Below are 144,179 nucleotides of genomic sequence, written 5' to 3' on the forward strand. Positions count from 1 at the left end.
CCTCAATGCTGATATCTCACAGTATCTTCTGTCACCAAGCTCTTATTATCACACTGCTTTCTTCAGCTGTATTTCATATTTGAAGCCACACCAGTGTTTACACATCACATGGGTCTTTGGGATATTACAACTAAACTTTGAATCGACTACAGCAAATGTGTTTTATATCTCTCCTCTGACACGTTGCAGTTTATCTTATTGCAGAGAGCAGCTCACAGTAACTCAGTCCTTTTCTAATTCAATGGGTTTTGGAGAACATATGATATCTGATCTTCAACGTCACCATCCAAAATCCAATGTTGTCAACAGACATTCCTGAAGTACCATTTTACTGTAAATGTTGTGCAATAGTGAAAGTAGATAATGTTATGAGTCATTCCTCTTTTCTTATCTGCACACCATTAACTTACTAATGATGCATGAGTGAAGTCCTTTCTTTTTAACATCATTATGTATATTCAGGAATTTGCATCATCTTTTTCAGGAAAGCATTCATGCTCATATTCTGTGTGCTTTATGCATGCGGTGTTGCGCAATGTGTAACAGGAATCAAGGGTCAGTAAGATTAAGACTTACAGGCTTGTTCTGCAGAAACGTCTCCGGGGGGGCTGTTCTGCTTGCTCACTCCCTCCCTCACCACATGTTTGTTGGACATAACTCAGGCAGTTCCTGCCAAGACTCAACCAGAGACCATTTCCACATGCTCACAGAACTTCAGGGAAAAAGAAACTAAAAGTAGATGGTTGACCATAAACAACAGCTTCAAAAGAATAATAAATAATTTATAAGTGTTTACTAACAGAAAGGATGTTTACACATCAAGGTACAAAGTAATTGCTGATTCTTGAGTCATTTCATGTTTTCTTCACAATTGTTTTATTTAATACTTACCAAAAGATCTTTAAAGATACAGAATACAACAGCCATTTTAAGCTTATATATACAGTACATATACATTTATACAGTGCAGGGTTAAGTTAAGGTGCTTTTTTTGCTTTATTCATCTCATCTACAGGGCCTGGCCAAGCTTGTTTGGGGCCATGAGCAGAGTCTGATAGCAAAAATAAGGGAGTGTGTCTTTAAATATTTAAATGAGGATTCAGAAGAGCGTTCATATTTTCAGTTTGCTTTGGGGCCCCCTGGTGGCTAAGAGGCCCTACGCAGCCACTTATTTCTGTGCCGCCTTGGGCGGGCTGTGCTCATTTGTTTGTTTTGCCCTTGATATTTTTCCCTTTTCATCTTTTGTTTCATGTGTTGCACTCATTTAGCACTTCAAAGGGAATGCATATCACTTTTGGAAAGTGTCTGTACTCAATTACTTCTTACACATAACTGAATCATGCAACATGGAGCTGATGTCAAAGCACGCTGCAGGGATAACCCAGCAAATCCAGTCGTGAGGGTAATCTGTTCACCTGCTAATCCCAGCTTTCGCTCATACCAGGCCTGCAAAAAGAGACTGTGAAGCCGACCGATCCAACAGGTTGTGGTTAAAACGCAGCGATGTCTCAGAGTTTGATTGGTCAAGTAAGGTGAATGACACGTCTGATAGGTCAACAGGAATCCAGGGTGCATAGGTACTTGAGGAATTCAGAAATATAGTCGAGGCAACAGGTGTAACTCCGGGGCACCTGCGCACCATCCAGCGGCGGTGACCTCTGAGTGGGCCGTGGCGAGGGTAAGGGGCCGGCTGGGAGAGCTCTTTGATGGAGTCCACGTACTCCTTCATTGTGTGGGATGAACAGTCCAGGTCTCCATCCTCTGTGTCGCTCTCCTGCATTTCACTGATGGTAGGAAGTCTGTCCACTGCGGAGAGGAGGCATCTGGGCTTCATTCTGCTAAGGAAGGAATGCTGTTGTTTAATGCTGCTGTTGAGTTATTGTCATCCAAACATTAACCATGGTTTCCTTTGGTCATCAAAAGCATATCTTGTGCTCATGTGAGCCATTTGGTTATTGAGAATATTACAGTAGCAGTCAGTTGGGTTTAGAGTCTGAAAGGTCAAAGTCAAAATTAAAATTTAGGACAAATGTGTGATGTAAAGTTCCACCCAAACAGTGACATGTAGTTTGAATATTCAGCTGATTCAGTTCTATTATTATACTCATAGCAATCTATGTCCTCTTGAACTCTTGATTTTCTCTCTAAATTTCCCCTTAAATTATGAAACTTTGATTTCTGAATTTTGAGTGGGAAAATAAGTCTAGATTGTATGTTATATCTATATCTGCTTGTTACAGTGGAATGCTTCCAATGTATTACATTCTCAAAAACAAAGACAGCATGTTCTTGCACCACAGAATGCACCCAGAATGCATTTCAACTCAATTCACTCGGCTAAACAGAATCAGGTGTAACGGCTAACGTGCAGTAGCTTCAAGCCTCAAGCAGAGATGAGGAGCGGGCTACAGAGGTCTGGTAATCTCACTTCTTTTTAAATCCACCCTCAGATTTTTTTCATTTTCAAACTTGTAGTCTTCAGCCCCTACTGACACTGATTCAAGTGACATCACACCTGGAAACACACTTTGATGTGTAAAAGTGGACAAATAAATAAAAATATTGTAAACTTTGGGTCTCCAAAGATTTTTTTAATGCGTATTTAATCTTGCACTACTCCCTTGTACAAACACAACATATAAAATAACAAATACTTGAAATTTAACATTTGGTCACACGACATGAGTTTGCACAGACATTGGAGCATAACATAAGATATGAACATTGAACTGGAACTTTCAAAAGCCAACACAAAACTAAGGTATACTAACACCATACGTATCTTAAACTGTAGGTTGCTGTAAACAGAGAATCTAACCCTGGCAGTGTAATACCATCTCCAGGACTTAAGCAATAATGCAGTCATGAATCATTCCCCGCTCAACTACCACAACAACAGAGAGTCTCTGTTTTTCAGTCATATTATGCTTTTAATTATACTTTCTGCAAATTCATTTTAACAGAGAAAGAAATCTCTCTGAGTATCAGCAGCTGCTTATAAACGCAACCAAATCAACCTTATTAAAATCACTGTCCCAGAACTTAAAAATCTCTATTTTCTGTATCATTTGTACCAGATGGATATTTCCAGGGAAGAAATAAGCAAAGTAAATTACGTGTAATTACATGAAATAACTAGAATCAGCCTAAAAAAGTGTAAGTTTTAACTGTATAATGTTAACTCCCCCCAGGTTGCTAAAAACATTTGATAGGACATGACCTCAGTGTCTTCAGTGTCCTCAGTTAAAATGAGAGCCCTTACTAGATGGATTTGCATCCCAACACTGACTCACCTGTAATGTCTCAGTGATTACTCCTGATGTTGGTTTGTCTTATAACAGCAATTCTCTTCCTGTGTGCTTCTTTGCCGTTCTGTCTGCCAGCGCCGCCTTGTTCTCCTCTCTATTTTCACCCAGGATGCCAGCAGTCTGTGGGTGTCAACTGTGCTTTTGCTAAGGCTCTCAGCGTGTACATAACATGTTGTGGCGACATGGAGGTGTGAATCTGTAGCGCTGTCGGAGGATTAGCCAGGCCAGGGGAGCTTTTATAATGCATTAGCCAGACTGGGCTAACAGAGCCAATTATAGCCCTCAGAGCACAAAGAGAAAGTCGAGCAGGAATGGTGAATGTGGGTTGGGATGTACTGTACAAGAGGAGGGGAACGGAGGCAATCAGTGAGTGGGTTATTGACATTATTTCACATCCAGAATACTAGTGGTTCAATTTACAACTGTAATTCTACTTTTATTGATTGCTTGAAGTTGTGGTTAAATACATCAATCTTTGAATTTTCTCTGCTGAAATGAGCGTACAGGACAGTAAAGTATTCTGCCCCTTAACAGCAAAAACTACACCACAGCATGTTTCGTGTGTTTTAACGTTAAGAAATCACAGTCACAATTCCAAATCATAAACATTTATGTCATGAATTCTATCCTATGCAAAACTATTTTTGTAATTTGTATAATATTCAAGGAAGAGTGGAATATTTTTAACTGACTGGGATTAAATAAGATGCTGAATTAAACTGTTTGTTTGTTTTGATGTTCACTCTACATATCAATTAGGTAATATTGCTGTTGATCAGATTAGAGGATGTATGTGTGTGTGTGTGTTTTATGTATTTTTGTGACCTCTTGGGGACCTTTCTGGTAGTTGGGATATACTAAGCAAACCTCTTGGCATCATAGAGAAGTAGGTAACCTGAAATCATAAGTGTTTTTAAAGGAAATAAATTAAAATTCAAGAATTAAAAAGGAAAACTAAAGTGAGAAAATTATGTCTCACTCCCTCCACTGACCCCAAATAGAGAGTAACAATTAAATACAGATCACAACTTGACTGATACCCATACAGGCTTCAAGTTTAGGCCCAAAGGAGGAGGTTAGGTTTAGGTTTAGGGTTAGATAGCCTGGTCAGGTTGTGTTAAAGCCTTTTCACTAGTGAGCTAGGGTTAGGGACAGTTGATCTAGATAGATTAGGTTTAGGCATCATTACCAATTGGTTAGGGTTAGGGCCAGCCGCCATGATATGCTTAGAAAGGCAAAACATTCAAATTCAACCCCATTTTAAATGCAATGAAAGGAATATGACTAAAAAGTAATAACTGATCAATGCAATTAGGCAATAAATAATAAATAGTTAAACAGCCATAAAATAGCATGGTGGAGTATGTGGAAAATGGGCAGTGGTGGCCTAAAGGTTGGAGAAGCTGAAGGTCATTGGTTCAATCCCCAGGCCGGCAGGATAAAGCTGGATGGGGAAAGTGAAAAAGCAGTGCCCCTCCTTCATTACCACCACTAGGATGCCCTTGTGCAAACAGCTGCAGTGGAGCTGCTCAGTGGCCAGCAGATCAGACTTTGGTTGTACTCATGAATTTCTGGGTATGAATGTGATCATAGTGTTCGGCAGAAGATCCTCCTCTCAGTGAAACTTCCCTGAATAAACATCATTCACAACTGGAGATTTACACTGAAACTGCGTCATACTCCTAAGTGATCACGGCTGCAGCCAAGAAGTGTTTTTGTCTGGTTTGGTTGGAAATATAACTAACAATGTGGCATCCCACTTATACTTTTATCTCTATGTCTTAAAAAGTGACTAAATAACCTTTTTTAGTTTTTATTGCAAAATATACAAGCATAGATGTGAATAAAGCAGGTGTATAGGCTGACACAGAGAATATCCATTTTATTATTTAATCAAATATGTGACTGATTTCTTTAAACCACAACACCCAAGAATGACATGATTACATAAAGCGAGACACAACAGAGTCAGACAAACTGGAACAGTAGGCCACAGTTTATTGGAATGTATGATATTATTACTGGTGGGTGTATACACACTTAATTTCTTACACACAGGTGATAAAATTAAAGGAAAATCTGAATAAATGAGTGGAGAAACATAACAAATGCAGTTGCCTCTATATAGGGCACAAAGGCTCATTCAGTGCTTTGATGAAAACAATGTGAATTAAATGCCTCAATCCATCTGAACATACCGGAAACTTTGGAGCAACATGTTAGACAGTGCTTCCACTACCATCCTCAAATCACCAAATGAGGGAATATCTGAGTGGTTTATCTTTCCAGTAGAGTTTAGTGATTTAGAGAATCTTATGTCAGGTTTCTATCCAAATGGAGCGCACATTTTAACCGAATTACCAGAAAATCTGCAAAAGAAAATGTGTTTTTCTATGTTATGTGAACATGAGTTAGTTGAAGGTGCTAATTCTCTGGTCTGGTGCTATTAAACCACTGAAGAGGAAGAGGACATGACATGACGTAGTTAAAACAGCACTGGTCAAACTGACATTTCTGTTTTCATGTAGTACTTTGAGGAACTTTACAGTCTCCTCATCGCTCCACACAGATCTGATTATGTTTCCACCACACATTTGCATATTTTAACTTTATTGATACACCAACTTTCCCACCTCAGCCAAGCATAGAAACTTTTTTGCAAATTTGCGATTCTTCACTCAGTTTTTGTTTGTTTTTAATTGAAATTGCACATGAAAACAGGTGGATGGTAACTCACTTTATGATAAGGAGAACTGAAGCTGGCTTATGTTGGACCTTACCCTACTTAGACACTTTATGCTGGTTTTTGATGTCATTTGTCAGTCATCTGTATTTCAACCAAAGTTCTATTATATAATATTTTGCGAGATAAGTGACCTCCTGGCTGATGAAACTTTGCACAGCCTGCCAACATAGTCTCATAGTGTTCCCAGGAACTAAAATGGTGGCTCTGAACAACATTCATCACAATAAACAGAATTTAGTCAAAGTTGGATCAGACGCCTGGAAAAGTGAGTCACTTTCCTGCAGCAATCTACTGTGTAAGAACTGAAAACTGTCTGCTGTTGCACTCAGTGAAGTCAGTCTCCATACTAGTGCCAGCTGAGTTTTTATACTGTGAATGAATTTCACTGGAATAGATATTCATCAGTTTATATGACTTGATGTCTGAAACCAAAGCCAAATCCCAAACCCAACCTGAAATTCTAAAATTGAGTTGAGAAATTACAAATAATTTCATATAAACACTGTTATGTGAAAAGTATATTTCATTTATTCAGTAATTTATATGTAAACAGCTAAAATTTGACTATGTGTACAGTTTGATTCAATTCGGCTTTATTGTCATTATACATGCATACAAGAAAACATCTTTTCTAAATAATAAAAAAGAAATGCATCTTGCTAAAAGTCAGAAAAACTAGAAAGTTTTGAGAAGTGATCTCCTGACCACCATATGACCATTTTAATCTAACAGCAATTAAGACTGTGTCTAGGAACAGCAGTTGTCATAGCTTGACCAGACAACATACACGTGGAATGAACTCTCACATAAATATCGTTCACAACTTGTCTCTAGCCTCATCACAATTTTAACCATGTCTCACTTTTTTCCTACGAAAAAATGTAAATCAGTAATCTCATTAGAATTGTTAGTGAAAAATTACAGTCACTGGATGGGAAGCTGCGTTTCAACATTGCACTGTCCAAATTAAGTGTGACCATACTTTTCCATTAGCTAGACACCAGCTGGCTCACATTTTACAGTCTGACTGTGAAATGAGCACACCTGAAGGTTTGTGACATTGATACATTTTTCCTGTTCATATCTTTCATAATTCTCAACTTCACTAGGAATGGTAAAATGTAATGTAAAAATGCTCTCCAGTCATTAATGCAATAATGGTAATATGTTCAATGTGGCAATTTATACTCATTAAAATGGGATTTTTATCTGGACACAGCTAGGTTTTAATAAAAATAGATGGCAGGAATTTGCATCAACAGCGATCTTTAGGTATGGAACAACAGAGCCGCTCATCAAGACTGTTACCTCAGTTACATCTCCACTGAGAGCTGACCTCAGGGACACACAGCTAACTATAAAATGGTGCACACTAAGCCTGCATGCTAATGTGCTATTTGAGGCACTTTTCTTTGTCAACACCACCCAACATAAACCCTGAGATTAAGGCAAGGGCTGAAAATAGAAGCTGCTGTGATTTAGAGTAGACTGTGAGGTTCAGGTGCTGCAGTCATTTGGATATTAAGGAGGACTGAGATGAGCTAATTGCAACATGTCACCTGATCTGATGTTAGTCCGCTTTAAGACCTACGCAATCTGGTTAAAGGTTTTGCAGTTAGATAATTAGGTAGGTAGGCAAACTTTGTCAGGAATGGGGAAGCAGGAGCGGACCCAAATGCAGAGGCCGGAATGCAAATTTGACAAAAATCTCCTTTAATCTTGCAATGGTCAAGAACAGAACAAGGCAAACAGAGCCAAACAGAACTAGCAGACAAAACAAATGATCCAACAAAGACTGAACAAAAAATCAGGGCTTAAATAGTAACTGAACTAATGAGAAGATGAGGTGCAGGTGGGGAAATAGTTGGAGAACTCAGGAGAAGGGAGTGAACAGACGGAGCTGATTGGCTGGAGCACGGCTGATGAGGCTAACACAGGGCAGGTGTGGGGAAAACAGAGCAGGGCAGGACTAACGAGGGTGATGCAGGGCAGGTGAGGGGAGGAGCACACAAACACAGGAGGAGGAAACAAAGGGAAACCAGGAAACCAAAAAACACAATACTCTAAGCTACCGGAACCCAAAAGAACACAAAAAGTCCAAAAACCAAACAAAGGCCAGGCAGGATGTGACAAACTTTGCTTTTGGAGATTAGATGTAATGCTCCTTTACCACAAAAAACTGTCGATCAAATGGAATTAACAGCCATTTGCTTAAATTAGCTAGATTACATTATAGCCACAGTGGGCTATATTAGCATGCTTGCAATACTTTATTCACACAAGTTGACACATAATTCTGAGAAAAAAAACTTGGAAAATATGCTTATTTGCTTTCTTGCATAGAGTTAGATGAGAAAATTGATGCTACTCTTAAGTCTGTCTGTTAAATATGAAGCTACATTTAGCTTAGCATAATGTCGTCACTCCAGTTGGTCACTGTGCTTAGCCAAGAAAGTCTCAAGCATATTACATCTGAGAAACCACAACGCTGTTTTTATGCTTAGGTTTTTGTACAAATGGAACAAACAAGATATAACGTGTTACTGTAATCATTCAGCTTTAGAGGAGCTGGTAGGCAGATTTTGTTACCCTAAGACAGAGCCTGTTTCCCCGTTTCCAGTCATTATGCTAGGCTAAGATATAAGTATTTCCCAAATATTATTTTTTCAATTAAAGTGCAAATTCTTTGCTACTTGGTAGGCTTTTTACAGAGATTCAAGTCAAACATGTCAGTTGGCACATAACATGAAACTTACTCAGACATTGAGTGATGTCATCTGGACGCATCTGAAATGTAGTATACATGATTGCATGTGGCGTACAATAACTAATAATCTCTTTTGCTGTGTTAATGAGTTTTTGGCATGATTTAAGTGTTTTTAAGGGGAAAAAAGGCTTTAAAAAATACTCAAGTGAAGGCCCTTTTCAAGTAGAAATTAAGAGATGACCTTCAAATTGTAAGGGATTTTTTCCCCCTTTAAAAAACCTGTTAAACCGTGCTGAAAACATACTACAAATACATAATATATTACAATCAATTAATTTTTAAACTCTCATTAAAAATACCTTTATTATATCATTATTAATCTGTAAATGAAAGGTATTTTGATGTCATGTCATCAGACTAACTGATGCTTTTATTTACGTAGGACCTGGCAGGAGTCAGCACTGTGAGGTGCCTTGTTTGAAGCAACAGGTGGCTGGATGTCTATAACAGCACCTGTCCTTATTGCTGCAAGGAGACACTCCTGAAAGGAAGACAAGGAAGGCAGATGCACTTCTCTACCTGAGGGAGCCTGAGGAAAGAGAGGAACAGAGACAAAGGAAGGCACAAGTAAAAGAAAAGAAAAGTTTGAAAGAAGTAGGCGAAAGAAGGGAAAGCAGGGGAGTCGGGGGGGGGGGCTTGAGAGAAAATTACTGAAGAGGATGAGAGCTGAGAAAGAAAGGAGATATGATTGCAAGAGAAAAGTGAAAAGGAGAGATAAGAAGGCAGACAGGAAAAAGGTAGAATTATTTCAAAACTACTTTAAATACAATATTTTGAAATTAGCATACTGTTACTTGAGTACAAATGTTCACTTATCTTGCCTCCTTCCTCTGAGGAGGGCAAAGTCACCAGTGTTTCCATCCAGGGGTCAGTGTGGACATTGTGGAGGATTACAAGTACCTGGGAGTGTACATCGGCAATAAACTGGACTGGGCTAAGAACACTGAAGCCCTCTAAAAGAAGGACCAGAGCATTCTCTACTTTCTGAGGAGGCTGAGGTCCTTCAACATTTCCTGGACAATGCTGAGGATTTATGAGTGGTTTATCTGTGGTGGCCATTGCTCTCCTGTATGCTGTTGTGTGCTGGGGGAGCAGGTTGAGGGTAGCGGACACCAACAGACTCAAAAACTGAGCCAAAAGGCCAATGACATTGTGGGGGTGGAGCTGAACTCTCTGGAGCCGTTGTCAGAGAGGAGGATGTTGTGCAAGTTACATGTCATCTTGGACAATGTCTCCCACCCACTCCATGACATGCTGGTCAATCACAGGAGTGCATTCAGTGCAAGACTCATTCCACCGAGATGTATCACAGAGCGCCTCAGGAAGTCATTCCTGCCTGTGGTCATCGAACTTTTCAACTCCTCCCTCAGAGTATCAGACACTCTGAGTCAATCGACTGGCCCTTTGGACTTATTTCATCCCTGTCAGCAGCTTCATAACCCCTTAATAAATTATTTATATTTTCAACCGTGCAATGTTGACTTAACAGTACAATTATTTTCTGCAATAATTCATCTGTGCAATACTCTGGTGTTTATTTAAACTAATATTATTTATACTATTCTGCTTTTTAACACATCTATAGATCCCACTTATCAGTCTTTACACAGTTTTTATATATATTGTAGTATAATGCACACATTTTACATATTTCTTATTTTTCTTATTTTCCATTTTTCTTATAATTTCTCTATGCTTATATATATTTCTCTTCTAGAATGTGAGCAACTGTAACATGACCTAATTTCCCCTCGGGGATCAATAAAGTATTTCTGATTCTGTGCTGTAGCCTCCCAGCTATAACTGTAGTAGCTGTGTAGTGCCCCCAGCTGGTCAGAAGACAGTACTACACAGCACTTTAACTCAGCTTGAATAGTCTTTATGGGTAATGCAAAGTGAATCCCATAAAAACAGCAAAATATACGATTACGAAAAATACCTAAACCATATTATTATAACCATATAACATAAATCCGCAAATGAACATGCAGAAAAGGTCCATTTTACTTCATAAAACACATATATCTTTAAAATATTTTCAATAATTAAGAAACAAACGTGCATTGCCCTGTGTACAAAAACCAAACTATTTAGTTATTCATTACAACAAAATGCACTTTAACTTTCTCCACTGAGTGCTGTTACAAATTAGCATGTTTTCTTTGAAATATCTGCTCAATTTCATATGTTATTAAAGGTATACCATGCAGGATTTTACTAAAAAACATGTATAGACTCATACAAAAATAATCCCTCTCAATCGTCACTTATGACCCTCTAGAAGTGTGTGGCAGTGTATTAATCTACAGACTACAGCCCTCTGCCTGTATTTTCTTCTTATTATTATTATTTTGCTGTGTTCGGAAAGCTTCTGGGCGTCAGCCTTTGGGCAGTGGGTGTGTAGCCCCAAGCCAATAACAGTGTGCAGGGTTTGAGGTCGGGATTTGTTGTGTAGTGACCGGGTTACATCGCTGTCTCCATCTCTCTCCTCTGCTCAAAATCCTGCATAGTGTACCTTTAAGAAAAGAGAACAAAGTTGGACAGTACAAAGCGGTTCTAGCTGTCTCATTCAACACATTCCTCTCCGTGTGTTTCACTATTTTATTTCACTGCGTATTTTTTAGCAGGAAGTTCATGTGGGTTGCTCACCTAGAGGTTTATTGTGTTAATGTGAAACAATGAGGCCACCGATCAGAGAAATAATGTAACCAAGTTAAACTCTTACATGCTGTTGCTAAATGTTGATCGTGCCTTCCTGCCTCAGCAAACGGTTTGTTTGTGTGTCTTCTGTTTGGATCAGATGCAAGAGCAGCTCTTATCTGTATACAAGCTCTGTAGCCGATCCCAGATCAGTAAATAAGGTTATCCATCAATCAAGACCAGTGACTCAGCAAATAGAAAGGTTTTATATATCCCCACCACTCAGTGAGATGTGAATGAGCAACCAAAACCTTTTAGCCACAAATCCTAAAAAGCCAAAAATCTAAAAGTTTGAAAGTCAACTAATGCCAGATTATGACTTAACATGGTGATATACTATACTATGTCTTCACAAGAAATTTTTGCTGAATCTCTGCTCTGATTGGCTGGTGCACATTGGCTGGTGGCTGGTGCCCAGGCTCAGAGTTGGGAGTTAAATTCAGCTTCAACTAGCCTGTGTCAGTTACACACTGCCAAGGATGAAGGCCATGGCAGGGACACTTTAGTGCTCTGGCTGAGGATACTTAAAAAATTCAGCTAATAAACTACTATCTGAGAGCAACATTTCACCCATGGTAGCATCCCAGTGAACATACCACTATCATAAACTGTTCTTAAGTTGGAGTTCCACTGTGCAAAATAATGTATGTGTGGAGTTTGACACTAGAAGGCAGTTTTCACCTTCATCTGCTGAAAGTGGAGAGTTTCTCTGCGCTCACTGAAAATACAATTTTAAGCAGTGGGCCTATGAGCTTGATTTGTGACATCACAAACAGTTTGGAAGCCAATCCCGGTCTAATATTCAACTTACACAAGAGTGATGTGGAAACTTGAAGCCTCCAGTGCAAAAACACTGAGAATGAACTTTACAATGAAGGAGGAGACATCTTGTGTTCAGCAGTTAAACTTCTGAAATGAAATATTTTTGCATATTCATAGATTCTGGAATTCTTAATGAGGGAGAAGGACGAAATTTAAGGATTTTAACAAGATAATGGAACTTTTTTGTGGAAAACCCATATCAGACACAAATGATTTTTCAAAGTAGTAGTATTTTATACACATCTTAAAATATGTCTGGAGGGGATCTTTAATTATATGATTTTTTTGTGTCTGCACATTCTTCAGGAAAGGGGTTTCCAGATGTAAAAGAGGACTCAGTAATATGAGCTCCAGGTGTTATGATGCTAACTTCCTCTTGTGCCATCATCAGGTTAAGATTTGAATTTGTCCATACTTTGTTTTATGACAAAATGCCTGCAAAACTAATAACATTTCAATCAGCCACAGCTGTATTTTGTGTTCAATGCTAATTAGTAAGTATTAGCAACACATGAAACCAAGATAGCTAACATGGTTAACATTATACCTGCTTAACATCAGCATGTTAGCATTGTCATTGTGAGCAAATTGTACATAATTTGTAGGTTTTGTATAAAGCTAACTGTTAATTATGATTTATATATGTTTGATGTTTCTACAGTGTGTGTATTTCTGTTTATTTGTTATTATTTCGTGTGTGTCTTACAACTTCTTAGGATTGGTCATCATCACATTTTTTGTGTCTTTTAATCATTTTGTATTGTATGACTTGTGTCCTTAAGAGTGACATTAATACACTGTCATCTTCTGTTTCTTTGGTGGGTTGTTACAGTTAAGGACCTTTATTTATAGTGTACAAAAATCAATACAAATCAACACGCACAACATGATATGATGAAAAAGTAAAGTTGAAACTTGGAATATAAATGTGAAAAAAAAAAGGTTAAAAATTGCTTGATTGATACGTTGTCAATTTTGTGAAGAATACATTTATGTTAAATTTGTACATTTGATTGAAATTTTCAACTACTCTGTCTGTCATGTATGAAAAGCAGATTTAAAGTGCATCCTTTATACAACTTCATTCTTCACACAAAATGAAGGGAAGCTTTGTTCACAGTCATAATTGCTCCAACCATCTGAAAATACAGAAAGAGAGAGAGAGTTATATATTTGCTGAAAAAAACTGAACATCTCCTTATGTCCTATAGTATAAACATAGAAGTGTTTTTGCAGATGTTCTGCAGAAATGGCTAAAGTCATACTGTATCTGTTTAAAAACAATAGCAATAATTCTTACAGGTCGATAGTGGATCATAAAATAAGTCTAATTTTTTTTCACCCCAAACTAACTGCATTTGCTTCACGCAAGGGTTAAGGTTAGGGTTAGGATTAGTTTGATTTGATGACCAGGAGCACTTCTCAGTCATGGAATACGTATCCAGATTCTTTACTTAAGTAAAGTAAGAATACTGTGGTCTAAAATTACTCCATTACAAGTGAAAGTCCTGAATTCAAAATGTTACTTAAGTGAAAGTACAGACATATAATCAGCAATTTGTAGTTACAGTATCAAAAGTACTTATTATGCAGACTGGCTTCTTTTAGAGTGTTATATTAGTACAGTATATCATATTGTTTGTTTTTATCACTAGCAAATACATTTCAGAACACTCTGAAAAGTAACAAGTAGCTATAAGTGTCAAATATAGTGGAGTAGAAAGTACAATATTTCCCTCTGAAATATAATAGTGTAGAAGTACAAAGTAACATAAAATGAAAGTACTCAAGTAAAGTACAAGTACCTCAAATTTGTACTTCAGCACAGTACTTGAGTTAATGTATTTAGTTACATTCCAACACTGGCATGTCTTTATCTTAGAAACTTATATTGCCTTAAGAAACTACCGTGTGTATAACTGTGTTTTCTTACTAGTGTCATATGTTGAAAGGCAGGGGCTGGTGCTGCCTTGAGACATCTGATCAGAAAATCCCTGATAAAACCAGGAACCATCCAGCCACATCCACTGGTCCTGAAGTAAGACAGTGAAATATTGCATCATATAACAGCTCAGATCATTGCTCCAGCATTCCTCTGCCTGCAGCTGACGATACCAATTGGCATAGAAAAGGCACTGCAAGCACACTCTCACACAACTCTGTAGAATTGCCTCATGCTCTTGTCGGACACACCAAACTTATCTGTTAAAATGGGTTTTTTTGAGAGTAGGAAAAAAGTGTCACACACTCTGGCTTCATATGCAATAATGAAATGCACATGGAGCCAGAGTGTGTGATGCTTTTTCCTACTCTTAAATCTACTTCCAGTGATCAGCACCTCACTACAACCCTTGGTATGCATTACTTTTCCATTATAAAATGGGTTTTTTTGTCATTCAGACCTTGTTGTCTGTTATGTACACATTCTGGAAAGGCTGTAAGGCATGACAAGCCCATCAGGTAAAGAGCCACAAAGCTCATGCGATATTTGGAATCAGGTGCACGAGAGGGAGCGGTGCTACAGCTGGAGAAAAACAGTAAGTGTTTTCTGTTCTTTCACAGGCTGCAAGTACAGGCTGCTTAGCTAGTTTTCCTTGTACCATGAGAGGACATTATCTTGCACTTTGGGGAAAAGATAATGTCACTGATTTTTTTTATTTTATTTTTGAGATTTTCTTTTTGGTTTAAAAGACAGATTTAGAGGCCCCATGAAAGAGAAGCTAGAGTGTCTTTAGCTTCTGAACTGTGACATATTTCCTAGTGAAACAAAATATTTGAGCAGTGTACAGTTACAAGAGGGATGTCAATCAAATCCTTTGCATTTGATTGGACTGCTAAAAAGTGGGCGGGCCTAAGAGTTTAGCATAATATGGAGCTAAAGAGGACTGTTGGCTCCACACACTTCCCTCACCTGCTGTTAGATCAGGAGGAAGATGAGGGAGAGATGAATGAATTAGACCTCAGCCACATTGTTCTGGAAATGAAAACATTTTTTTTGCCCACTGATATCCAAACACACATCTCTTCCTATCTCTCTCCATATTGCTCTGTTAGCTATTAGACTCACAAACTGTGAAGTGCGGTTTTATATGATGGGTATGGCTAGATACTGGTGCAAAGTCACATTTGATTGGATGAACTTTTGTACATACCCCTGAGTGTAAGATGAGTCATCAAACATTTAAAACAGTTTTACAAGAAGAGAAAAGACAGGGATTTTGATCAAAATAAATGATTTTTTGACATGTATTTGGCATATAACAAGAGATAAATGAACAATTAACACAGGGACAGGACATAGAAATTGGGAAAATGTATATTTCATATCATGGGGCCTTTAATTGATATATTTTCTAGAAAAGACAAAGAATTACAGCTCCATTGCAATGAACATATAAACTGGAACCAGATTTAATTAATAGCATGATAATGTGATTGTACATAAAATTTACTAACTCTAAAACACGGATGTAGTGTAGTATTTTGTTTTTATTTTTGATTATTCAATAAAGGAATGGATTTACAGCTGAGGAGGGACCTTATATGAAATTTTGCAAACTAACAGTGCCGCACAAAAAATATCAAAGCTTATTTAATGTGTTGTTTGGTCATCTCACCTCAAGGTAGAATCCACCCAGCCAGGCATTAGAAAATCCATTAACAGCGGTTTGCTGATAGAGGAAGAAGTACTGCTGAGGGCTGTGGACCGAGACCAGGCTGGCCTGAAGACCAACACAGTTAGTCTGGGGGGAGAGAAAGAAGAGAGAGATGAAAGAAGCGTGGAAACAAGCAGGAGACAAAGAGAGAGAGGTTAAATGAAGGAAAGCATGATGTAGAGGGTGGCAGTAAGGAGGGATGGAGGCAGGGAGACATATGTAGACAAGGAGGAATGGAGAAGGAGAGAAAGGTAGCAGTGGAGGAGAAGGAAAGAAGTGACCAACAGATAAAAAATGAGAGACACAGAGACAGCAAACCTAGTTTGAATGTCCGAGGTGGATAAACAAAAATGTGTTATATAAATACCTCCTTTTTCAAATGTGACGATAACTTGATGATAAAAGAATGGGTAACTGCATATAAAAAATGACTAGAGTTCCCAAGCACCTAATATTGAAGCTAAAAATCAGTACTTTAACATAGTTATCGTTTCATTTTAAATCAAAAGTACAGAGCCAAAACACTGTAAAAATAGATGTGAATATTACAAGAGCAAATGATGCACAGTACATAAACCCATGTCATTTTTGTTTTCCTGTAAATTGAAGTATTGGATGCAAATTTATATTTCTCCAATCTGTGACTGCAGGTTTATCCAGCTACTGTATTTTTAAACAATCTGTATATAAAATTGATTCTAATACCAGATATATATTGTGTTTTTACCTCAGCTTCAGACCAGGTCAGAGAATCACCATTGTAGAAGTAACAGCGGCCCTGGAAGCCCGTCCAGCCTTCAGGACACACCATTGTTAGTGCTGTGAATGTCAAAAAAATAATTAGAAGAAAATCATACATGTCCCACAGTATAGCATGCTGTATATATTCATTAGTATGTTATACAACACAGATTTTCCTGCAGTGAACTGAGATTCATACCATTTGCAAAAATCCTGTGTGTTCTGTGATAGCCTGTCGTTCTTTGCCTTTTCCACTGCTTCTCACTACTTGTAGGTGGATTTGTGACACAATAATAATGTAAAATCCTTCCAGCACAGCACAGAAACCAGAGAGTCAAACGGGTCTCTCTAAACTCTTAGCAGAGCAGATGTGAAGCAGAGTCTGTCTCAAACTTTTCTTAATTTTTGCTCAAAGTAGACTTTTTCCATGGTACGCTTTTACTTTGAAAGTGCTTCTGAAAGTGGTTTATAGGCAGTATTTTATTGAATATTTGATCAGATAACTAACAGGACTTTAGGGCTCTCAAGCATTCATTGTCAGACAATGAGTAATTAATACATTATTATTATTAATTAATCATAACATTAAATTATACATATATTAATTATAATAATAATATATTAATGATATCATGAAGAATAATGTATACATAATAGTCTCTGTCTCATTCTGAACTTATCTTTTTGACATTGTAACTTCACTCTGAACATTCCTTATATGTTTGCATGTCATGCAGAGAAAATTAATTGACTTACGGACATTGGAGCTCTTCTCACAGATGGAAACATAGCCACCAGCGTCGCACGGGGAATTGAACCCTCCCTCTATGAAAAGAGAAGATTAGAGAAGGGCCATGAGAATGATGGAGCAAAGTGTTATGTAAGATAATAAATGCCCAAACTCAAGTATCTGAAAGCTTTGTATTGTCATTCTGAGGATGAAGTCCATGTGTGTGACGAGCTAAATCATTCTCACAGAGTGACTATTGTTCTCTGGTTTCTTGAGCAACTTGCTGTTGAACCCTTCAAAAAAAAAACCATTCATGGAGTGTATTATTAGGGTCCCTCTGTGTGTATGTGTGTGTGTGTGTGTTTGCTTCTTACCGTAAATGTTGAGCATGAGACAGGGGTTGCTGCTGTCTGGGGACTCCATGCTCAAGCTGTTGTTGTAGAACCAGGAACCATCCAGCCATAACCACTGGTCCTGGAGGAAAAGCAAGATCATTGTCAGCACTTTGATGTTACAATAGAGACTAATTTAAATTATATACAGAATAAAGAAACATTCAAATATAAGATGTAAAAATGAGCAGTTAATAAATTACATTACCGCAACCGCATTTTGTGCAAAAACACAAAGGAAAAACACATTTTTTGTATATAAGTCTGCATATATTTGTGGGGCTAATACTCCATTAGCAGTCATAACACTAAGCTGCCAAAGGCCCTAAAAAGTAGTCATTGCAGGAAACTCAGACCACACAGTGGACTCCTCTGTGTTTCCTGTATTAGCAAACACTGAACTGTTCATTTGTGTCTGATACTATTTTGGATGGAAATGCAGAGGGAGTTCTGAATGGATTCAACAAGACTTTCCACTGTCTTCAAAGAACAACTGACAAAAAGCCAAAGCTCTTGGCATATGATTACAATTGCATGACAAAAGATGCACTGATGTCCTACAGCACCATATTTTAAATATTTCAACAACATACTGTAGATTAGTATTGCAGATAATACTACCATGGCTAATAGTATTACATCATATTATGGTGTGTACTGTACCTGTAGGTAGAAACCGCCCAGCCATGCATCCTGGTTTCCAGTATTGCTGGTGAGCTGCTGGAGGAAACCGTACTCCTGAACACTGTCGACTGACGCCAGCATGGACTCAAGCATGGCACAGTTCGACTGGTGGAAGAGGACAGAGGGGGGACGGGACACATTAAAGTCTGGCTTTCTGAAGTCTTGTTGTCCTTTATATATTGAGATACCATTACTCAACACAGATACTGGATGGTGACCAGTACAAATGATGAATTGAAACAGGTAGTGTAATAAACTGTGGACCATAAAATATCAACAAAGCTTCTTCATTATTCTTGACCTGTTTAAAGGATTCAGATGCCATAATATTTTCAACTTTTTAGTGCAAACATAATAACTATGGAAGATGAAAAAAAAGATGAACTATTAGGAATAACAAAAAATTACAAAAACACTCAAGTCAAAACTGTGACTTCCTGAGTCAAAATTATAAGAAAGTAAGGCAGAATGATAACCTTTTAAAGTCAAAATCATGAGATATTAAGTCAGAACTATGACTTTTAAAGTCAACATTATGTGATATAAAGTTAAAACTACTATTTTTTTAAAGATAAAATTAAGATAAGTCAGAATTTTGACTTATCTCATAATTTTGATTTACTTTGTCAAGTGTATGAATTATTATTCCCTAATTTTGACATAGAAAGTAAAAATGTGGAACATTTTTCCAAACTTTTAATGTTTTTTTTTTCCTGGAAGTTAATGGCTTTCAATAAAAATAAATAACTAAATAAAATTTAAAAAAAGAAAGTTGTGGTTCCTGACCATGGATGTATTACAAGAGGTGAAAATGGTGCAGTAGTGTTTCTCCCACTGGCCCCTCCTGCGATTTCTCCCTGGGCCCATAGACTTTACATTGTGATGACGTCACCAATTTTTAAATCACTTTTCTCGGCTTAAGGAAAGTTTTACTTTTTTAATATAAAACCTCTATGGATCAAAAATTCATAATAGAAAGATTCATAATTGATCTTGTTTGCAGTTCAAGGTGTTCAACATCCATGCTCCCAACTAGACTCACTACAAATGAAGCTTGGATTTTCTACAGAGAGTGTGTGTTTGGTGCTGCAACATTGTTCAGTGTTTACCTGAGCCTGCGGCCAGGTCATGCCCTCATCCACAAAGTAGTAGCAACGGCCTTGGAACACCTCCCATCCATCAGGACACATTATCTGGCTCGGCGAGGGAGAAGTTTGTGTAGAAGGGAATGGTGTTGATGTGATTGTAGGGTAGGGTGTAGTGTCCAGTGTACTGTAGGATGTAGTGTCTGGTTCAGGGTAGGCTGTAGTGTCCAGTGTAGTGTAGGGTGTAGTGTAGGGTGTGGTCATGGTTTGAGTAGTGTAGTCATAAAGCTCAGTTAATGTATTATTCACTGGGGCAGCGTCTACAGAAGGAGGAACTATGAAGAAAACAATTAACACCTGTATTAGTTCAAAAATGTAAAACCCTTAGTTGTAGAGGTGTAACAATCATATCTCTTTTGCCAGTTTTAAAATATAAACGTACTTAATATCATTATCAGGCTAACACTAGGCTGGAATCATGTTTCTGATGAATTTAAGTCCTATATTCACTTTCCTTTGGTTCTGTCTCTGTCACCACAAACTCCTGAAAAATGTATCTTTCTCTTCTTTAGCTGCTAGCTGTTTGACTTGCTAGTTGCTAACCTTTTCTATTGTTCGGTACAGTGGGTTTATCTAAGCATTTTTGCTAGCAGCTGCCTGCTACTGGAAGCGAGGTTAATGAGCAGAGTCTGTTGGCCAAAACAATTAACTAGAGACATGTCCATAGAGATGAGGGATACTGCACTACTGGGTGATATTTCTGTTTGGGTTAATCTCTAAAAGAAACACCTTTCACAATACACATAATTATTTTCTGCATTGTTAAAGGATAGGTTCACAATTCCTCAAATCTGTCTTAAATCAACAGTCAGGTGTCCAAATATGAAAACTGAAAGAGGTTTTCCTCACTGTAATCATTCCTCCTATTCATACTGGCTATTAAAAGATCCTCTTGAAAAATGCTTTCAGTGTAAGTGATGGGGGCCAAAATCCACAGTGTGTCCACACAGTCATTTTGTGCAAAATGCATTTCAAAGTTGATGTGAAGCTTATATGAGGCTTCAGCAGTCTGAGTTAGTCATATCAAGTGGATATCTGCCACACTTACAGTCTTTTTAGCATCAAATTCCCTCTTTGTGTTTCCTCAGACAGTGTTTCCCTGTTGAGCTGTGGTGGAAGTATAGTAACAAAAAGAGGGACTTTGGCACTAAAAAGACTGTGATGTTGAAAGATATCTACTTGATTTGACTCATTTGGACGTCAGAATCTTCATATTAGCTTCAGATAAACTGTTAAATACATTTTTGCACAGAAGGAGGTCTGTGGATTTTGTCCCCCATCACTTACATTATAAGTGCATTATGAAGGGATCTTCTAATGGTCAGTATGAACAGGAGGAATGATTACAGCAAGAAAAAACATTTTCAATGTTCATTTGGGCTCCTTACTGTTGTTTTAAGACACACTTCAAAAATTGTGAATTGTGAACCTGTGCTTTATATAATGAATATTGATTGCAGCTATAAAATTGAACTTAACTGTAATTGGCTGCATGAGGAGCAGCATATCTCTGCAAAGAAAAAATCTGATGTTCGCTTGAAGATCCATAAATCTAATTTACACTTATATTAAATTTGGTTTATAGACAAAGTTGTATCAAACAGAGCAGAGAAAGTGAGTCCATGTAGTAGGCTAATGTGAGTGATTTCTGGTTTACATACCTGATGCAGTCCTGACAGACAGGACAGCACCCAGGAGAACACAGAAGACAACAGACGACTTCATGATGATGAATGACACGTTCCTGACATTGAATAGAGAGTTCAATAATTAGCACTTAAAAGTCATTTTAACCTTCATTATGGTTCTGCTGAGGTGAAGAAGGCAGGAAAAAGGCTTACCTAGTTCTGGTGAATCAGAGATGGTCTTCTACATGAAAATCCCAAACAACTGTGGGATTTATAGTCCCACATCACGTGCCGACCCATTTCAATCCGACCCATGCTGACCCATTTTTTATCACTTGCATGTGTTTTTAACATGCAAGTGATAAACTAATCAGCATGTTCAAACTCGGATCTCAATTTATCAGTGTTTGTTTAAGCAGTTTCCAGAATCTGTTGGCACCAAAATGCATTTGGGTGAATACTGTATTTTTCCCAAGAAGTAAGCCAGTCCCTTAGAGAGAAAATCCAAAACAACACTCACATACTATGTCCCATTATTCAGTGTACAGCATGTTTGTGAATATGAGTGGAATTAATAGGCAAGCAGCAATGACACTGAAAATTAGAGGTTTGCACATTCTGTTTTAGGATGTTTTTTTTTTTGTTTTGTTTTGACGCAATGACCTGAGTCAATGACCTTAACAGGCGTCACGTGCTGACATTATCTGCTGGTAAATTAACTATACGAGCTGCTAATCAGTTAATGAAGGTCGAAAATTAGGTCAAGTTGCTTGTCCTTGAAGTTCACAGGGCGGTATTTATTGTATTTGCTGCACATACATTAGTAATTTGTGTCTTGGAAAAAATGTCACCAAATATTTCTTAACATAAACATACATGCCCATTTAAAGCCAAAGGTTTTAATGATAATCATGTCACAAAACACATTCCCGAGGATAACATTATAAATGAACATTATTTTCTCACTAAACATTAATAAACACAATGTTTTTCTTTGAAGTACAGCAAAATGTAAGGCCCCCACTAACCATGTTACAAGATGCATACACTGAAGCTGCAGGTGCTCCAAACTATTCTTCAACATATGACACTCACAAGGTCTTATATATATCAGTGTCCTGAGGCTGAGGCAGAGGAATTGAAAGAAAGCAGATCAGAAGAGAACATCTGTGATTCCTACCATCCTGTTGAGAAGACCACAAAAATGTGATCAAAATGTGATCCATTTTTGATCATAATCAAAAGTGGAGGAAAAGAACTGATCAAGGCAGATGGTAATACTGTAAAGGTTTCACATGCGGTTTCGAAGAATGCTTCTTGAAAGCTTTGGAAACTAAGAAATATTGGATATCTCTGATTTAAATCTTCTCAATTAGAACATTGTGGAACACACTGAGAAGTTCTTTTATCTGGGTAATACATAATACTACAGAACTTGGCCTTTAATGAGCTTCTAATAAAAAATTAAATATGCTCTGCTGGTCATTTTTCCTTGCTTATTAAACACATAAGAAAGTGAACTACATTATTTTTATGTTCGTCAAGGGAAAAATATAAATATCATGATTTCTTATGAATCACCGTAATGAGTTAAGCTTTTGGACTTTACAACCAGTTCCACCTTAAAATTGAATTGAAATCAGAGAATAAAATTATGTTTTCAACACCAAAATCATGATACACAATTCAGCAATCAATATTTTTATTCTCAACACTTCATCAGTTAGCAGAAGGAACATATGACACAAAAGAAAAACGCAGCAATGATCATAAACATTAGCTAAAGTCCACTCAATCATCTTTGAATCACATTTTTAGAATATACATTTGTAAAATTCCTATTAACTCAAGAGGTGTAGAATCCTTCCACAGCACTGTGTATACGACTCTTTATTATTTAGTCAATGACCTTAACAGGCCGCACATGCTGACATTATCTGCTGGGAAATGAACTAAATGAGCTGCTAATCAGTTAATGAAGGTCAAAAATTAGGTCAGGTTGCTTGTCCTTGAAGGTTCACAGGGCGGTATTTACTGTATTTGCTGCACATACATTAGTAATTTGTGTCTTGGAAAAAATGTCGCCAAATATTCCTTAACATAAACATACATGCCCATTTAAAGCCAAAGGCTTTAATGATAATCATGTCACAAAACACATTCCTGTCTAATTTTGGGAGTTAAATAAGCTCTGTGGCACAATTTCATGTGGATGTATTGGTGATTAGCGTTTTTAGAGGCACCTGTGTATGAACATTATTATAACACATCTTTCAGTTTGTCATAATTAAAACTCTACATAATTATATAATAATTAAAAATACAAGGAGCTTCAAATTTAGTCCAACTTGATTTGGATAATGTACAATCCATAAAATGATCTATTATGTCATTAAATTAAATTCTTGATTTAAAAAAATAAAAAAATGGGAGACATAAAAACAACTGAAATTATTGAAATAATAGCAAAAGTCTATAAAGAAAGCAGCAGTTTTAGAGCTGCACTAATCACTATTTTTATATTAAACTGGATCATATGACTTTGTGTTATATGAAAGGTGTCACATTTAGTCACAGACTCATAATTATCTGACAGTAGCTCCCCTCAACTATGGAGCATTTTAGCTTCTTTAAGCTCATTGTTTTAGTTTTACAGCCCGCAACTTTACTGTTAGGCTCACCCTCATCACTCTTGTATGCATTTAAACTGATTTTTTGGCCACTTCTAACATTGATTATAGTTGCTTTAAGTTTAGCACCACAACTGTAATTTCTTAGTTTGATTAATGGTATAAAAGTGCAAATAAATTAAATGGCTACCATTTTAAATTTATTATGTTGGAATAAAGTTAAATTGCTTCATAGGAAAGTCTTAAAGTTTCTGAAATTACATTTAATCAAAACGCAGATAATGGCATAGGGCTGACATTTTCCATGGCCAGTGACAATACAGTTATATATATCAAGTACTTTGAGTTTCACTACGAATGTAAAGTGCAGTACAAATTAAAGGGGACCAATTATGCTCATTTCCAACTCTATATTTTTATTCTGTGAATCCACTAGAGTAGCTTTGCATGATTCACAGTTCAAAAAACTCCTTATTTATCTTATACTGGTCGTTTGCGGAGCCCCTCAGTTCAGCCTCTGTCTCTTAACAGACAGTCTTAGCTCCTTTCTCTTTAAAGCCCTGATGAGCCCACTCTGTTCTGATTGGCCAGCTTTCTGGAAGCCTGCTGTGGGGCAGTTGTTTCAGAGTTGTATTAAGTTACTGCTGATGAAAACCCAACATTTTCTGCTTTACTGCTTCAAATTAACAGCTTTTAAACGTTTAAATAACAGGAGACTTTTACTGTGAAAAATTTAGAGGAAGTGAAATGTGTTTCTTACCGAATTAGAAGAGCTTTGTTAGCAGCGCTAAAAACCGGTCAACACAACAACATATGAAGATATCTGGAGCTATTTGTTGAGTGAATCAGTTAGAAATAGCAGTGGGAGGAATAGTACAAGCAGAAATAGCCACAGTGATGATGATGTCTGATGAAGAGCTGCAGATGACCAGCACACCTACAACATTTAAACTACTTATTTTACTTTGTCCTGCTGTGTAATGGAAAAACACACAGATTGCCAGCTCAGCTTGAGTCATGGCTCAGCGCGACTACCCTTAAATGTTAGCGGAGTGGAGCAGTGAATTGGTGCGCTATGTGTGGAGCGATGTCCTTGCAAAGGAATCCATCACAAGCCGACATCAGGCTCAGGCTGAAAGTAGGAAAAAACACTGGAATAATATGAACATCTGACATTGTGACATTATATTTATGACTGAAAATAAGGAAAAGCATATTAGGTCTCCTTTAAATGTCTTATTTTTTATTATTATATAATCCTAAAGAGTTGGACCAATACGCTTTTATGCAAGTTAAACAAGTTCTCATCTGAATAAAAACTTTGAAAAAATATAATATAAATATAATATTGGCAAATTAAAAAGGCACCCAAACAGAATGACTAATTTCCTCTGCTTTTATCTATATTGTCTCTACTGATGCTCATCCTTACAGTGCTTCATTCTTTTTTTGTTAATGTTTCCTGATTACATGCTGCTTTAATTAGTGCTAACTATCTTTTCAATTATCACCTTACTAGGTTAATGTTGATTCCTGATTACTGCCATGTCTGCCAACTGTCACACACACCATCTTTTCCTCACTGTAACCACAGGATATACTGAAAATGTTACAAGATGCATACACTGCAGGTGCAGGTGCTCCAAACTATTCTTCAACATATGACACTCACAAGGTCTTATATATATCAGTGTCCTGAGGCTGAGGCAGGAAGACTGCAAGAATGACACCAAAGAGCCGTAAAAATAGAGAGGAATTGAAAGAAAGCAGATCAGAAGGGAACATCTGTGATTCCTACCATCCTGTTGAGAAGACCACAAAAATGTGATCAAAATGTGATCCATTTTTGATCATAATCAAAAGTGGAGGAAATGAACTGATCAAGGCAGATGGTAATACTGTAAAGGTTTCACATGCGGTTTCGAAGAATGCTTCTTGAAAGCTTTGGAAACTAAGAAATATTGGATATCTCTGATTTAAATCTTCTCAATTAGAACATTGTGGAACACACTGAAAAGTTCTTTTATCTGGGGAATACATAATACTACAGAACTTGGCCTTTAATGAGCTTCTAATAAAAAATTAAATATGCTCTGCTGGTCATTTTTCCTTGCTTATTAAACACATAAGAAAGTGAACTACATTATTTTTATGTTCGTCAAGGGAAAAATATAAATATCATGATTTCTTATGAATCACCGTAATGAGTTAAGCTTTTGGACTTTACAACCAGTTCCACCTTAAAATTGAATTGAAATCAGAGAATAAAATTATTTTTTCAACACCAAATCACAATACACAATTCAGCGATCAATATTTTTATTCTCAACACTTCATCAGTTAGCAGAAGGAACATATGACACAAAAGAAAAATGCAGCAATGATCATAAACATTAGCTAAAGTCCACTCAATCATCTTTGAATCACATTTTTAGAATTTACATTTGTAAAATTCCTAGTAACTCAAGAGGTGTAGAATCCTTCCACAGCACTGTGTATACCACTTTTTAATTATTTATGTAAATAAATATACAAAACTCAACACAATTAACAGCTGTTCCTGCTGTCCAACTGCATATTTTATGAGACTGTAGCAAGTTGTTAGATTTCATTCAAAAAAAACACCCCTGGGTGCACTTATCTTGACATTATACCGTGATTTAAAACAGTACAACGTACTTTGTCACTGTATAGTTACAGTGTCATTACAGATATGAACTGCAGTGTTAAGAGTACAAACTGTTTGTTCACAGCCCAGCATCAAACATGTACACACGCTATATCCAGTACTAATGAAGGAAGATAGGAAGACATTCTGAGTCAGACCAGTTTCCTACCGCTATGAGCAGGAGAGACCTGCAAACAGGAGCAGAAAAATGGAAGTCTTCCTTTTGAGAAAAGGGGAAAAAAAGGCAACTCAATCTCAATATTATGGAGACCCAAAGTGTTCAGTTTTTATTTAAAAATGACCTTTTTCCAAAGTGTGCTTTCACATCAAACATTTTCAAACAACCCCAGTGACTGTTTCATTTCATTGTGCCACTTTTCACCACAAAGTATTTGTCTGTCACTCAAGACAAACTGGGCAAGGCCAGTCACGTGTTTGGCTACTGAGCTAGGGCTGTTGCTAATTATGCAAAATTCAAACATTTTTTCAAATGTGGGAAAAAATGTAATATTCGAACTGTAATAACCTGTTCGAATTCAAAATTTACAGTCCATAAGCGCAACAGATTGTCTGAAGTAGTTTGCCTTGTGATCCAGCAGAAGGGGCTTTAAAAACGGGGGACACCATTCAGGAGGTTGCTTTGGTGGAGAGATACAGGGTGCGATAGATACCCACAACTCTCAAAGCTGACTAGTTCATACCTGTGTACCAGGAACCTTTGTACACTCTGAACAGGTGTTCTCATCGGCAGGTAATATTGTAAATAAAAAGAGAGCCGCACTTGATCCAGATCAAGTTGATAGACGTCTGTTTCTGGCTAATATGCAATAGCAATGAAGTCGGGCTGTTCGGCTTGCCTGTGAGTTCTACATTTTACCTTGCTTGCTACATTTTTAGTTCAAAGCTATTGGACATTCGATTGCTGGAAGAATGATGTTAGGCTGGTGTTAAGTTAAAAAAAAAAAAAAAAAAGACAAATGAAAATATAGCTGTTGTCATTCATTGTTAAAGATGCAATGTGTAAGAATTGTCAAATTCATACTCCACACTCCAGGGGGCAGCATATCACCAGAAATATGGGGTGTCCTTTATGCTACGCTATGTTAGTGCCAAATCAATAGTGCATTATAAGTGCTCTGTTAGCTAGCTAGGTAACTAGGACTTTAACTATGTAGGATAGCAATATCAATTCAGTGCTAATATTGAGCTAATGTTAGCTTGAATAAATCTAACCTCGAAGAGGAAGTGCTACTATTTCTTACTCTCATGTTAGACTGAGGGCAGACTGGACGCTACAGTGACTCACTATCGCCTCTTGAGGTACAAAGTGGTATTAGGGTGGGCCAGGGCTAGCTGGTTAACATGCTAACTTCAGTAGATATCTCTGCTAACAGTAGATAGATGTCTTTGACATAATGTCAAACTATTATTTCTTCACATTCTGTTGGTAATTTTAGTTAATTTTTAAATGGGGAGGGTGGAAATTAGTTCAAAAAGTGAAAGCCCTAGAATGAACTGACTACCATTAAAAATGCATTGGATTATTTCAGTATTTAATTTTTATATTAAATATTGTGTCTGTATATATTCATATGATGTCGCGCTGTCTCCAAATGGCCAAAAAGTCCGAGTCAAATTAACACAGATGAACACTTTGAGTCTCCGTAAGTTGCAAAGGATAGTTTTCACCTGGTAAATACATTCTTTATTCTCCAGTAAAGATCCTGGTCGACATCACAAGGCATTGAAGAAAATTGGTGATTTATCCAACAGATGTAAGGAAATGTTGAGGATCTTAAGCAATCCTATTCATGAAAATGTCTTTTTTTTTTAAAATTGTACATACATCACTGGATTGGAAACAATAATTTAAAGATGTATTAATTATAGATTTGGCCAATAAATTAATATTTTGTTATCCTAAATTAATTTGTAACATTTGCACTTACAATCACTGCTCAAGATTATTTTGTCTCTGCTGCCTTGAAGAGCTGCCCGTGTTTTAGTGCCTTAAGACACATACAAGCTTCACTGTTTTTCTAACTGCAGTAATAGAAGATATAGTGACATGTGCCCTTATAGTCCATTTGCTTCTCAGCTTTTTGATGCAAAAAAAAAAAAAAAAAAAAATCAAAGAGCTTAAAACATTTTGGCATCAAAAGTACCTTATAACCTCTTTGTAATCCATCCAAGTGCTGAATTAAGTGTTTGATTGAGGTTGCTTGTGGTGATTTAACCCAGCATCACCCCTTACAGGTATGTCAGGCCATAACAAACACATCAAAATATCTAGAATTTGAAGATTTTATTTTTAAATACTATTTGACCTAGGTTTCATATGTAAAAATAGGTTTGTTCGGTAACCCAAAATACTCTTTATACAAGATTATACCTCTGTTTTCTTAGAGCACCTCTTTTTACAGCCTGTTCTGACTGTTTATTGTACTGACTGTACGGATGTCTATCCTTATGTGAACACGGGTCTTTTTTTATCTCTATACAGGCGCTAATTTGAGGAAGGATGATAAGAGGATGAAAACCTCCCGGTTATCCACATTAACACAGAGTATATCCCTCTTGTTAAGTGCACTCCACTCTAATGTGATTGGTCCGTTTGTACAACAAGAGGTTAGCATTTGTGAAAAACATTGGCAGTAGGCATGAAGATTCTCTGATAAAATAGCTCAGAGAATTGAGAAACCGATGATAGTTGCCATGTTTTCTAAGAAATGTTCACTACAGATCAAGTTTGGCATTCATGGATACATTATTTACATACATTATTTTTGTCTGATGTAGCATTTCATTCAGTAGATTCCTATATGATACAGTTCCACCCCAACATACAACTAATCTCACTACTTTCGGGTTGTGTAGCCACAAGTTACTTGTTAACCTCACATCTGAAGGTCAGTTTCACACTTCACCCGTGATGGAAAAGACTTCAATCAAGTGGACCTTCATCAGTTATCTTAATTAAAACGTCAGCCTATGATAGGCGACCTCTTTGCACAAACTCTGATGAACTAATTAAAAGCTGATGAACTAATTAAACCCCAGAAAACTCTATATCATAGCTTCAATTTTCTGTAATTATACTACCATGTACATACAAAATGAAACACTGTTACCAATCAATCAGTCACTTAGCTGACCTCGACTGCTCACGATAGAGTTAGGTAATTTGGTGAAGAAAAATCAATGGTTTATCAACTCTTCTGTTGTTCTCTTTCTAGTTCTATTTGAATAAAATATTTTCACTGTTTCCCATGTATTAGTGCCACAGTGGGACAGAACTGTAGTGACATAATGAAGTTGTAAATTAAAGCTTTATGCAGTCAAGTCTGTTTTATCATCTGTGATAGACAATAAGACTGAAGTTCTTTGAACTAGCTTGAGGAAAATAAAAGCATGGAAATTCCACGCTGCTCCAGTGATTAATCTACCTGTAGATAGTCACTATGACAAACAGTATGCTCCAAGTAGTACTGTATTCATTTTCAAAGATTTCAATTTCAAAAAAACGTTGGCTTTTCAGTGACTCCAAGTTAAACCACTTCAAATAAAATATGATACCAGCAAACTCAAAACACAGCTCCCTGCCTTGACCCTTGTTACCTATACTAGAGAAAATGTTAATCTGACCAAGGTCTTCATCTCCGGTGTCCCTTCTGCTTCTTGTTCCTGGCAGGGGTCCTGATAGGCTGACTAGCAGCTCCGTTCTCCAGCGGCACGGAAACTGGAGCTGTTGGTGGAGAGTTGGGAGAGAACAGGTCTGACTCTCCGTCGATGCTGGACTTGAAGGGTCCGGCTGGGGAAAATTTCAGAGGACTAAAAGATGAAAAAAAGGAGAAAAAGACAGGAGAAAAGAGGACAAAACATTACAGCACCCTACATTCATCCTGCAGCAAATGCAGAATTTCACACGATCATTAATACTAATGATTTTCACTCGCACACTGTGTGAGCACGTTATCACCCTACGTTATCATGGAATTGTTTTGAGTCATCGACTAGTGCATCAAATCCCAGAATCCTCCTTCTCCTCATTCTTCAAAGGACATCTACCATGAATGTATAAAGAGAACATCTACTTGAAAGGTACCGTTATAAGAGTAATGTAGCTGCTTTAAGGAACAGAGCAGTGTGTAATGTGTGTGTGTGAAGTGAGTGTATCGTTGAGCAAGTGGAGAGAGTGAGTGGCAGAAAAGTGACAGTGAATGTGAGCGGAGCAGAGGAAAAGGTTTGCAGTAAGTTGTCAATATGGCATTAATTGTACAGTACAGACTACAGTGTGTCAGTTAATAAATGCTGCAGATTCTCAAGACCAAGAAAAGTTGTTGTTTTCCCAACTTCTGGAAAAGTGAAGGGGGTTAGCCCCAAAGTTAGCAACAATGGGTTAGCCTAACCTGACCAGGCTCACTTAAGGTGAACTGACCTTTAAGGTGGACCAGTTATTTTCATTTTAGTGTCAATCTAAGCTGCAATTGCCCAACCCCAACCCCCCACCCCACCCGAACACACCACCAGAACTGAAACATAAATAAACTCACAGAATGTCGAGCTACCCAAGTGTGTGTGTGTGTGTGTTACCTGATGGGTGTGCGTGGGCTGCTGTTGTGTCGACGTACAGGCCGTGTTCTGGGTTCGAATGAGAAGCCTTCTTTCAGACTCTCTAGGACCGAAGGAGCCACGTAGGTGAAGCCCTGATGGGAATAATCAATATGGATGGATACCAATAACATAAACTGTGGTTTCTATAGCCTGACTATAAACTAGACTAAAAAAAGACTGATAAGGAACAGTATCTCACAGCGAAGGCAAGCTCTGCACTGTGACTGAGTGAGGTGTCATCTGGACTGTCCACTGGTGTTTGTCTGGTAAACCTGGTGTCAAACTGGCTCACGTCCTCGTCCGAGTGCTACGGAGAGACAGAGAGGGGAACACAGACACAACCATTCAGTTAGAGAGAAAAGAGTGAAGAAGAGAAAAAGAAAAATTTATAAAAAGGTATACAAAAAGGTATGAAGGTGCAAGCAAGGGTGTAGGTTTGATTTGGAGAGTGGTGGGGACATATATTTGGCATGGGGTTCAGGGGTCCTCCCCCAGAAAATTTAGGAGGTTTTCATTGCAAAATTAATACTTTGTTGAACACAATTAAACGTGAGAAATTATCAGTGCAATCACAGCGTTGTTACTTTTGAATACATAATTTAACTGGTGCTCTCTGCCTGGCCTGAGCTCCGTCGCTTTCTCTCTCTCTCTCTCGCAAATTCTTATGTGTTCACTCCTCTTTTCTTTCCCTGCCTGGCCTGGCCTTTCTCTCCTTCTTGTTCTGTCTCTCTCTGATGTCTGTATTAACAACAAAGCTAAATGAAAATGAATTGAACTTCTAATCTACTATACAAGTTATGAAAATGAAGGGAATGGGACAGAGTGCACAGTGAACTCTGCAGTCACACATTTCTCCACGTCAGTTATGCTAACCCATTGTTGCTAACTTTGGAGCTATCTCCCTTCACTTTTCCAGCACTTGGGGAAACAACTGACTTGACTTTTTAGCATTTATAAACTGTTACACTGAAGTCTGTACTATACAGTGACGGTGGATGCGAGCGTGGATGCTGCTCCGCTCGCATCCACCGTCACTTTCCTGTCGCTCACTCTTTCCCGCTCGATACGCCGACATGCCATATTCCTTAACAGAGTTACGCTATCAATAGTTTCCCAGGCAACGACATGGAGGTAGACTCACGTACCGGAACAGTGCTGCACAGACACTCCCAATGGATATTTGGCGTTTTTTTTGACATTAAAAAAATTTTTTTTTGGCCTAGCGGGAGTTCTTGTTGTTGTAATTATAGGAGAAACACTGATTCAGTAAACGCTCAGTGAACGTTGGGTACAGTTAGACCCAGCAGTCTCCATTAGGTTGGGTGAGTTCAAAGTTGTGAAAACAACGGGGGTGTATTCTAGCCACAACAGAAGACAATCACTACTCAACAATGTCACAAAAGTCTCTGCTGAGTTTGGATTGCTGAAAATGTCAAAGAGACCAAAGTTATGGTGATGAGCAAAAATGCAGTTCAAGCTGACATCTACATCGGAAACAACACGATGGAAATAAGTGTCCTCCCTTACATACCGTTGTGCAGAACTAAATGACAAACGAATGCAGCTAGGAAATAAGGTGAAGGACAGCAATGGCACACACAAGCACTACCAAGCTCTGGAACATATGGAAAGATAGATCTGTGAGCACTGGCACCAAGAAACGCCTCCTCAAGAGTCTTGTCTGGCCAGTAGCCTTCTGTGGCAGTGCAGACATGGACCCTTAAAGTAGCTGATGAAAAGAAGTTGACAGCATTTGAGATGTGGACGTATAGACAGATCCTCAGGATATCGTACATTGAAAGGAAATCCAATTATTTCATCCTAGAAAAGATTGGCACGAAACCATTACTTATTGAAACTATTATCCAAAGGAAACTTCACTATTTTGGACACATCTCAAGAACGGATGACACACTGGAACGTATTGTGCTTTAAGGCACAGTAGAAGGAAGCAGCTCATGAGACAGAAGACGACATCGAGAAGTGGACCAGCCTCACTGCCAGAGGTGCAAGAGGTTTGACTGCCAAAAGATTGCAGAGGAAGAAAGTGGTCAGCGAGGCTCTGGTACAGTACAGCATATGATGATGATGATGATGATGAACAATCAGTGTGTTTAATTTGATACTGAGACCATGATGTTATGATCACAGGAGGCAAAGGGCACTGTGCTGTTTCTGATTCATCCAAAATACACTCCAGCAATAATATCGCTGCATGTAAAGGAGGCAGGAACAAAGCAAACAAACACCAATAGAAACTCTATTTCTCATCCAATGGGAACATGAGGGAGTTACCCCTATGTAGAGCTGATGGAAATTATATTTGATATAAACACAATTAATATCAAGTTAGTGGCTGGGACAATTTAAGTCATTAGAAAAGTGGTAGGGATATATCCCCATAGTCCCTACTATAAATTATGTCCATCAGCACAAGTAAGACAGTAAGAGGACATAGACAGTGAGCGTTTAGTAATGAAAGAAAGAGAGCAAAAAATCATCAGCCTTTTCATAGTGCATGATGTCGTTTGCTGAATTAACTACACCAGAATACCAAGCATATAATTTACTTAACGAGCTACTCGCTGACACAACAGGAAGAAAATGACAACTGATGACTTACCAGCTGTGGTTTGTATGGTGGCTCCACACTCTTGTTCAGCAGGTCATCCCAGCTGATATGTTTGAAGAATGGATGTTTCTGCAGAGGAACAAAAGAGATGCTAATTCATACAGAATATTGTCTCTGGTCCCTTTCCAGCTGTCCCTTTCCCTATTTTACCATTGATTAGACTGACTAACCCTGCTCTCCTTTTATACATTTTTACCATAATACATATTTAAAAGGCTTCTTTTTGACAAATTGAGTGTCCTCTTCTCCCTGGCACTTGGCTATTTTGTTATTTCTGTATTTTTTAAATAAATAATATAAACTTTAAAAATAATGAAATTGAGTTGTTTTCCTCACAGAAATGAGTTAAATGTTGAGTCATATATCAAAAAAGAAAAAAATTCTTACACCCCTTAAAATCAAGAGGGCGTCCTGACCCCTGCGTAGCTTTGCTGAACCCTAATGGGGGTTGGGACCCCAGGTTGAAAACCACTGCTCTAGAACACATCTTCTGTATATCTCTGCCTTTACGCTTGTATTTTTATGTATTTTGGTTCACCCAGTTATAATGCAGATAGCCAGGATGCCATGTAAACACAAGGTGGAAAGAGGATATTTAGTGTGTGCAGTATGCTTTAAGTAAAATGGCTTTATTTGGCCCAGTATAAACTGTGGTCTAGTGATGTGTCTGTATCAACTGCTAGCAGAAGGTACGTCACATTGCTTGCATTTTAATTCTAGGGGACAGTAGTTGTTGTTGTTGTGTGCACTAACCACCAGCAGGTGACAACTGCAAGCAAGGTGAAGTAAATACTAGGTTTGTCTATACAGGAGGCGTTTCAGCTGTGTTTTTCAGTTCTGTCTCATACATGTCTGACAGAGCAGATTTGCTTTGCTTAGTTTGGGTTTTTTTTTGTTATTTGACAGCTGAAAGTAGCAGAAGGATAGGAAACAGAGGTAGAGAAAGAATGGAGGCTACCAGACCATTATTATAGTTAGTTACCTGAATATCAGCACAGTCTGCTTTGCTAGAGCCAAGTCTTTGGGATGGATTCTTCTTCAACAGCTGGAAAACAAGTAAAAAAGAGAGAGCGGTGCATTTATTTTTGATAATTGTGTTTACAAATAGGTTTGTGCTCAAATTTTATATAATAGTCTGAGACTTTCCCATTCACTTGAAAGGGAAAGTGGTGCGCCAACACCACCTACTATGACCTCAATAATAAACATAAAGTTGAATTATCACTTTCTGACATTGTCAACAAAAACTGAAAGTGTATAAGCTTCATAAAAGTAGAATTTATAGCAGAGCTGTTGTACTGAATTGCACAGGTGTTCCTGACTGGACCAAAGTGATTTGGACTGACTGAGCAAAATACTGGCTGAAGCCCAGTGCCTACATCTTTAGAAGATTTACCCAAATTTTACAGTATGCATTGCTTTTAAGAGGACTACTCTGTGCAGTTAGAGGGGTAACGTTGTTTGCATGACAGGGCACCTTTCCAGAAGAAAGACAGGGGAACACATACTAAAACAAAAAGCTGGCAAGGCCTCATTTTACTTTCATGGCTTAAACAATCAGCATAATCTAATGTGCTCTATTCAATAACATCATATATTACACTTGGCTTTAATGTGCTTACTGCATGTGTTATCAAATTTCATTAGTCAATCTAGAATTAATTTATTTTAGATAACAACATGCACCCACTTTGCAATATCAAAGAGGATCATGTTCCTTGGAGTTCACAAGCAATTTAAACCAACATATTAAACACTGCCTGAGTGGTTTAATCAAAGTCAGAAGCCTCACAGACAATTAGAAATGATACATCAATGCAAATTGATCAAATGCATTTATTCTTTCAAGAATGCTGCCAATTTGTTAATTTCTAGGGCTGCCCCCTAATGGTCGACCAAGCCTACAGTTGATGAGAAGAGTCTTAGTCGACCAAGTTTCCATTGGTTAGTTAGTCGCAGGAAAAGAAAAAAAAAACAACCTTAAACCCCATTCGGGAGATGTGCCTTTTTTTTGACAAGACTAGGTTAAAACCTAGTATGTCTGGAATGTGTATGAAACGCTAGAGGGCTTTTGATTTTTGATTTTAACGACAGATACAGGAAGTGGCAATACGCGGCGACATGGCCGAGGCAAGTGATGAATTTACACCATCGGCCAAACTTCATGACTCAGTCAGTTATTCAAGCAGTCACTCAGTCAGTCAACGACAGACATTTGCGTTTATAAGGCTGGTCCCTGCAGTCCAGCCAAAAAGTGACTAGACTGTAGGGCAGGAAATCATCCAAAGGTCTCCTTGATGGTTGTTCCGACATATTCAGAATCATGACCACTTTTGCCATTAGCACCGTCATTAAGAAGTGGCTTACTTCATGTGTGCACTTGTAAAATTTATATTCTAAAGGCTCAATATTACAGTTTTGTATTTCTCTGTAATGTAGTAGTGTTAACAATGTTACTTATAACATTCTTTCTCAGCCCTGGAACTCAAACTATTTTCTGATCCCCTAAAAAATATATATTTAAATAATTAAATTAATATAATAAATGTGCTATGACTAGTCAGCTAATGGTTTGAACTAACGACTACTAGTCAACTAGGAAAACCTTTGAGCAGCCCTAGTTGGCTTAAACATATTACACTGAAAAATGTGTGCATCATTGACTCAGGCCTTTTTATTTCAGAAGAATGAAAAGGCCCCAGGAGAGCAAAAAATGGTCCAAATCTACATTTGGGCATCTTCTGTGTGTGTGTGTGTGTGTGTGTGTGTTACAGACCTTCTTGATGAGGTCCCTGGCATCGATGGTCAGGTATGGGGGCAGGTTGAGTTTACATTTCAAGATCTTATCAATGGTCTTCTTTCTGTTTTCAGCTGTGAATGGAGGCTGGTGGGGGATCACAGGAGGGAGTCAGTGGTTATTACAGGAGCTCAAAATTTCTGCTTTCACTCTATTCTGTGAATCCAGATTAAAATCCACCACAGTAGGGATGAACAGTATCACCAATAAGCTATTTTGGGTGGTAATGCATGTAGTAATATCACTCACTTATGGTAAATTAAATGGTAAAATTTACCCATGACAGTATAACACTGATACTGTTGTTGTTATGTGAGTTAGACAGTTATCAGTTTAATCAGTTAACTTTTATTTAAGTAGTCAAAGAAATCTCTCTGAACTTCCTTCTTTCTGCTTTCTTACAGTTTGACCCATTCGCTCAATAAAAGACTTGCAAAAAGGGCATTCTGAAGCATGTGTTGTATTTTCAGTTCACTGATACAGTAATTCATATCTTTAAAAAAGGTGTTGCACAATCCAGGCAGTAGCTGACATGAGACGACTTTGCTAGGATGAGAGAGATGTTAACAATGCATTGCCATGCATTCTGTTGATATAATAATGTGCAGTTGTTCAGTAAACAGCTGAAGTTGAAATGTAAGGTTTCTGTCATTTTTGGGGTAACTTACAGGCAAATCCTCACAGGCCAGGCACTCTCTGCATCACTTTTTTCTCCCTCAATAAAATACCTAGGCTACACTATTCAGCCTGCGTATTGGTAAAGTAAGGCAATAAGAAATGACTCAAGGGCTCCAAAGGAGTTGTGAAAAACAAATCAAAAATTCAAGAAGGGAGGCACAACATTGCCCAGGTTGTTCTCAGTAACAGAGCTGGTTGGTCTTTAAAAGCTTTTCTTTGACTTGCAGGTCGGTCTTCTTTCCAACCCTCATCTACTGTAACACATTGTGGATACAGACCTGACAAATGAGAACACTGATACAAGCTGCAGAGATGAGATTCTAACCAGGGGCGATGCTCTCACTCTGAGTGACAGAGTGAGAGCTCAGGCAGCTGCTCTTTCACTATAAGAGGAGTGAGTTGGAGTGAAGTGGGCACCTGGTAAGACTGCCTTACTTTAGAGGTGCTCTAACCATGGCTGACTGAGAGGAGACAGAGCAGACAAACCTCCCAGCTGGAGCACGTGGTTATCCCCCAAACATCAGGCCATCACCATGTCCTGACATAGTTTTCCTCATGATGCAATTATTAACTATTCTCTCACATAACTCTAGCTTACCGATCCGGTCATCATGTCGTACATCAGGGCCCCCAGGCTCCACCAGTCTACTGCTCTGTTGTGACCCAACCTGGTCAAGATCTCTGGAGCCCTGTAAGAGAGAAAGAGAGAGAGAGACTAAAAAAAAAGAAATTGAAAAGTGAAGTGAAAAGTGTGGACAAATGGCTGTTAATATTTATGATGGTTAAAAAAATATATATATATACTGTATCTCAGAATATCAAGTGCATTTGTTTGGTAATTGTATTTGCACATTTACGAAGTACACAAAGTTCTAAGTTTGTACATGATGTTACAACTAGCAGCTAGCATCCAGTTTTACATGTGGATGTTAAAGGAGTTAAAAATCAAGAAAGTGTGGAAGTGAACTATAGATGTGTGTGTATGTGAGAGCGAGTGCAGTGTTACCCACATGTATTCTATGGTGCCACAGAAGGTGTGTGTGACGGTTCCATCATGAATGGATTCCTTACAGAGGCCGAAGTCAGTTAGCTTGATGTGTCCTTTAAATAGAAAGAAGCTTTTGAATGATCATTATTCCTGATTCATCGGTAAGGCTGCATTTACTGCATATTACAACTGAGATGAACTATTCAAGTGGTATATGTATGATGTTGGTATCACAGAAGTCTAATGTTTAACTTCTAACCATGTCAATTTAATAAATCCTATAGAATATTTACATCCTAAAGCTTAGATGACCTCACATATCTTTAGAATGTAAAGTGCTGGTGATTAAGAGAGGTAAGGCATATTTATTAATTTAAGAGCTATATTATAATAAAATATTTTTAAAAAACCATGGGAACCCTGACACCTTTAGATAGAGAAAGTACATCTTCAATAATCTTTAACGCAAGACACACATTAACAGTCATTTTGTGCTTTTTGACATTAAATATACTTACTTTAAGCTTATATATCAATATTTTAATGCAAATATCCTACTTTGCTAATATTTATTTGCATATGTTTCCAGACAAACACATGGTGCGGTACCTTGGTGATTGAGCATGATGTTTTCAGGTTTGAGGTCTCGGTAAATGATCCCGTTAGAATGGAGGTGACCTAGAGCCAGTGTGATCTCTCCTAAATAAAAACTACACACAAAGACCATTACCTAAATTAAATATTTCAAATGAAACCATCATTACCATGATAAAGCTCTGCAAACCGGAAGTTGCTGCATATGCGTAAACATTTAGCTGAGGAGAGGAAATCTTTACCAAGCAGTGTCCTCCATGAAGATGCCTTCCTTCTCCAGCTGCATGAACAGCTCCCCTCCTGCAGACAAACAGTACAGTGAGGTTAGTGGTAGTAGGGATTCTTCCTCCCACCCATTCCTTCATCTCTCCATTTTCTTTTCTTATTTCGATCCCTTCTATCCCCTCAAACAACCATATTGCCATAGATGCTAAGAATTAAAGGACGACTTCACAGATTTTCAAGTTGATTCCTGTGGATCTAATGTGGGTAGAATTATATATGAATGACATTTCACTTTTTTCTGTCTTCCCTGTATCTGTATCCTGATCTACCTTAAACTCCTCATTTTTTGTATTGGTGCCTTCAAGGACTGTCAGAGGGGGGGGGTCTCCCAAAACACTCCGTCCGCCATGTTGTTTTGTGTTGTTTTCAGACAAAACAGAGTATAGAGGAGGAAGCAGAACTATGCCGGCGCCAGGTGAGTGTTGTCAAAAAGACTGGAGACAGAACTGAAAACTATGTGCTGCAAGTAACTTCACAGTGCTTTGGTAATCCTGACTTTGTTTTATAAACCGAATATTATACTGACTTTGCCGACTCTGAATACAGAACAGCACAACAGCGAGTGTGTGTTACCTGTAGCTTATGCAGCTGCATTCAGCATGAGCATAATCAGGCTCGTAACAATAAAAGAAACAGCGTTTGGTTACAGTCTTTCACCCCTTCGTCCACGATTGTTTCCCAAACCAAGCTGAAATGGAGACTGCAGACTCAGAGGTTTTTTGAATGTCCACTGGCACCGATGTATCCACCGATGCAGCATTCTGGCTTGTGTGCAGCTCTTGGTAAGTTTGCAATGGTCCACATAACCACCTCCAGTGTGTTTGTTTTATGATCCTCATGTGCAAAACTGGACTGAAGAAATGATTTCCCCCTTATGAGCGATAGGGGAACTACAGCCTTTTTCTCAGTTTTGTCTAGTCATAGGGCATCAATTTAAAAAATAATTGCCTATTTCTACTACATAGGTGACCTAGTTTTAAGAAATCAACGTATTTACAGGGGAGAAGTTCCTCTTTAAGGGGTCTGATCAGGTGAGTGTATCCTCCATCCTGTGTTTTCATCTTCCTCCACCCACCAGTCCATCCCTCAGTGCCTCTATCTTACCGCTCAGACACTCCAGTATGAGGTAGAGTTTTCCCCCAGTCTGGAAGGCGTACAGGAGATCCACGATGAACGGGTGTCTCACCGTCTCCAGGATCTCACGCTCTGCTCGCGTATGGGCCGTGTCTTTGGCATTACACACAATCTTAGCCTTGGGACAAACAAGAAAGAGAAAGGGAAAGGAGGGAAAAACAAAATTGAGGAAGGAGGACAAATGGATGAAATACACTCAATATCTTACAATTTGTGTCTAAGGGGAAGCTGTTAGGCTTAAGTACCTTTTTCAGGACCTTCATGGCAAATATTTTCCCCATCTGGGCACCTTGAACCTTCCTCACCTGGAAAACCTGGAAAAAAAACATTTTGTTTTGATATGAATAACATAAAAAAGAAGTGTGTATTGAACTAAGCTAGGACCTAACAATGTTTAAAGAGATAGTTATATCTGGTGCTGAAACAATTAATAACAATAGATCATTTCAGTATTTTTATTTATCTTATTTTTATTATTTTCTGATATTTTATAGACCTAACAATTAATAAAAACAATCAACAAAATAAGTTGTAGTTTTATTTTGTTATAATTGCTTGTCTGAATAGTTACTTTTCTAATTATTATTAACAAAAAGAAGATTCAAAAGTCTAAAAGTAGACAGATTTCAAGGGGCAAGTCATGGTTGTGGTTGTCAAATATGCACACGTATACACAAGCATGCACACCTTCCCATACGCTCCTTTTCCCAGCACAGTGAGAAGCTCAAAGCAATCAGGTCCAACTCTCTCACTATCTCTGTTGACGCTCTCACTGGTCAGCTCCACTTCCTCTGTCTGAACACTGGGATAGAGAATAAGTGTGACACAGAAAAGCAGCAGGATAAGTATAAATTTGCATTTTGCACTATTTCAGTGTATATTGTTAAGATTTGACAGTGAACTGGACTCACTTCTCTGGCTCTGTCACAGTGAAGTCACAGACATCATCCTGCAGATGGGGAACCACAAGCCACAGGGGTTAAACAAAATAATGATAAGAAGCATCATTATCATCATCATTACAATTACTAAAGACAAGCTGTTTAAATGACACCTTATCTTACAAACCAAAGAAACCATAAATAAATGAGGCTAATGTGGTGTATTTCTGATATAAAAGTGATCAGACCTCTGTATCACTGATGTCCTCTGTCTCCAAGTCTATGTCGAACACTCCTGCCATCCTGAAACAGAGACAGCACAGTCAAACACTTTGTTGTGTTTCATTTGACCAGAGGCTCATTAATACTTTCACTTCAGTGAGGAATGTAGTGTCGCTCTACAACTATGAAACACGCTCAATCTTGAGTAACAGTAACCTAACAGAACTGTTCAATACTTACAGTAATAACAGAAATTAGACATTACAGGAACATTGCATAAGTTTATAGTCAGTCTAGAATCTGAATAGTACCCCAGAAGTAAACAGTATCAGTAAAATCAGTAATTTTATCTCATATAGCCAGAGTTTTGTTGTAATAGTTAATATGTGTAACTGAATGCGCTGTACAGACAAAGAGGGATCATAGGGATCATTCATCCTTATACACTTAAAGGACAGATTCACAATTTTTCAAGTTAAAACAACAGTCAGGTGTCCATATGAACAGTGAAAGAGGTTTTCCTCAGTGATCATTCCTCCTGTTCATACTGGCTATTAGAAGATCCCCTTCAAATGTGTTTTCAATGTATGTAATGGAGGCCAAAATCCACAGTGTGTCCACACAGTCATTTTATGCAAAAATGCATTTAAAAGTTTACATGAAGCTTATATGAGGCTATCTGCCACATTTACAGTCTTTTTAGCATCAAATTCCCTCTTTGTGTTTCCTCAGACAGTGTTTCCCCGTTGAGCTGCGGTGGAAGTATAGTAACAAAAAGAGGGACTTACTAAAAAGACTGTAATGTTAGAAGATATCTACTTGATTTGACTCATTTGACTGGCTGAATCTTCATATTAGCTTCAGATAAACATTTAAATACATTTTTATACAGAAGGAGGACTGTGGATTTTGTCCCCCATCATTTACATTGTAAGTTCTTTATGAAGGGATCTTCTAACAGTCAGTATGAACAGGAGGAATGATTACAGCAAGAAAAGCCTGTTTCAATGTTTATATGTACTCCTTACTGTTGTTTTAAGACAGACTTGAAAAATTGTGAACCCATCCTTTAACAGCTGCTGATCTTTCTTGAGGATCAAATGAAAGTTGGTGTGTCTATAACTGATTTTGTTAAACTTCATCAAGGCCCTGCTGAAGTCTCCGGATCCCAGTTTGAGATCAAGTGAACTAACGTTACTGCAAATGGTCAACGTCCAGTCACCCAGGCAATGCTGAGAGATTAAACACAACACACCAAACCTAGCTACTATAGCTGACAGATTGTTGGTAAAAACAGTGTTTAGTAAACGTGTGGGAGCATCTCAACTCAAAATACTTTGGCCTACCCAAAACCTAACGTTAGTCGAGCCTCCACCAAGCAGTTATCGTGGCCAAACACGGCAGTGCTACAATGCTTAAAGAGAGCTAGCTTAACTTCTCACGCTAGCACGCTATGCTAATAACACCCAAAACAACAAGCGCACATGTGAACATGACAGCATTTGTTGTGGTTTCACTGAGCTGACTTACGTCCACAGATGGTCTGTAAGCTTAATAGCGTGCTACTTTTTTTTGGGAGAATTTCACACTGGTTACAACTGGCTGACAGTTCTAAATGTTCGCCATCATCACGTTGGCCGCCGGTTTGACAGGTAACGTTAGCGCGCTAATAAACATGCTAACGCTAGTTAGAATTTCACCTGATCACGCACCTTCATCCAATGGTTACTCCTTTTCACAGTTGACAGTCCGGTAGATTGAAAAGCAAGGCAGTGTTTTATACATAGATAGCAGTGGCTGCCATTATTCTTGTTACACTTTACACAGCTAAGTTACCAGACGGAGCCATGCTGCCTGCTGTTGATATCTCTGCCTGGACCTTTAACCTGTTACGTCATCACTCAAGGAGTCAATCTTCCTTTGAGTTATTTACTTAGTTACTCAGGTCTCTTATCTCTATTGCTTTTTTGATTTGTTTTTTCTTCATTTTTTTATCCTGTACCTTTATGTTGTTCTTTGTCCTTTGCAGATTTGTCAAACTTTGTGTTTATGTATTATTTGTTTGTTGTTGTGTATTTCAATATTTGGCCAATTAAGTTGGAGAAAAAGAAAAAAATAACTACAGCTTCCATTGTTTTCATCTTCCTACTGATTATTATGTGATATTGGGCATTTTAACCCTAGATTTTTGGTGTCACATCGGGCATTCTAGTAAGAGATTTTTAGCATGACTTCAGGACATTTTTACCTCATTTTACTGTTTTAACCCAAACCATGATCTTTCCCTAACCCCAACCAAGCGTTTTTTGTGCCTAAACCTAACCAACGGCGTTAAATGACATGCAAAAAAGGTTAAAAATGTGGCGTTAAATTGGCATAAACACCTGCACGTCAAATTGGACTTTTGCATATGCACTGCACGCAATATGAATGTAAAGTCATGTTATTTGTATGCAGATTGTGAGACTGAGTTGCAAAACCAAATGGCGAGCTTACAGGATGGTGAGGCTCTCTAACAGTCAAACCGAAAGCGGTAACAAGACTGTGTCAAAATATAGAAGTGAGCCTTCAATGGAAACAGGGGGCAGGTAGTTAAAGAGGAAGTCAATGTGGTCTGTTAGACAATAACATCATAGCTGTCAGCGAAAGGAAAAAATAAAGACTTGAGAATATGAAGTCTTCCTGGATTACAATGATTCTTGTTGGTGAGTAATAATTATGTACCCTACAGTTTACAATATTTCTGGATAGACAAGTAACCTTAACTCTAAGGTGATGAAATCTCACTTTTATTTATGAAGTTTTAGTCAGGCAGGCAGACAGATCTTTAGCTTTTTTCTGATAATTACAAATGTTAGACCGGAGCAAATTGACGATAATGTAATAATAAGTGATAACACTTTACAAAGTGTTTTATAGCACAAAAGACAGATTTAAATATCATAAAAACAGGGGGAAGACAAGCAATATAGAAGGCTGTAAAAGGCAATAATTAGGACAACTATAATATCTAGACAAAACGTAAAGAAAAGAGTAAAGAAAAGAAAGGAAATGTAAAAATAAGAGTTTTGAGAGGAGGTTTAGGCTAAAATATGTTGTTTTTTTTGGCTTACCTGAGATACTTAAACATTTAGTTCCATAGCTTTGGGGCACATACTGAAAAAACCTTGTTAGGCAAATGCATTGATGTGAACAAACAGGAAAACCCCTATGTAAAGATCTCAGACTGCACTGGTGCTCATTATGTAAGGGAAAAATGTGTAACTTGGGACCATCTCTCCGCAAAGCCTTAAAGGCTAACAGTAAAATCTATTCTGAAACTGAAAGGCAACCTAGGCAGAAAGGCAAGTACTAGTGTAATATGTTCTCTTGGAGTTTGACTGAAAGGACTTGAAGTTCCTGTCAAAGGAAAAAATATCAATTTTATCAAAGACAACATCAAATTTTTGGGTTGTACAATTTGTAAAGCATATGCAACCCTCTGTCTGTGGACCCTATAGAGAATCTTCCCTTTTATGGGGAAAAAATTAGGATAATATGAGTACCGTGACATAATATGGGTAACATTGGTAGGAAGTGAACTTTTAAGTACATAATCGACAGTTTAAATTCTAGTGGATAAGATAATTTTCCTAAGGTTGCCAGCTGCATTTAGTCAAAAGGAAAAAAATGGAATTTTACTCCTGATCTCCAGACCCAACCATGCTTTGTAACGTCAAAATGTTTTAGCCTTGAGTTGGAATTCTTTCCATGTCACTTAACCATGGCATTTAAATCGGCGTCAACATTTTTTTTGGGATTAAACCTGGCATGCATTGGTAAAGTTGGTGTCTATTCGGTCCATTCTAGGGTTCAGCACCACACCTGGGTTTTGGATGCTGTTTGTGCCTGCTGCAAAGATCCAACATGTCCAGTTTGGTTCAACAGTCACTTTGGGCTGTGACATCTCCTACATTTATGAAACAACGTGGTTTAAACACAACCCGCATCTCACCCCAACTGTAGTCCTCAGTGCCTCCTTCAGAGAGGGACGACCGCACCAAGGTAGTATATGATTTCCTAAACTCAACTGAACTGAGGAATTGAAGAGAAAAAACCTCAGAAGTAATTTCCACACTATGTAACTCTATTTTAGTGGTGAATATGTTATGAACTTTACACCTTCTACTTACTGACCACACAGTATTATGTGATATGCCTCAGCTGGCTACCACTGTGCTTTTAGGGTCCCAGCTCAGCTCTAATTTCTCAGTGGAGTTGATAAACCGATCTCTGGCACTTAAGATCAGTGGTGTTGAGGAGGGAGACCTGGGGCTGTACTACTGCATTGGAAATGTGCGCGCACGTTTAATGGTTGGGAATGGAACCATGCTTCAAGGTAAGTGTATATATTTTGGGTTGTTTTCTCACTTATTTTTGTGATATACTGTATCTCATGGAGCATTGCGGAAACTTTATCACTTCAAACATTGGTGAAGGATCAAATGAACTGACCCCTTCAGTGACTTAAAGCCATTTCACGTAATGTTTTATATTCTGTTTTACTATATATAAGTGTGTAAGTAGGCATATAAGTTACTATATAAGTTATTCAACCGACAAAACAGTTTGCTTTATACCAGTTAACTTACTTCGGACAGATTTTCCTCAGAATCCTCACACAAAAATGCAGGATTTTAAGTCTTTTCTTGTGACCAAAAAATAAAACGCTTTTTAAAAACTGCAATATAGAATGTCTATTGCTGAAGGGGAAAACATCAGCAGAACTTTTGGTTAAATAGTTTCATAATGCTGGGGAAAGAAAGAAGCTTAAAAAAATGAATCATATAAATTGTATCTCCCTATATAAAGCAAGGAATCTCTGTCTGTCTGTATGCTTGGGGGGAGGTGGGGGGGGGGGGGGGGGGGGGGGGCAGGATGTCTCAGACATGTTTTGAAAAGCCACTACAGTTCATCTAATCAACTTCAACTCAACTCAAAATTGTAGTCTCCAGATATTCTGTGTGTGAGGTGTTTAGGAGCATCGGTAAATTGTAGCGTCTACCAGTAGTATGCATGAAAGGCATTTAGGGGACAGGCACTGTTCTCTCTAGGTATCGAGAAATCAGCCCGTTCTAAACAGGCATGATTTGAAAGGGCATTCCAACAGTTAACAAGAAAACAGAATAATGCTACTTAACCTCTTACCATGCAACCCATTTTTGTGCACAAGCCTGAAAATAATGTATCCAAAATAAGACAGTTACTGTTCTTCAACCCTATTGATTACAGTCATAAACCTGGTCTCATTTAAAAGATAAATCTTTAAATTTTACTACCAAAAAGTCAGAATAGGTATAAATCATCCTGAAAATAATGCTACTGAGGTTAAAGTATCCCACGGGTGGGACAGTGTCACTTATCAGGTTAAGGTGTGGTCAGACCAAATCGGCTAAATTGTGCAGCTCTAAAATGGTTGGTTAATGACAATCAAATGTTTAATAAGGAGCTGTATAATTTACAACTTATGGAATTGTGCTGTTAGTGTCTTAGCCATCCAACCTCCTGTAGTTTATGTTTACCACCTAGCCCACACTATTCTCTGTCACAGCCTGCTTTTTGCCACAGTGCAAGAGTAAATTATGTACCATACACACCATTAGGCAACAAAGACAGTCTGACAGAACATTTATGCTGGCAGGATATTATATACGCTGGGAATAATGGAATAATGGGGAAAAGGTGTGCAGCAGGTGAGTAATCAGGTGATAGGCACAGGCAAGAACTTGATGGGGAGAACTGGAAGAACTGGAAGACAGTTGCAGAATGTCAGGTCTGAATCAAAGAGATAGTAGTAATGCTAAGTAAACAGGATAACAGGGGAAAAGGAGGCAGAAGAGTGAAAAAGCAACATGGAGCAAGTGAAAAAAAAATGACTGTGTTGAAGATAACTTAACTGACATTGTTTAATGCCTAGTAATGACTGTAAGACTTTTCATATCCACACAGTATGAAAACATGACATGTAAGACTATGAAGAGCAGCATGAGAACTTCAAATATAACAACTTGATTCAAAAAAATATAGCCTGAGCATCAAAAGTAGTTTTAGCCTTAGATTTATTCTCTCTATTTCCTCAGTTTCATCTCCAGGTTCTTCTCAGTTTGTCTTCCACCACTGGAACTGCGTGGTTGTTGGTACTGGGCTGCTGATTATGGTGCTGGTTATTTGCATCACCCACTGGATAACCATGTCAAAAAAAAGGACCACCAACTAGACCTCCACTGCTAATAGCACCCGAAAATACAAATCCACTCCTAAAAATACACAGCACCGGCATTGACTTTTTAACTTAACCTAAATGTTTATCTCTTGAACTAATTAAACTTCCAGTGATTAGCCTGTTCCGCACAAAACAATGTCAACAAAAAAACACACAAACTGTCCATGTCCACAACTGTGTTCATGTTCAAAAGTAAACTAACACCTAATTTTCTCACACATGTGAATAATTACTGTATGTCTATGTATGTCTTTTTTCTTTTGTTTGCACTTTCTTGTATTTTCTTTATTGTATTCCTCTGTATATGTTATTTTTGCTATATGCATTTTAATATTAAGTACCTGTCCTGTAACCTGCAGCTTTCTCCTGAATATGTCAATGTATCTGATGGAGAGAATATATTGTATATGCTAAAGGTCAGCATATGTAAAAACTGTAGACTGATCAGTGTTAAAGAGTTTGTAATGTGTTTTGGATGTACCAGTGAACATAGGTGCTAATAAGTCCAATAATATAAACTTTGCAAGACAACACGTTTTAATAGTGTTTTAATAGCCTAAATAAACCAGTTAAATATTGGATTGTTTTTGTTTGATTGAAGTGATTAGTGTCTCTGCTTCATATTTATTTTCAAGGCCATAAAGGCTACCAATTTAGCATGCCATACATAGTCATTAAGCTCTTATTAAACTTGAACAGTTTGAATTAAACACTGGCTGTCGCATCATCAACAAAACATTCAGATTCAGTTGACTTTATTTATCCCAGAAGGGCAATTCAGTGCAATTTTTGGCATTAATCGTAATGCCAAAAAATTGTATTTCAGTTTTAAGACATATTTTGGTATTTCATATTTCTGACATCAACTTTGGTAGTTTCAATATGCCTAATTTTGATGTACAGCACATTTATGGACACAAAATAGGGTCATAAGTATTGTACTTCTGTAATTGAATTAAACTACATTGATCTTCATTCTGCAAGGCAGAATGTGTATGGAAACAAAATAGGGTCATAAGTATTGTAGCTGTGTATTCATATATCTCTGTGTGAAAACATTTTGTATGAGTACATTCAAATGTGTAAATCTGTGAAAACATTTTGTATGAGTACATTCAAATGTGTAAATGTGTGAAAACATTTTGTATGAGTACATTCAAATGTGTAAATGTGTGAAAACATTTTGATCAAATTAATTCAAATGTATGAATTTGTAAAAAAAAAAAAAAAAACAACAACAACAAATAGGCTTAACTTTTGAATTCATAAGGAGATCTGTAGCTTGCATGACATTTTGTGAAGAAAATGAAAAAGATTTGCACAAATCATTTCCAATGTGCGAGAGCATAAAGAAGATTTGCACAAAGGTTTGCAGTTATACATCTGTCTGTTTCTGAGTGAAAAAAGTTCACACAGAACTAAGTTGTATGTGTGAATCCAAAGTTTTCAGCTATGAATCAAGTCTACAAGTACAAATCCAACCTACAGGTACTTTTGTCCTACATTTGACGCATCCTCCTGAATAGACAGTGGGGATGCTCAGAATAACATATCATTTCCCTCTTTGCTGCAAGTCTGTGGCTGCAACCATGAGTTCAAGGGGAGTTCCCAGACCGCAAGTAAGTCTGTTTCTCTTTGTATTTTTTAAACTCAGATTAAACTCTTCAACACTGTTCAATCTACAGTTTTTACATTAGCTCACCTTTAGCATATACAATATATTCTCCCCATCAAATACATTGAAATATTTAGGCGAAAGCTGCAGGTTACATAACAGATAGTTAACATTAAAATGCTTTTATCAAAAATAACATATACAGGGGAATACAATAAAGAAAATACAAGAAAGTGCAAAAAGACATACATAAACACGCACATATAGTAATTATTCACAAGCCTGAGAAAATTAAAAAGGTTTCAGTTCATATTAGGTCATGCCTGTAAGAGGTAAGGTGAAGTTTGGTTGTAGCCACAGACTCACAGCAAAGAAAGCTTGCCCCTCGGCTCTGATTGGATATTGAATACTGGATAGTCAAATAATATGTTAATCTGAGCTTCCCTATTGGCTATTAAGGAGGAAGCGTAAAATGTGGGACAAACCTCTACCTGTAGGTTTGATTTCTACTCGTAGACTTCATTTATAGCTGTAAACTTGGGATTCACACATACAATTGAGTTATGTGTGAACTTTTTTCAATCCACAAACAGACAGATGTGTAATTTATTTGTTTGGATGTTTTTTTTACACATTCAAACATTTGAATTCATTTGATGAAAACGTTTTCACACATTTGAATGTACTCATACAAAATGTTTTCACACATTCACATGTGGTGATACACAGCTACAATACTTATGACCCTATTTTGTTTCCATACACATTCTGCTTAGCATTATGAAGATAAATGCAGTTTAATTCAATTACAGAAGTAAATGTGGAAATGAAAAAGATAAATACAAAAAACTGGAAATAAATAAAAAATGAAAACACACCTTTACAGAATTTAAACGTATTTATCTTTAATTCATTGTCTACATGAATTCATTTGGTTTTTCCTCGTGTTCCCTTTAGGTTTTCCACATACATTATCCGTACAATACCAGCCCTAGCCATGCGAAGGTAACACAAAACGACTACCGCCCGAACAGGGACTTGAACCCTGGACCCTCAGATTAAAAGTCTGATGCTCTACCGACTGAGCTATCCGGGCTCTGGCTACATTACCATAGCTATATTATATAAACACCGACATACAGTAAGTGGCTGTATTGTACTTTACTGCGGCGTTAACTAGGCCTATATCTCTGGACCGCTCTGGACGTTCCACGCGTCCGTTTGTGGTTGCACGGATGAGCCAACTCTAGACCCGGTATGAGCTGACAGACCACTCAGAGGGGTAACGTGTCTAACTACGTTTCTAGCATTAAGTTTACTTTAGTAAATTGCCACCACACCAGTGAACGATAAATACAACTGATACGGAGCTAAATGAGCAGGGTAACATTAGTTAAACCAAATGTTTTGAAGTGACATTAGTCAGGTAACGTTTTTAGCTCTCTTAATGCTCCACAGCTGTTATCTGTTTTATTCTCATTAGAAAAAAGCACCATTTCAATTGAGACACATCACAAACGTCACTTTTAAGACTAACGTTAGCCTTATCTGTGTCTAAAACGCCCGCTTTTTTATTTTGTTAGCATAAATAGTTTACAATAGGCAGTCAGGAAGTGGTAAGAAAACAGAAATTCACTGATAGGCAGACCACCATTTTTCAAGATCTACAAGTATTTTGCCTATCATTCACTTTTTTTCTGTTGCTATGTTTAGGTTGAAAAACATTATCAGAAACTGCTGGAAGGATGAGCTATGCTGCTGTTTGTGCTGGTTTCCTTATAGATAACAGACTCAATTATTTTGAAAGGGGACTTCATTAACGTTTTGTCCATTTGAAAAATGAGTAAAAGAACAGGACTTGTTTCAATATCAGGATAAAGAACTAGGCCTAATTGGTATCTTAATAGATTCCTCTTGTCACAAGACTCTTATTATTCTTGATCATCCATAAGGTTCAAACAGTTACATGTCAAATAGTTTGAAGAATTATTTGTAAAAACCTCACTGAAAGAAAAAGTGCAGAAATTGTGAAGACTCTTTAAACTAAATTATTTTGAATATTTAGCAAGGAATATATCCATACATATAGCAAGTTAACAAAAAGGTAAGGTATTCAAGATTCATTTAACCAGCATAATCTCTGAATGCTATTAACTTAAAAACTCAACTCATGTAACTTAATTTAGTAAAATAAATATGACTTTCTTAGGAAAGGAGACAGAGGATAGAGGAAATATGTAGTACATTACATCAGCAACCACAAAAAATGTTTCCTCTTTCTGTCTAAAGAAATGTGTTCACACCACAAATTACGGAAGGACATGGTCAGTGTCATGATGGGGTGTTCATGAATGAATTCTTGAGAATTTTGATTTGAAGTGTAAAAAAAATGTACATTTTATAATGATAATAGTCAATCTCAGGGACACATTTTCTGTATAAGAAAGAATTTGAATATTTCTGTAATACAACAGCCATTTCCCATACAAATAAAGATTATCCAAGCTTTTAGGCCTTTTAAAATGACTTAAAACTTGTCTTTATGTAAAATACAAAATGGAATTAAAAACGAGATGAGATGAGAGATGAGATGTACCTTTATTGATCCCCACAGGAGAAATTCAATTTGACACAGCAGCACAAGAAGAAAGAAAGAAATTTCCATGATTAAAATATAATGTTATTATCTGGTTTTGTTAAGAGGTGGTTATGATTTTGAACTAACTGGTTTACTAACTGCTTACCTAAAGTTTGTTTTTCTGTAAATTGTTAATAGAATTTTTTTGTGTAAAGCAGAAGTTGTCGCCTTTCACCGTAATGTATGTAGTGTGTGCAGAAACACATCCATCAAAAGGGATGAAAAGGAGATGAGGCCCCAGCGAGATTTGAACTCGCGACCCCTGGTTTACAAGACCAGTGCTCTAACCCCTGAGCTATGGAGCCCGTAATGGTAAAAGTGACGTCACTTTGACCTAAATAGTTGAATTGCAGCCTGTACATCGTGCACTGTCGATGCGTTTTTCATTATAATTTAGGTCAAAAACAAATTCTGTGTCGCTCAGTGCTCGCTGAGATACGGTACAGCCCCAGCGTGGCGCCATTGCCCGAAACAGGAATAATATACAATCTTTGTCAAGTGAGAAAGACGCAGCACCTTCTGTTAAGATGACAGCAGATACTGTAACTTAATACATTTACAAACACTTACAGTCAATTAGTATCACTGCAAAAATAATATTGTATAGAGGCACCCTCAAAAAATACCTGGGCTGCGTTGAACTTCCAAGATTCCGGTTTACGGATCCATGTTCGGACTGTAATCTGTCCCCAAAAAAGATCGAAGTGCAATTTCCAGTTTGTCCACCAGGTGGTAGTATGTAACCAACTTCAGAAAGAGCAAACTCTGCATCGCTTTGGCTTCACCCTCAGTAAAAGAAGCCGCTTGCTAGTACTTTTAAAAGTGCAAAAGAGGGGAAAATAAGTTTCATTACATTACAATATAAGTAACTCGAGCAATGCTTTATTTTTCACTCACAGTTGTACAATGATGGCAGTTATTACCACGTAGAAAATATTCGACGAAATTTGAAGAAGTATATCAAATAAGTCAACTGAAGGTAAAAGCGGGTGTTTGGATCAACAGGGGGACCCTGGCATTAGATGTTTTGGGAGACACTCTTTCTATTGGTTGTCGAGCCAAAGTCACCATGGGGGTTTCTGGGCGTGGTGAGGGTGAGGGGGCTTCCTCCCAGTCCCTTCCAGCTTCATACCAAGTTTGCCCACAAAAAGGTAAAGATGGACCCGAAAGGATAGCACTGGGATAAACATGGAGGAGTTTATTTCATCGCAACATGGACATCCTATTATCTTCTTACCTATAACCCATTAAAGGGTCTTTTTCTGATTGGAGTTTGAATTTTATTTAAAAGACAAACTAGGAGGATTCTGCTCTGTGCGACCACCTGGGGTTGAAGGGAGAGACAGAAGGAGCCATGGTGGAGTCGAGTAGACGAAAGGCTAGATCCACTTCATGAAGAGGTCTGTGACGGTCCTGGATTTTGTTCCGACAGTCCTGGACTAGGAGAGTGGAGCCAGAAGATCACATCAACAGGTGAATGTTTGGTTCAGGTCTCGTTCTGTCTGTGTAACGGTGAAAACGGCCCAATATGATTGAGTGAATAAATAAATTGATGCATATGGACTAACCAAGTGTTGAAAGTTGGTATTTAAACAGTTGCATCAATTGAAAACTATCAGGATGCCGCAGTAAATCCCAGACTAGCCACACTGTAATGACACTCATTTAAAGTTGAATTATGACACAGACTTGCAATTCCGTGGCCACAAAATCTTATGATACGACACATAAAGCCATTGGCTGGGGGGCAACAACACATTAGTTTCATTTGTCTGTAGTATAAACCTCCAGTGTTATGTTAAGTGTTCCCGGGATCCAGACCAGTTCTCTGATGTGACCTGGGCTGGAGAGTCGTTACTACTGAGGTTGCGCTGTTGGAAGCCACTTTCTCAACATTTCGGTATGCTACGCCCAAAACTACTGGAGAAAAACACACACTAGCTGTTGCTGTCTACACCCTCCTGCCGAGGCTGGGTTTGTTGGGTGTATATGAGGATATAAGTAGCCGAAGCGCAGTTTTTCTGCGTGTTTTCGCCTCACCGAGGAGATTCCTTTAACCGTGGCTGGACTCTCACAACACGTACGAGGCCGTCGCTGGAAATAAACGACTCGTCGGATAAGCTATCGGTGTGTCTGGAGCAATGACGAGCACATAGAAACCACAATATTTAGGCCGCTTCATTGTCTGTTTACTTCGCGGCTGTTTTAAGCTCGTATTACGGTGTTATAACAAAGACTATTGAGCGAGGACCGTGATTTCCTTCTCCGGTTGGCCATGCGAGGAACTCGGATGTTCACAGAAGAATGTGTCGCCTTCTCCCGGCGTTAGCTCAGCCGCGGCTTCATGTAAGAAACCTGGCTTTATTGTGTTAGCTTTGGGGTACAAGTCGGCCTTTATTCATTTATCACGAGGGGGACAGACGCTCATACACTCAGAGAAAGCCAGAATGAAACCGATAACGAAATAAAAAGACTGCTGTGTAAAATTGCCACCTTGTTTGCTGTGTGGTTGGCCTCTGTTTCAAACAGGCAGGCTTTATTTTGGCAAACAAATCCCCCACTCATCTCCGAGAGGCTTTGCGGTACTTCTAGCTAACAAATAAGTGTTTTCCTGGTATTTCATCATTAATTTCCTCTCCAGGGCCAACAGTAACAACATGCTCCTGGCCTCCGCCGTGGTGGTTTGGGAATGGCTGAACGAACACGGCCGGTGGCGGCCCTACAGCCCCGCCGTCTCCCATCAGATAGAGGCGGCCATTCGGAGCGGCGACCCCCGCGGAGGGAGCGTGGTCCTCGGCCAGGTGGACAGCCGGCTCTCGCCGTACATCATAGATCTCCAGTCCATGCACCAGTTCAGACAGGATACAGGTAAGACAAGGATAGGGGAGAGTGCTGGGAGTGATAGAGGTGGACTTTGGGCTTTTTAATGAGGGTTCATGGCCGTAACCCCCCCACCCCCCACAGTAGTATAGGAGAATGCTTCAACTGGCTTTAAAAAATGTATTATGGCACCTTAATGTGTTGTGTTTTGCTGTACAATCTGCGTCTTTGGCTACTGATCATGGTCTAGACTTTTTACAACCTTCATGCCCTAAATGATTGTTGTGAAAAACACACCACTGTGTATCTACGCTGTGTGGCTCTGTAATCTCTTCTGTCTGGGCCCCATCATATAAGAAATTCTGAACATTATTTGAGACTTAGTCATTCTACCCTGTGATCCTGCTATTGTTCAACAAAAGTCCAGATGTTGACACATGATTTATTTGGGTCTCTTGCAACATGGGGAAAAACATCTCAAAAGACACCAACTCTGTGTTTACATAGCATTGAGTGGGGGTGTGCTTTGAATTTCTAATATATTAGGCCAAATGTAGACTGCTAAGAGCTCAGCGCAGCTAAATTGAATCTCGATTAGTCTCACAAGCTCATATATGGTGTTCAGAGCTACATCTGGGGACAGCTATGGTGAGTTTTAAGTAAAATGTGGACAGGAAAAATTAAACAGCAAACCCAGTTAAGAGTTTTTTATTGTACAATTTGTTGTAATTTCACTCATTGACCTGTTGTTCTGCAGTGTAAACAATCAACCTAAAGTAAACAAAACCATAATATCACCAGAAGACATGAATAACGCTTTTAGTTTTAGTTTATGTTGGTTTGTGAGTGATCACGTTATAGTTTATGGTCCTGATTTACAGGAATTGATAGTAAAGGGGCCATTTTTTTGAGTGTAAAGTCACCGTAATAGACTCATGTAAAATATGCAGATGAGAAATGCATTTTTTTCTAAACTCAGCAGTAACACAACACAGTGGTTGGATAGTTTTCAGTGGGCAGGGAAATCTTACCTTTTTGCTACTACTGATCCAGGTTAAATAGGATGACAACCTAACATGTTTTATAATATGTTACGGTGTTGTGTAAAAAATAGGAAATGGCATCTAGGATTACAAGCCTAGTAGCATGCAGGACCAGGCTGACACGATAAGACGAGTAAACAGCATCACAATATTATGCACTATAGTGATTTTTACCCATATCCACTGATACTACTTTTAAAATTTAAATATTGTATTGATTCAGCCCCTTTTCAAAGTTAAGAGTAATGTGGAAAATCTGTCAGTGAGACCAAGAGAAAGAGAGAAAGTGTGTGTTTGTGTGTGTGTGTGTGTGTGTGTGTGTGTGTGTGTGTGTGTGTGTGGTGTTGAGATTCAACAGCATGATGATTTGGAGCAGCTGTAAATGACCACTGAGTTAGCTGCATTCTATAGCCCTTATCCACTAGCAAAACACACACACACACACACACACACACACACACACACACAGGCGCTCAGCAGCTGCACACTCCTGACATGAAGAGAAGAAACAGAGAGACCTTGATTCTGTGGAAAGAATGGAATATTTCAAGGCCTAATGAGCAGAAAGTTCACTTTAGTTGTCCTCCCTCTGTAGCTCCCCCTCCTCTCTCTCTCTCTCTTTCTCTCTCTCTCTCTCTCTCTCTCTCTCGCTGTCTCCCTGGGGTCTTTCGCCCTCTCCCCCTTGCTCTCCCTCTTTCTTGTACGAGTATTTAGTTTCATCAATAGGCAAAAGTCCCAAGGGCCTTTCGGTTTTGGGAGAGATAGAAAGATATGAGTGTGTGTTGGGGGGGTGTAGCAGGAGTGGGAGTGGTTTTTGGAAAAGGAGTGAGATAATTGGGGAGTCTCTATTCTCTCTCCCTCCCTCTCTTGCTCTCTCTGTCTTTCGCTCCTCCACCATTGTAGGATTTTGTCGAACAGATGTGAGTTACTCCATTGTGGCTGTGACACACACACACACAAACACACACACACACACACACACACACACACACACACACACAGTGAAAGTCAGAGGTTTTTGAGAAGCAGAACAGACCTCAGAGACAGAGGGGAGGGAGTGTTGGGTTTGGGGGGGTCACTGATTGTTACAAGTTCAGTAAAGTGGAAGATGAAGGGAAGGAAAATATTACATCCAATATGAAAATGACATGAAAAATAATTAGTTTCATATCTTGTGAGATTGTAGCTACAGGTTGTAAAGAAAACTTATCCAAAACAGGTCTGATAGGAGAGTTTAAAGGACACAGATTCAAGAAGCGGATTTAAAAGTTTACTGATTCAAAAAGTGGATTCGATATTGGATTAAGAATTGATAACACGCTATTTAATCTCAGCCCTCGTCAAAGATGCCAACGTCAATCCCAAGAAGAAGGCTTGACAGAGTTTATATACATAATACCGGGCCCATTTCTCCCACTTGGAAATTAAGAGGCTGGATGTGTCTACTTTGCACACAGAGCTTTTGGGCCAATCGGACAAGCTCAGACAGGTCTTTCTGGGTTTTGCATGCAGATGGGGCATTGGAGTCTATGAGAATGACACCTGGCATGACCCCATGTTCACTGCAAACACCAAGACAGGCAAGCCTGCCTGATATGTTTCTGTCAGTCATATGTAGTATGAAAGGAAGCTTGGGTGCCTGCCATCTATCCCCTTCCCAAATCTGGTGTCCAGCGTGATGCTGTTTATCTTACAATGCGCAACATTTAGGAAACGCCTCCAATCCTCAGCGAGGTCTCTCTATGAAAGCTTTGCATTTCTGTGCGACAAGTGGGAGCTGCCTTCCCCGAGAGCGGCATTACTGCTAGCACTTATTGGAACGATCTTCCTGCACTCAACTTCCCAGAGATCTCTTGTCAGCTGAGGTTGGAATCTGACAGTAGATCAACTTTCTGGTCCTTGCGGATTTTCTCTTCACTGCTACTTGGATGCGGTTGTGCTTCGTTTCTCTTGCAATTAGTTGGTGCAGAAAGTGAGGTTTCTTAAAAAATGTGTTTAAAATTAAAAAAAAAAAAAACCTCATACTAAGCCTTAAGTAACATTGTTGTCTCATCAGACCTTGCAAGACAGACAAGCTGCAGGTTCTCTTTACAAATGTTGAACTCAAAGTGCAACTTACCGCTACAGTCTGATGCCTCTATTCTTATAATACAAAATCGGAAAATTGCTCATGATGGAAGAATCCCATCAAATGGTTTTGAGGCTGCATTTTTGCATTTAACAGGAGTTTGGAAGGGACTCATGTTAGGAGGGGCTAATCCTAACAGAAGTGTGTCAGTCAGCAAACGTCACGCCCGCTTCAAAATGACTAAATTCAAGCTGCTTGGACTGAAACCCCCTAAAGTGTGATTTTAAAAATGAAAACATGCGTATGTAGATGAATTTTGTCATTCAGATAAAAATGGGAAAAATATGTTTTAATTTTATGGGACTTTAAAAGACTGACTTGTCATCACTTTCTGTGAGGGCAACAGCATGTAGCTCCTCTTCGTTCCAGCTGGTCCTGCTGAAGGAGACACATTCCCAGACCCCCACAATGCCCCGGGGCATTAGGGTCATGGTAGGGGGGGGGGGGGGCAGGGGCTCCCTAGAGATGAAGAGGAGGGGTTACATTGTGGTGACAAGGAGGGGGAGGGAGTCAAACCAAACATTTAACACTGACTATGTTTATATGTACACAACAACGCAGGTTACTGGGACAAATCAGGTTACAGCAGGAAATTACAGAACAAGTTTACATACACTGCAAAAACTCTTTCGATTACACAATATGAGACGCAGCTTCTTCTGCTTTTTGTCTGAACATATGGACTGAAAAGCACAGGCTAGTAGTGAGAGAGTTAACTGTGTGGATGTGCTGAGAGAAAGCTTTGGTCAGACTTTGGATTGATTTATTTTGGATACAAGAAAGCAGCGTTAATAATGATGTTTCTATTATGAAAACGATAGTCAGCCCCGCCATGCACTCCCTGTGTGAAGTCTTTCATACACATGCAAAAAAATGCCGTAAAAAACATGCCGTAAAAACTAGAAAACAATAGAAATCTAGCTGTGTTTACTGGGTTTCTCGTATGTCATACGTTGATTACGAAAAACATGTTTCTACATCATGTTTTAGAATTTGGATCACTATAGAAAGCTGACAGCAACCTGATTGCTTAACTTTATGTAACCACACTGACTGTAGTGGTTGACTGGTGTCCCTGCACGAATTCGCAGGAAATTTCTGATGCTGATGACACATTGAAAAAAGGAATTTTTTAAACTCTTTTTAACCAGGAAAGATACATCATCTGTTTTACAAGGGCGATCTGGCCAAAATGGCAGGCTAAACTAGGTGTCATAGTTACATAAAAACATACATTATTCATTTACAACAAGCACACAACCCAACAAAACAGTACCGGAGAGACACGAGAAAAATTAAACTTTACTATTTAAAACAATTACATTCCTTTAACCATGAAGATCCACTGCAGGTTGGATGTTTTTTTTTTATCTTTGGGTTTTGGACAGTTGTTACTTGCAGTTAGAAGACCTGGGTTTTGAATGTGGGAAATTATGATAGTATTTTTCACCATTTCCTGACTAAAAAGACTTATTTTGGACTGTATCTCTTGTCTTTGGCTTTTCCCGTCACACTTAGGGCCTCCTCTCCGTTTGTCTTGAATCCTCCTCTTTCTATTGTACTTTCTCTGGTCTACCTGATCTTTCTCTCACTATCTCTTTCTCCTCTATCACGCTTTTTCTCTGCTTTTCTCTCTTACACTCTCTGAAGCTGAAAATCGACTCTGAACTCAAAACTCAGGGGACGGGACTCTTTCAAGGTGAGACAAAGTAGAGACAAAGATGGAGAGAGAGCTGAAGGGAGTAGGCGGCACAACAAAGTTCGACGGGAGAGGGGGGGGGGGGGGGAAGGTGCGGAAAGGGCATCAGGAAGTTAAACGGCAAGGACGAATGTGACTGGAAGGAGATTTAATAAGAAAAGATGGTGAGAGAAGGAGACAGCTTAAAATCAAAATGTAGAAAGGAGCCGAGGTGAAGGAAAGAAGGAAAGATAAAAATGAAACAGATGAGGAGACCTGACAGCCACTGAAATGGGAGAATGAGTGAATAAAGGCTTTCATCTGAAGTCTGATTTCTTGAAACTAGAAAAATAATGGATAATTTGGCCCAAAATACGGTGCATTTAGATGAATTTTAGTCCTAATAAAAGCATTTTTGCATTGTTCTGAGAAAGCGGTAACCTATTTCCCATCCAGCTGTCAGTCGCTTGAAAAGTTTCAAAAAAAGCTAAAACTAAAATATGACTTATTATGATTATCTTTCAACATCATCTCTTCAATAAATACAACTTAGCTTTACATTAGTGTATTGGACACAGCCTGTTCTTTCTGTTTTCTGTGTGGACACATCATAAATCACAAGAAAATAGTGAAAAGGAAACCCAGAGGAAGGAAGATGAAAGAGGTGGAGAGGTCAGAGCGGAGCTTTTTTTCTGAGTTGTTGTTGTGAAACTCTGCGTGTCGGGTTACTGTTACTGTGAGGCCTCTGGAGGGACATCACTCACCGCTCCGCAACACACACGTACAAGCAGCGGGCGTATATGCAAGCATGTGAAGATACAATAAATATTTATGTCACTGGTGATTCACTTATCATGAATCCCACTGCAGTTAGAAGAAAAACAGATTCTCTTAGAGTATCAAACGTCAACGTCAAACCTGAAAATAACCATCTATAACCAACACTGATACCACCTAAACTAGACCTCTGGCAGCTTTTTCAGCCCGTAACCAAGATCCATAACTGTGAAGCACTGACCAGACATAAAGCACACACACACACACACGTACAGTGCCTGTGGCTGATGACTCTCATGTGATGGGGTTTAGAGGGGCTCACAGGGAGGCACTAAGATGAAATGCAACAAAAATAAATTGAAATGGAAAGGCAGCAGCAGTGCCAGAGTATGTGTGTGTTTTTGATTGCAGATTTAAAGGGGTACTCCGTGATTTTACACGTGAAGTTCAGTTTACTCATCACGAGGAGTACTACACCTGAAAAACAGCTGTATAATTCATACTTCTGTGGCTCGGAAAGGAGCTCTCCAATATTTGAAAAATAACCCTGACGACATAATCAGGGTTATCTGTCTCCTGTCTCTTTAAGGCCACTGTCCCGAGGAACCCGCTCTTCACTACTTTTTGTTGTTCTTCACTCAAAATGTCAGCCTCTTAAATACGTCCGCATCGAGCCGAAATCTGATCAGAAATATGCAAGTGGACAATGCAAACAACACATGGAAAAACCTTAGCAACAACCTTAGCAACCAAGGCTATATAACGGATGACTGTTTATGGGCATGCATGGTAGAAAGAAATGTCACAAATGAAGCGTTCAGGACAGGTTGAAGCCTTGGCTTTTGACTTGGAGGGAGCATTTCTTCATACCTAAGTTAAGTTTTAGAACTTTGATTATGTTTAGCATGGACATCTGACATCATAACAGTATATAAATAACAGAAAATCCCCTTTAACACAAAGCCTGTTTTACAAACTGGAGGTGTGGCGTTTAAAAGAAGTGATCTTAAAGGAGGCAGGGAAGATCTAAAGAGAGTTGCATGATGGGTAATGTAGGATTAAGTGTTTTTGTTTTTTGACCCATACTAGGGGCAAAAATATATCTCAGCCTGTGTTGCTTTGATTTAGACAATACTTTTTAATCTATCTGTTCTCAACTTTATGGAAGTGTATTAATGGCAAGAGTACCCCTTTAACAGTTTTTTTTTCGATTTACAGCATCTTGTATAGGCCATATGGATGTAGCTACGTGGCTAGCTATGTAGGAGGATGATGCACCCATTCTTATTCCCAGCTACAAAGCTCTGATTTGTCGACTGTTTCTCCAACCAGCAGAAATAGTTGTCAAAGTACACAACACCATACCTATTTGGGCAGCAATTCAGAGGCTTGGAACCAGTTTGATGGAAACATTTTTTCAAAATGTTCAAAAGTCAGGGTAAAATTGTCCTGATAATCGGATCGAAACAAAGCCATAAACATGCTGACAGAAAATTGGATTTGAGGGTTTCCATTCATTGAGGGGAGAAATGGAAGAGGGAGAAGTAAACACAGGAGCCAACATGTTTAAATATATAGCGACGTAGCGTTAGTAAGAAAAGGCAGAAAGAGAAAAGAAGAGAACGAGACAGTGAATGAACAGACGGCATCACGAGGAGGGTGAGAATTGAAATTAACAAATAAAAGGAAGGAAACAAACAAGAGGAAGTGTGTGTGTATGTGTGAAAGTGGTTGATAACAAGAACTTAGTGAACTGAAAGGTGTTGTCTGGGTGACTCGAGGTCAGCCTGATCTTCTAGATCATTTGTGATCTCTTCCCATATCTTTCAGACTCCATGTTCTCTCAACCATTATCTTACGCTTCTACTTCTCCTTTTAACTCCCACTTCCTCCTCACACTCATTTTCTCCTCACATTTGAGAAAACAATTCCACTGTCGCTTGTTTCAGCTCTATATTCTCCGTTTCACTCTTTTTTTATCTCAGTATCAGTTCTCATGTTTGTGATAATTCACTTGATTTGACTTGTTCAAAGTAACCACAGGTTTGTCTCCTTTTCATGGGCGGAAGTTTCATCTTAGATTTTTAATCTTGATAGAGATACTATATATACGTTGTGTCATTTCCTCAACCATCCTTGTCGCCCCGTCCCTCTGCTGCTAGAGGCTTCTCAGGGCTGTTTGAGGACAGCGAATAGAGGAGTAGAACTAGAGGTCAAGGAATATTTTAGAGTTCAAGTTATCTTTAGGAAGATAGCAGTAATTTCAGTTTACTCGCCTCAGGCTGGGTTCAGGTTAGGACAGAAATCTTAGGTTCTGGATTCAAACTGGGACAAGTTTCAGGGGTGAGAGATGGAAAGAAACATGACTTGAGATGGTGAGGAGAATTTTGTTACTCCTCTAAAGGGCGGATCCAAACTCTCAAAGGCACGAGGTCATAAAAAGTTTTGGTTTGCATTTGTGGATGATTTAAGTGAGTCAGATGGGCAGGGAAAGCCCTAGATAATTGTGTGTGTGTGCATGCATGTGTGTGTGTGTGTGTGTGTGTGGAGGAGAAGCCTGTTAAGAGTCTCTGCCTCTCCCTACACTGCCATCACCGCTATAACTGTGATAACAGTCCTTTATTAGACTTGACGCTGCCCTGGTCGTCGCTTTGTTCTTTAAGTTCAGCAGCCTCAGAGACAGACATCTCTTTCTCTAATGTTAAAGTATTGTATTAGAAGCTCACTAAGCTCCACTGACTAGACATTTTCTTTAGATATAGTCCAAAGGAAATATGCCAAAAAATCATACCCAAGTACTAAAAATGCTATATCGATTTCAGCTTAATTGACTTTGATTAAAGGGAATCATTTTTTCCAAAGAAAACACATGTTCTTCATATCATCATTTAATGGAAAATTCAGATGTTTCAAAAATAGAGAGATCTAAGAACACTATTCTAAATGCCTGATAGTCATATAAAATGCTGAACTTGGTGGACCTATAGACACAGCAGGCTAGTGGAAAAGGTTAAGGTCCACCTACACGAGACTAGTTAGTGCTTCAAAACCACATGCAGTAATTTAAAACGCCATGATTGTGCTCAAACACCTGTGTGAGTTGGGTTAATTATACAGCATCTGAAATTTGCAACACTGTAGACTAGAACTGAACAAAGAAAAAGAAGAAGTGCTTGCCGGCTTATTCCTTAAGCTGAATTTTCCCACAGAGTTGCTGATATTCATAGTTTCAAGAGAAGTGAGAGAACCCTCTAACTGTGCATGAAGTGTGACCCGACCCTAACATGTGCTCGCCTGCTGGTCAGTCTGCAGCCGTGTGTGGGTATGTGTGTGTGTGTGTGTGTGTGTGTGTGTGTGTGTGTGTGTGTGTGTGTGTGTGTGTGTGTGTGTGTTGTGTGTGTGTGTGTGCTCAGGGAGGGGTCAGTCAGTGGTAGAGAGAACAATAAAGACCAGATGGCCAAGTCTCTTTCTCCACCTGCTTCAGGCCTCTTTGTCCTCTCTCCCTCTCATACATTTCACACACTTCACTTTCTATCACTGATTTTCCTCAATAGTCACACATATTTCACATTTACTTCTACCTTAAGTTTAGCTCTTTACCCTCCAGATAGATGTTGTACAGTCAATTCAGCTCAAGTGTGTATTTTCTTGGTTTTATTAAATGACTTACAATTATGTCCTTTTCACTGTATTAAAACCCTTCTGTCACACATGCACACTAACAAACACACACAGTCTGACCAGTGCATAAACCTCATAGTGGCCACACCCAGACATGTTGCACTTGATTCCAACTGTGACTTACATGTGAAAGAAGTAGCAGGCTGTGTGCTGATCCTTCTCTGACAGATGAGAAATTTAGAAGGGGTGTGGTACTGTGAGAGAGCAGCAGGATTCAGGCTTTTTTCTGTATTGCCGTCTGTCTGTGTGTGTTACACAAAAACACACATTCCTACAGCTGTAATCATCAGAGCCAATAACGCCTCCTCTTATCTGATAGGTATTGGGTAATTTGTAGACACGAGGCATGCTTTAGCATACCTACATTCATATAAACACAGTTACAAAAACACACACACACCCCGTCCTCTGCCTAAAAGTCTAAATGTGACTTACTATCTCTTTTCTAAGAGATAGTAAGTACTTCTCTTACTATCTCTTTTCTAAGAGATAGTAAGTTTAACATGTACGATTTGTAGACAGAGGCTAATGAAGAAAGCTTGGCTACGCTTGCTTCTAGCTAGCTACATTAGCTAACATGTTGGGTATCCTCACAAGCCTTCTCATGTCCCAGTTTACCTATTTTTCCTCAAGTTATTACCATACATTTTTGTAATATTCTTGTTTTGTGAAATTATGACTAAATAACACACTAACTGTATGACCAGAACTCTAACGGGAGCTAATAATTTAGCTTAATGAGCTAACTAGCTTGCAAACTGCCTTGAGGTAGCCTTTTACCTTCTGTGTGTTAAAATGAAAAAGAACTGGCTAGGTATAGTCATATCATAAATAAATCTTCTTAACTGCCTTAATTTGCTACTGTAATCATTAGATAGTTGTTTTCCAAGCATGCATTTAAAACTGAAAGCTTTTGCTTGTTTGTTTGCTAAATGTATGCTAACTGTGCTGGCTAACACAGCCACATGTCAGTCACAGTGGTGTCTTGGGGGGACAGGATGAAAGTATATTGGCAGCCTAACTTATTATCGTCATTCTTCATAACATTAACCAACAAGTCCAGATAATACACATACTCTCACATGCTCATACACATACTCAAAGCATCAAAAGCTGACACCAGGTGTTTACACCATGTTCAGAGATTAAGTTAGGTTGTCCTTGTCGTGATAAGACCTTGGCCTGATTGAGGAAGTCCAGCACGGAGCACAGATTTAACTACACACAAAATACACAGACACTATTTGACAGTTATTCTCGATGCCTAACTCCCTTTCCCACAATGACTCTTTCTGTATTCAGACACGCACAAAGAAAATATCCCTTCAGGGATCAATAAAGCTGCATATTATTTCTTGTATTATTAGCACAGTGGAGAGGTTATGAAAGAGCACCTATGTGGTTTTGTCCTCTTAGAGTGGACACCTTTATTTATATTACCTTTATTTTAAGCCCATCAGGTTAACTAATTCTCTGATCATAAAAAAAACAACACAAAAGTCACAACAAGATTTAAATCAATATGTTGCTATGTCTGAATATCACAGCAGCTTCTGATGAAGCAGCTTTGGTTGTGTCCCGATTATAGTGGAATTAATTCATTTTGAAGAATCAAGTTTTTATGCCAGTGTGAAAAGATAAGACACACTCTGCATGCTGTTTCATTGTGGTTTAAACAAAACTTGAAGAAGTAAAATGATCACTGATTTCAGACAAATTATGCCATGTATGTGGAGCTGCCTCAGTCCCAGCACCACTAGGATCAGCAGCCTCTCCTGCCTGATAGACAAACAGCAGTGTGGCTTGGCCTCAGTCTGCTGTTTGTCTTAAAGTGAATGAAGATAGAAATGAGATAGAAATTACATTTCACATGGTAATCAGCGGGTCAAGTGTTCCTGCCAAGCTGGATTCATTCAAGAGGATTCAGCACAGGGTGTGAGAGGAGGAGGAGGAGGAGGGGTCATATACTTTCACAAACACTGCTTTTCGTCTTGTCTTGTATATCTGTATGTAGCTGTAACACATCCTCTGTCCCTCAAAGACATCTATTGGCATGTGAGGATCTTATTTTTAGATATCCCTGCAGTTATAACATCTCCAAATGAGTCACTGTACAACTATAGACACAACAAACACTACAGGGGGTGATATCTCAGTTTGATTATTCACTCTCAGTCTGTCTCTCACTCTCTCTCCATCCAGTCCAAACAAATGCAGCCCCCGTCCATTGAACCCCTTTCTTTTGATGTCTGTGTACCCATACCACTCTGCCAATATCACCTCTTTGTACTGCTCTCTCTCTCTCTCTCTCACACACACACACACACACACATATATATCCCTTTCTCCCCTCGTCCTGGCATTGACTGAATAGCTCGTTACCCCTAGAGACAGAGGTAGTTTCTGGTTGGTTGGTTTGGGGACCCTCCTTCCATTCCTCTGTCCCGCTGGGAGACAGAGAGACATTGTTATGTTCTGGTTATTTATTTGTAGTTTTGATTATACGTTCAGTTGTGCTTTTTAGCAGCGCTTTTATCAGTAAAATAAGGAATTGAAACTGAAAACACAGGCTTATGAGAGTATCAGTTTGACTTAAATGGTAAAGTGGGTGAAGTGTAGAGTATTGAACTCACCACCCTGCAGGTCACAGCATCACAAAGCTGCCATCCCTCAATCTTATCACTATTTTGATATGTTTACCTTCTTATGCATCATGGCTGTGTGACCATTAGTTGTTGCATAAGCAAATTGTAAAGTGCATTGTCTCAGTCTATTTATTTATAGGTAAAGGAAATGCAATATTGACTGTTAATGATGGAGCATTGCCTCACTCAAGCAAGGAGATGTTAATTGTTGAACAAGATGAGTGTTATTCATTTACTTTCTTGGTCAGACAGTGTGGTGATTTTAGCTGGTGTGCATGTGGTCACAGCCTGGCTGAGTGTGATGTCATTAAGTTTGTCCAGAGCCTCTGGCTTATACAAGATGTAGCTGACCAGACTATTATTAATAGTATTTAGGTTTCTCCTTTTCTGTTGGTTCTGTATTTCTAGGTTTTATTAGCATTATCTTTTCAAACTTTTTTAGTTTTGGTTTGGTTTTGGTTGTTACTTTTTTTGCTGTGACACATTGTTGAAGATCTTACTAAGCTATACATTAGTACAACATCCCTATTTTAATGGCTTTGCTTTGCTTCTACAACTTTGTGTCTTTTATTTGGTTTATTGGTTTATTAGCTGATGCTATTTGTTAACTATTGAAGAAACTTATCAGGACAAAGAAAATCACTAACGCACACTTTTTCTACTCCTCTTTCTTTTTCAGGAACCATCCGTCCAGTGCGGAGGAGTTTTTATGACCCAGCCTCGGCCCCGGGGCAGGGTTGGCAGTGGGAGTGGGAAAACGATGCGGGTTCATGGACGCCCTATGACATGGAGGTGGCCATTGCCATCGAGAGCGCCCACAGCCGCCAGCAGCCCTGCCTCGACCTCACACCGCTCGGCTTCTGCTACCTCATTGATTATCAGAACATGACACAGGTGTGTTTGGATACTTATGTTCTTTAGACTTCAGTTTGAAACATCTAACATCTAAGAACGCGTAAAATAATGTAAAATAGATGACATAATGCCTTCAAAGTTTTCCTAAATGTCCCCAGTGGTCAGAAGTGTCATGGACTGCTTTCTCTGTCATCCTGCAGGTGAACAAACAGAGCCAGAGGTGTCGGAGGATCCAGAGGCGTGCTGACATGGCACACCCTCTAGTGTCGGGGCCTCTCCCCTTTCAGAAGGGAGGAGGAGGTGTAGGAGGAGGGGGAGGGCTAACAGGAGCCCTGCTGGGTGTTGGGGTATCAGGGGCCAGCATGGGTATTGGAAGCTCTGTTTACCCCAATGGGGGCTCAACAGCTACTGGACTGGGCCAGCCTTGTTCCTGCCAGCAATGCATGCTGGTCCTTAGTGTGAAAACAAATACAGGAGGAGCAGGGGGAGGGATACAGACTTTAGGTAGACGTTCACTAACCATGCAGCGACCCAAGAACTCAGCACCCATGGTCCCCAAACCCCTGAGTCCATCTAAATCAGCCACTCTGGGACGAGGACAGCAGCAGAACTCCAACTCCAACTCCAACTACTACCAGACGCTGCCGCACGGCCTGGCCATCTCCAGAAACACCGCCTCCCCGAGAAGGAACGCCCAGCTCTTCGCTCAGTCGCTGGCCGCCCTCACCGCAGGCACCTCCTCTCTGGGTATCTCCTCGTCTTCCAACAGGCCGCCTCCCCCATCCCTCCCGCCCCCTCAGCCCCCATCATCCAACCCGAACCTGAACCCTCCGTCCCTTCCGGCTAAGCACTCCTCCTCATCCTCAGCCAACGAATCAGTGCCAACCGCCACATTAATTACCCCTGCCAGCAACGTGACCACGCCCCCTTCTCCCGTGCCATCTCCATCGCCGTTGGTGATGAAGCCGCAGCGCACGCCATCGACCGCGGCGACAGTGTGCCATGCCCCGTTGCCACAGAGATCAAGCTTAGCCGGGCTGAGCAGACCAGCACTACAGAGGATTGCCATGGCCCAGTCCAGAGCACTCATAGCCTCAGGGTGAGTGAAGCAAACACACACACACACACACACAGGAGCTTCGTAAAAGGCTTTTTATAGTTATTTACATGGTCTGAGAAGGATGATGGTGATGATGGTACACTCTAGAGCTGTGGTCACCATGTCACCATGATTTCATCTTTACTGCAACAAACATCACAAAGCTGCAATATCAGAAAAGCAAGATTCATAAAGCTCCTGCTCTGTTCTGCTATTTTAAATTCAGAATAGTCAGTAACAGTTGGTCTTAATCTAAATCAGCCAATTTTTGCATACTGGATTGGTTAAATGTCATTATTATGCTATTATTTGGTAACGTTTTATTGGCATATTTTCATTACAATATCCAAATTTAATCTCATACCGCATACTTTCCCATAGCATGCCATCCTATTCACAAGCATTTATTAGTCTGCACAGGCATGCACTGAGAAACGCTCTTGACAAACGCACATCAACACATTGACATTTGCACACTTGCATGTACACACACGAAAAACACTCTCACAAGTATGCATGCCTGAACATGCAACGCTAAATATGTACACACAAAACTCACATGCATACGTACGACCCTCTTTAAGTCCCATCAGTTGGTGTCATGCTCGTCGGTTTGAGAGGTGTGACTCTTCAGTTTCATCTTCATTCTTACTGAAAAATTCTCTAGTTAGTTGGAAGTTGTTGTTCCGGTTGTATTTTGGGGTTTCAGACCTGTTTAACATTAAAATGCTAATTTCTTTCATTAGATATTGGATGTGTTGAGCAATATGCACTAAACTAGCTGCTTAAATATCACAAAAATCATGATTATTTTGCTCAATATTGAGATAATATTTAACACTATTACTCATTGACTTTGTAAACATTATGCATTATTGAACTGTAAAGTGACAGTGGATTTCCCTAAACTTTAAATATAATTCAACTGAAAAATAAATAAAATTTGATGAATCGCCCAGCCCTACACTTAACAGAGGTGAAATGTGAAACGAGTGAAGTGGGTTTTCTGTAGTGAGTCCACATCACTCATGAGAACAGATAGATTAAAAGGCAGATGACGGCAATGTAAGATTCTAAGACAGATAAGATTCAGCAGTACCTGACTTACCAGCAGGCAGTGAACTCTGGTGACCATAAAATGTGAAACACTTATTCAAATACACGTTAAGTAACAATGTAAATAAATGAGAATACAAAGAATCTTCATGAAAAATGGAAGCAAGTCCAAACTTTGCTTTATAAAAATATCAACCTGACCTTGTAACTGTTTACTTGGATTCCTGTGGACAATTTGTCTTTGTCCTTGTGTGTGTGTGTGAGTGTGTGTGTGTGTGTGTGTGTGTGAGTGTGCCATCGGTGTGCGTCAAAAGTCAGCAGAGCCTTCTGTGTGTTGAACATCTGTGAAGTGGCATCTGTAGAGCAGAGGAGGAGGGAGGGAGGGATTGTGGGAGAGGACGGGTTAGCAAGTGTGAAGGCCACAGGTCAGCAGTACCTCCCTCTTGAAAGCTATTTTATGCATATAGCGGTATGTGCGGTGCAAAGGTCTGAGCAGAGGGAGCGGCGCTCTGCAAGGGGTCCACTCTGGTTTCCACATAACACACAAATCACACCATCACACAGACACAATCAAAAATACATTTGAAATTTATCGCAAACCCTGCAGGTGCACCTATAAAAACCTATAAATACAGCACTGAAACCACAAGATGTGTCACCATGAGTTCAGTTTCACTCTGTTGTTTTTTTGTGCGTGTTTGTGCATACTTTCACACCCTCCCTTCCTCTACATATCTGTTAGAGTGAGTGTCTCACGATGGGAGAATGCTTTAAAGCTGTCATGATTAGTAGATTAATTGATAAATCAATTAGTTGATTGACAGAAAATGAATCGCCAACTATTTTGAAAATATTATCTCGTTCCAGCTTTTGAAATGAGAATATTTTCTGGTTTCTTTTGTCCTCTATGATAGTAAACAAGATTAATCGAAAAAATAATCAACAGATTAATAAATAATGAAAATAACAATTAGAATAAACCCTGGAATGCTCATAGTGAGACACCAAAACAACTGTGTGAAACTCTGGTGCCTTGAGCTTCAGGTATACTTCTACGTTAAGGGGTTAACTGGCCAGCGTACTTTGTCAGAAGTGCTGGTCGGACAGTCGAATAGCTTCAGAAACCTCCGGTCTTCACGTTTCTGACATCAGATAAGGGGGGCCTGTGTAGGACCATTTCTGAAACTTTCTGAAGTCGACCATCTGACATTCACAATCACTTCACATCATGATCGGCCAGCTGTACAGAGGTCAGAAAGGAGCCAGGCTATGGAGATACCACTTGGGGAAGGCAAGATTGTATCTTCTACAAGTGTCTGATATGGGTAGAAATAGTAAGTGAAGACAAAATGAAGCAAGCACATACAAAAACAAATTCAATCAGATGAATGTTTGACTAAGATAAGCTATTTGTTTCATCTGAAGTACCCTGCCAGCCTAACTCACTCTCCCCGACCATTCTCCTCTCAGCGTCCTCCAGCTCTTTCCCCAAGTACCCTTAAACTCCTCGCTCCTCTTCTAATCATTCTCTGGGCCATGACCTCATCCTCTCCTTCCCCTTCCCATCTCTTTTATCTTTTTTTCCCCTGACTTTCCTCTGTGCTGGGACTTTCCAACTACCTGCTGCCTTGCTGCAAAAATATCCATATTAACAAGCCATTTATGACATCTTGCTATTGTCCTTTTTCTTCTAATTTCAGCTGATTCCATGTTAGTGGGTCAGTTTGTATTCAGTTGGAGTTTGAATGAGGTTGACTTGAAAGCTTTTAAAATGATCTGGCTTATTTGCACTTGTTTCTTGTTTCAATCTGCTTCACATTTATAGCATGGAGGGGAAAGTGTTGCTCATTTACCCACACAGGCTGATTTTAATCAGCTTCCAGTCACAGCTTATCTTCAAGCAGATTATTCAGTATTGCAACCGGAAAGAAAAGCTAGATTTCAGAGTGTCATTTTCAAAACCTTCCATGTTGTCATACAACAGTGATTAAAGCTGTTACATAAAAAGCTTTTCCAGGTGTGTGTTTCGCTTGTGAAAAAGCCTTCTGCTGCACAGGAAGTGATGCATTTTCACTTTCAGTTTAGCCCCAGAGACCAAAAAATGGGATTTTTGCAGATAATCACTTTCCAACTGAAAGCAAGGTCAGATGGTTTTGAGATGTAGATTTTTTTGTAGCGCCCCCCCCCCCCCCCCCACCACCACCCTCGGCCCTGTCCCTTGTTCCCTGCCCCCTCCCTTCCTTCCCTGGCTCCTCTCCTCCCTCCTCTCCTGTCGCGTCTCAGCAGTCTGGGCCCCTCAGACCCTCATTGTTGGTCTCCACAGTAACCTTTGTTGGATTACCCAAGCCTGGGCCACATTAGCAGCACAATGCCGAGCCTCTGCTAGTTTTCTCTTCTTTCTACTCTCTTCTCTATCCCCCTCTTTCACCTCTTTCCCGTTTCTCTGCTTTCCTCCTCTGTATTTCTGTCTTTCTTAGTCTCCAGCAGTTCCCTCTGTTCTCTTCACTCTTGTTCTGGCTCATTTTATCAGCCTGTTTTAGATGAAACTCTCCCCTCAAAGCATTTATTGCTATGGATGTATTCTTTTAGGGTGGGGGTCATTTGGTGGAATGCTCCCTCAGATAGATGGCTGTGCTGCGCTTTGAGCATATTCATTATGGGGTCATATTTTGGGTGGGGGGCGAGGTAGACAATGGTACTGGTCCAGTCAGCATTGTCGCTACCCCCAGACAATGACAATTGTGAGGAGGGGAGGGGTATATATGTATGTAGATATGTATTTAAACATATATTTATTTACATGTATGTGTGTGTGTGTGTGTGTGTGTGCTTCATGTGTTTTTGTTACCTCTTGGGGACCATTTCTGGTATAAACAGTGTTTTAATAGTCCTCATGGGGATCAAAAGTTAAGGTAGGGGTAAGGTGTGAATTAGTTATGGTTAAGGTTAGGGATTGGGTTAGGCTGTCCACAATGAATGGAAGTTAATGCAATGTCCTAATAAGGATAGCTGTGCAGACTTGTGTGTGTGTGTGTGTGTGTGTGTGTGTGTGTGTGTGTGTGTGTGTGTGTGTGTGTGTGTAGACAGTCTCAGACTCAGACAGTGCCTGAGACAAGGGCTGATGGGAATGGGGTGGGGGGTACAAGACAAAGAAACGAGTCAGCAAACTGTCAAAGATTGATCACACAGTGGTGCAAGAAATCAGGCCAGAGAGAGAGAGAGGTGACACACACACTCACACACACACACACATACACATACACACACTCATACACAGTGATGGCTGGCTGTGAAGGCATTTGACAAATGCGCACACACACACACACACACATTGTCCTTCTTTCTCACACACAGTAAAAGTAAATATTGATGATCCTAACAGGAGATGCAGTGAGGAATGTGTGCTCTCTCTCTGTCTGCAGTTGGGGATTATGGGAACAAGACAAAAGCAATGAATGAGTGGGAGAAAAGACTGGTGTGTCGTGGGGAAGGGGGGGCGCACAGACAGCGTACTGAGGAAAAGTAAATTGAGCAGGAGGGGGTGAGAGAAAGAGAGGAATCCATAAAGTCAGGCTTTATTTGGAGGACAGATAAGAAAAGCAGAGCAGAAATGGAGAGCGAGAACTCAGATGTGTCGGCACCTGCTTAGTGCAACAACAGGTCGCACACTACAGCTCTCTGGAATCTCATTTTAATTTCGGTGGCCCATAGGGGGGGCTGTGAACACAGACTGGGGAAAATCTTATCTGTTGTTTTTTCACACATTCAGGGAAAACATGCAGAATGAAACCTCGGATAAAACTGTTTTCCTTGAATGTTTGAGAAGAATGAAGAAAGTACACACATATCAGTCTTGACACATGCCTTGACAAATTTGACAAACAGTTCCCAGAGTGACTGCGTCTCCTGTCTGGTGTCTTTGCTTTGTGTCGCAGGGTAGCTGATAAATGAAGACTCGCGGCTCTGAGATTTTATTCACACATTCAAGTTTTTATACTTGTTCTGATTTGTTTCAGGTGTTAATGTGAAAGAATTTGAAAAAACCTGCACACTGTGAAACACTTGTACTCACTTTATTTACAACATTTGGGTCCCCCGACCTTCATGAGGTAAAATCCATCAATTTAAAGCTGGAGTGTGGGACTTTTGTGTCCTCCTGCTGGCAGTTAGAGTAATTACAAAAACACTGTGGAAGCATGCTTACGTCAGCCTCCGCCGCAGCCTACTCCATTGCTACTGTTGCAGCTGTAAAATGGAGGATAAATTATTTTGAGCGTCGCACAACCCCCGCAAAATGACTTGTTTCACTATCAGAATTTGATCCATTCAGCCTGATAACATTTGTAAAGTCTAGAAGAGCCGCAGGATTGAATTATTTTATCCCCATTCAAGTTAGCAGAGAGCTAACCGGAAGTTAGCCGGCTAGACCGGCGGAAGTCAGTAGTGCACATGCTCTGCCCATAAAGCAGTAGTTTGCATTCATCCGCCTAGTACAGGAATGTCAAACCTGACACCAGATGAAAAACTCTGGTATACTGTGAAATACAGAGAGATTTATCTGGCATTGATAGGCTTAATCAGCATTGTGTGAACTCGTTTTGCAAGGGTTTGAATATAACGGACAATGGTTTATGTGTAAAGGTTCTGTACCGCAGGTTTAATGACCCGTGAGGGAGAATGTAGTGTGCCCAATGTCTTTGTCAGTCACGTAAAATGCAGCTCTCTCTCACACTGAACCACACAACACCCATAAATTAGCTGCAATTCAGTAGGTCAGCTACCTAATCTTAGCATTAGTCATTGCCAGAGTGACTAGAGCTAGACAGACAAGGAGCCTGGGTCTGCTGTGATTCACGCTGTTGCTGTAATCACAGTATTGGCAGGGATACCGACACATCTCCAATCACCAGCTTTAACCTGTAGGCCCACAGGTCACCCTGGACAATGGCGTTTTTAACACTTAAATGAATATAAATGAGGGAAATACTGAAATTATATACATGCATCTGTTTATGAATTCTATAGCGGTTACCAGTTTAAAATGTTTATTGCATATTACAAATAAATATATCAAAATATGATTACATAAAACCTTATAGATGTATAAAATATAGGCTAAAACCAAAAATCCACTAGCTTTTAAAATCCCGTATTTGAGATACAATATGACACAGTGAAAATGAATGCCCTTGTAAAACCCAACTCACCATTAGGCATGGGACGATATGAAAATTTCATGTCATGATTATCCTGGCCAAAATAATTGTGCTTAATGATCCAGATAATCATCGAAATATGCTTAAAACTCTTAAAACGGCATTAAAACATACTGAAATCACTTTAACTTACATTTTGTTAAAAAAAAGAAATTATATTGCATCATAGGATTTTTTTGTTAACATCCTTTTTAGTGAAAAACAAACAAGAACAGATTCAGATTCTTGCCAACGACCAGCAGGTAATCACAATGAGAGAAAAAAATCCATTAATAAACAGAATCTACCTACCGACCTGATATCCAAACATTCACACTCTGAGCTTTCAGCCATGCTGACGAATGACTTAAAAGATGCAAGCTCCCCCTTGTGGCAAATGGCAATTTTAAATAAATCAGGAAATAAATTAGAAATTTGAAATAATCAGGAAATAAATAATGGTTGTTTGCACGGTGTATGCAGATTTGAAACAATTCTTTATCTCAATACAACAGAAAAACAAAGTGGCTGTGTGACAAGTCAGATCATGTCGTTTTTAAATTCTTTCAGGTTTATATTAATAATAGAGAATGGAAGTTTGGGAAAACATGCAAGTTACCCTCAAGAAGCAACGACGGAGAACAGACAGCTAGACCGAACAATAGCCTGCACTCGTCTGGTGTCTGAAACTCACTGCTGATCTGTCTGATTCCTCTCAGCCAGCCTGTCTGTCTGCATGTATTTCCATCCCTGACTGTGTGATAATGTTTGATGAGTTTCCTTCAAGTCACTTGTGATGGTTAAATTTGCTTCCCAAGATGCCAAAATATATACTTACATCATTTCATAGCTAATATTTCTGAACATCCACTGCCACTTTTGAAGCTGCTTCTATTGAACATTTGTTGATCCAGTCCTACCAAACCAGAGATCATTTATTCAACTAATGCATGTCTTTCTCTGTTTATTCTTAATTGACAAAATAAAATCCCAGCTTGCATTGAAAATTTAGTTTGATTAGTCCACAACACCAAAACCTGACTACCACTTCATGTCACATCAAATTTTTTTCACTAAAGCAGGAGAGGAAGTCTTCTAAAGTGTGTTGGAAACACTGCGTGTGTGTGTAAAAGAAAGTGTATAAGACTGTGGGTGCAGCTTTGTGCGTGTGTGACAATATGTGTGTGAGAATGTGTGGGAGTGTGTTATTGTCTGGTGTCTAAATCAGCCCAGCTGATGTCCGTCTGGACCCGGGGGAATAGGAGGAGCAGAGGGGACGGAGGGATGGAGGGAGTGTGTGTGAGACAAAGTGGAGGGAGTGTGTGATCTGGTGGGAAGAAGGCGGAGGGTAGGAGGGTGGGTTTGGGGTTGCGGGGGGTCAAGAGACTTGAGTCCCATTCAGGCACCTCCCCCTCCCCCCCCAGGCAGGGACGGGATCTTCCTTCCTTTAAAGATCTCAGGCTTTTTTTTTCTTCTTTACTACTCTCATTTCCATCAGAGCTCCCTGACTTCCTGCTTCTCCCCTCATACTTCCTCCTTTTTTTGGTCATGTTACCAAATGTGACATATACTAATATATATGTAAATATATGGCTATGTAAATAGGTAAATAATTAGTTAAATAACATAATGTTACATAATATTTCATACTGAGGAAGTAAAATATTGTCCTCTCTATTACAGAGTTCAAAGTGAGAGATGCTGCTGTTTTCTTTCATTGATATCCTAAATGTTCTTCAACATAAAAACACAGGAGTCTACTGGATAATTTAACAAAGCTATAGGCTCATCTTATGGCCAGCAGATGTAATATTACAACTTCATTACAGAAAAATCATGTTTTTTCTGTCATTTTTTATGGTGGCCTTGAGCCTTAGCTGCCATTGTTATGGAAAAGAAGCCAACCAAAGGCATAAATCAGAGCCGCAGGCAAATTCAGCTTCAGCTTTATTCTTGAATTCATAACAAAGCACAAGGCCACTGACCCAGAATCAAAAAGTGAACTGCTTTAGTCCTACTGAATATATTACTAGCTTTGTGGAAAGTGTAATCTCTAGCTTCTGCTTGGTGTTAGCAGCACACACAACATAGCTTTTAGCTCGGTGATTGCATGTTTCTAACTGAAATTCTCCTGGGGAGTTGTAGTTCAATTCTCTCCATGTGTTTTAATGTACGCAAGTTGTACCTTCAATTTTTTTTTTCAAAGAACCAGATATTTTCAAGAACAGTTGCTCATCTTTCTCACAGATGATTAAATCAGGAGTTTCACATCATATATATGCTAAATATGTGGTGGGTATTAATCTGCATGGACTGATATTTGTGTGCGCCAACATTGGAAAGTCAGTATCTGAGATAGATTTCAGATGTCAAAAGTCACTGTGATAACTGAAGCATCTCTGTCTTAATTATCATGTTATTGTAACCTGTTACAATGTTTTTTGCATTGTCCCTGACAAGTAAACTACCATGTATACTGTATGTGCATGTCATCAGCACATCAGTGGGGCAGCTGGAAAGTGTGTTAATGAAGCTTATCCAGGATCAGACTTGACTCAACACTCCCCTCTCTCTTCCATACCTCATACTGTAAAGCCTCCCTTGCTAACGCAGCAGCCTATTAAATATTAATAGATCCAGTGACTGGCAACAAGTGATTAGTGTGTGTGTGTGTGTGTGTGTGTGTGTGTGCGTGTGTGTGTGTGTGTGTGTGTGTGTGAGTGAGTGAGACTCATTGACTTGATCCAGCACAGATCTAATATAGGTATTTCCCATCCGTCATCAGCAGGCAGCCTATTTATGACAGAGGAGGTTGTGTGTCTCACGTTGTCAGAAATAAATCTCTGTGACAGAGAAGTTTAAGATCTTAAACTTCTTTGATTGCATACGACAGCAGAGCGCTCACATCTCAGAGCTAGACTCAGACTAATCTGATCACCGTGAATGGAAATTTGATGCAATGAAGACGTGATAGTAGCTACGTTTAGCCATGCGCTCTCACTGTGTGGTTGTCAGATAGCTGCTGACTGTGGGTGGGGCCAGAGGTAGTCTGGTTAAACTAGAAAAACTTGCTCATCAGGGTTAGATTATGTTTTGAGGAAACGTGTTAATTGACAAGGTGTGACTATTTGTGACATCCATCTATAAAAAACTAACATGAGAGGTGATTATTTATTTTTTTAACAAATTAGTAACGCCTGCTTTTGTATACCTGGGTTCCTGCGCATTGTAGGACTCATAAGTGAACGGGAGAATCAAGGACAGAGGTCAGGACAAACCACCTGATAGTTATCATGTACATAACATAAACTAAAGTCAATAGGCACATAGATCAAGAGACACACAGCAGAGACATCATCACGTAAACATTGAGAGTTGTTGTTATTAGACCGCCCCGGGTCATTATAGACGTCCTCAGGTAGAAACCTTGATGAGAGAGAATTAAATTATACCTTTTCATCTGCCTAGAGCTGCATTTTGCATTTTGGAATATGTCCGGACTCTTAATAACAAGAAAAAAAGTCATGTTGTTGTGAAGATTCTTTTTTTGATGTTAGAGCAGAGGCCTGTACAGTTTCTCTGTCTTGGAAGGATGTATGTTGTGACTTGTCTGACCCTCTAGTTACCTTGCTAAAAATGAGACTAGTTGACTACTATGTTGTAGCTAAAGGCAGGAAAGGAAACCCTGTGTGACAGATACACAGCAACCAATCAGTTTTACTCACCCTGTGATGTGATAGCAGTTAAATTATACGTGTGTTTTTGGAGTTTACAGTGGACCACACATTTGTATTAATGGCAGATTACATCAGTGATTTCTGTTGTTTACTGTTCCTCTACTCACACTTTCTGTTTTGCTTTCTCTCCCTGAAGCATGTAAAATAACACCTCATTTCACACACCAACTAATCCCCTCATACTCTCTCCCTTATCCACACTAGTGCAGACTTACACACACACACACACACACACATCCTAGTGAGTCATTCACTCGTGCGTCGTCATGTGTCGTTGAGTGGGGTTAAGTGAAAGCCGCTTAGTACACTGACAGAAAGCCTGTTAAAACTAAACCAACAACAGGAAACAACAGATCATCACCACACTCTGCCCTTCTGCCTGTCATGCTGCCCACATTAGTCTGGAGTATGAGTGTTTGTGTTTGCATGTGTTTGATAAGAGGGGGTCATACCCCCGCCCCCTTCGATAGCTCAGTTGGTAGAGCGGAGGACTGTAGCGGCTTATGCAGGCATCCTTAGGTCGCTGGTTCAAATCCGGCTCGAAGGAGGTGTGTGTTTTTTTTTTTTTTGTGAAGTAAACAAGGCAACACAGACTCTGATTTTAGTAAACATCAGTTGTGTGAGCAGATAGTTTGAGCTGCAGTGTGAACACAGCCTCAGTTAGATGCCCTCAGATATCCTCAATGTGTGTGTTTGTTCCTCTGTCAGCTTCCCCTCCAGCAGTCATTTTACAACCATAAGATAAAAGACAGTCCTCAGCCTCAAAGACTATAATGCCACACACACACACACACACACACTCAGCCCACCATGTGTATGTGTGTGTGTGTGTTTTGTTCTCCAGCCTGACTAGCCTCCAGGTCTATAAGTGTAGTCTGTAATGGACTAACCTGCTACTGACCCCAGCTGAACGGCTGTGTTGGCACATACAGCTGTCAGCTGGAGTAGTTTATTATCACCCGACCTCAGAGTTTCAGTGGGACAAACTGAATACACAGAGACATATAAATATAACCATATATAACCTGCAGGGCTCGTATTCATTTCTGAGAGTAAAGTTCAGTACGATTTAATATAGTCGACTATAAATATTATAAAAACTCATTATCTGAGTATGTATGTGTGATACGTGTGTTTATCAGTAAGAAATGATGATGATGGGCTTTGTGACGAAGCAGGTAATCCCCAGCAAGCAGCTGTGTGACGTCTATCTCTTTGAGCTCACTGAGCAGATGGAAACTCCTTGGATTAGCTCTCATAAACACACACAGCCTGACATAGTCATTCATACGCTCTCCAGGCAGCAGAGGTAGGAGTACATCGTCAGACAGAAGATACAAACAGGAAAAGGAGTGATAAAAGCAACCAGATAGAAGAAGGAAAAAGCAGAGGGAGTACTGACTTGCTTTTTGTGTTCTTTGGATGGATTTATGAAGTGTCTTTTCTTTCATTTTGTTCCTTTTGGAAGTTTACCAGATAAACATTTGACAGGACACTCATTTATTGAGCTGATATCATTCCCATCTTTTTTTATTCTTTAATTTGGTTGCTCTGAGAGTAAGAATGACGGTCATCAGTTTTTCAAAGTGAGTATCTATCTGGGGGAGTCCTCAAGTTATTTGCAAACCTCTCCTGTCTGATGGGATTGGACAGTCACTTTACGCCTGTTAGGAAGTGAGTAAATATACACAACTAAACAGTTTGTGTCTTTTCTTGCAGTGTGCCCACCGTCCCTGTAAAGAACCTCAATGGATCCAGTCCTGTTCACCCTGCACTGGCTGGTAAGATCACACACACACTCTTACCAGGGGCTGCTACTGGTTATAGAAAAAGTCAAGTGTTTGTTAAGTTTCTTTTGAGTTTTGGGGGAATTTTAAAAGAAACCAGGAAGGAAGATCTGTGTCATAACTGTGATTTTCTCTTGTGTATTTCAGGGATCACAGGCATCCTGATGAGTGCTGCTGCTCTGCCCGTCTGTCTTACCAGGCCTCCTAAACTTGTACTGCACCCTCCACCTGTCAGCAAGAGCGACATCAAACCTGTGCCAGGCTTTGGCCACTGCTGCAGAAAGACCACCAAGAAGCAGGCTCGCAAGGGTAAACACCGCACTGAAAACACGACACCAAATCCTATGATTTCTGCTCTTATTTTCAAATCCTTTACATCAATGTGAGCTGGATAAAAGTGAAACTTACGCAGTGCCATCCTCTCTGTCTGCAGGTAAAACTCCAGAGGAGGTGGTAAAGAAGTACCTGCAGAAAGTAAAAAGTCCACCAGAGGAGGTATGACCGATATTTGTCTCCTATCATGCTACTAACTCATAAAAACATATGGAAGGACAAGAGTTTGATTCTGGGTTTTCAGGACTGTACCATCTGTATGGAGCCACTGGCGGGTCCATCCGGATATAAGGGCCCAGGGGTGGGACCTGTTTCAAGAGCAGAGTCAGTGGGGCGACTAGCACAGTGTGGACACCAGTACCATTTCCAGTGTCTGGTGGCCATGTATAATAATGGCAACAAGGATGGCAGGTGGGTTAGAGACAAAGAACGTTCCGCGTAATCGTCTTGCAACACCATCACAGCAAATAAGCTCTTGAATTAATCTGTTTTCTACTCTCGTCTCAGTCTTCAGTGTCCCACCTGTAAAACCATCTACGGCGTAAAGACAGGCAACCAACCGGCAGGGAAGATGGAGTACCACGTCATCCCTCACTCTCTACCAGGGCATCCTGACTACAAAACCATACGCATCATCTACAACATACCACCAGGCATTCAGGTACGAGAAAAGAACTGAGCCACTAGTGGTAATTGTTGGTTTTTCATCCAATTCCAGTTGGTCACAGTGAAGTTGATCAACAGGAGCGTCCGCCAGTACTAAACACTGTCTCTCCCTCCAATCAGGGACCAGAGCATCCGAACCCAGGAAAGCCCTTCACTGCCAGAGGCTTTCCACGACACTGCTACCTCCCAGACAGCGAGAAAGGACGCAAGGTAGACTCATGACTGACCCCCATCACCTACCTACATCCATTCTTAATACACAAACATTTTCAAAAACATGTGAAACCAATTATCTTTATTGTAATCTGCCACTAGGTACTTAGACTGCTCCTGGTAGCGTGGGACCGCAGGTTGATCTTCTCAGTTGGTACTTCGAGCACTACAGGAGAGTCTGACACCGTCATCTGGAACGAGGTACATTCTCAGTTACACTTGACAGTTACTTCAAGACTCACCAGGGCTGTAATTTGTGATATTTACACATCAGATTCGTCATCACTGAAATGAAAGACACATTTTTCCCCATCTCTTCAAGGTCCACCATAAGACAGAGTTTGGCTCCAACCTGACCGGCCACGGCTTCCCCGACCCCGGACACCTCGACAACGTCCTGGAAGAGCTCCGAGCTCAGGGCATCACAGAGGACGACGGACTGACAGACAAGTGAAAGGATGAGTAATCGGGGCAGCAGAGGAAGAGGAGACGTCGGTGTGAGACAGTAATCGTGAGGGTGGAAGAGAGAAAGAGGAGTAGAAGAAGAGAAGTGGGCCTCACCATGAAAATAACAGAAGCAGGAGGAGGAGGGCGCTTGGACTGAGACAGTCTCTCTCTGCCAGCACTTAAAAGGGGTGCAGGGTGACGTTTTGGGTTATAGAAGACATTGATTTTGATTTGCAGGAGTAACCACTTCTTAAGATGTTGATGGAGTCACTGCTGGGTTTGCCTGTCAGTGCTGACGGTCTGACAAGACGGTTTTGAAGCAAGCACATCAACAGAAGTGGGAGATAGTTTGAGGAAGCAGCAGTTCAGAAATAAAAGTCAGACAGAGGAGGACAAAACTAAGAAACCAGCAGCAAGAATGATGGCACTCATGGTTTTAGCTACTAAACAGCTAGGTACTAAAAGTCAACACGGGAGAATGAATCGGTACTAATATTCAGGACAAAAACAAGTTTACTTTACTGAGAGAAAGAGTAACCAGGAGAAGATGGTAAAATGTTAGCACAGTTCAATAAAAACTGGGAGAGAACGGACAAAGAGAGACAGAAGTTGGAGAGGTGGGGGAGGGGATGGAAGGAAGGACAGAGGGAATAATGTAGCAGAAAGAGAGAAAGATGGTCTACGAACGTAGTGTAGGATAGGAGTAGAGTAAAACTAACTTGTATGGTACGTAACAGGTGCTTTAGCTATCACCACAAACACAACAAAACCAAGAGTGATGAAGAGAAAGAGAAAGACATATTGTGTGCTTGCTTTGTTCAAAACCACCTGCTTCTTCTCAGTTCAAGTTTAGTGCTGTTGCTCCCTCTCCTGGTTTATCTGATGAACTACACCTCAGCCTGCAAGCTACTGGAACAAATCAAAATGTTACTACGAGTTATCCACCTGTGTTACTTTTTATCATTGTTACTATAATCCTCATTTAACGTCATTCCATAATTTACCTCTTACTTTTTTACTTTTGTTATTATCTAGGCTCTGTGCGTTTATGATTGTATGTGAAATGACAAAAGACCAAACTAAGGCCTAGTCATGCGGGCCTCTTTGGAGTCTTATTGTTGAGCCGCTGTGGTACAATTTAGTCTTAGATACACAGGTACCAGAATTTACTTACATATCTTAATTTGAATTGTTTGTCCCTTTTGACAGTTCACCTGGTTTCATTGGATGTAGATGCGGTTGTATCCTGTCAAGAGTGGAGCACCGGTGAAAAAGAGTGGGGGTGTGAATAAAAAGCTGCTTACTTTCATAAAGAAGCATTTTGGGGTTTGGCAGGAAGCGCAGAGGTTTTATTTTTCAAGAATTTTTAAAAATTCTTGTTGAATGAGCCTGACTACAGGTGCTTAGAGCCGAGAGAAATGAAACAAAAGTCGGGGGCTCGTCCCCCAGAAAGCCCCACAGATTGAGCAGAACGTTGGAGGGATGGGGAGGATGGAGAGGATAAGAGGGAGAGCTGGTCTGCACGAACACAAAATACTACTGAGGAGGGAAAAAAAGACAAATAAATTTGACTTGAGCCATCTGTCAGGTGGACACAATTATTTTCACAAACAATTCATCCTGGTTCCATTATAACAGGACAATATGATGATAAGACTTAAGTCTGTGGTTGTAAGTGATGAGTGGGAGTTTATCAGATTACCACCCACAGACATGCAGCCCTGCCACTGGTTCAAATCTGTTGAAACCCATGACTGAACAGTTTTACGTGCATATAAACTCCCCTCTGATGTAGCACGTAAACTGAGGTCATGAAAGATATTTAATAATGACTCAACTTTTTCTTGTTTACTTGAGGTGATATATCTCATGACGTTTTCTTAGCCAGTTTCAGACTATCTATAGGAAACACATCAAAAACTGTAGTTTCTCCTGATTAGCTGCCATCGCTGAAGAGTTTCCTGTAATCCGTCCAATCAGGCCAGTTTGCAGCATCAGAACAGAAAGTCTCCGCTCAGTCGATTTACCTCATTTGAATCAGATTAGCTGCTGTTGTCAGCAAATCAGAGCCCGGTACTGTGAGTTCATGAGGATGTTAGTGTGATCGTAAAAACATAATTGTTACAGGTTCAGAATGTGGGACCTTTAATCTGTGACTATCATCGGCCGGAGTAGGAGATCAGCACCAACATGCATATCTCAACAACAGTGATAACAGCTCTCCTCTTCTTATCTCTACCTCCACCAACTGATAACGCACTGCCCAGTCTCTGAGTTGGGTCTGTAAACGACCCCTTATCACAATGTTACAAGACGTGTGTGTGTGTGTGTGTGTGTGAGAGAGAGAGAGAGAGAGAGAATCTGTGTACTGTGTATACTACCAACATGCTCCCAGTTTAGGGTATTATTTTGGTACTCCATGGGAATCACATCATCATTATTTAACTCATGATGATGATGATGATGATGGTACTCCCTGTACGGTAACTCCTTTATTATGTTTTTTTAATATCAAATGTAGTCACACCTATGCTTTTTAATAGCATTTTATTGACACTATCATAGAGTAAATTGCCTTTTTTTCATTTGTACATCTATGTTGTATTGATTATGCCCTTTTCTCATATGTTACAATTGGTTTACAATTGTTAAATACAATGTTTTTGTTTTTTCATTGTGTACAGAAGTTAAGCTGCTTTGCAACATCTTTTCTTTGGAAAAGGACTTTGATGGTAGACTTTTATCTGAGTGTGAAATGTAATGAATTTTTATAGTGAGTCAAACCCTTGTACACTTGCTCTTCTGTGAGTTAAAGAATACTTTCATTTTCCACACACCATCTGTCCCGCTGCTGTTCTGCACTGATTCTTTCTCTGCCTGCTGGAGCTCTCAGTGTTTGCGACCCTGGAAGGTTTCATAGCAGATGTGTTGATGGATATTTTACAGTGGGTCTCATGTCCATCCCTCTTTTTGCAGTAGGATGGCTCAAGTGCAGGCAGCATGATGAAAGTGATCATTTGAAACATTGTTAAATGTTACGACAGTTTCTTATCTTGTTGTAGCAGGTTTCTTGCTCTCTTGGCCCAAACACTCTCACATGAACCTAAATTAGCTTGAGAATAATGTTGGTTGATTTAAAGTCTTTGATACATGGTATGCAATGTTTGAAGCCATGAGAGCAATGTAGTAACCAGCTATGACCAGTAACTCACTATTTCAGTTTTGTCTCTTCTTAAAATGTGGATTTCTTTCCCATCACCTCTTCCCATCCCTACTGAAGAAACATCTCCTCCCAGCGTCTGTGGACGAGGGTCTTCTTGTCTATGAGGGGAGGGTGGGAATAGAGTTGCTCATAGGTGCTGGCATGGGAGAGACAGCATCAAAAACATGTGATAAGAAAAGCAAAGTGTAAATATTGCAAAATAATTGCTGGAGTATGAATGATTAATACAAGAAAAAAATAAAGAATGATTGAAATTTACTTGTGTTGTTCTAATTCAGTAGCTCAAGATACGGCTCTAGCTGTATAAACTGAAACTGCTAAGTATATGAATCTTTTAATAAGAAAACCTACATCTGGATTTGGACACTGTGCAGAACAGTCTCATATAATAACGTACTTTTTTCATTTTTCACTTTTTTTTTTTTTTTACCACATCTGTTCTTCGAGGGCGCATATCCCTTCGATAGCTCAGTTGGTAGAGCGGAGGACTGTAGGTGCTTATGGCAGTAATCCTTAGGTCGCTGGTTCAAATCCGGCTCGAAGGAGGTGTTATGTTTTCACACACAGTCACACGATACTGATACACCTCTCCACAGCGAATTGTGGTGGTGCCTCGACGGTAACCCTAGATTTGCGAAACTCGCACATGCGCATTACTTGATTCAGCTCAGTAGCGCTCGACGCTGCACACGCCAGCAATAACAGATATACCCGGAGTCGCTTCAAACTTCTCGCCGAGTTTGACGCAAGTCTGCATTTATATGAGTGGAATGATGTGACAGTGCTGTGCTTAAAAAGTTCTGCAGAGAAGTCCACAAGTTTTTCATGGTAGTTGGAAATCTCGCGAGAGCTTCGCAAATCGAGGGTTACCATCTAGACACGACCACGAATTACTGACAAGGTACTCCAAAGCTCACGCACCTTCACAACAATTATTTGTTCTTCCACAATAATTAGTATTTAATAAGAATACTGTAGATATCAAGAGATGTTTTGCATGAATATATTTATTAGTCCCTGTTCCTGTTTGAATGCTCCAATGATGACTTTTGTATCACGTCCACACGATGGCACTGTTAAGTATTTTGTAGTAGGTGGCATGGAAAGCATGTGTATTTATGGATTACAAAATATAATTAATTCACAGATTTTAAAACAATGTAATCAGTGTCAAATCACTGCGACTGTGTGTCATTTACAAAAAATGCATATAATTCTGTAACGTTTGAAATGTAATGCTAGAAATATCGGAGCGCGTGCTACAACGGAAGCTCGAATATCCAGAAAAGCAAATATAAAAACAAAATCGAGTTCCCTGACCGGGAATCGAACCCGGGCCGCGGCGGTGAGAGCGCCGAATCCTAACCACTAGACCACCAGGGAAGTTGCTTCGGGAGGAAATTATATTAATATTTATATATGGATATGTATATATATAATGCATGACATTTCTGACTGTTGTTAAAGGTTGCCAGAATGGAATTGTAAATTGTAGTGCTAAAGTTGAACACACTTAACTTCTCTAATTGGATGTACGACAACAGTCCAACTCCCCTCTGTCACAGTTACAGTCCTCTTTCTTTACCAGTACCCTGCTTTCTAGGCTCTGGGTGTATGTGTGTGTGTGTGTGTCTCTGTTAATGATGCATGGTCTGTGGAGGGTTGAGGAGCTTTCTGGCTTCAAACTCAACATCTCACGCCTTCATGCTGGTGTCCACCTCAAACGTCTGAAATTAGGAATGAGATATGATGAGCAGATTTGTCATATTTAACTCCAAACTACAACTGTGAAGTCTTTTCAGGATCTGGTCTTACCAGCTTGAGACGAGGCTTGACATCAGCATCAGAATCCTCCAGTTCAAACTCCCAGAGCGTTCAAACAGAAAGAAAACACAAGCTTCATCATTACTGTTTCCCTCTTCCTCATTAGAGACAGACTAGTGTAACATGAGCAGAGTTCAGGTCAGGTGTAGTGCTGGACTGCGTGTGTGTGTGTGTGTGTGTGTGTGTGTGTCAGTAACTCACTTCACTCTCACTATGCTCTTGCTCTCCTCCACCAGTAGGTCAGTCATGTCTTCAGCAGTCACAGCAGATGGGAGCTGTTTTCTCTGCTGAAGTCTCAACAGTTCAGCCACCGGTGCAATCTTAAGAACATACAAGAGATCACATTTATATTAGTGTTGACTTGACACTATAGTGGGTCTTAACTGAAACTTAAAAGAGCTGGTGTACCAGGCGACCTGCTGAGCCTGTTCATATATGGGTGCGTCAAACAACACCTGCAGAAAGTTTCTGCAGAGAGAATCTGATTGTTGAGTCTACGGATATGAGCCCAGGTTACTTTAAAGGTTTAACACATCTGTTTTGATACCCTTATTTGATCTAAAGGCCCATAAAAAGTTAAACCCACCATCAGAAATCACAGGGTTGACACTATAAAACATAATTGTTCAACTGATAACGGCCAATCAATGCAGCGTTAAATGACACGCGAAAAGCTTCAAATGTGATCAACATTGAAACATAGAGATTCAGCCGTGGTTTGCAGCAACGTACAATGCCGTTTTGTTCTGGTGATTAGTTTGGGATTGGAGCCTTCTATCACTCTCAAATTAATCGCCTGGTATTTTAATACTCAGCCAATTAAATTTAAAAGAAATCTGTAGCTGTGAAAGATTTGGTTAAATGTGTCATGTATGTCAACTGGTGGCATTGTATTTTTTGTCTAGCTCCAGATATTTTTGTTCCTGAAAAACTGGTATTTTGATGTATCAAAGCGGAACTTTACTTCAAGCATCGGTGGAAAAGGAAAAGACGCAAGCAGCCAGTAGTTCACTTCCATACAAAGAGCGGAGCGTCTTCCGCCGCTGCCTGCAGTTTTTCAGGCTTTTCTCCATATTTCAGTACTGAGATTGGTCCATAATACACACTGCAGAGAGCCTAAAAGCTATAGTTCAGTTCAGTTTTGCTGCTTAAATATCTGCTACAGTTGCATTACTGCATACAGCATTTCCATATGCTGAACGTAGCCTTTTTTTTAAATCATTAAAGTAAATCATTAAAGAAATAACATTATATTGCACCGTCTGATTGCACAGATAGGTTTATCATTGCACACAGACAGAAGTTTCAGTGTTATTGTGTTCTGGGACTTATCAGTCTGTTTTTGACAGAGCTGTAGTTTTTGGTTCTGTCAGAGTCTGCTCTCCCCCTCACCTGTTGCTGTGGGAATTATCCAATCATTCAGTCTCACTCTCTGCTCTGCCACACCCCTCATTAGTTCAACCACCTTCACCTGGCGCTCCCACCTGCTCATCATCTGCAATCAAGCCTGTATATAAGCTGCCTCGGCCCACTCCCTTCTTGTCAGATTGTCTACGCTACTATGCTCAGTCATCTTGCTCTCTTCACTGGACTGCCTTCCTGGTTTCTGATCAGCTTGTCTTCGACCATCGCTCCTCGTCTCTGCCCCGGTAAACCCACCGGCCTTCTGTCCCTGACTCTGAGTTCTGCCTGCCTGTTCCCTGGTCTTTGTCTGCTGTGGGAGTGGAGGATCGGGGTTCAAAAACTGTGTTTCTCCGACCGTGCTAATATTTCCTTGACATCGTGTGAAATAAAGACTGCTGAGTTTAAACCAGTGTCATTTGTGCTGCTATTGGGTCCTTCCTATACCCGTTACAGGTTCCTCAAATACACCTGAACCTCTATCCTACAGGTGTCTTTAAAGGCTATTCTATCTATTTCTCTATTTCCTCTAGTCATATCTCTCCATTCACATAATTTTTGTTTTATTTGTTCAGGTTTGAATATTTCTGTATATGAGTCTGTTTCCTCCATCTCAGCACTGTGGTTCCTTAACAAACAGTTAGTTAGTCTGATTTGCTCCCAAAATATGATGACTAGAATAACTGCTGACATTGACAATACATGTAAATCTACAACAAGTATTGACATTAACTTACAATATTTATTCAGCTAAAAACATTCTATAAACAGGAAAAAGGAAACAGTGAGCAGAGCTCTAATCATAGCTGACTTGATCAGTGTAAAAGTGGCCGGTTGAACATATCATAATAACATTTCAGTGTGTTTGAGTAACAGAGTTAAATAAATATATATATACCTGTTTTACATTGTTGTTGTTTTTCAACAGACTACAGAACAATGAGCCCACCCTCCACCCATTTCTGGTTTTGGCCATCTGATTCTATCTCACTTCCTCTCCATCTGCCTCTTTCCTTCCCCCCTATTTCCTACTCTCTTCCGTCAGCTTCCTGTGACTCTCACTCGATTCCTATCTTTTCATTCTATGTACTGTAAAAAAAAAAAAGAAGCAAGCTGAAAATATCTGCACTTTTGTGTTTCCATTTCATTATGTATCAGCATATCGATCCAGCTACTCTGAGTTACAGTAGTTAAGATGTTAAGGGGTCTCATTGTTAAAACCCATGTTTTAAATAAGAGTGTGCCTTTAATACAAAATCAAACTAGCAATTTGTTTATTGACAAAACAACACTGCCATACAGAATCAGGAATCAGGGCAAAAATATGACAAAAACAACATGTTAAATCACATTTCATGACACAGTTAATTAAGATCCTTTGGATAAGATCAATCAGTGTAGTCAAACTGAAATGGGACACATCAAAGAAAAATAACAGAAAAAAAAATATGAACATTTATTCAAATTATTTTTGTAGAAACTCAGGCGGTCACTCTACTTAACAGAGGTGATGATCAACTTACACAGGTGTGATGTGGAAAATTGAAGCCTCCTACATATTCATAGATTCTGGATTTTTTAATGAGGTAGAAGGGGGAGATGTAATTTTAAGGATTTTAAAATGACAATTTTTTTGTGGAAAAACCATATTAGGCACATATTATTGTTTAAAGTACAATATTTTATATGTCTTAATACACATCTGAGGGGATCTTTAACATTTTGAGTTTGAAACCCAGCCAAGGATGCTAATGCTACAGCTGTAGCAGCTCCCAGGACTGATATGACTGACTTCTGTGAGCCTGCTTTCACATTTCAAGATCATTCTAAGAAAACAAATCACATTGATGTGAGATCGAAAGCAGAGCATTTTGAAATGTTTCTGAAATCCAAAGGTCTTCCTTTCTACGCCTTTCTTGGTAGAATCAAGGAGATAATCCCTTGTAGTGCTTGCAGAAGATCAAACACCGACATCAGACCACACCATTATGCCCACATTTGCCTGTGGATGCAGCAGAAGAGCAGCAATTTCCTATGAATAGGAGAAAACATGAAAATATCATAATTTGCTGGTGACGCTATGGACTTCATGTTGAAGAGGTTACAGTGAGACAAACAAAGATTAGTTTATGATTGATTAAAGAGCTGGGTGTAAAAACAGGAAAATACTGCAGCTATGGAGCAATGCTTTTTGGATAACTTGCTTTTTATTTGTTGTCTTAAAAGCTTCTAATTTCATATAAACATCAGAACCGTGTATGTCAATACTGACCTCTAATTCTCCCACTTCTAACTCCATAGAGGACCAGCACAGCAACACAGACAACGACAGCAAAGACAGACAGGCCAACTGCCAGGTAAATCTTCTGGTCAGTAGAAGTGTCTTGTGAAGATTCAGCAGTTGATTTGATGGGATCAGCTTCTGTGAAACAGACAACAGGAGACAACAAGCTGGGGTGAACCTATGAGCAGGATTTGTGACATCACAACTAGTTTTGAAGCCAATCCTGGACCAATATTCAATTTACGCAAGTGTGATGTGGAAACATGAAGCCTCCAGTGCACAAACACTCAGAGTCCACTTTACAGTAAAATAGGAGACATCTTGTGTCCAGCTGTTAAACTTATGGGATGAAATATATTTACATATTCATAGAGTCTACAATTTTTAATGAGGGAGAAGGAGGAGATGTCATCTTAAAGAGTATTTTTATATGTATTAATACATGTCTGGAGGGGATCTTGAAGTATTTAAACCAAAAATACTCACTTGTGACATTAATTTCATACTTGTACTTGTCCACCACGTTGTTTCGATGAGTGATTTGTAAATGAAACTCTCCGCTGTGGTTGAGGTTTAGAGATGAAATGATGATGGATCCGCTCTTTATGTCCAGATGAAAACCTAATTCATTGGACAACAGTGTTCCATTGTCATAATTGAGTAGAACACGTCTATCTGGACCAGAGAACAGGACGACATGATCGTCAACTTGTAGTCCAATGTCTACAGTGAGGTTCTTTCCAACCTCTCCGGTCAGTTTGATAGTTTCACTCTGTCCATCTGGCAGAGCAACAACCACTAAAAGAGAGAAAGAGAGAGGATGTTAATCCCTTAATCAAAATCTTACAAAAATAAAAAAGAAACTTTCAACTGGTTTCAACAAATCTAACCACTACAAATCTTTAGACAAATGTATGTATACGTTTGAGAATGAAAATCAACAAAATATCATATTGGACATTCTGACTCATCCATTGGAGAATATTGTCATGTACATGTGGAGAGATGCTGATGTAATGATTGCGCTATATGAAAAGAGATGACAAAAATCACTACAGTTCATCACATGGAGAACATGAATGTCTGTACAAAATGTCATTTGATGACATTTACTCAAAACCACCAATCTGCTGGTGTCACTACAGGGAAAGTCAGGAGACACCAAAGTCAGTAGAATTCATCATCTGGAAGTTATGTCTGTACAAAATTTCAGTTGTTGAGATATTTCTGTCTGGCCCAAGTAGAAGACAGACCAACCAACTGACCAACATTATCACCTCTAGAGCCATAGCATATCTAAAAACATGGAACTGTATCAGGAAAAGAAATCCAAGCAACTGAAACTCTGGTAACTGTGTGCGTCACTGTTACAAAGAGGCCAAAATACAAGATAACTTATTTATATCCTTAAAAGTACACAGTCTGTAATGTGTATTCTTTTGCCTTGGTAGCTGACTACTTTCATATGTCTATATTGTTCTTAATATATTCTAAAATTAGTGCTAATAAGAAACTTAGAAACACTGTTTACAAAAACATTCTGGTTTGTCTCTCTCATCATTTTCTATAAGTGTCTGAGTATCTTTAGATAGGAAGACGTTCACATTCTCCATCTGCAGGTGGAGCTAGAGTAGCATGAAAACCACACTGGCTTTAAAGTCTTCGTTCCACCAAAGGGAAAACTACACACACACACACACACACACACACACACACACACGACACATGAAGAGAAAACAACCCCAGGGATTGTCTTTGTCAAGTCACTCTTGTTACTTTACAACAAGTCTAGTTGTTACTTTAGTTTTCACATCAGGGCACCATGTTTTCTATGACACTTGGACATTGTTTTACATGCCTCTATTGATAGAGAAGGAGACTTTTTAACTTTCTAACTAACTTTCCTCAGATTAAAAGCATCCTCCACTCTAATCTTGTGTCAACAACTGTGTCTGTGTTCATGCCTCTAAAACTTTCCTAAAGTTTGCAGATGACACCAGTCATCACCAACTGTGGTCTGTGTACAGGAAGGAAGTATGGTGCTTTGTGGTGATCACCTTAACCCTAACATCAAGCAAACAAAAGAACTGATCACAGATTTCACAAATCCAGAAATGCAGAACATGCAGCAAAATTCATAAATAATGGAGCAGTAGATTAAAAATTCCTCATCACTGAAGACCTTTTCTGGACCACTAATACCTCCTCCTCAGTAGCGGTTAAAGCCCAGAAGAACTTAGCTCAACCTACTGGTCAACTTCCTCTCATGCACCGTTCACCCAAAACCACACTACAGTGAGTCAGAGGAACCGCTCAGGACATGATTGGAACAAACCTGCCTGACATTGAGCCCCGCTTCAACTCATGATGCTCACTCAATCCAGCAATCAGCAAACACTTTAATCTCCCAGCTTTCTAATCCATAATCAGTAACAACTTCTTCCTCAGGGCCATCACACAAATGAACAATTACCATCAACTATGGTACACCTCATGCTTTGACATTCATACTGTAATAGTATTCCCCTCCTTTAATTCAGTGGCATTCCCTCTATGCTACTTCAGTACTTTGATGTGGTTAATTCTAACCTCTAAATGAATCCTCAGTCACATCTCGCTGCAAGCCATCAACCCATCCCACACACATTGAAATCAGGTGCAAGTTAAGTGCAAGTCTAAGTCATCAAAGCTACTGTAAACAAATCTGATAAACCAGTTTAATTTGAGCACTTTGCTGCTTTCCTGCACTGAATGATCTGTTTGAAAGACAACGGTACACAATGGAGGAAAGTTTAGTTAAGTATTAAATACTCACCAGCTGACAGCAGACAGAAAAGGGTGATCCTGTGGAACATCTTGAGTATAACAGTTAAAGCTGTGTGACTGCTGCTCTTTATGTTGCTGGTGGGTGGGAGGGGAGGGGAGTAGGAGGGGGAATGTCAGAGGGTGTGCCTTCATCTTTTCTCTGCCTCAAACTGGTTCTTCCCTTGCAGACAGATGTAAAACGTTCCAAGTAATCCACAGCTACTAGAACATATTGTATGAATTATAATAACATGAAGTGAGTCTGTGATGTCTGCCACCTCTCTGAAAGGGTAAATGTAGTTTTCATGTGAAAGGGTGAACTAACTGAAGCACATAGAAATATGTACACCTGCAAGAACTAGTTTTGATGATAGTTGTGCAGAGAGAAAACTAGACTTTCCTGACAGTGATCTTAGACTGTTTAAGAGGTTTGGATGATTAAGGAAGAAGGAAAAAAGGGAAGACTGTGGCAGGATGTGGTTAAGGGTTGAAAATACAGATGCTGCATGACAGATACTGTCCTCACACTTGCTGCTCTCTCACCTTTATATATTTTCTGTATGTGCATTAGTACACAAACAGACATTCTGTCAGGCATCCATGGAAAACGTTTGGTCATTTAACTAAATATTGATTGAGAATCCAATGTTTAAGTCAAAGTTGAAATATGAAAGAAGATTTTTATTTGGACAAGGACCAAAAGGTGTGTTTGGTCCTTGGACGTGTTGACCAAAAGACAAGGTCCTATTTGAAATGTCTGAATCATGAAAGCTGCATTTTGAGTTCACATAGGGTTAATCAAAACCTTGAAGATTTCAAACAGGACTGTTGGAGGATTTCTGGTTCCCAGTAGCATCTTGTCCCTGTGTACAAGGTAAATGGTTTGCTGACCTCCTGGTCAATACTCACTTTCTGACATCATACTGTGTTGTGTTCCACAACTGTAGTGGTTGGCTGACCTTGGTGAGGTGGAGAGACAGTGACACACACACACACTCCAAGATTAATAATTTTAATCATGTGTTTGTTTCCCTCTGTTCTTCCTGTCTCCTGGATTAAACACTCTGTTATTTCAATCACTTGTTTTTCACATCCCAGAAAAAGCACAGAATTGATTGTACTGTTGTAAGATGTTGGCCTATCTGACAGAAATCATGCAGGGAGTTTACTCAATGAAGAGCTCAATCTGCACAATGGATATGTTTGTGTGGGTGTGTGTGAATGAAACAGTTCACTTCCTCCGTGTGTGCACTCAGCACGTCTGCCTCTTTTTACTGAGATGTCTTGCAACAGAATGAAATATTTCATCAGAGCTTTCATATGTGAGTACCTATACTGACCTTTTATTGACCATTATGATCATGATCCTCTCATATTAGAGATGCACCGATCGATCAGCCACCAATCGAAATCAGTCGGTTTTCAGCTAATCGGCGGCATGACCGTTGACCAGCCAATCAGTCTCATATATCTGATTTTTTGCTGATCATTTCTGCACATAGCCTCACTATGGTTCACAGACAGTGCAGCCACACACACACAACATGGTGTTGGTGTGGAATTCCCGCGGAACCCAATGCAAATCTTGCGGGAGCGAGCGGTCATATAATATAGTGCTGCTCCCTGGATTTAGCCAGCGCTGCAGGCTGACTCTCTCACAATCCTACGGGTGCCCACACCGCTACCTGCTGCCGCTCCTCCTCACACGCATACACACACACACTCATGAGCGCACCACCTGCTGCTGCAACCTGCTGACTTCATTTGAATGAGCAAAGAAAAGAAACACCAAACAATGCGTGCATATTCACGCATCATAGATACTGTTGCATCTTTCCTTTATTACCTTATCTTAGATTGATTGTATTGATTACATTTTTGGAGAGTATTTTTTTACTTTGGCATGTGAAGAATGTGGCAGTACTCATGTACCTGCACCAGTCAGACGAAAGGGCAGCCATACCCTTAATGTAGCCTTAGGTGAAAACCAGGGTAAAGTTCATGCAGCACTTTCTGCTGCTTGGAAAACTTATTGCTATGAGGTAAAGGCAACAGAGATGACTATATGTACATTTTTATCTGGATTATGGAGGAGACACTAAGAGGAAAGTGTTTAGTGAGATTTGTATCACTGACTGAAAGTGAAACTTTAAAGACAATGGCCAGTTTATAATATTTCTGCATATTTTGCTCTGTCATTAACCATACCTGCTATTTTAGACCCTGTCTATCAAGCAGTTGTACCTGACCTCCACAACAACAGGCACACCCAATCCCCTCATCAGCTCCCCAGTACTGTACATACCTTTCCCTGACTTAGCCAGATTGTCTCTTTTGTTATCCAAACTGTAGCATGTGAGCCTTCAGTCTACCTATCCTGCCTGCTTTGTTTTTAACTTACAGTAAGCAGGCATTTTACACTCATTCCTGCTAGTGTCTATCTGACAACTAAGAGCAGTTGAGGATCTCTGAATTGTTTCTTGTGTCTTACTGACTGAGGGGGACTGAGATGAAGTGAGGCTTGTGGATCTGTAGGTTAGCTGTTTCAAACCTGTATGAATATTTTTGGAGTGGAGGTATGCTGTGTAGCACTTTTCAATGATTACTAGCTCAATGTGGTTAATGGAGAGTATACATTGTGACCAATACAGTGAAGGGGATTTTACTTGAATGAGAGTTAGAAGGCCAGGGGGGCACATGTGTATAGGTGTTTTATTTGTATTCCATGTCATGACAATATTACAATCTAATCATGAAGATTGTACCCTAAAATGTTTGGTAAAGAAAAGAGTGAATGAATTCAAAAACTCACCAGACACAATCTTTTAGAAAATTTATAATGTGCTAATTGTAAGTTCTGTAATTAAATGACAAATTTATGACTCTGGGGAAGGTGAAATGAGATGTGCATTTCTCAGTATATTAAACCATGTGTGTGCTGTAAACTTTCTGTTATGTGACGGCAATCAGTTGACTCACTTACTTATTCAGATGTAACATTCAAGTGTATGTCTGAAGGGGTTCTAATAAGACTTAACAGGAAGCTTCACCTACCCTAGATGAGTTGCACTTCCTTTCTTCCCTTCTCCACAAGCTTTTCAGGTTAGCTCGGTATTCTCTTTTATAGATGTTACATATAGCTTCATCCCAGCTTGTGACTCATGACTCACTCACATGAACCTGACAAGTTCATATTTTTGCGTCTGTGATGCTGATGATTTATCTGTTGACACTCCCTTTCTTCATTCAGCTCCTTCCCTTATTTGGAGTGTTTGCTTTATCTGGGTATGTTTTTGTTGTAGATAACTTCCTCTTAGATGTTTACCAGTTCATTATTGATTCCCTCATTCTGATGGCCTCAGGATTTCTATCTATATTCTAAGCATATTTCACCTGCATGAATGTAGGGATGGTGTTAATTATGTGACAATGCTGAGGCTTACATATATTCTTGAAAAGAACCCAGATTAATTTCTCAAATGCTTTTAATTCAATGCAGTGAGAGGAAAACTGTCGATATAATGAATCTGATTACAATTTAGGACAAAAAAATTCAACATCAGTGTTATTATTTCAACCAAGTTTCAATTTTAAATTCAATTCTGGTGTCAATCACTCTTCTTCTCCCAACTTTGAGTGCTGTCTCTCATTCCACTCTGAAAAAAACACCTGACATTATTGCTCCCAACCACTGACCAAAATACATTTCTGATATGGTGAAGTCTCAATTGAAAGTAAATAGAGTTTAAATGACTTGAAGTTCAGGAGCTACTGACACAGGAGGGTTTGTCAGCCTGTCAACAGAAGCAACTAAGGCACAAAACTAATGACATCAGCTCCACTGTACTTTGTGTTTAGTGCTAATTAGCAAATGTTAGCATGCTAACAAGCTAAACTAAGATGATGAACATGGTAAACATTATACCTGCTAAACATAAGCAGGTTAAAAGTATCATTGTGAGCATGTTAGCATGCTAACATTTGCATTTAGCTCAAAACACCAATGTGCCCACTAAGTACAGCCTCACAGAGCTGCTAGTCTCTTAGTCTCTTCACTATCAATTATTCAATCACTATAAAGTTAACCAATGAAGACCAATTTTCTTCATATCAGAATATCAGTTAATACTGACCTCTAATTTTCTCATATTTAACTGCACAGGTAAGCAGCACAGTGCAAACAGCATTCACCTCCTCAATTCAGCTGCCTCTTTGTATAAGGGAGAGAAGTCCAGTCCCTTTTCCTATAAGGATGATACACCCACACAATCATACCTCTCACATTACTCTCTGCCTTCTGACCCCATTCACTGAAAATTTCTAACTTATGTTACCAGAGGTAATGAGACAATTGTCTTGGCAAGCCACTAAGCTCGGTTTGCCATAATTCTCTGCCATCAGAGCTGACAAGATTCATCAACATGATACTGAAGATGTACAAAACATCCTCAGGAGGAACTACTGTCTTGTGTGTAATGTGTGTGTGTGTTACATTACATATTGTAACTGAAACAAAAAGGATGCCAGTGTCTGTGTCCTCACGTTTGAGCAGATTCATTTCAGGATCCCTCTGTGTTCACAATCATTTAACTGCCAGAGAACAGCAGGACCTGACCGCAGCCAGCTGGCTGTTATTCCACTCCTTCATTCATAAAAGAATATTTTTATAAGAGGTCAGACACGAGGATCACAGAAGTAGGCGAAGACATGTTGGAAAAACAAATGAGGCATCTCCTCATTCAAGCCCGGGAAATTTCATAGATTTTTTGCTGGAGGAAAGATGTGAGTTTGGGTTCTTGTGGTTTTAATTCATAACTGTGTGTTTGTGTTCTGCCATTTTGTATTTCAGTCTGTGTTTTGTGCTGTGAGACACACCCTCAATGGTGCTACCTGATGAAATATTTTCCCATGCCTCCTGGCTCCCAGCCAACTAACTGACATACTTCATGTCAGTTTTCCCTCTGCTAATAGTGCAGACAGCAGCACAAAGAGTCCTGTCACATGACAAGCAGGTAGATCCTCAGTTAACATGTGTGATCACACACACAGGAAGAATCCTGAAGTAACCCTTAATGTACACACCTTGTCAACACTGGCCATGTAACATTATCAGTGACACATATTCTTGCATCTTAAAATATTCATTTAATAAAACAATTGAAAACATCGTTGGGGTTAGATCAGTTCACCTGTTTCCAATACAAACCAATTTGTTTCAAGAAAGTTTTATATTAGTGTCTGATTTTCTTGCTTCTCCTGCAGTGATCTGCTCTTGTCTGCCTTGTTGTGTCCTTTAAGTTACTCCCAGACAGTAAACACAATGCAGACAGCAACAGCGAGGTAAACTGGGACAGCTGCCAGGTGAGCAGTAGTGTCATGTGGAGGTCCAGTTGGTTTGATGGGATCAGCCTCTGTGACACACACAACAGGAGACAACAAGCTTCATTGCGGGACTGAGGTGAACAAAATGTCTGTATGTGCAGGTATATAGTGGAAGCAGTAATGATGAAACACACATACATGTATATCAAAATGTTGTACCTGATGCACACAAACACTTTTGCGTACATACAGCCCCCATCTCCCCACACACACAACATACGTAAAGTTTTCCTGCCAAAATGGTCATTTATCATTTGTCAAAATCATGATTTCATTCTCAAGGATTAAGAGTGAAAGTTTTTTGTTGTTGCTGCGGAGAAACAAGTAAAATTGTTGACATTTAGATATGATACGTATTGTTGAAATGTAAATATGCCACGTTTTGTCAAAATGTTGATATAGTATGTTTTGTTGAAATGTTAACATGCTTCAAATTACATGTGTTGAAACGTAGATATTCAATGTTTCTGTGGTTTGCAGAAACGTACAATGCCAACGTTTTTATTCTGGCGCCCAGGCTGGAAGCACACACTTTTGTGTACATACAGTCTCCATCTCCCCACACACACAAAATACGTAAAGTTTTCATTCAATGCTGGACATTTTTTGGTGTCACTCACAGTCACTCTTTAATGCTTCTTCCCCAAAATGTTTTCAGTTTAATCAGAAACTTAGTTCTGTGCTTCACATCAGTCATAACGCAGCAGAAATGACACTGATTACTGTAACATCACAACAACACAACACATGTGTTTATTTGATGAAAATGTGTAAAATGTGTAAGTGTATTGTTAGATGAGAAATGTTTGACCTGAAATTAAAAAGGCTTTTCATCATTCATCATTATTTAATGGTGGGAGAAACTAGCGATAAAGTATGTAGAGCTGCAATGATCTTAATAGGTCATTTTAAGCAAAAATGGTTTCAGCATCTCAAATGTGACAATTTAATGCTTTTCTTTGTCAAACATGATCATAAACTGAACATCTTTGAGTTTAGGACTGACTTTTAGACAAAACAAGACATTTGAAGACGTCACCCTTGACTCCAGGAAATTAACAGGCATGTTACATATGTCAATATGTTTCACTATTTACTGACATTATTGCTTTCACTGATTATGGTTTGGTCGAAATGAAAATCTAATTCATAAACATAGACTTTAAAATGATTATGACAGAGATTAAACTCTACATTCATGAAAGCACAAACATCACATTTAACATTACAGTAAAAAGGCTAACAGCTGGTTTAATTGTACAGACACATTCTTCACTCTGTAAATGTGCTGCTAATTTTGTTATTTTACATGTTGGTCCTCAGTTTAAAAAAGATTTTGAGTGCTTTTTCTCTAAAAGTTGGCGCTGGCAAACTGATTAGTTTCACTAACACTGCTGTACCACTTTCAACATGTCTTCATTGAATCAGATTAACAGAAAAGCTACAGCACCAACAAGGTAAATATGCAGATAGAGATATTAAATATGTGATTTGTCCCACCTTCTGTCCATAAGAAATGGAAAACATTCCCTCAAGAAACTAAACACACTGCTTTGTTAAAGTAAGAAAGTTAAAAGTCTTTATTGGGGCACATGGCCAGACACACATAAGTAAAGGGACAACAGAACCAAAACAAAAGGAGGAAAAACTCTGTAAATAGAAAGAAAACAAAAACAAGCTTTTAATTTAAATTTGATATAATAACCAAGAATAAATGACCAGCATTTAATCTAATTAATTTATAAATTAATATCATAATTGAGTCAGTAGTCTTCTCAGCTCATCACCACCTATAACAGTGTTGAGAGTGACCTCAGTGACCTTGTAGCTTGGTGATTATGAGCTTAATGTAGCAGTGACTCAGTGGATGGTCTGTCTGCTCTCACTGCTTGTCTCATATACACCACATACACATTCAAGTCTAGAGAAGACAAAAGTGGTGTTGGAGTTATCAAATAGATTAATTTGATGTGTCAGTAAAAAATGGCTGTGTTTTAGTTTTGAGGCAGTGTCAAAAAAGTCTAGAAATAAAGATAACAGACTGCTCTCCAGCCATGAACCACATCTCTTACATGCTGGTATATGAATAGCAGTGCACCAGAGAGGGACTTCTGAATGAAAAGAATGCAAAGTGAAGACCCACTCTAAAGGATATCCTAGTTACTGTTAATCATATCCTGTATAGCACCATAAAGACATGATGGAAGTTCTATTATTGGTGGTTTTCCTACGAAATAGTTCATCTAGGATCCTCTTTTATCCTCTGACATCAGACGACCTCACTGTTACACCGACAATTTCCTGTGGAGAAGAGAAAACATGAGATCCCACTGCTGGTGATTCTGTTGATGATACACAACACAGCTTCTAAACTCATATGAAGATCAGAACTCTGTTAATACTGACCTTTAATGTTCTTCCATCTGAATGCACAGAGGAGCAGCACAATGCAGACAAGAACAAATAACACAACTGATAAAGCAGTTGCCAGGTACTTCCACTGGTAAGCAGTGATGTTATCTAGAGGTGCATCAGTTGGTTTGATGGGATCAGCCTCTGTGAAACAGACAACATGAGACAATGAGCTTCATTAGCAGCTATGGGACTGAGGTGAACAAAATGTGTGTATGTGCAGGTATATAGTGGAAGCAGTAATGATGAAACACACGTATATCAGAATGTTGTTCCTGATGCACTCACACACTTTTACGTACACACAGCCTCCCTACACACACAAAATACATAAAGTTTTCCTGCCAAAATGGTCATTTATCATTTGTCAAGATCATGATTTCATCTCAAGGATTTAGAGTGAAAGTTTTTTGTTGTTGCTGCGGAGAAACAAGTAAAATTGGTATTTTTTCCCACTATGTCCCTTCCAGGCCTCTGTATTTATCTTAACCTGCAGTCTGTTCATAAAAATGTTGTTGGTTTAAAAAATATCACCAGAATCTGGAAATCTTTAGTCTGCGTAGCCACCAGGACAGTCATCACGCTGTTTTAGAGATTTTCTGCTCCTGCTACTTAGACACAAACACTCACATTCTCAGGATGATCTTCTGCTTTATATTAAAGTCTCCAAACACTCACCCACAACAGTCAGGTTAAAGCTGTGCTGTGAGCCGTTTCCATTGATGATCTGTCCCTTATAAAGTCCGGTGTCGTTGATGCTGAGGGGCCTGATGGTGAGAGATCCAGTCTTTATGTTCAGGTGGAATCTCTCTGATGTGTTCAGTATCAGGTTGCCTTCATCAAAGTTCACTATCACACGCCGCTCTTCACCAGTAGACCAGATGACCTGATAATCATCGTGTAGTCCAGTGACTCCAGTCTGCAGAGTGATGTGGTCTCCAGCCTTCCCTGTCACTGTTACAGTCTCACCCTGTCCACCTGGTAGAGCAAGCCCCACTGACAGAGAGAGAGAGAGAGAGAGAGAGAGAGAGGGAGAGAGAGAGAGATGATTGTTGATATCTGCATATTATTGTATGTTTTTTGCTAATCATCTGTCAATGTTAATCATTTTCTCTACTGTGTTGGCAAGTTTTCTGGTCTGTCATGCCAATAAAGCTTATTTGAATTTGAGAGAGAGAGGTGACAGCAGGGTAAAGATGAGAGTTGTCCTAAAAAGAAACTGGACACACAATGCTGCTGCTGTACAAAACCAAATAATAAGAACAGAGAAGAACATTCTCCTTCTTCTTTGCCTTCATGGGTGAATCCTTTTATCTGTGTTTATTCTCAATTACAACTGAGAGCACAGTTACATTTGTCATGCTGAAAGAGTTATTCTGCCATTGACTGTGTGTGTGTGAAGTGTCTTTAACAGTGTCTTTGGACAGGAACATTACAAGCAGAATCTAATTGTTGCTGCTGTCGTTGAGACACGAGTCACACAGGAATGCACTTGATTCCTTGACCCTGACTTTGACTTCCACATGTGGCTGGAGCAGCACAAAACCTGCTCAGCTTCACTAACACACAGGACAGTAAGAGTCTGTAGTTAAGAAGACTTTCAATCAGGAGCATGTTTAATTGATACACACATTTTTATAAACCTCCACTGATATCAGACATTCTCTCTCTCACACACACACAACACTCTGCATACACAGCCATTTACAGTATTCTCTGAAACTGGCTGAAATAATCTAATAAACGCTGTTTTGCTGCTTTCTACACTGAATCAGCTGTTACCAGCTTGTCTTTGAATAAAGCAACAGAGATTATGTTATAATGGGAAGAAAGGTTCAGTACTCACACATAACAGCTGTCATCAACCATGTCATCTTGCAATACATTGTAGCATAAAGAGACTGATTTCCCAAACTGAGTCAAACAGCAAAGCAGCAGCCAACAGACACAAGTGAACTGACTGAAGCCGCCAGCCTTTATGATCCCAACACACTGTGCAGATACTAAACCCCGCCTGCTCTCTCTCTCACTCTCTCACTCACTCACTCTCTCCCTTAACTCTCCTTCCTTCCTCAGTAGTCTGTGTTTGGTGAAAAATGACTGCACGTGTGTTTCTAGAAACTTTCGTGTCCTTTCCCACCCTTTTAACTCACCAAGGCAATTTGGAGTCTGTTCAGGCTACGTTGAACTGAAGGTTCCCTCTGACATTTCAAAATGATGACTAATTTCATTTAACAATATTTTTACCCCTGAAATGTATAACATAGCTAAAAATAAACACTCTGCCTGTTTCTTTCTGTTTAGAATACAGATGGGAGGTCTCCATTTCCCACAGTACGTTAGACTGAAACACATAATCTAGATTCAACTGAACAAAACTAACAAGAAAAATGCTAAATTGGAGATTATGTTGAACCTGTGTCAACTACTCCCTGAAGACCCCCACAGTTGCAGAGGTGTAAGAATCTTAAATAAAATGAAAAATGAAGATGAAAAGATGAAACTGCTAATACTGTCTTATACTCTTATTTTGAGTGTGTGTGTGTTTGTGTGCATAAGTAGCAATAACGTGTTAAAGGCTAATTTCCTCCCCAGTGCAGAACACTTCAAAACACTAAAAAGAGAAATTCTCTCAGGCCTGAACAGCTCTGATGGCTTTTTGAGAAGACACACTCTTCATCATTCATACACTCCTCTTCCTCTTGCAATGCCTCTTCTATGCTGGACAAAATGTTAATAGGAAGTGTGTGTGCATTCTTGTGCCTGTCTTAGAAAAAAACCCAGCATCAGTTCATTAGAGTGAAGTAACATTTCCTGTAGGTGGGATCTACAGGAAATGTGAAAGGATCTACAATAGAGTCTGTGGTCTGTTTGCATGTCAATATAAGATGGTTTTTGGAAAGGGAAGTGTGTGTGAGAGTCAGCTTTCAGCCCTCATTTCAACAAGAACAAAAAACTAATTATTATACCACTATGACCCATAATCTGCACAGTAAAACACTCTCCATCTTAAACAAGTCATTGAGGATCTTCAAGCTGCTTTCTTACTTAAATAACTGGCAGTTAGGTTTCTTTGTAGAGCTCAACCTCATGATGTCATTGTAACTGGGTCTACGAATGATTGCAAAGAAATGACAAGAGGCAGGCCTTGTGCAGGTCTTCATTAAGTTTGGTGTCTAAGTGGGTAGAAGCTGCCAGAGAGAAGGATGCTGACACAGAAGTGAGACTACTTTCATATAGACTCTTTGTAAACAGTCATGGAGAGACAGGACAAAACACACCATGGTCACACCAGCTGTAAGACACCACACATCACAGCAGCAGCACTGTGTAATACACTGCATGTAACCTAATGACTTGTCAAAATGGCTGTTTCTACACTGTAATTCAATAAACCAATCTACTGTGAGGACTGAACACTAAATCAACTGTCTGAGTTTACAACCTGCCAGATCTGTGATCACACAAACAGAACAACATGATAAGAGAGGATCTGGTTAACCACAATAGAAAGGTTCAGTAAACATACTCACATATGAAAGCTGCCATAAACCATTTCATCCTGTTGCAGAACATTCCAGTACAAAGAGGCTTTCTGAGCCGTCAACTACAGTTGAGCACCGAGAGTGCAGAGAGAGACAGGAGGTGAGTCCGACCAGAAGCTCTCTTATCATAGAGGAGGCGGGGGGCGGGGTGGAAGCGGGCAAGCAAGTGAACATGACTACTGACTCATAGAGCCTATTTCTCAATACGTGTGTTTTTGTCTTCCTCTCTGTGTGCATGCATGTGTGTGTGTGTGTGTTTTGATGCTTCCTGGAGGGGCAGGAAAGTTTGATGATTATTTTGATAAAACCACAATGAAGGAGACATACAGACCACACCATCAATGGATAGTTGAGCTGTTGTTATGGACTTTCAGTGAGGTAAAACACAAGCTAAAAGAAAGGTCAACAGGCTGTCATACTCCATGAATCACTTTTTTGCCTTTCAAGACTGAATCACTGTGTGAATTTTATAAACTAGCAGCTTCTCTTTGACAAAAGCAACACTGGTATAATGGAAGATAATCTATTTGGTCAACTTCTGCAGACAACCACTTGATTTCCTTGACAAGTGAGCCGCAAACCGCAGCGAGTGTGTGTGTTTGTGTGTAGTGTAATGCGTTCTCTCAGGGTTTCCCCTGTTCATATATTTCCTGCTGGAGGAAATATATGAGTTTGGGTTTTCGATGTCTTAATTCATAACTGTGTGTTTGTGTTCTGCCACTTTGTGTTTCAGTCTGTGTTTTGTGCTGTCACACACACCCTCAATGGTGTTACCTGATTAAATATTTTCTCAATACATCTTTCCCATGCCTCCTGGCTCCCAGACAACTAACTTCATGTCAGTTTTCCCTCTGCTAATAACACAGACAGTAGCACAAAGATTCCTCAGTCACATGACAAGCATGTAGATCCTCAGTTATCGTGTGAACACACACACAGGAAGGATCCTGAAGTAACCCTTAATGTACACACCTTGTCAACACTGGCCATGTAGCATTATCAGCAGCAGTGTGTGACACATATTCTTAAATCTTAAAATATTCATTTAATAGAACAATTGAAAACACCATTGGGGTTAGATCTGTTCACCTGTTTCCAATACAAACCAATTTGTTTCAAGGAAGTTTTACATTAGAGTCTGATTTTCTTGCTTCTCCTGCAGTGATCTTCCCTTGTCTTACTTGTTGTGTCTTTAAAGTTGCTCCCATATAAACACTGATTATATTCTTTCCATCCTGTTGCAGGACGTCACAGTACAAAGAAGCCGACTGGCTTCCCCAGTTGAATAACACATGATGATAGCAGGACATGACATGTAGTGTGAATGGCAGCAGACGGACCGGAAAGTCATACCCTTCATGCTTTATTCCAACTCTGCTCTCCTGCTAAGTGACTCATTCATATGAACACCTCCCACATTCCTCTCTTGTAATGTAAATGGACTGTCTAAACTATGAATACGCAGCGGATCAAATGGTAAATTATTTTATTTTCTCATTACAGCAGAAATACATCAACTCTCTCTTTTCTTTAGAAAGAGAAAAACAATAGATTAAAGTAACAGAAGGTTTTATCCAGTGGAGAGGAGGAATAACAAGTCACGGACCTGAGTATCACTGACTGCATCAGTGTAGTAACAGATTTTCATTTGTTTGAAAAGCTCTTACTTAATCAAACTTTAAGTGTGCTTCAAATCCTGGAGTGTGTTAGACAAGCCTGCAGTCCTTTGTCTCGGTCAGCAAACACAACAGAGGAGCTGTTTGAGTGGCACACTGACAGCTTCTGTTTGCACAGCACATATTTCCTGTCATTCAATGCTGGACATTTTTTGGTGTCACTCACAGTCACTCTTTAATGCTTCTTCCCCAAAATGTTTTCAGTTTAATCAGAAACTTAGTTCTGTGCTTCACATCAGTCATAACGCAGCAGAAATGACACTGATTACTGTAACATCACAACAACACAACAAATTTGTTTATTTGATGAAAATGTGTAAAATGTGTAAGTGTATTGTTAGATGAGAAATGTTTGACCTGAAATTAAAAAGGCTTTTCATCATTCATCATTATTTAATGGTGGGAGAAACTAGCGATAAAGTATGTAGAGCTGCAATGATCTTAATAGGTCATTTTAAGCAAAAATGGTTTCAGCATCTCAAATGTGACAATTTAATGCTTTTCTTTGTCAAACATGATCATAAACTGAACATCTTTGAGTTTAGGACTGACTTTTAGACAAAACAAGACATTTGAAGACGTCACCCTTGACTCCAGGAAATTAACAGGCATGTTACATATGTCAATATGTTTCACTATTTACTGACATTATTGCTTTCACTGATTATGGTTTGGTTGAAATGAAAATCTAATTCATAAACATAGACTTTAAAATGATTATGACAGAGATTAAACTCTACATTCATGAAAGCACAAACATCACATTTAACATTACAGTAAAAAGGCTAACAGCTGGTTTAATTGTACAGACACATTCTTCACTCTGTAAATGTGCTGCTAATTTTGTTATTTTACATGTTGGTCCTCAGTTTAAAAAAGATTTTGAGTGCTTTTTCTCTAAAAGTTGGCGCTGGCAAACTGATTAGTTTCACTAACACTGCTGTACCACTTTCAACATGTCTTCATTGAATCAGATTAACAGAAAAGCTACAGCACCAACAAGGTAAATATGCAGATAGAGATATTAAATATGTGATTTGTCCCACCTTCTGTCCATAAGAAATGGAAAACATTCCCTCAAGAAACTAAACACACTGCTTTGTTAAAGTAAGAAAGTTAAAAGTCTTTATTGGGGCACATGGCCAGACACACATAAGTAAAGGGACAACAAAACCAAAACAAAAGGAGGAAAAACTCTGTAAATAGAAAGAAAACAAAAACAAGCTCTTAATTTAAATTTGATATAATAACCAAGAATAAATGACCAGCATTTAATCTAATTAATTTATAAATTAATATCATAATTGAGTCAGTAGTCTTCTCAGCTCATCACCACCTATAACAGTGTTGAGAGTGACCTCAGTGACCTTGTAGCTTGGTGATTATGAGCTTAATGTAGCAGTGACTCAGTGGATGGTCTGTCTGCTCTCACTGCTTGTCTCATATACACCACATACACATTCAAGTCTAGAGAAGACAAAAGTGGTGTTGGAGTTATCAAATAGATTAATTTGATGTGTCAGTAAAAATTGGCTGTGTTTTAGTTTTGAGGCAGTGTCAAAAAAGTCTAGAAATAAAGATGACAGACTGCTCTCCAGCCATGAACCACATCTCTTACATGCTGGTATATGAATAGCAGTGCACCAGAGAGGGACTTCTGAATGAAAAGAATGCAAAGTGAAGACCCACTCTAAAGGATATCCTAGTTACTGTTAATCATATCCTGTATAGCACCATAAAGACATGAGGAAGTTCTATTATTGGTGGTTTTCCTACGAAATAGTTCATCTAGGATCCTCTTTTATCCTCTGACATCAGACGACCTCACTGTTACACCGACAATTTCCTGTGGAGAAGAGAAAACATGAGATCCCACTGCTGGTGATTCTGTTGATGATACACAACACAGCTTCTAAACTCATATGAAGATCAGAACTCTGTTAATACTGACCTTTAATGTTCTTCCATCTGAATGCACAGAGGAGCAGCACAATGCAGACAAGAACAAATAACACAACTGATAAAGCAGTTGCCAGGTACTTCCTCTGGTAAGCAGTGATGTTATCTAGAGGTGCATCAGTTGGTTTGATGGGATCAGCCTCTGTGAAACAGACAACATGAGACAATGAGCTTCATTAGCAGCTATGGGACTGAGGTGAACAAAATGTGTGTATGTGCAGGTATATAGTGGAAGCAGTAATGATGAAACACACGTATATCAGAATGTTGTTCCTGATGCACTCACACACTTTTACGTACACACAGCCTCCCTACACACACAAAATACGTAAAGTTTTCCTGCCAAAATGGTCATTTATCATTTGTCAAGATCATGATTTCATTCTCAAGGATTTAGAGTGAAAGTTTTTTGTTGTTGCTGCGGAGAAACAAGTAAAATTGGTATTTTTTTTTCCCACTATGTCCCTTCCAGGCCTCTGTATTTATCTTAACCTGCAGTCTGTTCATTCAACCCTACCCAATCGCTAGAACAAAACATTGGCACTGAACATTTCTGCAAACCACAGAAATGTTGAATATCTATGTTTCAACACATGTAATACGTATCATATCAACATTTCTACAAACGTAGCATATTAACATTTATATTCGTTGAATAATGGTGTCATTTATGATGTGACAACGCTGTGGTTAAGGTCTGCTTAGGTTTAGGCACAAAGACCGCTTGGTTAGGGTTAGGGAAAGATCATGGTTTGGGTTAAAATAAAATAAAAAATAAAATAAAAACGGCCGATGTCTCACTAAAAACACCTGGTTTTCTCCCCAGAAAAACAAATTCTGGGGAGAACTAAAAACACCTGCTTTTGTCGGTTGAAATGGGAAGCGGGAATTGGTTTTGAGGTGGTCTCTAACCGTGTTCTCTGCTGATTTCCAACGAGCTGCCAACAAACTTACCAACCATCAACCGGCCTCTCCTCCTCCTATATAGGAAAGTCAGCTCATGTAGATTGCATGTTAACAACGTCACTTTAGAAATGTTGAGATGATATGTTTTGTTGACATTTAGATATGATACGTATTGTTGAAATGTAAATATGCCATGTTTTGTCAAAATGTTGATATAGTATGTTTTGTTGAAATGTTAACATGCTTCGAATTACATGTGTTGAAACGTAGATATTCAAGGTTTCTGTGGTTTGCAGAAACGTACAATGCCAACGTTTTATTCTGGCGACCAGGCTGGAAGCACACACACGCTTTTGCATACATACAGCCCCCATCTCCCCACACACACAAAATACATAAAGTTTTCCTGCCAAAATGGTCATTTATCATTTGTCAGGATCATGATTTCATTCTCAAGGATTTAGAGTGAAAGTTTTTTGTTGTTGCTGCGGAGAATGTCCCTTCCAGGCCTCTGTATTTATCTTAACCTGCAGTCTGTTCATAAAAATGTTGTTGGTTTAAAAAATATCATCAGAATCTGGAAATCTTTAGTCTGCGCAGCCACCAGGACAGTCATCACGCTGTTTTAGAGATTTTCTGCTCCTGCTACTTAGACACAAACACTCACATTCTCAGGATGATCTTCTGCTTTATATTAAAGTCTCCAAACACTCACCCACAACAGTCAGGTTAAAGCTGTGCTGTGAGCCGTTTCCATTGATGATCTGTCCCTCATAAAGTCCAGTGTCGTTGATGCTGAGGGACCTGATGGTGAGAGATCCAGTCTTTATGTTCAGGTGGAATCTCTCTGATGTGTTCAGTATCAGGTCGCCTTCATCAAAGTGCACTATCACACGCCGCTCTTCACCAGTAGACCAGATGACCTGATAATCACCGTGTAGTCCAGTGACTCCAGTCTGCAGAGTGATGTGGTCTCCAGCCTTCCCTGTCACTGTTACAGTCTCACCCTGTCCACCTGGTAGAGCGAGCCCCACTGAGAGAGAGAGAGAGAGAGAGTCAGAGAGAGAGAGAGAGAGAGAGAGAGAGAGATGATTGTTGATATCTGCATATTATTGTATGTTTTTTGCTAATCATCTGTCAATGTTAATCATTTTCTGTACTGTGTTGGCAAGTTTTCTGGTCTGTCATGCCAATAAAGCTTATTTGAATTTGAGAGAGAGAGGTGACAGCAGGGTAAAGATGAGAGTTGTCCTAAAAAGAAACTGGACACACAATGCTGCTGCTGTACAAAACCAAATAATAAGAACAGAGAAGAACATTCTCCTTCTTCTTTGCCTTCATGGGTGAATCCTTTTATTTGTGTTTATTCTCAATTACAACTGAGAGCACAGTTACATTTGTCATGCTGAAAGAGTTATTCTGCCATTGACTGTGTGTGTGTGAAGTGTCTTTAACAGTGTCTTTGGACAGGAACATTACAAGCAGAATCTACTTGTTGCTGCTGTCGTTGAGACACGAGTCACACAGGAATGCACTTGATTCCTTGACCCTGACTTTGACTTCCACATGTGGCTGGAGCAGCACAAACCCTGCTCAGCTTCACTAACACACAGGACAGTAAGAGTCTGTAGTTAAGAAGACTTTCAATCAGGAGCATGTTTAATTGATACACACATTTTTATAAACCTCCACTGATATCAGACATTCTCTCACACACACACACACACAACACTCTGCATACACAGCCATTTACAGTATTCTCTGAAACTGGCTGAAATAATCTAATAAACGCTGTTTTGCTGCTTTCTACACTGAATCAGCTGTTACCAGCTTGTCTTTGAATAAAGCAACAGAGATTATGTTATAATGGGAAGAAAGGTTCAGTACTCACACATAACAGCTGTCATCAACCATGTCATCTTGCAATACATTGTAGCATAAAGAGACTGATTTCCCAAACTGAGTCAAACAGCAAAGCAGCAGCCAACAGACACAAGTGAACTGACTGAAGCCGCCAGCCTTTATGATCCCAACACACTGTGCAGATACTAAACCCCGCCTGCTCTCTCTCTCACTCTCCCACTCACTCACTCTCTCCCTTAACTCTCCTTCCTTCCTCAGTAGTCTGTGTTTGGTGAAAAATGACTGCACGTGTGTTTCTCGAAACTCTTGTGTCCTTTCCCACCCTTTTAACTCACCAAGGCAATTTGGAGTCTGTTCAGGCTACGTTGAACTGAAGGTTCCCTCTGACATTTCAAAATGATGACTAATTTCATTTAACAATATTTTTACCCCTGAAATGTATAAAATAGCTGAAAATAAACACTCTGCCTGTTTCTTTCTGTTTAGAGTACAGATGGGAGGTCTCCATTTCCCACAGTACGTTAGACTGAAACACATAATCTAGATTCAACTGAACAAAACTAACAAGAAAAATGCTAAATTGGAGATTATGTTGAACCTGTGTCAACTACTCCCTGAAGACCCCCACAGTTGCAGAGGTGTAAGAATCTTAAATAAAATGAAAAATGAAGATGAAAAGATGAAACTGCTAATACTGTCTTATACTCTTATTTTGAGTGTGTGTGTGTTTGTGTGCATAAGTAGCAATAACGTGTTAAAGGCTAATTTCCTCCCCAGTGCAGAACACTTCAAAACACTAAAAAGAGAAATTCTCTCAGGCCTGAACAGCTCTGATGGCTTTTTGAGAAGACACACTCTTCATCATTCATACACTCCTCTTCCTCTTGCAATGCCTCTTCTATGCTGGACAAAATGTTAATAGGAAGTGTGTGTGCATTCTTGTGCCTGTCTTAGAAAAAAACCCAGCATCAGCTCATTACAGTGAAGTAACATTTCCTGTAGGTGGGATCTACAGGAAATGTGAAAGGATCTACAATAGAGTCTGTGGTCTGTTTGCATGTCAATATAAGATGGTGTTTGGAAAGGGAAGTGTGTGTGTGAGTCAGCTTTCCGCCCTCATTTCAACAAGAACAAAAAACTAATTATTATACCACTATGACCCATAATCTGCACAGTAAAACACTCTCCATCTTAAACAAGTCATTGAGGATCTTCAAGCTGCTTTCTTACTTAAATAATTGGGGGGTGGAAGCAGGCAAGCAAGTGAACATGACCACTGACTCATAGAGTCTATTTCTTAATACATGTGTGTTTTTGTCTTCCTCTCTGTGTGCATGCATGTGTGTGTGTGTGTGTTTGGATGCTTCCTGGAGGGGCAGGAAAGTTTGATGATTATTTTGATAAAACCCCAATGAAGGAGACACACAGACCACACCATCAATGGATAGTTGAGCTGTTGTTATGGACTTTCAGTGAGGTAAAACATAAGCTAAAAGAAAGGTCAACAGGCTGTCATACTGTACAACACCTGGAACACTCCAGGGCTGTTGATCTATGGAGAGCATGAAGGGAGAGAAATCTGTGATGGTTTTAAAATATGTAATCCAAGACTTCAGAGAGAGAAAATCAATCAATCATCAAGTAAAGAACTGTTGAAACAGACAAACAGCTAATACTTCAACCGCAAGCACAGCTAAATGTGAGATAGAGCTCTTTGACATTGGGGCAAAAAACCTAAAACAAAACACACAATCTATTTTCATCTCTTGAGTTTGCATTCTCAATCAATGTTTAGTTAAATGGCCAAAAGTCTGTCATGGATGCCTGACAGAATGTCTGTCTCTGTACTAATGAATATACAGAAAATATATAAAAGTGAGAGAATGGCTGTTTCCCATCAAGTGTGAGGGAAGTGTCTGTAAAGCAGCATCTGTATCTGACCACACCCAACCATGGTCTTCCCTTTTTTCCTTTTATCTCAATATCCAAACCTCTTAAAGAAAGAAACACACTCACTTTAATGCATAAACCAGTATAATATGAATGCAGGATTTTTCCTACACCAAAAGAAATGTTGGTCTATCAGCTAGTCAGAACAAAGATAATGGCACGATAACAGAAAGTAAACAAACTGTTCAGTCATTGAGATAATTGAATTTTGTCGTCTGCCATTTCTTCCAAACTTGAATCCATTTACTGTCTTGTCATATACTGTATGTCTGTTTATAACATGTATTATGGTGCTGCTTGACAAGCCCAAGGTAAAACACAATAGTGTTAGCTTTAATCCTAATTTCTATAACCCAAACTGCTAAAGGCTACATTTTGAACTAGGTGAAATATTAAAGTAAAAAACTCTTCACATTAATTGCTGATTGCAAACGTCTGAGTAAATTCCATTGATCATGTTTCTTTTGATATAAGAAGATTCGATTAGATTCAAGAGAGCTCAGGAAGTCTTTAAACCTGCATTAAATGAAGTGATGCCTGTGATCTAGTTCAGACAGCCCAACTCCAGCTGCTGCTCCACCCACATGCCATACTCCCCTCACTGTAACATATATCCAACGTACCCTTATAATCATGATGGTGTATTTAAGCTGTAAGTTTACTCACACTTTGCTGCTGCTGCCGCTCATGAAGCATTTCAAAAGCCCACCTCCACCCCAGCATCCACCTGTAGGCTCTGAGTCTATCTTCCCCTAGGGAAGAAGTTAGTAGCACTGCTCCTCACTCCCTATGTGAGAACAATGTTTCCTTGTTTCACTGTTGGGGAGTGACGAAGTCAGAGCCTAGACACCAAACACTAATGCTGAACATATTCTACATTTAAATAATAATCTACTCCATGTGAGTTGGCTGACTGAACTGAGGTTTTGGTGTCTTGGGAGCATCAGAAACAAGTTGTGAACATGGACATATCACCTTTTAAGCTGATATGTTTCACTGCTTATTTCCATATCCAACAGTTATAAAATAACATTATTATTCATTTGGAGTCGTGTTTCTGTCCACCTGGTGAATGTAAGTCTAACATTACTTTGTTTCAGCTGTTTTTGCTCTCTATCAACTCCTGAGGGAAATATCTGGCTCTTTAGCTGCTAAATGTTCACCAGCTAGTCTACAGCTAACTGTGTATGTTTGCCATTTGGTGCTGAGCAGGTAGTGTACAGTGGGTTTATGGAGCTTTTTTTCTGACAACAGCTGCCTGCTGCAGCCAAAAACCACATTATGAGAGCGCTGAGAGTGAACCAAAACAGACATTGCATTTAAGCAAACCTGGAAGTTGCAATTCTTATATAAGTCCTAAAACTGCAGTCAAACAAAGAACTGCCTCATCACATGAAGCAGAGTTTCTACAACTATCTGAGTTCACAAGTTATCAGCTTTTATCAAACAGAATGACATAATGACAGAAGATCATTTGATGATAATGACAAAAGTTCAGTATGCCACTCACATAAAGCTGCCATCAACATAATAATGTTGCAAAGCATTGCGGTGTAGAGCCTCACTGACTTCTGCACAGCAGATAGTTGAGACAATGAAAGACTGCTGAGCAGCGCTGCCTGTCCCGTGTGAGGAGGGACTTGGAGTCCAACCTCCTTTTATCAACTGGGAGTGTTAGGCACACTGTAGCATCCACACCCTCCCATGGTCTTCCCCTTTTTCCATTTATCTTTATATTCAAACCTCTTAAAGAGTCTAAGATCACTGTCAAGAAATGTGGAAAGCCTGGTTTTCTTTCACCACAACTATCATCAAAACTAGTTTTTGCTGGTGTACATATTACTATGTGCTTCAATTAGCTCACCCTTTCACATGAAAACTACCTTTACCTTTACTACCTACTCGTATCCTCTCAATGTCTCTTATAATTGTCAGTACAAATTGAGTGTCATAAGAAATAAGCCAATTCTTGAGACAAATCTACCCCAAACTTAATGTATTAACCATCTCAACATAAATTCTCAAGGAAGATTTTCTACACCAAATGAAATGTTATATCAGCCAGTCAGACCATCAGCGATAACTGATCATTTCTTCCAGTACAGTTGTTATTTGCATTAGGGGTACTATTATCAGTGTCTTGGAAAAACTTGTTTGACAAGTTATCGTTACTTATTGTACATTTCCTGTCATATGCTGTATGCCTGTTGATAACAAGGGTATTACGGTGCTGCTAGACAAGTCCAAGGTAGGACACAATAGTGTTAGCTCTGATCCTAAAATATAATTTTACATAACCACATTTACTTTACTTACTGACTGAGTCACTTTTCCCTTTAGTAAATGTCAAAGCTATCATGACTATGGTAGTTTATTCTGTGCTACATACGATTAATGACGAAAAAACTTGCTTTAACATGCACACAGCAACCCGATCACCTAACAAGAGTCAGTATTGGACAATTTCTGAAAAACCCTTGATTATATACAATGCAAAAGTCCTTTCAACAATATATGTTCATAGTTATGGCAAATAAATGACAGTCAAGGTTTGGTTAGGTTTAGGGACCTCACACACTCAATCGTGGTAACAATTAATAAAGAGGAAACCATCATCTGCAGGTCTGTGATGCAAACTCCAGTCTCCCATATGAGTCAAACAAAACTGCCCCACATTCCTGAGGATATTCTGCAGATATACAAATAGGTGTAATGTGATCAAACCAGTGTTTTTGAGTCTTGATAACACAAATTACAGCAGCCTGTTTTTAAAAAAGAGGTTTAGCTAAGGGAGTATGTATGAAGTACTTTTAGATAGTTGGAAACAAATGGTGTTCATCAAAAACAGACTGAACTACTCCCAAGACATGCCGGAGGACATGTGGAGAGAAAAATGCAGATCACACTCATGTTTTCTGGGAATGTATGAAAATAACAAAAAAAATGTATAGGTAGAGTTGAAAGTGATATTAAGTTATGAATTACCAAAGACATGTGTGGAAAATATTCACTGATATCTGAAAGTTCTGTTAGTGGTAACAAAGAAGGCAATCACCAGGAAATGGTGTAAAGAGAACCTCCCTACTTTGAGACACTGGTCGGACACTGTTGGTGTGATATTTGATGTGGAAAGACTCACACATGTTTTGAGAATATAACAGAATTATACAACAATCAGAGTTTAATGAGAAATGGGACAAATGCTTATAAAACCCATTACAAAGACGCTACCAAAACCTTTGAATGAAGACTGAGATTGAGACTGAGAAAACTGAACTGTTGCCTTGTGCAGGTTAAAAACTGGATGAAACACTTGATGAATCAATTGCTGTATAGCTTTAATTGCTGTTAGTAGTAATCCTGTCCACATTCAGTATATACATACCGTATATATTGAGTATGTACAGAAGGTGCTCAAGTTTATGTTGTGTTCCCTCTTGTGATTACCTATCAAAACATTTCTACTTTCAGAGAGAATTACAGGAGTTTACAAGGGTGTGGCACACAATGTGTCAGGCTTTATCTTGTGTTTCAGCTTATCTGCTCACTGCTTCACCTGTTGACACTGTGTCAGCTGTTCGGAGGAATGGCAGTTTGACAATAGAAGAACACAAAGCAACAACACAAATCATGTGGTTTGTCAAACCATAGTGTGCATAATCATGTGTGTGGCAGCTTAAGCACGTCTTAACTTTACTTTAGGGAGAAAGCCATGGCTGCTGGGGAAAACTGATGATTGTGGCTGAGTGCAACTTATCTCACTAATCAGTATTTAAGTATAGATGGCAGTGCCCTTCAAGGTTTGATGTGCGCTAAACAGCCCTGCAACTGGTAGTTTTGACTGTGGTTCAAAAACCCACAATCACCCAGCATTTCTGAAACAAAGGTTTCCTCTCCTATGCACTTCAAAGCCCAAAGGTTTTCAGTGTAACCAGTAAAGGTCTTGTGGGACTTGTTCTATTTAATCTCCACACAGGAAAGAAAGGAAACCCCAATTACATCCACTACACCTACGCATAAAGGCTGCAGGAGGGAAGGAAGAAGAAGGAAAGGAAAGGGAGGAAATGAGAAATAGAATGAATCATATCAATGTTTCTGTAGCGACTACTGACAACAAAGTAAAAGCCGCTGAGAGGCTGAGGTTGGGCCTTGTTTGCTGTTTGTCTGACGCGCTACCAAAAAAAAGATTCGCAGAGATCAAAAAATAAGTTTGAATAGCGTTTATTAATGAAAAAGAGCAACTTATTATAACGTGCACAAAATATACTCAAAATAATCACAGCAATCAGGTGTAAAACAGCGGTCAACAAAAAATACCACTCATCCTCTCTCTCGTTCTTACCAGCTGGCATGCAGGTGAACAAGTGCTTATATTAACTATAGGATATCACCGCCCATATCCATGGGACCTGATTATCAATCACCATGATTGTGCAATAATAGATAAACCAAAATAACCCAAAATATAAACCACACAAAAATTACTACTTTGTAATTCATTCAAACTTAAAATTAATCCATTCATGGCTTCTACAGTTTCAAACTTCTCTTACTTCCTCTTTTGTAGATTGTCTTTGTCTGTCACTCTGATTTTCCATCTTGTGCAGATTTATCTAGACATAGCATGTAATGATTTTAAGACAACATTCGTACTGGGTTAGTTTGATGTGTGATCCCCATTGTAATTCCCAAAAGATCTGCTTGAGCAGAACAGTCTGATGAGGAGACTGAGGTCTGGGCTGGATTTATCAAGCATCTCAGAATCACTCCTAGTAATCAGGCTGAGAGTTAAGCTCAGACTAAAAACAGTCCTACCTCAGAGAAAGACTAAAGAGTGGTTTATGAAATTTCCTACTTATAGCAAGAACAACGTCTTCAAGCAGAGATTGATTTTTATGACAGTCAGAGCTGTAAATAAGAAATAAAGATTATTTCAGTTCTCTGACAGTTGCAGTTTGAGGCATTTAAAAGGGGTGAAAAATAAAAATGCTGAAAATAGCACCACCTTTTTATAGATAGACTTATTGTGTATAGGTGAACAATAAGTGACTGAGGTATTGAGGTTATGTATGCGATGAGATGACAATAGAATCAATAGAGTTTAAATCTTCATTTACTAAAAAACATTTGCATTAGGCTGTAAGTAAACACTCCAATAAGTGTGATACATGCATTTTCTGTATGTTCTAATCTTTTAGATTCAGTTGTGTGACACATAGTTGACCCTATCAGGTCTGATGTTTTACCACTTTGCTTTATCCAGGCAATTTTGGGAAAGTTATTAAAATATGCTGTTTTGGCAGAAATTAAATCATTGTTTGACAGACCTTGTGAGAAGTGCAAAAAACAGCATATGTGATCACCATGAAAAGTCCTTGAAACCACAGCAACAGAGAAAATGTAGCTTTGACACAGTGATGATTACAGTCTGTCAAGTTTCTGCAGTTATGAATCAAACTTTGAGCCACAGATTTATTTATTCCCCCACTACTCAGTGTGAAATTATGGAAAAACAAGCTGCATTCACACACATCAAGGGTTTATTTATTTAAATTCATTCAGTCATTTGTTTGGAGTTACAGATGGTGGAGCTATGTTGTATGTCTGTCTGTCATTGAGTCACTGACTGACTGATGAAGTTACACCATTGGTCAGCCAAAGGCCACCAAAGCTTGGGGCAGCCAAATATCCCAGAATGCATTTCGCACCAACCGGCAGGACTGTTGATATTTCACTTTATTTAGTTTTAATTATTTTTCGGGCGTGAAAGTAACCATTTACTTTCCCAATATGTCAGTTTATCCAAATAATGCCTTTTTGGAAATTTGCTCTGGCATTTTTGGATACGTGAGGAGTTTTCGGCGCACTTCCTGGGGGCTTGGTTGCCATGTGTCACCACTTCCTGTATCCATCGTTTCAAATTAAAAGCCCTCTAGCATTTCATACATGGTCCTAGTCATGTAAGTCAAGGTTAACTCTCAGCCTGAGTGTTTCTGAGATGCTTGATACATCCGGTCCAGACCTCAGTTGGTCTTTTCTTACAGTGCTGACTGCTGTTTTGCCTTTATGTATTTTATTTCTGTGCTGGTTTTAAGAAAGTTTTTTGGTTTCTTTGTTGGTTTGTGTGTGTACTTCCCATCTGCCCGCCCTAATCTGTATCCTCTTTCTGTGTCTTTGGCCAGAACTTAATCCAGGAAAAGGTCATGGTCCTGTTCAAGCCAGGGCCTAGTATGCTGATAAGAAAACTCCTTTTATTGCAGGGCTGCACTTTGCACATTTATCTTTAGTTTTGTGTGTTTGTGTGTGTGATGTTACCAACGTTGCACTGGTCTAGGGTGGGTCATTTTCATTTTTTGTGTATGAAAATACACAACAAAATAAAAATCTAAATCTTGAAATCTTGAAAAAGAAAAATAAAAAAAAATAGAGGCCTTTCTCTTCCCTGTTTGCGCTCAGTGCATTGTGCTGCAGCCAGTGTTGCATGAGTCATGAGTAAAAGTATGAGTAAATCTAGCAGGGTCTTGTCACTTCCTTACTGTTTAGCTTTTAAAATGTCACATCAGCCCACAGTTTTCTGATAGGTGAAAAAACAAACAAAGTTACGTTCCTCCAGGAATGGTGATCATATCACACATGTGCTGTGGTAGGAAACAGTGATTGTGCAATAAGTACACCCTGTTTGTACTGAGCTGAAATATGCTGTGTGTCTCTGTGCTTCTTACACAGACAATTACAACTGTGACCTGACCTGACCTGACCTGACATGAACCTGCACTGATCCTCATAATTATTTGTTATCTATTGGTGTGTTAATTGGTGTAATATTGTTTTTTTTTTTTTAACTCTGAGGGAGTACATGAATGTTCTACTCTTAGTCATAGACAGAGATAATGTATGCCATGTGACATTAAACACGTTCACTTGTAGCATTAGATAGAAACTCACAGACTCTGTGACAAAGTAGATCAAACTAAAATCCACACAACATAAGACATTTTTCTTTAGAATTTTGTAACAATAAATACTGACTGTGAGAACATAGTGGAGCACACACTTTGCATGTTTTGATAATAGTATTTTAAAATAGATACAACTCAGTTCAGCCCAACTGGCATATCACATGATATGTGGCATATGTGACTATTTCTGGACCAGTTCTGTGCTTGAGTGACTCATCATCCTTGTGCAGTAACATGAACATAAAGAGATTTCATGTTTATTCTCTTGCAGAGATATATCTATTAAAGAGTCAACAAATGCAAGATTGTCAGATGAATAGGAAAGAATGTATCCACTGTATATAATTGAGATTGTGTGAGATTGTGTGAGATTGTGTGAGCATAGCTAAGTTGTTGTGGTTTTGATCTTGCAGGATTAATAATAGTGCCATTTACTTTTTGAATATATCTTAAATGGACAGAATGTAACCATGAGTCCAGGACTATTTATCAAAGAGCATGATAAACCCTACCATTGATTTGAAATAGTCAAGTACCCAATATATTGTCATAATTTGTGAGCAAATATTTATTTTTTTCTTACTTAATAATTCAACTGCTCATTGTCCTGTGATTGACTATAGCTAGCAGCATTTTCAAGCTACACAACTGCAGTGTGCATTATGGTTCAATTGTGAACCTTGAATCCTTGACCCAAAAGTAGCAATACCACAATGAAGAAAGACTCCATTACAAGTAAACCTGCTACTTAAGTAAATGTACATAAGTATTATCAACTAAAGTTAGTTAAAATTCTAATAAAAGTAAATATTACACTGGATATGGCATCTAAGTGTTATACTATCATATTTTATTATTGAATTATTAAGATTGATGCATTATTATGTAAGTACTGTAGCAGTTTACTGTTGTAGTTCATCATGGTGAAGTTAATTTGAACTATTCTATATAATGTTGTAAACTAGTATGTACTTTACTTATATACTGCGCAGCCTAATTTGAAAGAAAAGTAGTCTGGACTGAGGAAATCAGTCTACAGGATTTATGACAAAGTCTCTGAGTGAAGATGTGACAACTACTCTGAAAAGAAGTTTTGGGCCTGCTGTGTCTGGGTGTGGAAAGATTTAGGCTGGTGGGTGTGTTTACTCAGGGTTAGCAGGACATAAACAACATTATTCAAAGTTCTCCATCCAATATTAGCATGTGGTTCCTAAATTCTTGACAAATCCACTGTTCTTGCTTTGGAATCACAGCCGTCTTCAGTTGTAATAATTTAGAAAAAAACTTGTTGTGAGGTGTCAAATCTGCAAGACTGACGCTTTGTGTATGAGCTCAATTTGAAATATATCATCAAAGTTTACAGCTGTAGTGGAGATAACACAGTGTAACAAATTCATAAATAAATGATAATCTACCATGAGCTGCTCTGAGACAGTTAAAGCGTATAATCTGTGTGGATTATCCTGTTTGCACTGTGGCTTCTTGACAAAACAATGTAAGTGATGTGTCTTCATGTGTACTAACAGCTGGAACAAGCAGTATAATTGAATGCACTTAAATTATTGAAAGTGCAAATACTCATTATGCAGTTTGGCCTCATTCATTATGTTATATCATTATGTATATTATACTGTTATATAATATTATAGAATGTATTAACATGCAAGCAGCACTGAAATGGTGTAGCTGGTTGGGGAAGAACTAGCTTTAACCACTTTATATACTTTTGGGTAGTTTAATGCATCACAATTGTCTCCAAAGTCTTAATCTACAGAGTATCCTGTAATTTATATTGTCAAATAAAATAATAGAAAACCTAAAGAAGTCAAGAATTGTCTATGCCATGTTTTATAATAGTAAAATATATTTTATGATCAGAATACTTTACAAGTATAATAACAAGCAGCCGCTGTTGATTTAGCTTGAAATCTTATGAAGTATAGTCAACATCAAGGTGTTTCTGTGACTTTAAAGTGCTGCTTTCACCTTCATGACAGCAGTCATCTTCAAGTAAAGTCAGGATGTACCCATATACTATAAAGGCAGTAATAATCTAGTAAAATCATTACCAGGATACTTGTGTTGTGATATTTACACACTCTTAGTTTAATATAAGTGCACAATGAGCTTTAATAGAGACATAATGGCAACTTTAACCACGCTCTGGCTGGATACAATGCACGTCAGTCATGTTAGCAGTACAGAGGGCCAGTGCCCCAGCAGGAAGGAAGAGCTCTCAGGAAGTGATCTCTCTTTAACCTCTCGACACACAAATAGACCTCAGTAGGAGAGAGGGACAAAGAGAAAGAGACAACGATAGAAAAGAGAGCATAGGCAAGCATTAACAACTTAAACTAAACTTTATTTGGTCTGTGTTATACTATGGTTATTTACTAGCCTATAAGAATACAGATGGATGACTCAGCAACACTCAGGTAGTGGCTTCCCACAGGTTTCATGTATTGCTGTATGCTGAGAGGCAGTGATGACAGACTGTTACCTCGTGTACTGAAGACCTACTGTAGTTATAAATTAGTGTTTTGGATACTTAACACTAATTATCATAATTAGTGAAGTGTTATTTGCTGAATAATATGGTTTGTGGCCTGGGAGGTTGGGAAACTCTGGTATAACATATTCATAATAAGTAAGTTAATCTTAATGTTTATTCATACTACTACTACTACAACAAATAAGCGAAGAATCCTTCCGGCTGTGAGTATCATTTAAAACAGTTGCAAGGTTCCCAGACGAGTCATGCACCCGTGAAAATAATCATTGGTGGGGGAAGTATTCAGATATTTTACCAATGCCAAAATATAGAATGTATTTCATTACAAGTAAACGTATTATCATCTAAATATACCTAATCTATCTAATATCTGATGCTGAATGGCCCTTTTTATACTGTTATATTGCAGTATGCATATTATATTATTGTGTTACACCCTGTTTTATTTTGGAGTTTTCTGTCCACAGCTTCAGCTCAGTCATGTGATTAGCAGTCACTTATGTGAACCCTCTTAGGTAGGTAGGGAACTGGTTGAGCTAGGAGGAGACATGTCCAAACCCTGTCATAAGAATTGCATGTGGTAGCACACAGTGACATTTGTGAATCCTGCTTTGTGTGTGTGTGTGTGTGAGCTGTAGGTAGAAAGTATTTTTGGTTTTCAGATTAAAGTTGTTTCACCTGTTTAACTCTCACAACTTAAAGTGAGGCAGGTCATTTAGTAGCCATTGTAGTGTGTGCTCAGCTTTGCTTGTGTGATCCTTCTGATTGTGTAGTCCTGCTTTTGCGGTCTGAATATTCTTTGGTTCCTTTAAGGGGAAATTAAGGTTTATTTTAACCTAATGTATTTCCCATAAATGTAAGTATTGTCGCTCTATGTGTCATGCTAATTTTGCTCCATTATAGAAATTCGGTTGAGTCAAAAGAAGACGTATATTGCACAAAACAACAAACATCAGGGCAAACTGCTGAGCATCCTACGGTGTGGCTTTTTGTGAATTGTCAGAATCTCTACAAAGGAGCTAGAGAGAGCAAAATTAGCATGACATAGTGCCACAGTAGCCACATTGATGGGAAATACATCAGGTTGAAATAAACTGTAACTTTCCTTTAAGGGTTATTTGTACTGAAGGTACTTTGGTTGGTGTGACAGCTTCTTGAATACTAGCGTGGAGGTGCAATGATAAGCTGATTAATCAATTAGTTGCCCACTATTAAATTAATCAGCAACTAATTGATCAGCGATTCATTGTTTTGAGTCATATTTTAAGAAAAAAATGCTAAAATTCTTATTCCAAAATCTAAAGATGAATATTTTCTGGTTTCTTTGGTTGTCATCTTGGCCTTTGGGACAACTAATTGGTTAATAGAGAAAATGATAAATTGATTAGTCGCAGCCCTATGCTTGTTTGTATCTGACAGCTGTAACTGTGTTGTGGCTCATAGTTTATACTGATTCATCTTTTTCAGTGTAAACCCCTTTGCAGGCTTAGAGTCTCATCTTTTGACCCATTTATAGTCTGGTTGAATTTCTAGCCGGTAACACAGCAGTCTGCATTGTTTGGATAGGCGAGTGTGTTTAGAACTGCTGCTCACATAATGTAGAATTAGTTTTTGTGTTGCCATCATGGTGTTTGATTTGGACAGGTTTGTTAAAGACACTGACATCCAGCTACTCTTAGCTTGCCACTGAAAGGTCTTTGCTCTGTATTTGGTGATCAGAGTGAAAAATATGAGCTTCCCCATTATCAGACTGATTCATCATCCCACTCTGTGGTTGCAATGTTGTTGCAAGATGAGTGGGAAGTAAGTAGAGACAAAGCTTCAGGGTTGAGAGAGATGGAATTAAAGCTGCGGCAGTCAAAACCTCAAACAGGAAGTACAGTGACTGATAAATCTGTGGCTTCTAGTGCTAAAATAAATAAATCTGGTCCCACCTTTCAGTAGATGTTGTACGCATGTGGTAATGTTGCAACATGTGGTAAGCACTTTGGAGAGGTCAAAGCACAGTTAGATATTGCTGTTGCAGTGTGTTCTCATTGGCAAAGTTTCACTAACTTTGGATAAAAGTAGTGACTGTGACACTGTTAACGTTGCTATTGTGAGTTAGTGCATGACAATTATTGCTGTTGACCCTGAGCAAGAACCATGCATCACCATGCATGTTGCATCACACAAACATGTGAGTTATGCCTCTGACATTTGCTGGTAGAAGTGATGTGAGAAGCAGGAAGTCAACTATGACATCACTGACAGTTAGGTTTTCAGGCTTGTGTTAGCAAACCAAGCTAACTAGCTTCTTGCTTTAGAGGGCAGTGTTGATTGTGTGAGTTCAGATAAAGTCAGTGTTTCTGGGTTGCTGAAACACACAGTTTAGCCTGCCGGGTTGCTGTGGACTGAATACTGAAAACACAACAATTATAAAGAGCTGTGATAGTTGATAGTTTCATTGATTATGAAAAAGTATTATGGAAAATATGGGTGTTGTTTTGATGTCAATCAAATCTAATCTATCTTAACACTAATCAAAATGTGTATTTCTGAACTGACTGTGTCTACAGTGAGGGGATCTGGTGGCTCTGTTATGCTGTGGGGGGGATTTTGCTGGCATGGTTTGGGTCCACTTGTCCCCTTAGAGGGAAGAGTCACTGCAAATCAATACAAAGTTGTTCTGAGTCATCACCTTTATCCTATGATGAAACATTACTATCCTGAATGGAGTGGTCTCTTCCAGGATGACAATGCCCCAATTCACAGGGCACGAGGGGTCACTGAATGGTTTGATGAGTATGAAAATGATGTGAATCATATTCTATGGCCTTCACAGTCACCAGATCTCAACCTATGTGAACACCTATGATAGATTTTGGACTGATGTGTTAGATAGTGCTCTCCAACACCATCCTCAAAACACCAAATGAGGAAATATCTTTTTGAAGAATGGTGTTCATCCCTCCAGAAGAGTTCAGAGACTGTCTAATCAATGCCAAGGTGTACTGAAGCTGTTCTGGTGACCCAACACCTTACTAAGACACTTTATGTCGGCTTTTCCTTTAATTTATCACCCATCTGTATGTACAGCATGTTTGTGTGTGGCTTAAACTTGACATTAGTCAACAATTAGGTATTTATTCATCAACATTGTAACACTTGTAACAGTGATCAAACATTAACATGAACAATGTCTCTGGTCTCTAGAATATCAGAAAATAATTTTAGGGGGTAAATTGAGCCATTGACTCAACTTGCCCCAACATCACTGGCACGTTTTACCTCACAACCTCCATTTTGACAAAACTGTTTCACACAGTGGCTCAGATCCACAATTATGCTACGTTTATGACTTTGTTTTGTTGCTTACACTGACTTAAATTAACATGTAATAATGTCCAAAAATTATCTATTTTAATTAAGATACAAGACTAATAACTTTAGTAACATGATGAATTCACTTGACATTGCAAAAATCATTTTTTTTGCTCTGTTTTCTGACCACTCTCTCTATGTGCTTGAGTCCAAGATGGATTGAGTAATGTGAACTATACTTTCTTAATATGTGGTCCCATGATTACTTTCGTTTATGGTTACCAAGATAAAGGGGGTGGCTCATTTTACCCACTGGCTCTGTTTACCCCGTTCTCCCCTACTCAGTGCTTGCTTATGTTTCCAGTAAACATTAATGAGCCTTTTAACTGCACAACTAAAGGGCAGAGATAGAGTATAAACCTGCTGCCATCTAGAGGCAACATTGAGAGATGCAAAGATGTTTTTTTCTACTGCATATCAAATATCATTTCTTCATGATGTCATCCAGCTTTGCTATGATGAGGACTTCTTCCTGACCACAGTTTGAAAAACCTGATGATAAAACTTTCCTCACACATTTTATTTCCTCACAGACGTTGAAGTGAGAAGAGAAATGTCTGGGTTTCAGTGTACTATGTTATATACTGAATGCTGTATTAGAGACTTTATTACCTGAACTGCTCTCAAACACAGATGGCTGCTGCTAATGATGAAACTACATGCTGTCAATGAGCATAATTATTCATTAAGACATTAACTACAGGTACAGATGCCTTCACAGCCTAATGACTGAACACTGAACAACAATGTTACAACAACCAGCATACAGTAGAAAACAGCTAAAACACAATAATCCTTTTGTACAGTTTACTATTGTAGAAAGGTCAAAGGTCAAAGTCTGGTCTTTCAGCTGGCTGTATACAGTAGTCAGCAAATATATGGACAATATTGTTTAAATACCATGCTAAGTTCACATTTTTGCCACAAGGTTGAAAACCCAGATTTTGAAAGTGTTTCTTCCACTTTTTTAAGGAAGAGACGAGAGGAAGAGAAAAAGCACTGTGAACCGAGAAGTGGCTTTTGTTATGTTGTTGTTGTAATAAACTGTAACAAATTCTTCAAAAATACTGATCTATTATATTATTATCATTAATATTACTTTTTTTTTTTAAAGGAAGTTTTTTACATTTCATTATGTCCTATAAAGCATTCTGTTAGAATGGCAAAGATGTACATTGGGTTGAGTTTAGTAACTCATCTATTGAAAACAACTGTTTCAATGCATTGCATTCTGGGTAAAATTAGCTATAACATTCATTTAAACACTCATAAAACTACTGGCTTTCTTCTGCTGTTCTGCTCGCTGCTGTAAACAAACATGAGGGAGGAGGCGCTGCACCTTTGGAATGCCGCTGCTCAACATTTCAAACATGCTGTGACTCGACTTGATTTTCTAATGTTTGTACAGTTTGATTTTTAGTCACATATCAGCTCTTAATGACCAATCTGGTCACAGACAGATATTCAGTGTTTGTGCAAGTTGGAACACACTGTCCCTGCAACTTGCTGAGAAATAACGAAGCAGAAATAAAACCAAAAGTAAACTCAAAAGCTGCCACTCGTGATTATGAGAGTTTTGATTATAATGAATGTCACAAAGTGTTGAGATCACAGACGGGCTGCGGTTTTTAGATTGTGCCAAACATGAAAAGACAAATACAAGAGTGAAGTGAACTTTGCACCTTTGCATGTTGGTACAGTGTGTCCAGTCCACTGACAACTACTCACTACAGAAACATACAGCCAGTCCTGCAAATCAGCAGTTTACTCGAAAATACCAAAATATGCATCAGCTTTGCATTTTTGCACACCCAACACAAACAAGAAAGCCATAAATACTCATGCAGTTTCCTCTTACCAGCAGTGCGACCTGCAGTGGAGCTGAACTTTTGGAGCAGGCAGAGAAACAATGTGTTTACAGCCAGTTGAGGACTGAAGTAGGAGTGTCTGAAATTCCTTTGCAACACCCAGTTCCTGTTTTCCTGTCTACTCTGCTTTCTTTTTTCACAGACAAGAAATCGGCTCCCAGAGAGAAAAAATGGGGTTACTTATCTGTTTTCTCAGCTTCACTCTTTTCTGACACTTGTTAACCACTGGCTGTGCTGTCAGCTTAAAACTGATGTCTGTTAGTGATGAAAGTTACATTTAAATAAAGGAACCTCACACCATTAACAAGATGCAACAATGACATTATTTAATGTGCAATAAAGTGAAGGCTAATCAAATAAATAAAATCACCCCAACATAGCAGGAAAGTGTAGGCTTTTCTGTCTATTTAGTATATTGAAATGATTTCAATTGTCTGTTTGCAAAGCAGGTTGATTCCATGATTTCAAAACACTGCACAGGTTCAGATCAGGAAGGCCGTTCCTCATTCTACCCCATATTTCCTGTCTCTTTCTACTGACTAGATATCTATGGGTTCATCCCAATTCCCTTAAATTGCATCCAAGCTTCCCTCACTTGTATCTTTTTCTTTGCATCTTAGTCCCTCCAGATGAAGATGCAAGGAAAAAATGTGAGGAGAGAGGAAATCAAATCAAATCAAGTTTATTTATAAAGCACATTTAAAAACAACCAGAATTGACCAAAGTGCTGTACAATAAAATAACAAAAGTAAATTAAAACAACATAACAAGGTAACAGCAAAAAAAAAAGTATAGAGTACAGATGACATAATAATACTATCCCATATGCAAACAAAAATAAACAAGGAAGTGTTTTTTTTAGAGAAATGAGAAATCCTTTCCTCTGAAGCGTCATGTGAAGCGACATCAGCTGGCAACGGCAGACAAATACAAGAGTGAAGTGAACTTTGCACCTTTGCATGTTGGTACAGTGTGTCCAGTCCACTGACAACTACTCACTACAGAAACATACAGCCAGTCCTGCAAATCAGCAGTTTACTCGAAAATACCAAAATATGCATCAGCTTTGCATTTTTGCACACCCAACACAAACAAGAAAGCCATAAATACTCATGCAGTTTCCTCTTACCAACAGTGCGACTTGCAGTGGAGCTGAACTTTTGGAGCAGGCAGAGAAACAATGTGTTTACACCCAGTTGAGGACTGAAGTAGGAGTGTCTGAAATTCCTTTGCAAACACCCAGTTCCTGTTTTCCTGTCTACTCTGCTTTCTTTTTTCACAGACAAGAAATCGGCTCCCAGAGAGAAAAAATGGGGTTACTTATCTGTTTTCTCAGCTTCACTCTTTTCTGACACTTGTTAACCACTGGCTGTGCTGTCAGCTTAAAACTGATGTCTGTTAGTGATGAAAGTTACATTTAAATAAAGGAACCTCACACCATTAACAAGATGCAACAATGACATTATTTAATGTGCAATAAAGTGAAGTGTGTCTTTTTCTTTGCATCTTAGTCCCTCCAGATGAAGATGCAAGGAAAAAATGTGAGGAGAGAGGAAATCAAATCAAATCAAGTTTATTTATAAAGCACATTTAAAAACAACCAGAATTGACCAAAGTGCTGTACAATAAAATAACAAAAGTAAATTAAAACAACATAACAAGGTAACAGCAAAAAAAAAGTAGAGAGTAGAGATGACATAATAATACTATCCCATATGCAAACAAAAATAAACAAGGAAGTGTTTTTTTTTTAGAGAAATGAGAAATCCTTTCCTCTGAAGCGTCATGTGAAGCGACGTCCGTTTCTGATGACGATGGCAGCTGATCACAGTTGATCAGCTGTCAGACGGCTTTAAAAGCTATAGAGACTTTTGATGGAGTTGTGTGTGCATACATGTGCACTGTACTGACACTAATAAAGGTGCAGTTATGATTGCCAGTGTAGCTGTTTCCTCTCTGCAGTCTGTTACTTGTTTAACAAACACCTGCAAAGGAATAAAAACCTGCATTCTGTATTTATACTGCGTCCTGCTCAGATGCTCATGAACCATTTCTACCGGCAGAATGCATTTATGTTATTTATTCATTATTTGCATCTGTATTTGTTGATATTCTGATCGTGAATTCATTATTTAATAACCCAGAATATGATCAGGGTGTCATTTTCTCTCTCACATCAAAATGTGTAGTGGCTACATTGGTCCACAGCACAAAATGTATTTCACAATACATACAATATGTTTCACAATAATGGCTTTGAAATTGTGAGATGCCCATGTTTTTTTGGCCTATTCTTTTCTAGTTGACTGCGTCCACATCACGGGACTGTCAAGTTTCTGTCTGTGAAAACAAACAAAATAGCTGCCATTCCTTTTATGCCGTTCCACACCTTTCTTTTTTCTTTTCTTTTTTTTAAAATTTTTAGATAGTTTCAGCATTAAAATGTGTTTTGATAACATTTTCTAGAAAGAAATGTACATTTAATTTTCATAATCTTCCTTCAGTGAATGTATATAATTTTAGTTTGTTAGTCTGGCCAGAAAATTGTAGGAAGGCAAACTTTTCTATCTTTGCTATGTTGGTTGCTATGGACACTGCTATTGCTGAATCCATGTAGTTAATAATATATAAAATAGACTGTATAAAGATAATGGATGTAGCCACAATGACACCACCCATTAGCTTGTAGAACATGGATGTATAAAGAGAAGTGGATGAAAAATTATTGGGCACGCTCTATGGGCCCAATGTGTCCATGGAGCGCAGTAGAGACCTCTACCAGCCAAGACAGCTAGCTTCTGGTTTAGCCCTCCAGCTAACTTGAATGAGGATAAAATGATTCAATCATGCAGCTCTTCGAGACTTTCGAAATGTGATCAGACTGAATGGATCAAATTTTGATAGTGAAATTAATCTTTTTGTGGTGGTTGTGACACTCGAAAAATGTTGCTGAATTACAGATGTCTCTTTCACAAAGTAAATCTACTGGAAAAAGTCTTTTTGGGCCCAATAGCATCATGTGACAGACCTGGAAGTTGTAATTAAACAGTTTGGCAAATATGTCAAATTGGCTTCAAAGCCTGGTGCTGTTCCTGGGGGCTTGGTTTTGAAGCTTCAAGTTTGGCATTTTGACCATCGCTATCTCGATTTTTTGAAGCCAGAAATGATTAGAAGTGACCGTATTTAGATGAGAGCATAGAGCTGAGGACATGCTCCCCAGAGTCCAACAACAGCACCTCACTCTCGTTGTGGTGGCGACTTGTCAATCAAAAGGTAACCACGCCCTAAAGCATACCCTGCTTTATCATCTGTCAGTCACATGATATGAATACAGGCCAATAGAAAAGAACAGGCCCAAAAAATACATATGCATCTCACAATGTTAGAGTAGTTATTGTGAAACTATGCTGTGGACCAACATAGCTATTACACATTTTGATGTGAGACTGGGTTGCTTTTGAACACTGGAAATGATCTATTTGGGTAAATGTTTCAGGGAAAATGGAAACAATGTAATTCACATCAAACTCGATGTTCAGATGCTCATTTTCAACCTCACATGTGACTGAATGAAATTGATGATAAATGATGTAAAACATAAATGTGTTAAATGTGTTTTTTGCTGACAGACTCTCCATGATTTTAATTTTATCCATAATAAAGGTTAATGGAAATTGACTGGGAACTATCTGGAAGCCAGCTGGAATCAGGCTGGGAGCAGCAATTCTGAGTGGCTGGTACTGTAAGTGCAGAATATCAGAATCTTGGATAAGGATGCAGCATGTGTACTGAGCAGTTTAGTGCTGTGGGTGCAGCTGTCACAGTCCCTCTTGCTCTTCATTTTTTCAAAATGAGAGAAACAGCAACAGCACTTTCAAACACAACCAGAGGAATCAGGAACAGCCAGGACTGTGTGTTACTGTCACCTGTCAGACACATTTAACATGAACATCAGTAAAACAGTTTGTTCCCAAGAATACATACAATTTTGAAATGACAGTAGCATCATCTTTTCAACAGTGTAAACAGTCTTACTTGTGTTGTCTGTGTTGTTTTGTTGTCTGCAGGATGTTGTGATGTTGACAGGAAGAGTCTTCTTTTCAGCAGGGTTGGCAGCCTCACATCTATAAGAGGAGCTGAAATCCTGCTTGTGTACAGTGAGAGGCAGAGAGAGAGCAGAGCTGCTCTGGTTCAGTATCTCCTCGTCTTTGTACCACAACAGTGTTGTCTTTTCACCTTTCTCCACAGAACACAGCAAGATGCAGCTCTCAGCACTCACACTCGATGTGTTCACTGCAGGAGTTGATATAGACTCTAAAGAGGAAAAATTAAAATAATTGAGAATACTCAGAGGGTCGGACTTTAACACACAAACCCTACAGCTTAGACACAGAACTTTAGTTTACCTACATACAGGACATCAGGCCTTAGGATAGTGTATGTAGGCTTATATATTGTAAATTTACAAGATTGAAAACTGACTAGAGAGAGAGAAATTTAAGAAATACTTTTGTTAATCCCAAATTTAACAAAACTAGAGGACCGTGAAAAGCAACAGATTAGGAGAGGGACACACATACATGTCCTGCATGCATACTTAGCGGCACAATATGTGACTGCATGTCACAAACTAAGGGACACATAATTAAGAGAACAATATGAATAGGACAAATAATTATCTTGACATGGTCCATTATACATATGGTTACTTTTTATCTATTCCCTTGATTACTGTTGTTAATATCATGTGATTGTTATTTTGTCTAAATTTGACAGAGTTTTTAAGCTTTTGCAACATTGTGACTTTACATAGTCCTGCTAATGCAAGCACTGTACAGTAAATGTGGCTATATAGTAGACACACACACACACACACACACACACACACACACACACACACACATGCACACATGTTTAGTGTTCTCTGCCATTTTCTTGTTCTTTTTATGTATTTATTTATTTATTTATTCATTTTATTTCATTTAATGAATTGTATTTTTTCATCTCATTATTGAAATGTATTATCTTTCATGCTTTGTCAATATTATTCATCTGTAAATGTGATTATTCAAAGTACTCAAAGTGAATTTGATTACATAGTAGAGTTACACACACACACACACACACACACACACACACACACATGCAAATGTTTGTTTGAAACTTTTCATCTGCATATAGTTACCACTGGAGGCACAGAACTGTAACTGTAAATTACTGGATTTGTAAGCAGAAGCAATTGACTTGGTAGTTAACTGGGCATATTGACAATTACGGTGCAGTAACTACAGAAAAGTGGATAAAGAAGTATGTATCATTTATATATATATATTATATTTCTTACTACTTACCATACACTTTGAGTTTATAAGATGTAAGAAAAACTCTTCCTTTTTTAGAGTCAATGATATAATTTCCTGAATCATTTGTCTTAAGTCTTTTGATTTCAAATAGCCGAGTTTTGTTGTTCCAGAAAAGTCTGTCATTGAACCATTCCTCCAATATCTCAAATTTCATCCCATCCACCATAGCAATAGTATATACTTCATATGAAAGAAATCCATACTCCACCACAGGGTCAGGTAGAGTGATGGATCCTCCCTCAGAGCCTGCGAGGTCCTTCTGTGCTTTCAGAGCAGCAGATGAGCTCATCACTGTAAAATACAGTGTATTCCAACAGTCAGTGCAGTCAGGATTTAATATGGTCATAGAACGTCCATACGAGTAAGTGAAAATGAAAATCCAAATTGGATTATTGCATTTTCATTCTCATTTTTACTCACATACATAAGTTTAAAAAATATTTAAACTGGAAGTCAGATGAGACTGAGTGACAGAAATGTTCCTATACTGTGGTTTTCAAATTGTTTTTCTATGTGTTTGTTTCCTGTCTCACTTAGAAAAACCACATTGCATGGACAGCTCTGAGACATACAGTACATTTCTTTTTTGTTTGTTTTTTTGTTGATAGATGTCCATTTCTATTTATATATTCATGGTTACTTTGTAATTAAAAAAGAGCAATGATGTAAGTTAAGAAGAGAGCACATTCAGAATTGTTATTGACCTGTCAGCAGTTCTTTGAATATTCATACTAGATTTAATGAAGAAAATAGTCCCTAAAAAGAATAGAAAAATAATAAAAAGTAAGAATGAACTATAAATATTATAAAAATGTAGTATCCTTTTCATATTAAATGCTAAAATTGCCCCAACTGCACATAGTTTGAAAAGTAAACTTCATAGACTAAACTGTAAGGTACAGAATATTTGCATGTGTTTTCATGTTTTTACTATAATGACAAGAAGTTTAACACTAAGTGCCATACGGTTATCAAACAGTGCAAATATGTACACATTCATTTAAACAGACATCTAAAAACACACTACGACCAGGTAAAGAGTAATTTAAAACAGTAATTTCAATTACCAATGAAAAAGATGGTAATCCTCTTGTGTAACTCCATGGTTCATTGCAGGCTTTGGGATCAGACCTCTAATATTGTTTAACTACTTTTCACACTAAACTGATGGAAAACCTGAAACTTCCTTCTGTCAACTCTGAGTGCAAGTTACATGACAGAAACAAATCATCTCTGGCAAGCTATTTTAACTGTGACTCACATCCTGAGTCCACCAGAGATAGGTAGATACATCCAACCACTGAAACCACTTGCTGCTCACTAGTGTTGCTGAACAGCAAAAAAAAGGACATCTAAATACAGTCACTAAATACCATCACAAACATAAGAATATAGTTTAAAACCTACTGTACCAGTCAAAGGTTTAGACTCACTTTCAAGTGAATGGAAAGTGTGTACAAACTTTTGACTGGTACTGTAGGTATGTAAATGTTTAAAACTGTTAATACGATTAAGAACAGCAAAACCTTTATTAAGTGATCTGATGTATTAGTGAGTGCTCTGTTTCACCAACATATGTTTTATCGGACAGCTGATCGTGTATATCACATTTTTTGTTTTACAGGTGATGAAATTGTTTACATTTATAGTCTCATCTGTTTCCACACTTAAAATTCTTGATTAGTCTGTTGTCAGTGACAGTTTAGAATTTGTAGGTGATACGTGACATGACTTTGACAATGCCATCCTTTACATTCCTTCCTCTCTTAAAAGTATTCATTGGTGTGTTGATTAAAGCATGTTCTAGCTGTGGGTCATTTTGTAAAATGTGCCAAAAACAGTGTTTTTTATATTACTTGTTTTTGGGGTGTAAATGGTGCAACACACAAGGGGAGGTCTGCTCCTCATTCTGTTTTGGTTTGTTAGACAGTCTTCTCGAGTCCTTTGTTCAAGTTTTAAAATGGCATCTCTTAGCCAGTCTTATTTATAGCCTCTTTCAGTGAATTTCTCGAGGTAGTTTATTGTGTCCATGCCATGGACCTTTATGAAGCTCTCACTTTTCAGACCAAAGGAAGGTGATTTTTGAATCCTTAGGCCTCTAGGAGTCATCTTGTTTCTAGTGTATTCTGATAGAGTAATGGTATGCAATCTGTTCTGAATGCACTGGAGACTATGCATCTAACCACTGAAACCACTTGTTTCTCGCTTGTCTTGCTTTAGAAACAGGTATGGTGACCACAGAAAAATGTGTTCCATTAGGCTTAAAAACTAGAGTAGAGTAGAGGACCTCTGACTGCATTCTTAACATTCACATCCACAAATTCCAGTTTAACTTAATTTTTACTTATGAGAATCAAGGTGTTCTCCAACATACATTAGAGATCATTCTGGGAAAGTTTCCAGAAACATGGAGTTTGATACATATCTGTCTGTCCCCCCCCCCCCCCCCCCCCCCCCCCCAGTCCAATTTAAGAGTTGAACTTGGGGGGGACTATAGACAGACATGTGACAAGGCCAACCATTGGAATTGCATTTTTAAGGAATGATGACATGCACAACCTCATGATTCAACAGTGAATAACAATATTGTTTTTTTCAGTCAAGGTATAATTAAAACTGGGTCAATGGCTTTATTTATTTATTTTTTTTAAATAAATATTTAGTCAGACCAAACAAAAAATTTAACATAACCTTCTCTTTCACACCCTTAAAATTCGCCAGGTTTGGAGAGAATAAGACAGTAGCTTTTCTTCATTTTCTACCTAGTTTTCTGGTTCCACCACCAGTTTCAGTGGCTTGTTGGTGCTCATTGCCCTGTGGCTACTGAAGGAGTCCAGTGCTGTTGCAGACAGGGAGTACAGCACCTGCTCTCTCCAAGATGGGCTCCCTCCTCACAGCCATGGTCCTGGCCCCAGATCCCTCCTCCTGGGTGTGCTGGAAGATCCACCAGTTTTTAAACACAGCATCATAGAACGGAAGCAGTCCAGTGATGTCCACGCACTCCCAGCTCAACAGAAAAAGCGGCAGGTCCAGACCTTGGCCATTGACTCTTCATAACAGTGCCTGTGTCAGATCTCCCCAGAAAATATCTGCTTGATATAGGAGGCCACCACTCTCCAGATCCAGCCCTTATCCCCCCCCCCTTTTACAAAAAAAGTCCATCAGAGTCCTCTGTAGCTCCTCCAACAGGCCAGCAGGTGGGTTAATAACCACCAACTTAAGCTGCGGTGAGGAAGCCACTAAACTGTATACTAGCAATGTCCAGCCTATGTATGAAACTTGACTTCCACTTTGCCAACCTAGTGGTTATGGCAGATTAGGCTACCTCCGAGTGCTGTTACTGACTGAGCTCTGAGCCCTCAAATGAATGGGAGGGCTGGGAAAGAATGTTATTATTCAGAATAATGTATTTGTAAATCATAAAAAGAATCACTGTGGTATAACTGCCAGTTTGTTATGGAGCAAACTGGACTGACAGATGACTGTTCTTTTCCAAAATTGCAAGCAATTCTTTCTGCATGTAAAACAGTCAAATCTAACTGAATTGAACATTAAGAATAACTTAATATGTCCAGAAAAGTGATTTAACTTAAAAAATACATACAATACAGATACAACATATTTGAAACCATACTGGATTCTCAAACAGTTAGTGTGTCATAACAGGGATGTGTGTGTTTAAAGGGATGAGTACTAACAAATGTGATTCATAATGACTGTCACAGCCTGCATCACGCCCACCTGTAAGATACTGTATTTCTGATCCCACTATAAGTGCGACAGGTGTGCCCTGAGGAGCTGGACCTGAAATTACCAGAAATGTGTTGACCATGATACAATGAAACCATTTCACCTAACATATATCTAACTCCTTCACAGTACCAACAAAAACTAGCATGTGCTGCCCTCAACTGGTCTAAAAGGTGAACCACAGGTGAACAGTTAACTTTTACAGTCTAGCCTAAATGATCATGTGACCACAGGGTGCCAGCGTTTGGAAAAATACAGCAATAACAACCTTAAAAGCATAGTTAGATGGCTATCGAGTTAAGGATGCTCAACCAACAAATGGAAACAATTCAGTAGAATAGATGGTTTATTCAACTCTCCACTGCTAGGACATTGGAGAAATGCTGATGAATATCTATAGATAATAAATAAAGTTGATTTCATAGCCTAGTTTTATTTACAAAACATGGGAAATAAACACTTATAACATTCTGCTCCTGGCACCTGTCAGGATGGTTCCTCCTGTCTCTACCTGCAAAGGTTAAACAGAAGAAGCAGGAGGAGCACTATCAGGGACAGAGGCTGTCACAGAAAACATCCTCAACATTTCTAAATTGTCAGTAAACGACTTCAGAATCCTCAGGCAGTATGAACGTGATGTTTGACTGGTACTATATATATGTGTATATATATTTAATAACAAATATATTTTTAAAAATATTTGTGTTGGAATTAGTCTTACAATACCTTGTGTCTGTGATCCCACTGTTGTCTGTGTTGTTTTGTTGTCTGCAGGATGTTGTGATGTTGACAGGAAGAGTCTTCTTTTCAGCAGGGTTGGCAGCCTCACATCTATAAGAGGAGCTGAAATCCTGCTTGTGTACAGTGAGAGGCAGAGAGAGAGCAGAGCTGCTCTGGTTCAGTATCTCCTCGTCTTTGTACCACAACAGTGTCGTCTCTTCAGCTTTCTCCACAGAACACAGCAAGATGCAGCTCTCAGCGCTCACATTCGATGAGTTCACTGCAGGATGTGATACAGACTCTGGAGAAGAAATGAACAGAGATTGAGAAGTGGACAACATGAGTGACTTCAGTATCCTACTCTACTTCTAATCTAATTACCGTTGTAGAGATTCTACTGATAAGTAAAGTTAAAAGTCTAAATAGGCCACTTGCTCTTTTTCTGAGCAAACCTGGGAAAATACCCAAAATATAAAAGTTGATATGCATAACATGCAGCCACAGAGAACCACTGCCATAGACCAGCAATTTCAGTCCAACAGTTTGAAGTAAACACATTCTAACAACTGAGAATAAGTCAACTATCATCAGTAAATATCACTGGACTGCCCACATGCCAGTTGAGCAGAAATATTCAGTAACATCCTTTTTTAACCACAATTTATTCTGTTACTTTTTGCTGTTCACACAGATAACCATCAGTTTCTCTAAAAAAATAATTAAGAGGTGTGAGCATATTTTAAAAACCCAGAAGGTCTTTTAAAATCACAAACCATTGTTCTGAGGGTATTTTCAGAATCCTCAGACTCTTCTAAGCAACTGGATGAAAAAAATATTCAGTCCTCTTAGTGATTAAAAAAATGATTAAATGATTAGACGACCTTAATTGACTAATTTTGTTTTTTAAAAAATGGTGTAATGTATTCCTATACTAGAACCAAACACAATGAAATATCATCAACAAAAAAAACAGAATTCTATCAAAATACATGAAGCTGTCATGATGATCTTTCACATTGTGCTCTTGAAGAGCATCAGACGTGTTGAGAATCAGGTATAACAGACTGACAGGTTGTCCACTAATATTACAATAATTATTTTACAGTGTTTCATTATAATCAATCAATAAACTGATAATTTTTTTAAAAAAAAATTTATTGTAAATAGATGTATCAAATTTGCATTTAAATGATGCATGAATAAACTCTAAGTAAAAAAAAACAAATAAAAGGTCATCATATTGTCTAATGAATCATTTTATATCGTCCCTCTGTCATTTTAAACGAGGCTTTTCATTTTTACTTTTTATTCCTTCTAATAACGTGTTTACTTTTCATTCTTAGTTTCACAATGAATCTGTTTTCTGCTTGAACATTTACACTGTGCATTTTTTATTATCAGTAATTTATTGGTTAGTTGAACATTGACATAAACATATATAAGAAATGCTCATACAAAATGATGATAATGGCAGGCCAGTCTATGGAATTCTATTAATCACAAGCATAAATAAGCCATCAAAGACAAACAAACAAATCAACAGAAACCACAGCAACAACAACATAGAAAAGCTGACCAGTTGTCTAAACTTAGAATTGCAAGGGGAAAAAAAGCCAGTGGAAATCTAAACCTGTCAACTATAAGAACCATTTATATGATCAAGAAACCTTTGCTATTTCTTCAGCCAGTAGGAGATACTCTCATAAGAGGCAACTCTACCTACAAGCTGGTAGCATGCACGCACAAAAGGAGGTTGGGTGATTTCCACTCTTTGACTACCAGTCAGCTTATCATGGGTACCGTCTGAATACAACTGGGTAGCCAAGGATTTGAGGGCGGATGAATCACCTAAAACAATCCTCTGGACACAATCATGAATTGTTTTCTAGAACTCTTGTATTGCTGGCACTCTCACTGGCACCTTCAGCAGTGGGAGTTTCAGCTTGAGTCTAAATAACTTTGAGGAGGTCCAATAAAATCAGTTAATTATTTTGAATTGAATAAGTCTAGTCCTTATGTCTTCTGATGCCAGTTTGGAGTTCCTCAACAGATTAAACCATTCATTATCTGTAAATCATGCACTCAAGTCTTTTTCCCATACTGACTTTAAAGTGATGCATTTTATAGACTTATTTAACAGGAGAAAATAGTATCTAGATTGTGACCAAGTCCTAATACACCTAATAGCTGATCAATAACTTCAATCTCTGAGGGGGCAACATTTCTGATTTTATTTTGTTGTTACTCTTTGTTTGAAGCACAACATTCAAATAAACACCTACATTAGCTTAATTGCAAAATATCATTTTTTTTATTAAGTTCCAAATATCCACCTACATTAAATGTTTTCAATTTTCCCTCTGTTGCATAATAAGCTTTGCTCTGTGGTACTTTGACTTGGATTTTAAACAGAATGGCTGCCTGACCCCTCTCGCACATGTCCTGATAATCTCTGATGATGTTACTCTTGCCTAGTCTATGTCTGCTGTCACACTCAGGTGCAGATTTAGTTTACTGTTTACTGTTCACCCTTTCTCCAACTGGGAATGTTGGTATTGGCAGTGAGTAGAAGAAGTACTCAGAACTTTTTTATGAAGTAAAAGTATTAACTATTAATAATAAAACTACATATTAATGATTACACTTACAAGTCCTCACTGCACTAAGGCCATAACATGCATGTTTTTATTGATGTCCTAACACATAAACCACAGGACGTTCCATAGGAAAAAATATTAAATCAGGTTCAGATTCTGTTCTTGGGACACTATTATTTAAAAAACAGAACCTGCTCTAAACATTGACCGTATATAAATATGGGCAACATGTCTGTCTGTCATGAATGTATTATGAAATGAAATGAGTGCACATAAATTGTAATGGTAAATAAATATTGTTAATATTAATTTACAACACAAACAAACATAGGCCTCATGGATTACAGATGGACCAATCAGTCTATATTAGAAACAAATCTCGATTCTCACACTGTCTATATGGTCCTTAATATACATCAATGTTTGTAATATAACAAAATAACAAAACTGACTTATGAGGAAGTTTAATTTCCTCAAACTTAAAGTCAAATCAAGACAACAGTTTTGCTGATAGATGAATCAGCATTATGTTTTCTAATAACTGAAACTATCCGTCAGTTTCAGTGTTGTTTGCAACAGTTAGAGGTCCACAACCTTTTACAGCTTAAGGAAACATGTTAATAGAGTTGTTGTGTAGTGTTAGTACCTGTATTAAAATATTTGTAAATTCTTTCATAGCAGGGTTTGACAGATTTCACAGATTGTGCCTTAAAAGTATTTACAGAACAGTCGTTCATCTAGAGACAGGTGGAAGCCAGACCTTACCAGTTTTGTCTGCCTCTTGCCTGGAATGTGTTCATGTCTCTCAATCACTTGACACCTGGGCTGCCTCTATGTGTTTCCTATTCCTCACACGTTTTCTTTTAATCTTGAATAAATTGCACCTTCTTTTTGAATCAGTTCTTTACTTCCTCCTTGTTTTTCTTTCAACAACATAAACGTTATAGCCTGCAATTCTTCCTCACTTCTATCTCCTCTCTCCTGATTCATTCACTCCCTCTCTGAAAATGTAAAAAGATTCCTTTTAAAAGTCTGAGTGAGCATGAAGCAGAACTTTAACTTGTATGGCGTTAATTACAGTAATTGTGGACAAACAACACAGTGTGAATGCACCAGCAGTCAAGCTGTGCAGATTATCAAACTACATTAACATTACTGTAATGTAAGGCAGCAACAGCAGATAAACTGGATAAACCTCTCTAGCTACTTACAACTTCGTTGTATTTTGACATTATTATTTGATGCCGCACATATCAGTTAATGTCATATATGATCTTCTGAACTCTGATTCATTCATCTGTCTCATGGAAGCAGCTCCAGTCTGTCTGCTGGCCTCAGCACGGAGGGTTTTTTTTATTAGGCTATTTTTAACACCCAGGTAGCAGGAGCGGGTGATGGTTTCTTGGCCGCTCCCAGATAACAGTTGTCACCATGCCTCATACAATGATACAATGTTCACACAAAACCACCACCATCCGCCCCTGCTACCTGGGTGTTAAAAATAGCTAGAGGACCCGACAGAAACTGCAGTATAAAGCCAGTCTGAGCTACTAACTGCTGTAAAGTGATGAAATTCTGTGTAAGTTATTGCAGCAAAAGCAGCACCCCTGCTCTGCTCCTCATCATTCACCTATATAAACGATATTACAAACTATTCCCTATGTCATAAACGTCACTCTCTCAAACTGGTAATCACGTTAAGCGGTAAGCGGTGGGCGAAGGTGCCTCGCCCAGTCCCTTAATGAAAAGTACAGTGAGCGACCACGACTGTGTCTGCTGATCTCAGTGCGCAGTGAACAACCTGTGGGACGTAATCTACGCTGCAGCGTTCTTGAATATTGATTCATTCACTTAGTTTTTAGGCGAACTCATTAACCTTCAACTGATTAGGCTCCGTCTTTGTCTAGACTAGATTCAGTCGTGACCGGATTTACGATCTTAGGCTTTTTCAGGCAAACTTTCACCCGCCGCTATTTCAGTCACTCTAGTGGATCCAGCACCTACATGCCGCTCAAACAAGGGATGCACAGATGCCTGATTATCTTCGTCATAGGTTATATCCATGGAAGTGTCCGTGTTTCTACCGGCCACGAGCCAGGTGAGCATACAACGCAAGACATGTTGAATGAGGACCCTCTTGAGTTTTGTGATAAAGTTGTTCGAGTTGAATATGGTGTGATCATGTGATCAGCCTAACACCGCGGAGTACAGAGACTCTGTCTGCTGTTATAATAGTAAAGATAACAGTAAAATCATGCGGTTGCTCCAGTTTTCTTACATTGCTGCTTTGCTGCTTTGAAACCTGTCCTTGATTTCAGGGCCATTTTAGGCAAAGATCCATTGTTAAAAGTCTGTCACACACGGGTTTTCACGATTAAGTGAATTGGCCCCAGGCAAACGCCGTCTGCTTCTTTTCACCCTTTCTCTAACTGGGAATGTTGGTATTGGCAGTGGTAAAGCCCTCAAAACCTTTTCTGAAGTAAAACTATTAATAGTAAAACTACGTATTAATACCGCACAGTAAAAGTCCTACAGTCAAGATTTTAAGTGAAGAGTGAAAGAGAGGAATTATTAGCACAATGTCCTTAAATTTAGCCTACTTAACTTATGTTCAAGGTGGAGCTTTTAATTCTAATAATGCTGGATAGTTTAATGAAGAATAATGCATCACATTTAATTGTTATATTTTGTGAGTAAAATCTGAATCTGCAACATAACCAGTAACATTTGTTATATTATTGTAGGTAAATGTAGTGGTAGGCTACATTGTTTTCTTCTGAAGTAGAAGTACACAGTAAGTAGTAGGCTTTACAGTTACATATTTTTAAGTGCCTTTTGTAGTAATTTCGGGTGCAATGAGTTAGAACAGTAACATAATTAAATATTTGTCATATCTAAAAATCGTAATAAATCTATAGCTGTTTAGGGCCCCTTTAGTTGGGGGCCCCCAGCAGTTGTCTACTTTGTCTAATGGTAAAGTCTGCCCCTAGTCATACTCACATATGGCACTTCTTACATAAAAAAAACACTGCTGACACTGCATTAAACACCTGATACTTTCATTTGCACACACTGCTGTGAAATAATCACCAGGTTACTCCTATTCAATACACACATCATAATGTGATCCACAGGATAATTCATAACCAAGATATGAATAACACCATTATGTGCAGTACAGACTATAACTGTCTTTGCACAGGTGCACCCTCAGCTTGAGTCAGAGATACTAGAAGATACTATAAAACAATTTAGAAACTATTATAGGAAACAGGCAGGTTATATTTTTTTAATGCAGAGGTATTCAGCTATAAAACATATCTAGAAGTTGCTCTGTAATTTTTAACACAGGCCTGAAGTGTGCACTGTACGTTGCATAATGAAAAAAACAACAGAATTAAAATCAATAAATGTGGTCAAAACAGCCATGAGTGAAAGCCTTGTTCAGATAATACTCAACACAGAAATGACACACTGTCTGTGATGTGATTGGAGTCAAAGACACACCTGCACAGATGATCAGTAACCTGGATAATGTTATCACAATAAACAGGTTATGTTCAACAGCATATCATATTCTGCATCATATAGTTGTATGTATGATTACAACTAGAAGAAGTCTTAACAGCGACTAGAGCATGTAAAACACTAGCTGAAAGATGATGTTGATGACATGATATAGAACAGAAGGTGAGTCAAG

At 38.9% G+C, this 144,179-nt stretch overlaps 4 protein-coding genes, 2 long non-coding RNA genes, 5 other non-coding genes and 1 gene segment (V, D, J or C); 6 read left to right on the forward strand and 6 right to left on the reverse strand.

The window, feature by feature from the left end:
• Positions 1–13,302: 13,302 nt before the first annotated feature.
• LOC137179589 (macrophage mannose receptor 1-like) lies at positions 13,303–21,896 on the reverse strand. Its single transcript, XM_067584392.1, has 9 exons — positions 21,353–21,896; positions 19,656–19,966; positions 18,526–18,651; positions 17,845–17,944; positions 17,497–17,565; positions 16,727–16,818; positions 15,961–16,086; positions 14,277–14,376; positions 13,303–13,482 (listed from the first exon to the last, which is right to left on the reverse strand). The coding sequence occupies exons 1-9, from the start codon at positions 21,414–21,416 to the stop codon at positions 13,415–13,417; spliced, it is 1,056 nt and encodes a 351-aa protein (XP_067440493.1). The 5' UTR covers positions 21,417–21,896; the 3' UTR covers positions 13,303–13,414.
• A 4,355-nt stretch (positions 21,897–26,251) lies between these two features.
• Positions 26,252–43,343, reverse strand: LOC137179590 (ribosomal protein S6 kinase beta-2-like). Of its 3 annotated transcripts, none has more exons than XM_067584393.1 (16): positions 43,155–43,343; positions 41,469–41,523; positions 41,251–41,288; positions 41,027–41,141; positions 40,585–40,653; positions 40,310–40,457; positions 39,163–39,220; positions 38,936–39,036; positions 38,349–38,439; positions 37,937–38,027; positions 36,640–36,747; positions 34,846–34,908; positions 33,855–33,932; positions 31,431–31,538; positions 31,211–31,323; positions 26,252–30,448 (listed from the first exon to the last, which is right to left on the reverse strand). In XM_067584393.1, exons 2-16 carry the CDS (start codon positions 41,520–41,522, stop codon positions 30,271–30,273), a joined length of 1,413 nt encoding a protein of 470 aa, XP_067440494.1. In that variant the 5' UTR covers position 41,523; positions 43,155–43,343; the 3' UTR covers positions 26,252–30,270. The 3 variants fall into 3 exon arrangements, with proteins under 3 accessions (XP_067440494.1, XP_067440495.1, XP_067440496.1); XM_067584394.1 differs by having other exon boundaries at positions 43,143–43,343; XM_067584395.1 differs by lacking the exon at positions 43,155–43,343 and adding an exon at positions 42,973–43,084.
• Positions 43,344–43,657: 314 nt separating this feature from the next.
• On the forward strand, positions 43,658–48,742 carry LOC137179591 (Ig kappa chain V-V region T1-like). The segment is given in 4 exon segments: positions 43,658–44,147; positions 45,292–45,486; positions 45,668–45,820; positions 47,562–48,742. Coding segments are annotated over 4 exon segments (519 nt in total).
• A 1,600-nt stretch (positions 48,743–50,342) lies between these two features.
• trnak-uuu (transfer RNA lysine (anticodon UUU)) lies at positions 50,343–50,415 on the reverse strand. The gene has a single exon. It is a non-coding gene; the product is annotated as a tRNA-Lys (tRNA).
• A 1,774-nt stretch (positions 50,416–52,189) lies between these two features.
• trnat-ugu (transfer RNA threonine (anticodon UGU)) lies at positions 52,190–52,262 on the reverse strand. Its single transcript has one exon. It is a non-coding gene; the product is annotated as a tRNA-Thr (tRNA).
• A 534-nt stretch (positions 52,263–52,796) lies between these two features.
• On the forward strand, positions 52,797–85,598 carry LOC137179592 (E3 ubiquitin-protein ligase DTX4-like). 5 transcript variants are annotated; one of them, XM_067584398.1, is made up of 13 exons: positions 53,011–53,108; positions 53,249–53,430; positions 54,599–54,825; positions 67,409–67,623; positions 67,785–68,683; positions 80,391–80,452; positions 80,606–80,767; positions 80,892–80,953; positions 81,036–81,202; positions 81,299–81,452; positions 81,578–81,667; positions 81,773–81,871; positions 81,993–85,598. In XM_067584398.1, exons 3-13 carry the CDS (start codon positions 54,615–54,617, stop codon positions 82,122–82,124), a joined length of 2,253 nt encoding a protein of 750 aa, XP_067440499.1. In that variant the 5' UTR covers positions 53,011–53,108; positions 53,249–53,430; positions 54,599–54,614; the 3' UTR covers positions 82,125–85,598. The 5 variants fall into 5 exon arrangements, with proteins under 5 accessions (XP_067440498.1, XP_067440499.1, XP_067440500.1 ...); XM_067584397.1 differs by having other exon boundaries at positions 52,797–53,430; XM_067584399.1 differs by lacking the exons at positions 53,011–53,108; positions 53,249–53,430 and adding an exon at positions 53,768–53,857.
• On the forward strand, positions 79,132–79,218 carry trnay-gua (transfer RNA tyrosine (anticodon GUA)). The gene is given in 2 exon segments: positions 79,132–79,168; positions 79,183–79,218. It is a non-coding gene; the product is annotated as a tRNA-Tyr (tRNA).
• Positions 85,599–85,759: 161 nt separating the features above from the next.
• LOC137179595 (uncharacterized) lies at positions 85,760–99,038 on the forward strand. Its single transcript, XR_010927841.1, has 3 exons — positions 85,760–86,241; positions 90,867–90,922; positions 98,953–99,038. It is a non-coding gene; the product is annotated as an uncharacterized lncRNA (long non-coding RNA).
• On the forward strand, positions 85,798–85,885 carry trnay-gua (transfer RNA tyrosine (anticodon GUA)). The gene is given in 2 exon segments: positions 85,798–85,834; positions 85,850–85,885. It is a non-coding gene; the product is annotated as a tRNA-Tyr (tRNA).
• trnae-cuc (transfer RNA glutamic acid (anticodon CUC)) lies at positions 86,652–86,723 on the reverse strand. The gene has a single exon. It is a non-coding gene; the product is annotated as a tRNA-Glu (tRNA).
• A 30,217-nt stretch (positions 99,039–129,255) lies between the features above and the next one.
• Positions 129,256–133,455, reverse strand: LOC137179594 (uncharacterized). The gene is made up of 3 exons (XR_010927840.1): positions 133,401–133,455; positions 132,085–132,363; positions 129,256–131,975 (listed from the first exon to the last, which is right to left on the reverse strand). It is a non-coding gene; the product is annotated as an uncharacterized lncRNA (long non-coding RNA).
• Positions 133,456–142,076: 8,621 nt separating this feature from the next.
• LOC137180549 (uncharacterized) overlaps positions 142,077–144,179 on the forward strand; it is a 7,230-nt gene continuing 5,127 nt past the window's right edge. The window contains exon 1 of the mRNA XM_067585938.1: positions 142,077–142,577. Coding sequence (XP_067442039.1) covers positions 142,484–142,577 — 94 coding nt within the window. The 5' untranslated portion in view covers positions 142,077–142,483. The remainder of the gene's footprint in view (positions 142,578–144,179) is intronic.

This window comes from Thunnus thynnus, chromosome 3 (genome assembly GCF_963924715.1).
Source record: "Thunnus thynnus chromosome 3, fThuThy2.1, whole genome shotgun sequence".
Lineage (NCBI taxonomy): Eukaryota > Metazoa > Chordata > Actinopteri > Scombriformes > Scombridae > Thunnus > Thunnus thynnus.

What these genes read in the sequence shown, in the direction of transcription:
- LOC137179592 (XM_067584396.1), top strand. An exon ending in ATTATCAGAACATGACACAG is followed by an intron (nt 67,624 to 67,784) that starts GTGTGTTTGGAT and finishes GTCATCCTGCAG; the next exon opens with GTGAACAAACAGAGCCAGAG. An exon ending in AATGGCAACAAGGATGGCAG is followed by an intron (nt 81,203 to 81,298) that starts GTGGGTTAGAGA and finishes CTCTCGTCTCAG; the next exon opens with TCTTCAGTGTCCCACCTGTA.
- LOC137179590 (XM_067584393.1), bottom strand. Translation starts at nt 41,522, where the DNA reads ATGGCAGGAGTGTTCGACATAGACTTGGAGACAGAGGACATCAGTGAT. An exon ending in CAGACTGTGCTGATATTCAG is followed by an intron (nt 33,933 to 34,845) that starts GTAACTAACTAT and finishes GTTCCTCTGCAG; the next exon opens with AAACATCCATTCTTCAAACA. An exon ending in AGCCCACGCACACCCATCAG is followed by an intron (nt 30,449 to 31,210) that starts GTAACACACACA and finishes TTCATCTTTTAG; the next exon opens with TCCTCTGAAATTTTCCCCAG.
- LOC137179589 (XM_067584392.1), bottom strand. Translation starts at nt 21,416, where the DNA reads ATGAAGTCGTCTGTTGTCTTCTGTGTTCTCCTGGGTGCTGTCCTGTCT. An exon ending in GTCTGTCAGGACTGCATCAG is followed by an intron (nt 19,967 to 21,352) that starts GTATGTAAACCA and finishes TTTTCTTCATAG; the next exon opens with TTCCTCCTTCTGTAGACGCT. An exon ending in TGGGCGGTTTCTACCTACAG is followed by an intron (nt 17,945 to 18,525) that starts GTACAGTACACA and finishes CTTTTCCTCCAG; the next exon opens with GACCAGTGGTTATGGCTGGA.